This window comes from Lytechinus pictus, chromosome 10 (genome assembly GCF_037042905.1).
Source record: "Lytechinus pictus isolate F3 Inbred chromosome 10, Lp3.0, whole genome shotgun sequence".
Lineage (NCBI taxonomy): Eukaryota > Metazoa > Echinodermata > Echinoidea > Temnopleuroida > Toxopneustidae > Lytechinus > Lytechinus pictus.
This window is the reverse complement of record NC_087254.1, coordinates 28,446,635-28,576,602: the sequence shown is the minus strand read 5'-3', so window position 1 is coordinate 28,576,602 and position 129,968 is coordinate 28,446,635. Positions and strand designations below refer to the sequence as shown.

Genomic DNA, 129,968 nt, shown 5'->3' with positions numbered 1-129,968 from the left:
TGAAAATTTGACATTTTCAACACTTTTTGCAATCATTCAACATGATTCAAATTTGATATATATATTGTGTATGTATAAAACCCATTTTCATTTTTCATGAAGTGTCTTTTTCTATAAAAAAAATGAAAACGGGTTTTTATCGTACCTTCAGTATAATTACAGACAAATTATTTCACACCCGCTTCTGAAAGAAGAAAATATTTTGTCATTATGAGCCATTAAAAATGAAATTTATGCATTTTTATATATTACATAACATAAGGTATGAAGGTATATAAGGTATAATAAAAACAACTTTCCCTTTTGAGTAAAAGGTATTTCATTATTCTTTTACTATACACGATTATATGGGGAAACCTTTCGCATATGACCTCATGAATAAAGAAAATAAATTCTGTCAACTTTTCTATTACTAGTTGGATATTTCTCAAACCGCAGATTTTTCATATACAATTTTCTGCCTCGTTAGCAATATTATTTTCGTAAGGGAGAACTTCCCCTGTAATAATGTACGTGCTTTTCATTCGAGGTGTTTCAAAATGAAGCAATGAATTCTTTTTTTTCTCGAATCAGGATGCACCTATAGTTGTCATCTGTAGCAGCTCTAAAGAAGAGAGCGTCAATGGTATCAAGCAATATATCAAAGAAAACATGGCAAGTCACCTTAAATCAGCAAGGTTGGAGTTCAAACTTCTGCCATTCAACGAGAAAGACATGAAGGAATTTAAACTTCGCGGTATTGAGGCGTTGATTCTCTGTCACTCTATGGAAATCAGGGGACCTTTATCATCCATATATGACAAATTCTTGAAGAAGGCAAAAGATTGTTTAGGTAAAAGTTCAGTTTTGTAATTCATGCATAAGTTTAATAAGTATTTATGTTACGAGGGTACGAGGCCATATTAATTTTTGCTATTTTTATTTTTCCCAAGCCAAGTCGAATACATTGTCACCTTGGATGATTAATTCTCTTCCATGAAGTAAAAATACATTATTTGCTTTATTACTTAATAAATAAATTCAAAGGTATGTGAAGAAGAAAGATATTGATCTCTTTGTGCAAGCTCGATCAAGTAAATAAGTGAACAACCTGATGATTGTTAACAACCTATATACTTTCCAATCTGTCGTTTTGTTTTGTTCTTTCAAATAGGGAAGAAAAAAGTAGCTGCCATCGTGCACGACTATAAAATTCCATTGGAAGCACATGAAATTTATGACAAAAACAACAAGTCCAAGCTCAAAATGGCGTCGTTGGTTCTCTCCCTTAGTCGAAGGTCTGATGACGGCGAAATTCAGATGACTAAAGGACAGAAGGACAGGTTCACACTCTTCTTCAATTTGGCAGTTGAGGCACTTCCTTGTCACAAAAAGATTTCTCGGGCCTTTTACAGATTTTTCTACCGTGTGATCCGTCAGTAAAAGTCAAAAGTGACACATGGGGAGCGCTATACACGAAAGGATTTGTCGGACATTTTATCCGACAGTTACCATAGAAACAGTGCTTCTCGGTCAATCAAAATAATGTCAGATCGGACAGCTTGTCGGACAAAAATGTTGATGAATTAAACGCTAGCAGACGATTGTAAACCGTCACTTGCCAGAGAAATGAAGGATAAAGGTTTCCACATTGGTCACATAACTTAACTTTCTAATCATTCTACCTCCAGCATGCCCTAATCTTCCTTAGATATGGGCGGATACAGGATTTAGGCCTAATTATATAGGAGGAGGTTCTTTTTACACCCCATTGCTTTTTAAATATTCCGTGAAATCTGACGTTTGAATAATATTTCACTCGATCTGGATGGAATAGAGCTGGAAAAAAGAAACCCAACAGTGGGCAACAATGTCATAACTTTAAAGGACAAGTCTACCCCAACATAGAGTTGATTTGAATAAAATAACAATCAAACAAGCACAACACTGAAAATGTCATCAAAATCGGATATAAAATAACTGAAAGTTAATTATGACATTTTACTAATTTCGCTTAATTTCACAAAACAGTTATAATTTTATGCGCGTCCTGGTCAGTATGCAAATGAAAAGAGTGATGACAGCATACACTCACTATTTCTATTGTATTTCAATATGAAATATTAATTACAATGTTCTTCTTAGTTAATTTTCTATGAAGCAAAGTTTTATTCCTTCCTAAACATGTGGTATTACAATTTTTATAACATTTTATGAATCATTAAAGTTGGTCCTTAATGACAAATCTTTGAAAATGAAATATTGTATTATTAAAAAAAAAAAAAATGAATGAGTGATGGACATCATCGACTCTCTCATTTGCATGTCACTGAATTGTGCATATTAACTGTTTCGTGAAAAATAAGCGAAACTTATATGTCATAACTTTCTTGTTTTACATCCGATTTTGATGAAATTTTCAACGTTATGCTTGTTTGATTTTTCTGTATTGATTCACATCAACATTTTTCTGGGTTGGACTTGACCTTAAATGTTGTCAGTTTTTTTATACGCCAGTACGATGAGTGGCAACAATTACATTTACAAAAAATTGAGACCCTCTTGTGTGAATCCTGTGCCATCATTCTTGGTATATACATCATTAATTTTCATTGAAATATGTTAACTATCGAGTCCTTTGAAATCAGTGAGGATATTTTTGGTATTGTATATATATAGAGAGAGACATAGAGTGTGTCAAATTCCTCTTATAACTCCGGTAGAACGTTTGTTTACTTTGATCATATTCCCGCTCCCCTTTGTTTTATGAGTCTTTCCTTTAAAGTAAACGTTCAGTTTGGTTGAATATATAAAGGTTCCAAATAAAAATTTTCTATCCAAAATCTGAATATAGATTCTGTACATAATAACCTTTCACTCTGTTATATAAAGTTGTGAGGAGAATCTGATAAACAATTTAATATCTTTTATTTTACACTGCATGTAGCACCCTTGTTGAATAGGTTCCTACATTCAAAATGATTAGTTTGTTTCGGAGTGCAAGCTTATAATCCTTTTCGTATTGACCCCATGTCGTTATATTTCATGGGTATTTTTTGGTGTAGTTTTTAAAAGGCTCTTTTCATAATTTGTTTTAGTTGGATAATTGTCACATACTGTGTAACTATGATCATAAGGCCTATATAACCATCATGACAAATTTCACGCGCCCCCTATAAACCCCCTTGCAATTTTTAAGCAGTTACACTATACGGTAAACATTTTGTTTCTTCAGAATGTTGAGTAACAATGTTTTTTCTTTCTGCAACATTCTGATCAAATAATCTTGTTTTGTATGCCATTCGCTTAGGCCATTATTGAACAAACTAAAATCATTTTTAAAATGATATAATATGTGTAAATAGCATGTTTGTACTCGCGTGTTCTTATCAAGTTTGGAGTATATATAGTGGCATAGGTTTGCTAATGATTGCCTATAGGCCTATAGAGTTGCCAACTCGTCCACTCACCACATATATTCTATACCTTCATTCAGTATGCCATTCCGTCCATCAACATTTCGTCTAACAACCATTTGGTCCAATCATCATTTCGCCTAATTAACAGTTAGTCTTTGACCATTTCGTCTCATGTTAAGTTAATTTTGGTCTAATATTCGTTTTATTTTCATTCATTTCTGTCTAATTAGACCTATGGGCGGAAATCCCAGGGGGGACAGGGGGACGTGTCCCCCTACTCAAAATAGTAGGGTGGGACACAATATCAAATGTCCCCCCTACTATTTGTGGTCTTTTATGATGGTAAGATATACATCATTGAAAATCGAAATAAAACATGTATTTCATGACGAGATGACCGATGACCTTACTTTGGGATGACAACCCTTTTTTTTTGCTTGTCAAATTTAATTTCGTCGAAATTACCTTATATTTGGGGTGATAACCTTTTTTTTTTTCTTTTTTTTTTTGCTTGTCAAATTTTCCAGCCCCTTGTCCCCCCCTACCTTTTGGGAGAAATTTCCGCCCCTGATTAGACCAAATGGCTATTGGACCAACTGTTCATTAGACGAAATGGAAATTAGACCATGTGGATATTGGACGAAATGATGGTAGACCAAATCCTAAATGATAAGTAGACGAGTAGGCAATCGGACGAATCGGCATTGGACCAAATGAAAATACCAACGATATCGATAATTGCATGCGTCGGGTTTTGCAGTCCTATTCCGATCCTACACCACCACTAACTATTTTATAATTTCATAAAAAGGGACTTCATGTTTAAAAGCTTAGCTTATATGTTACAGCTGAGCCCCCCCCCCCCCCTCCCATATATGATCCCCAATGTTCATTTGCGTTTGTAAATTATGTTGTAAATGTTAGGTTCTATGATCCTAATTTATTAAATAACTGAAATAAAGAAAACAATAGATATCATTGTAAAAAAAAAAACAAGACCACAATCAATGTAAATAAATTATGATGTAAATAAAGCACGTGTGCATATTATATACTAGTAAGTTGTTATAGTAATTAAATAGGCCTATTTGAACTGCATTATACTGGTAATCACGTCGTTATTTTCGATATACCACTGTCTAAAATACTGTATAGCCAACATCGAAATGAAGTTCCTGGTGCTCATATTACAGTGCCTTTTAAAAAATATGTTTCCCTATTTACGTATGGTTAGAGTTCCTGATTTTGCTGCTGTTTAACTTCAACAGGAACTACACTTTGAAGATTTTGGGAAAACAAAATATATGAACTCGTTTGTTTACTTATATTTTCCCTTTGTTTCTCGGGGTATCCACTATATAAGCGTTGCTTTTGTGTGATTTTTATAATACGTTTTTAAAAAATTGTATATTGTGTCAAGCAGCTGTATATAAATAAATAAAAACATTTTGCTTGTAAATCTATAAATGATATTCCATGTCTATAGATCTGTTTTTATATAGTACCAACCCGTCGTATTATGCAAAGTCAAAATTGCATTGTTGCGCCCCTGCCGATGGTTAGCGATGAAATAAAACCCCGGGGGGGGGCCACTTCCATTGACGAGTGGATACCATGCGCGACCAAAAAAACGCGTAAAAAGGATGTCTTTTTCAAGATAGGGCACGTTACGTACGTAACGTGATAAGGGTGTCAAAAACACAAAAATAATTAAAAAAGGGTATCTAATTCGCTAGGAATGCTACGTGTTTAGGGTCAAATTTGCGGGGATGATAAAACAAAATTAAAATGTTTTATAAAGGATGTCCTTTTTGCCCCAAACATTACGTGTTTAGAGTCCGATTTAATTGCGCGAGGTGTGGGGCCGTACCAAACCAAATGATGTGTAAAGGTAAAACCGACGACCGACGGACCCGTGACATAACAATAAAATATCGCTGTACTTGTTTAGGGGTTCATTTCAGGGACTACTTGCCAAGAGTATCGTTTTGTTTACAATACTTGTTAAGGGTAGAGTTTTACACGCCAATACTTGTTAAGGGGTGCATTTTCAGAATATGGAAAATACGTGTTTAGGGTGCTTTTCGAGACCTCATGGTCGCGCATGGTATCCACTCGTCAATGGAAGTGCCCCCCCCCCCCCTTCTATGAATTCTATCTCCGAGGTGCTCGATGTTTCTGATATCGTTTTTCATATAAAATTTCTTTCTTTTTCTTTCTTGATCTCTATTTTTTAATAACTTAATGTAAATAATCGGTTTATTCAATTACAAACATATGAGTCAATTTTAGGTGGTGTTCCCCCCATCAAAACAAACTGACGCCGCCCCTGACTCGCTTCATTTGATAAAAAATAATGAACTCATTAGTAATTATAAATCTAAAGCCCAGCGCATGCACTATTTGTTTATTTTTTTTATTTATTTAATTATTAATTAATTAATTTATTCATTTATTATATATTTATTTAATTATTAATTTATTTATTTATTCATTCATTTATTTATTTATTTATTTATTTATTTATTTATTTATTTATTATTTATTTATTTGTTTATTTATTTATTCAATTATTTATTTATTATTATTATTATTTATTTATTCATCTATTAAGACAGGTTGATCTCTAAGTACAAAAACTGCTTTTCGAGAGAGCCCTGTACATATAAAAATACATATAACAATTATTGCTGCAGAGATGAACAGTGAAAGTAATAAAATAGAATTTATCGAAAGAAAATCTACATGCTATATGTAAAAGAAATAAAATTGGAAATCATATAAACAATTCATACCGTAATAGATAGAGTGATAGAAATGTAACAACACATCAACCATTAAAATAAAATCGATATATGATAATGGAATGAAAATAACGAAGTATGAAATAAACTATGCGATCCGATGCGACGCGATTTTCTTAATAAATCGCATTTTGCAGTATTATGAATGTTCAAAAGTAAAATTATTTCATGAGAAATTCGGCAAAGGAATTAGTAATAACAACATCATAATTTTGCTTTGCGGCAATTAAGCCCTGTGGACGGAGTAAAGACCAAATTCAAGTCGCAGCCGATGATGACGTCATTACGATTTGGAATTGCATTTTCTTTTATTTTTAAAGCGGGAGACTCAAGTTTTCAGTTCAAAATGGAAATCAATTTGGTCCCGAGAAAACTGAAATGAAAAAAAAATAAAAAATGGGAGTTTCACTACAAAATGAAGATCATTTTGGTTACATTTTTATATTTTTACACGCCTTCCAAAATACCTGGTGGTGCTATCTATGGCCCAATCCCGGGGGGGGGGTGGGGGCAGTCAAATATATTGCTGTACACATGCACGCGTGCATGACCAAGGAATTTCCAAACACCCCCTAAACGAGTTTTTCACTGTGTGAAATATGACCTCGGGGAAAAGGCTTGGGGAAAAAACATACCCTTAACACATTTGGCTAGTCTTTAAAAAAAGCTTTGGAGAAAAAACATACCCTAAATACGTTTGACCCCGCGATTGACCATTAACCAGTCTTTCAAAACCACCCTTTTGCGTGTGTACTATATTTGACTGGGCCCCCGTGGGCCCAATATACGCAGCACCCCCAAGAAAATTTTTTGGGCGCTTCAGCACCCCGCTTCCATGTCCGACAGTGTAGTATATTAATTTTCATGACAAAGATCATATGTAGACTCATTCTATTTTTATTTACGAATTTTTACTTCTATATACAAATCAATTAAACGCTCGCTCGTATGAAAGTAAGATATATAGGACGTAAGTTTTTAAAAGGAAATGAATTCAGGAAGTATGGTAACCAAATACTATGAGTGTTATGACAGTAATTCTGTAATTAAAAGTAGGAATACCATGCCCAATGGTTTATCATAACCAAAAAGTGCACATTTTCTTTTTCCGCATCGACAATTTTGAGGCAGGAAGCTAGTTTTCAGAAAGAAAATGAGGTAAAGCCGACTATTTTAACACAAAAGGCAAATAGCATAACAATTCCATAAAAAAAAAAGAGTAATAGGCATATTTTCCCCACTTGCTCCTCTCATTAATTTGTTCCTGCATGCCATGAGGGCCGTACGTTTCAGGGAAAAAATGTGATCGACGATGTGCCGAATTTTGATTGATAAATTTTACTTCCAATACGGTAAAAAGTTTTTTTTTTCATGGCTCGATCTGCTCTCGCGTACTATATGAAGTAGGTCATCAGAGAGCAATTTATTGATATATAATTTAATGAGTCAAGTTAGATAAACGGCATTACCATCCAGGATCGCTTATAATGATAAAGGATAGACCGGGATAACCAATTTTCACTGTTAATTTATCGATCTTTTATCATGCATTTCTGATTGAAAAAACCCTTATTCCCCGCGCGGCCCCTAATTCCGACTTAATATCATTGTTATTTTGTTTCTCCCCGTGCCTGTCCGGACCTGGTTCATATCCATAATGAAAAATATAGCATATCGTTTAAAATCATATAATCCTCTACACAACAGTGGGTCGGGGCAAAAAGAGTCCAAACTTTTCTTTAAAAATTGATTGATTGATTGAGTGAGTGAGTGAGTGAGTGACTGAGCTAGTGATTGATTGATTGATTGATTTTATTTGGCAAGTAACCATAAAATAGAGTAGCATTAAAAACAACAGGCTTGCACATGCAGGATGACCCACGAAATCTCGAAATGGGTCCCCATTTTTACACACTTTCATTTTGTTGGATAAGTATCTGACTTGTGTTTTGGTGAAAATAAGCAGACGTCAGGGCTGCAACAGTTGAAGTGAAAATAGGAGTACAGATGTCAAGTACGGTATAGATTGATTGAGCAAGGGGGTTGAGCATGCAAATATTCCGTCGATATGTCTGTATAAAATGAAAAATTTTATGGATGGATGGCTGAATTAATGAATGGATGGAAGGATGGATCCGGGATGGATGGATGGATCCGGGTGGGTGGGTGCATGGATCTGGGGTCCGTTGCAGAAAGAGTTGTGTTTAAACGCAAGTCAAAAAATTAATCGCAAGTCCCAAATGCGCTCTGTTGATTGGTTGAAAATCAAGTTGCACATGATTTTTAGAGTTACAATTGATTGCAACTCTTTCTGCAACAGGCCCCTGAATGGGTGGATGGATGAATGAATGAATGAATAAAATGGATTGATGGATGAATGAATAAATTAACAATATTGCATGAATAAAATGATGGAAACTTTGCTGCAGAGTCCAGGAATGAACGGATTGAATGCATGAATGAATGAATACATGAATGAATGAATGAATGAATGAATGAATGAATGAATGGATGAATGGATGAATGAGAATGGATGGATGAATGGATGGATGGATGGAATGCATGGATGGATGAATATGAATTAATAAATACATGAATGAATGATAGAAACTTGGCTGCATGCAGATGCCAGGAATTAATGGATTGATTGAATAAATGAATGAATTGAATGAATGAATTAATTAATGAATTAATGAATGAATAATGCATGACTGAAGAAATGAATGAATTGAATGAATGCACGAATGAATAAATGAATGAATGAATGAATGAACGATTGCGAAACAGCAATAGACGAAGTGCGCCATCAAGAGTTTAAAAGCATGAACATGAACATGGACGCTTACATGGAAGCTGAACCCACCGGTAAATAAAGTTTTGAAATGGATTTTAAGGGAGTTTGGAATGAATTGATAATGCCATTATCTCTTCAAATGGGTTTAGGGCCTACTGCAAATTGTGGCATACGTCCGTCCGTCCAGAATAGCACAGTTCTTGGTCCAGAAACGCCGGTGTGGCCGCGGGATGCTGGCGCAGCTCAGCGGCGCGGCGCTGTGGGTTGGGCCTGGGGGTTGACTGAGCTGCGCTGAGCTGCGGCCATCGCCAGTGCAGTGGCAGTGCGGGTAGACAGCTGGCATCCGTCTGTTTCGAGGAGTTTTTTAACATTTTTTTATTTTTTTAATATCTCCTCATACACAGACGGCTCGCTATCGTGCAGCCACCATTAGGGGACTTACAATGCAAAATCCCCCCGTCGGGGCTCTTCAATTTTTGTCTGTAAGTTTAATGAATCAATTTTTTTTAAATTAACGCGACCGAAATGCAAATTAATATTCCCTCTTGGCATTAATTGCCAAAAAACTGGGAAAATCAAGTTAAAAGGAACAAAAACAGTGACTTACCTCGGCTGTCGCGCAACTTCACTGCCCTGTTTTATCCGAACTTAATACAAACATATGGCCATTGAGTCCCCTGTACAGATCGCGCTAGAACTTGAGTTCGGTCTCTGTATTTGGTGAGTGAAGCCAACGGAGTTCAGCTGAACAACCAACATAATTAACAGAGACCGAAGCTTTTGGTCTACAGTGCGGGTAGCCTGGTCCTGGAAAGTATTGTACGTAGCCGTAGGCTTACTCTCCATGAAGCCTGGGACGAGATACCATTGCTTCTTATAATAATAATATACCATAGGTTTTCCCCACGGTGAAACTAGATCGTTTTGCAGTAGAGGCGCACGGCCAATATTGGACTCTTTTGGAGACTGTCTCCAATGATGTGGGAGATTATCTCTAATAAAAGTAATATTCAGAGACTTTTGTAAAGAATTTGGGTAGGCCCTATCCAATTTCAGAGACAGTCTCCAGTTTTGGAGACCAATTTCCTTTGTTTACATTTGCTGCAAAAGGATTACCTTGGCGGCAAATAAAAATGTGATGAGCAGATTCCTCATAAAAAATTACCCCTATTCACCATATACTTTAAAATTTCACTGTCTACTTTTGTTTTGATAAGGATTTTTGTTGTCAATCACACACAAAACAAATGGGCTTCTGACCTCAGTGAGACAAAATTTTGGGTGGAAAAAATCATGCTTTTGTTGGTGTTGTTTCTTTTGTCCTTTTGCAAAGCAAGTCTCCAATGTGGGAGATTGTCTCCCCTATTGGAGAGAGTCTCCCATATTGGCTGTGCGCCTCTACTGTTTTGAGCCCAAACTAACGTACATTGGCCAAAACAATACAATATTTACCCCCCGAATTTGATATGATAACGTTCCATACTCCATAGCATGCCATAGTCTTAGAGTAAATTTGAAAAATAATTAAGCACGAGCGTTTACTTACCCAGTCTGTTTACGTCGCCATCTTGCCGTCTTTGTTGTCGATACCTAGAATCTAGATGCCACACGCGTGTATAGCTGCCAACTTAGATTTTTAAAAAAATTGCATCGGCCGATAAATATCATGAATCATAAAATACTTGCATCGGTCGATAAATATCATAAAGGTTGCTTTAACTTAGCATGCACACAGGGGTCACTAACTGATGAATGACTGATAAAGATTCTATGCTATGGATGCCATTATCAGCATTATTGAATAAAGTCGTCAAAATTCTTTTTTTTTTACTTATCACCCTACAGATGAGGCTGTTTGCCTCTGGTACTCTGATATCGGACAACGGATTCCTGCACTACGCAAGATGCTTGGCCAGATGGGATACCCGAGTGCTACCCGGTCGCTATTGGGATGGCTTGACAGTTACTTTGAGCAGTGTGAGAATTTTCCCCCTGGCAAGTTTCCCAATCAGGAATACGTCAAGGTACTGATCCAGGAGTTTGTCTTCTACAGAGCTGTGGAGAAAAATCTACAGGTGAGTTGATCATGGATGCCTGAAGGGACTACTTCAAGGGCTTTTCAACTGCATAGACCATGTTCAGTCTCCATCTGTCACCAGTGTTATGCTGATACTACATGTATGTCTGCCTCCAATGGTCACCTCTATCTAGAAAAAAAACCTCAAAAAGGTTATAAAACTCCTCAAAGTTGTCAGTTTTTCAAATTCTGCCGCATTGTGTTTCATTTTTATGCATCCTTCCACTGTAGGAGATCACCAGAGCATTATGTTTTAGGGTCATCCGTCCTTCCCATTTTTTTTTCTCTCGCAATAGCTAAAGAACCAAATGATGGATCAATAACAGAGTTATTGCAAAATGCTGATACTTACATACTTTACTAAGAATTCAATTTATTTGTAAGATTTTCGAATACCTCAAGTAATCAGAAATAATCTCTATTTGCCAAGAATCATATATCCTGCACAAAGAAATGCATTTATGGCACTGCACACAGTTACTGTCATTTAATTGTCGTATGCCGTGTGGGATCTGATGATGAACTATCTTTTTCCTATCAAAAGCATTGAAACGTTCACACATTTTGCAACTAAAGGCAGGATATTATCTTTGTATTGTAAAGCATGGCCTGCTGGAAGAAAAGTTTTTGGAACAGAAGTGGCTACCTAGGGTAAAATATGACATCATCATCACCATCATCACCATCATCATCATCACCATCATCATCACTATCATCACCATCATCATCATCACTATCACCACCATCATCACCATCATCACCATCATCATCACCACCATCATCACCATCATCATCATCACTATCACCACCATCATCATCACCACCACCATCATCATCATCATTATTACCACATCTTAACTTAAAGTACCATATTTTCCCTGATTTTCTTGGCAGAAAATGACAACCAGTCAAGAGCTTCAGCTCCTGGAAGAACTCTGTCACTACTTGCAAGAGAATTCCAAACTGGCTACCATCCACAACATCTTCGATGGTCTCTTTGGTAACAGTGGACATCCCTTGAAGGATGTAGATGAGCAGAGACGCTTGGCCATGATGCGGCTGGTTTCCATGGCTATAAGCATCGGATGTAAGGTTGTCCTGGATTGTACCGCTGTATGGATGTATAACCAGGTAATTGTAATTATACCCCTTGTCAAACAGATTGAAAGGGGTTTATATGTTGTAGCAAGTTGGTTGGTTGATTGGTCAGTTCTGTGATATCTTGTATTAAATATTTACTAATTTTGAATACTAGATTAGTGGGGGAGGATTGCACATGAATCTGTTGACCTGAGAATCACTTGTCATTATTTCAGTAGTCAGTGAATGGACTAATGAATAGAGTAAGGTGCAAAGCATTGAGAAGATGTATCTTGGAAATTTAGCTACTAGTTGATGTACTAATAGCATTTTCATTCAAATAAATGTGCCTTACCCCGTTTTGATTTACATTAATTCTAGAATTGAGAGTACATTACACAATTGAATATTGGTGTATTGAAATGAAGATTGTTTGAAAAAAATGTGCAGAAAATGTTTACTTTTCCAAATTTTTATGGCAAGACAAAACAGGTATAAATGTTTACAGCCAGGAAGAGGATTCTTTGCATGTGGTTAACACTGTGATTGGCATTTTAGCAAAACTAGGGTAAAGAACCTTAAGTTGATCAATCTGTGTTTTATAATATCCTGCATAATTATGGTTGTTATCACAATTTATTTTTCACAGGACTGTTCATCGCACAGCATCAACCTAGCTGATGCTGTCATGACCGATTTTTGTGAGTTAGTCTCGGGTCTCAAGGATACCATACAAAGAGTAGCCCAGACATCGCCAACGTTCACCCATCATCTATTAACAGCTCTTATGTCACATTACAATACCTATCAAAGTAAGTTCACTGTTGGTTTAGTAATTTACCAAAGATTTTTGACAAATGCATAACTCATCACATTGGGCCTATAAAGTTTATGTGTGTAGTTGTCTACAAGCCCTTGCAGACCTTGTTTCCCTTGAGTCAGTTGAGTGACTGACCTTCACACATGGCTACCACTGTATAATACTCTCCTGTTTGTTGCTTCTCACATATCTCTACTAGGTACCTCACAGCCAATCAAACTCATCCCACCTGCCCAACTGGACATTGTCACAGACTGGATCATCGAACACCCGACTGTTTGTCTCCGTCATGCCCTCCCTGGCAAACCTCCTTCCCGTATTCCATCTTTCTACATCCATGCTTCCTACAAGGCGTCTTCCCACGACCCCTCCAGCTCGGGACCGGTCCCAGGCCTCCTATGGCAGAGTGTCCTCTCCCCGCTCATCCTGGATGCCAACCGCTCCCAGATACAGAAGACCCTTGACAAACGCTTCTCCGTCCACGACTACTCCCTCCTCTTTTCCAAACTCCATCTGGGCATACTGCAAGCGTTTGTGACGACGTCGGATGCAAAGGCAACAACTTCTAAGGGGAAGGCCAGGGCTGGTGCCCTGTCCCTTTCAGACATTGAGAGTGTGATCATGTTGACTGTCCATACCATACAGGATAACAAGATCAGTAGGGATGCTGTGCAGATAGCGGTTGAGAGGATAGCACAACTGCTTCAGGTTTCGATAGCAACAGGGATGCTTAATACGACCAAAGGTAAATTTCAGTAATGATCCTAACAAATTCTATGTATTCCGAATTTTCAGCTTCAAAGGTGTGCAAACTTTTTGAACAGTTGGATAGTGTATGTTTTATTGGTACTGATGTTCAGATTTATATATTATTAGCACTTCACATAGATGTATACATTGCAACCCTCAATATTTTATAAGTCAAATTAATGTACTAGTTCAATAGTAAGGATTTCAAAAGGATTGCTAAGAAATTATACTGGATTCCCAAAAGGATGCAAAGTTTTAGATTTGCTTTTCTGCTTTTGTTCAGTGGAAAGATGAGTTTTTAAAGGTAAATGCTAGTTTTGGTAACGATATCAAAATGAGTTCGTACAGAATCCAATGAAATGACCACCAAAGTATCTGTTTGTATAAATAAAACGCATGTGCCAAAGGATTCTGGAAGAAATTGTGTAATTGCTGAGAAATCAGCAAATAAGCACAGGATTCGGGTAGAGCGTCGGGCCCGACGCTCAAAGCAATACTTATACACTGTCCCACGTGCGCTTATCTGTGTTGGGGAAGTTCAGTCTGAACATTTTTCAGCGTAGATTTCAAGATTTCACAAAGTTCAGTTTATGTAACTGTACCAGATCTAGATCCTCGATGATATACTGACAATTAAGCCTGGTTTTACAGACTTTCTCATGAAATCAGTGTTTACTGCAACTACTTGAAGTATGGTGAAAAAAATCTTTTGGAAAAATAAGAAGGTCCACTGGAGTGGATGGAGATATAAAAAAGAAGAATATTACATGAAATATTTAATTCAGGGCCCATCCTTATTGCCAGACATGAGTGATGTATCAATACTTCTTAATCATTATTGTCACAGGATGTTAAGAAGTATTACACTTTCCCTTTCTGTTGCAGAGAAAGTTATTCCACTTTGCAAGGAGCTGCCTTCAAATGACCTTCTGACACTTATTCTCCATGAGAAGCTACCATCATGAAAGCCCCCTGACCTCAAAGTACTGTCTGAACTTTTCAAAATGTGTGACTGATGCAAGGAAGATAGCAGGTGATGGCTCTTATGCTTCAATACTTCTGCATTAAGACTTAAGTTGTCATTCTCCAAAACACACTCCATGTTTCTTGTGAAGTGTGGTAGGAGTAGAAGATTCTATGGATTGGTGAACCATGGCTGCAGTGAAATCAACTGAAATGAAATGACCAAGGGTCTTGAAAATGGCTAGTGCAAGAAAGGAATGTTAATGAAAAGGAATGATAACAAAATATGTAATGTGAGGATAGGCAGAGACAGTTTAGACTTGTGGATAGGCCAGATGAGTATAAGGATGGAGAAAGAAAAGAATGACCACAAGAGACTATGATACTGCATCAATAACAAGTGGCTGATCTAGGAGTTGCTACAGATAGAGATCTATGAAGAAAGACCACCCTGCTACCATGCTCTTGGGAGTTGAGTGTCAGTGTATGCATGCGTGTGGCATCTTACTTGCTTGTCAATATACTCTGAGAAATTACATATGCCTCTAAGTCCAAAATGAAGAATTTTTCTGTCAAAGACTTTCCAAAAGTGAGATTTCTATCACACATCCCATCAATTTCCAGTGTGGTGTGATGCCACTGCAATTCATTCCTGTGGGCAATAGTTTCTGAACAAAAGAGTTTTTGCAATCACAACGCTGTTGCTCTCTATAACGCACTAATTCCTTTGAAAATGCAAGTCAAATCACAATGGAGAGCTGAGAGGCTTTTGTAGAAAGTTAGTGGACCAGGACAGCAGATCGTCCGAAGATTTGAACCGGATGAACAATCGCAAATATGTCGTCCAGAGTCATGAGACGACGCTGCAGACTCGGTCCTCCAAATTTTGACAAAAGCCTCTCAGCTCTCCTTTGTACCTTGACTTTTGCAAAGGAATTGGTGCGTTGTAGAGAGTGGGCGCGTCGTGATTGCAAAAACTCTGTGTGCCTAGCATTAAACTCACTGATGAATGCCTGCTGCAAAGATTTTTTGTTTAGAACCATTGCTATGTTTATTTAACAGTAGACCTGCTTTGGCACTCGGTCATACCCTTCGTGGTACTTAGATGTTCACCTGGAAAGCTGAAGGCAAACAGTGCCTGGCTTTCATAAGATTCACACACAAAAATTCTTTAGAAGTGCTATAAACTGTTATGAAGATATTCAGTGTGGATGCGATAGTCACATAATTTCAACACTACTCCACTAGTGGTCATATTCATTTTTCAGATATCAAATTGTCTACATGAATAAATCTATTGCAGACATAATTAAAGTCACTCTGTTTATTGATTTATGTACTTCTCATAAACTAGTAAAAACATGAACCCTATTTGTGGTTTTTCAGAACCAAGTTCCCCTGTATTTTTAAGTGTTATTTATTTTCCACTCGGTAATCATCTGTTAAACATCTTTTTCTCTTTCATTCTTCCATCATTCCTCTCACTCCATTTCCCTTCTATTCCCCTCACTCGTTATCTCTCTCTCTCTCACTCAGTCACATACTGATTGTTTAAAGGAATGAGTTGATAATTTAGTGTTGGGGAATAGTGGTGCTTAAAGACCCAGACCCAAAGGTGAAATTAACCAATCAAAAGCTCATAAACAACTAAATTCAGCAATGCAAGCTTTATGCATTTTCACAGCTTACCAGTTAAGTACATGTAGTTTGCTATAGAATAGCTCCAAATATTGGGCTTTGATCCCGAGCTTTTCACTGGCCTAAAGACCGTGATGTTGTGTTGTGTTAGAAGCTTGTGATTCCATACATAGTCAGTTCTTGTATAGCGCATAACTCATTATGAATAACGTCTCTATGCGCTTCCAAAGGACTTGGATATTATTACCCCGGCTGTAGCTCAAGCAACCTTCAAGCGCTCGGTGCATTTCAAGGAATAAATTCCTGCCAGGTACCCATTCACCTCACCTGGGTCGAGTGCAGCACAATGTGGATAAATTTATTGCTGAAGGAAACTAAGCCATGGCTGGGATTTGAACCCACGACCCTCTGTTCCAAAGTCCGAAGACTACTCCTCTGGGCCACAACGCTCCACATGTATGTATGTTTGTACACAGAAAAAAAAAAGTGATTTTTCTGCTTTCTAGATTATGCATTTTATTTCTTCATTCACATGGGGATAAATATCTTATACTGCAAGATTGAATTGGTGAAATCTACAGCTTTAGACTAGATTTTGCTATTTTCCCACTTATTTGGCGCAGCTTTCCAATTCTATCTGCTTTCAGATAACGTTTAACAACTTTTTTAGGCCCCTAAAGAGCCAAACAAAGAAATGACAAAAAAACAGTGAAGAGTTGTATGTTTCTAAACATTTGAACACTGAATAATTGTCAGTGCCATTTTCTTCTCTTAAGTGGAAAAAAAAAATTAATCTGGAAATAAAATGATCCATCTTTTCTACGTAAAAACCTCTGGAATCACAACCCTCCTGACACAATTATACAAATTTACACTTAATACCTCTCAAAAGTATTTGTATCACAACTTGGAAATTTCTCAACAAACTATAACATGGAAGTTCTCCAAATTCAAACTTAACCCTAATTCTCTCCGGGGGGGGGGGGGGGGGGGGGGGCCATAATGGCCCCTCCCTCTACAATTTTCGCGATGTATCTGCTGCGCAAAATTTTTTGACCTCGCCGCTCACTGACTTTTTACTTTCAAGTCTCGCGCAAATTTTGAGACCAAATTTGTGACGCCCGGGTACGCGGTTACGACATTACGCAACATTATGTAAGTGCATGTCAGACCCAAAATTGCTCATAAACGTGATTTCATGTACAAATCCAATGCAAATTGTGTATTTAGCCAAAATTCATAAATGTATCATTATTTCTACTTTTACTGATTAAACTTAATTAATTTTGCCTTGTTTATGATCAGAATTAAGTCTGGAACAATTTTCATCGAAAAAAACAATAAAAAACAACAAGTAAAAAAACAAAGAAATACATAAGAAATTAAAAAAACAATAAAATACATAAGAAATCGGTCTTGGTACCAGAATTTTTTTCATTCACAATTGTTAGGAATGCTATAAAGAATATTTTCACCAAAAAATTGCATTCTAGGAGCTTTATTTAGTGAATCAGAGCAAAAAGTATGATTTCATGAATAAATTAGCATAATTAATTCATATAAAATAAAAATTTATGAATTCAGTGAAATTTACCAATACAACTGCGTAGATTACGTCATTCTCTACCATCATGCAAATTTTTGTTGTGATCGCGCAATCCGCGGCTGAGATCTTAAGGGGGGGGGGCATAATGCCCCCCCCCCCCCCCCCCCCCGGGAATGACAAGAATCAATATACCCCGGGAGATTTAGGGTTAAATTACCCAATAATGAGAAAAGGTGCTTGAACTGGTCAGGGAATTTCTGGAAATATGGGAAATTCATCCATTCATGAAAGTGAGAGGAAAAAAAATCCCTTTGTTCTTTGATCAAATTCCATCTTGATACCTAAGTAATAGCATAAGCTTCAAAAGAGATCATATTGAGTCCATCTAAATGTAATAAATCCACAATTATACAATAATATTTGAATTCTGTTGTAGTTTTGAATTAGTCCACACTACAGGAATATACTTAAACTTACTGCCTTAGAATTGAGCTTTGTAGCAAGACAAATATGCTACTGATATGGGTGACAGAACATATAATCCTGCGACATTTGCTATGGCCTTGATATGTCAGAGGGCACAGGGTTAGAGTTAGGATTGTAATAGAGGTTTTGGTTGAGAATAATGTAAAGATGAGGTTTATTTATATTTGGAGATTAGGTTTTACGTTTGGTGTAACGTGCAGATTTTCAATCGGAGCAAATGTCATGGAACCTTGATTTGAGGCGACTTGAAAGTAAATACTCAAACTTGGTTTTTGTCTCACCTGCATAGCAGAGTGAGACTATAGGCGCCGCTTTTCCGACGGCGGCGGCATCAACACCAAATCTTAACCGAAGGTTAAGTTTTTGAAATGACAGCATAACTTAGAAAGCATATGGACCTAGTTCATGAAACTTGGCCATAAGGTTAATCAAGTATTACTGAACATCCTGCCAGAGTTTCACGTCACATGACCAAGGTCAAAGGTTATTTAGGATCAATAAACTTAGACCATGTTGGGGGAATCAATATCAAAATCTTAACCTAAGGTTAAGTTTTTGAATTACCATCATAACTTTGAAAGTTTATGGATCTGATTCATGAAACTTGGACATAATAGTAATCAAGTATCACTGAACATCCTGTGCAAATTTCAGGTCACATGATTAAGGTCAAAGGTCATTTAGGGTCTATGAACTTTGGCCTAATTGGGGGTATTTGTTGAATTACCATCATAACTTTGAAAGTTTATTGGTCTAGTTCATAAAACTTGAACCTAATAGTAATCAAGTATCACTGAACATCCTGTGCAAATTTCAGGTCACATGATCAATGTCAAAGGTCAATGAACTTTGGCCATTTTAGAGGTAATTATTAGATTGCTGTCATAACTTCCAAAGTTTATAGATATAGTGTATAAAATGTGGATATAGGGGTAATAAAGTATCACTGACAATTTTTAGGTCACATGATCAAGGTCAAATGTCAATGAACGTAGTATTGTATCATATGAATGGTGTTTTTTGTGAATAATTATTTTATAGTAGTTTTCAAAGTCAGCACTGCTGCTATATTGAATCGTGTGATGCAGGTGAGACCGCCAGAGGCATTCCACTTGTTTCATTTAGAGTTCAGCTGGGGCAATAAATACACTAAGACGATTATTATATGCAGACTTGCTACTAGTATGGTTTGAATTTCCTTGCTGCTCTCATTTGGACTATCCTCTGTTTGTCTTCCTCAAACTTCTTCCTGAGTTCCGCAATGTCTGTAAAACAAAAATGATATGTGGAAAGAATTATTGGTATGATATAAAGTTTTTTTTTTTTTTTTTTTCCAAAGTAGAAGCTTGCAATTGTAATTGTAGGATCAAACACAATCCAAGAGGGTCAGGTCAATAGAGCAGATTACGATTATACAAGTCTTCTAAAATATACACAATAAAATGACCCAATGCATTTGGTTCTTGGGCACAATACATTGAAATAGGTATTGTTACCAGTGGATATGTCCTTGGACTGAAATCATGTCTTCCAGCTGGTGACAATAAATGTCCGTCCCAGACATGAATAATCACATGTGATAAGCGTTTAAAAAATCAATTACACACACAATCCTGGTTTCAAATCTCACCAATGAATGAGCTCCATACTAATCTATTTTACACATTGCCAATCTCCACACAGATGTTGAGAGGTACAGGTACTCCATTAATTTGTGAAAAGTGGGCACAATGGAAATTAAGCACTACTGGAATACTCCACAGAGTGGAAAATTTTATCCATACAATTTTGGGGCAAAGTCTGAACCTCAAAATCATAGGTTCTTTTATCGATTAGATCCATTTCAATAAGTGGTATATGAAATTCCTTAATAATTAGAGTAGACAGTTCAGCGCTCAATTAAGGGGATGTTGCAAAAACTCATTTGCACTGATTGCAAATTTATGAATGAAACCTTTGAGGATCAATTTATATTTGGGCAACTCCATAAAATGATCAACCTTTTTGAAAGTCCGACCCCCATTTTTCTTAAGTTTTACTTTACTTCATAAACTGACCATGTCATGGTCCTTTTAGAACATTACAGACCGTCAAAAGGGCAAGAAATCGGACAGAAATTTCATGAAGGTCCCACATATAGGGAGTCGGAGTACATATTTTATAAAATTGCCCATTTGCCATTGTAAGAAGCAGTCAGTTTACAATTTCAATTATATGCATAATTGATTTGGGTCCATAGAGTTGACCAACAATGAATTACAGTTCAAGATTTCTATCTCCTATCTACGAAGTGCATCAACTTACGTTCTCTCTTAGATTCTCTACTCTGGAACCTATAAAAGTTCATCAGTTCCTTTTCTTGTCTCTTCTTCTTCTCCTTTGCTTGAAGTCTCTTCTGCTTCCTCTCTGTCCTTGTCACGACTGGCTTAGTACTCTTTCTTGTGACAGTGACCCAACCATCATCATCAGGAACTCCTTCCTCCTCCTTGGCCAATTCCTTCTCCTGGTGACAACAAACAAGATCAAATTGGAAATGTAAACAATTTTTAATGCTATTTTTAAAAAGTACAGTTGAGACTGCAAGGGTTGACCTCAAATAACATCATATAATCACCCAAATTGAAGCAATATTCAGACCAGGGGGTGTTTCACAGAGTTACATACGACTCAAAGAGTCTCGCTTAAATGCCGATGCGTATATGATATATAATGCGTAATCTTATTGATTGATATGCAGTAGTGCGCGTCCTCTTGGCATGATCTGGCATGCCTTTTATATTGCACGCAACTAGGCATTTAAGTGTGACTCTAAGTCATACTTAAATCTTTGTGAAACACCCCCCAGATTAGGTAAACCATGGACCTACAAAAAGATGGACGATCAACGAGATCCCTTTCTTTGAAGTAATGATAGTCAGTCACCTGATTACGTGCATCTTAATGAGAACATTCAGCCTCTAAAATACCTCATTCTTATTAGGGTTAATAGGTGATCATGTGACAGAGGGTCACTGAAGTATGATTGACTGAACAAAGAGTGTTGTTGTAGTGATATCAAATCAAGTAAATAAAAATAAAACCAAGTTATACTTTACCTCCTGTTTCCTCTTGTCAAACTCTTTCATGAAGTCATCTGCTTTCTTCTGCAGTATCTTAGGATCTTCCCATCGGCTTTCATATTCTGAACACCATTCTGTGATTATTAAAAAAAAAATTAAGAAAGAAAAGAGCAAGAAAAGATCATTATCAGCTGAAGTTGAGATATACTCATTGTATATTAACAATTCTTCTTTAATATTGAAAAGGATTATACAAATTTCGGTCCCACTTTGGAAAATAATAGGAAATTTGAAGTGTGTCATTCAGCACAAGAACATGAATCCAGTTAAAGGGATGGTCCGGGCTGAAATTATGTATAGCTTAATAAAAAGAGTAGAATTCACTGAGCAAAATGCCAAAATTTTCATCAAAATCAGATAACAAATAACAAAGTTATTGAATTTTAAAGTTAGGTGGGCTGATGATGTCACATCTCCACTTGTTCTTTTGTATTTTATTATATGAAATTAGGTTTATTCAAATTTTTTCCTCCAAGAACTAGAAAAATTTGATTAAAAACTGATTTAGTGCATTAGATATTTATTGCTGCAACTTATTTCATTATAAGGGAGACATTATTCACACAAGTATGAAATAATGAAAAAAATTATGATTTTATGTAAGAACATAAGAAAACAGAAAGTGGAGATGTGACATCATCAGCCCACCTACTGAATATTCATGACGACTGTTTTCACAAAATATTGCTTAACTTTAAACTTCAATAACTTTATTATTTGTTATCTGATTTTGATGAAATTTTCGGCATTTTGCTCAGTGAATTCTACTCTATGTATTACGATATAAATATTTTTAGCCTGGACCACCCCTTTAATGTGTAGTTTCACAGATTTACCAAACCCCTGAACCCAACCCCCCATGGAAATGACATGATAATGATTATGGTGGCAGTGGTAATGATGACGATACTGATAAAGAAAATGGTGACCGTGATGTCAATGATGATGATCATGATTTATAATGACGATATAATGATAATTATGATGCTGATAATGATGAGATGGGTATGGTAAAGTATGACTGAAATTACTTACTTCTATACCCAGTAACCGGGCCATCAGCCTGCCCTTCATGTGATAATATAAATGATTCCTTGTAGATCTGCTTCATAGCCCTGGTAACTGATGAACTCTTGTCAAAGACAATGTATCCTATTTTGAAACTCTGTGAATGATGCATACAATGAAGTCCAAAAATCATTGAAAATTAAAGAGGATTGTGACAATGAGAAAATAATAATCTTTATCACAAGTTTCCCAGGAAATTTTGCCAAGCTTACAAATCTTGGACATATCTGTGATGCTGCAAGCTTCTTGCCGTGTTATATTCAAATCTAATAACAATGCAATTGCCGAATTTGAGAAAGATCTTGTAGATGATTTCCGTTACATATGAGAAATTCTACAAATACTAGAAATGTACCATTATGATTGGAGAGTACATACTAGTCTGCAGGCACAGACCCTGATTGGAACTTTGATCAATAAGTGTGCCTCCATGCAAAGACTAGCACATACAAAACTTGCTGTTCCAATACACAAAAGGCATGAGTAGGCTGCACATTCGGACCCTTAACTCGAGTGAAGGGTTTGCCCAGTAGACTAAGTACATACCATGCTGATTGCCATGACTAAATTAATTCATAACTATAACACATTGGATTTTCAACACAGGAGGGGGGAACTTGACAGGGTTGCAATAAAAACATCTAAAATAAAATTAAAACAGTGTTTGGGGCTAAAAACACACAAATTTTTTTATTGTGCATACCAGAAAGAGAGGTATAAGTAGAGCATAGCATGGGAAAATGGAGACTATGGAGTACTCACCCTTGTCTTCCTTACAGGGTAGATTTCTTCAAGCTTTGTATCAAGTTCTTTGCCAGCCTTAGTTTGTAATATGACAGACTCCACACTTCCGCAACCACCAAACAAACGTTCCAGACATTCCTATCGTATAAAAAGGTGTTTTTTTTTTTTTTAACAAAAATGAAATAAGCACAACCAAGTTTTTAGTATCCTCCACAATTCTTTAATACACTGTTGCACTATAAAACCAGATTATTTAACATTTTTAACCATAAGGGATTGAACAGAGTTATTAAAAAATTTGATGAACTTTGCAATGACAATATACAAAATGATAAACAACAATATAATGAAGGCAAATATCAAAGATATTCATGGGAAAAAAACTCCATTCATCAATAATTGAAAGATAAACAATTTTTTTAAATCAAAAATGTAATAAGGAGTTAGATCCTTAAGACCTGTTTAAGTTCCTGTAAATATTAGTATAAATATTGTTTGTCATGTTTGCACACTTCCAGACCTGTTTCCTTAATTCCTTTTTAGTTGTGACAAGAATGAAAACAAAACAACGGACAGAAAACCTAAAAAGTGAAAACACAATGCTTCTGGTAACCATCTATATTTTGGTGAAAGCATACCGGTATATGGTAAAAGGTAAAATTCACAATAGAAATGCTCCTTCGGGTCTAACACCGACTTCTAAAGTAAGGAACGGGACAATGGTTTCAGGATATTAAAGATCTTCATCTAGCATCCTAATAATACAACTATTCTAGTGCCTTCTGTGATGAGTTTTTTTTTGTAATCATCAAATTAACATATATAGCATAATGTGCTTATTGAAATGTGCAAAATGTAGATTTCTTTGTCACTGATTTATCTAGAAAATATTATGTATTAGGTTTTAAGTTTCCTGCCTGTCTGTCTCATTTTCAACCTTGAAAAGTTGAATTAACTAAAAGGAAAGCCCTGAGGAACTTTTAAAAGTTAATTAGTACTTTTCCCCTTCTGGAATTTTGACACAATGTCAATCTCTTCCTAAATTAAACCCTCACCTGATTACAATATGGAGGAACGTTGACAACAAAGAGGGTTCTATCTGTTGGTTTGGAGTCATCAATTTCTTTCACTGAATGTTCCTTGTAATAGAGCATATGGCCTGCTGAACTCTTCTCATTGAATTTCACAGGGACCACTGCAAAAGAATGATAAGAAATGTTAAAGGAAATGTCTTGTCTTTCCATTGATTGCCACAATCAAAGTGTAGATTTTTTATGGCAAAATTTTATACAACTAATGATGACTACAATCATAATAACAATAATTTTAATCACAATCATTAATACAGTGTAATAATAACAACCACCACCACGATAATAATAATTATATTATGCCTGATCCCGGGTCATTACGTTTAATTTGACAAAAAAATGTTTAAAATCATTCTTCCCATCCACCATCAAGTGGATTCAGTGGAACCACCCAGCAACCGAGTGACACTGTCATCAATTCAACTTCAACAAACTTATTCAAGGCCATTGAGGCATCAAAACAGAACCTTCTAATTATCCCTGCGCCCTCTCTCACCACGAGCATTCATGCCCAGGAGGGCTCTGCATCCTATCCAGAATTTAACGGAATAAAGCCACATTTTGGTATGTATCCAACTTTTCCTTGCTAAATCTCATAGATACATGTATTTGTCAAATATGACTTTATAAACCTTTTTCTTTATATTTTTTCCCCAAATTTAGTGCAAGAAAAATATAGAAGTCTAGACCGAAAAATCAGTCTTTATTATTTTTGTTTTGGTCAGGATACATGCTCTACTGAGACTTTGTGGCATCCCCTTTCTACATATGAGAACTTAGAATTTGAAAAAATAAATTTTTTTTTAACTCAGAAGGGGCATTATTTACAGTCTAAAAACTCTAATGCCTCTTGCCAGAATGGTCATTGATTCGTGATCTTGCATGTTCATCAAAAATGCGCTGGCTCTCAGGAAAGTGATTTTCCAGGGACCAGGCATTGCATATACTTGTGGGGATACTCCTCATCCAGGCTTCTCATTTGACTTATTTTGGCCGTTTCCTAATTTTACAAGATAAAAAGATCAATACAATGAGCGTCCCCTTCACGCCCACTCACACGTATTGCGAGGTTAGTATTAATATACTAACCTCGCACCATGAACCGCGTTTGGCAGTGGATTTCTAACTAGTGGGTCGCGCGTGCTGCGATCCCACTTCTGGTGTCCACAACACATACACACGACTTCTAATGGCTTGATCTTTCTGTGCGCGGCTGCATGTAATGAACCCTTGAGTGCTTCACGCCCTTGTCCACACCTGAGTCTTTGAGAGACATATTAGGGGATATTATCCCTGAGAAGCCCTCGTATTAATGGTTTGTCAGGTCAGGATAGTCATGATAGTGCATATCTGCAAAGTCCAAGTTGGTGGGTAATCAACATGATCAAACATGATTAGATACTGATCAAACGTTAGGTAGGCCTAGATCTAGATATATATCTCTTTCTAGTCCTAGACTAGATGTCTATAATATTTTTTAACAAGTGAGTAAAGTTTTATTTAAAAATAAAAAACACAACCCACAAAAAACAAGCACAACAAAGAATGTTTTTGATGATTTAATAACATGAATATTAAAGAAGAAGGCAATAATACAGTTACAGATCTATTTCATAATCATAATATTCATAATTTGACGGATTTGCCAGAAACATGACCGACAGACCAACCAATCACACTGTGTGTGCATGCTGGCATTGCTGAAATGAGATTCCCAATCATCAATAATGGGTAAAAACGGAGTTCACCGGGCCGTCGGCCTCCGCGTGGCGGCCGAAGTGAAGGCGACGCGACGGCTCAGCCTGATCCCGACGAGCCCAGCCTGCGCCTAGCGCGCCTGGCTGCGTGTTGTGGCCTGTGCATATCATATTTATGGGCAGTGCTGAGCTGAGCCTGTTCCTGGCCTGCGCCGAATTAAGTTTAAATCAGGTCTCGGATTCTATCACTCTTTTAATAAAGGTAAGCTGATAATTAGGGAGGAGTTCCTCTTGCGACAGTCACCCAAAGTGGTAAAAATCAAGAAATTCGTACAGTATTACCTCTGAAACCGCCGACCTCATGGGGAACACTGGAGGCTGACATCTTGGAATTGGAAAGGAAATACTTGCGATCAAATCCGATTGTGATATAGCGCCAGCCTGCGTCTAAACCTTCGATTTCCACCCGCCCAATTTTTTAAAACAATCTTCAGGGACAATCCCGGGGCATTCCCTCCACCGTTTACAGTCAGATTCTCTCTTGCTGAGGGGCGTTCAAAACTTCTAATAACCAGTGACATAATTAGCAGGCATTTTTTTTTTTTTGGGGGGGGGGGGGGGTCCATGGTCCTCAAGACTGTACCCTAGTGCTTTGAACAAATTGGGGGAAAAATAACATGTGTAGTTTTGTGTACGTGAGTTCCAATGAAGACTCTTATTGCTAGCCAATATAGGCTTTCGCATCCTACCGGGTACCCATTTAATACATGGGAAGAGAGTGGCAAATTGTAGATTGACGCCTTGCCAAAGGACGCTAGGCCATGGTGGGATTCGAACACACGACCCTCTGATTACGGCGAGAGTCAGAACCGGCTACATCACCACAAAAAACTTATTCACATTTTTTTGGAGAAATTTTCATGATAGGGGCATACATATTTTTTTTAAAGTAGATTCTCGGGCATACTTGAATGAATATCCATTTCTCCTAAAATTTGAAACAGTTTTGAGAATGCATGAAAATTCAAATTTCTCATGTAATAGCAGACACTGTAAAACGCTGTCACTCTAACAACTACTGTTTAAACTTTTTAAACAAATGTTTAGACTTTTTAAACAAGTTGTTTAAAAAGTTTAAACAATTACAAAACATTTTAAAAACAACCTGTTGTTAGAGTGACAGGCTTAACCAACGTGCTATTTTTTTTACTGTGTAAACTCACACTTAATACAGTGTTCATTATTATTTGATAAACTGTGTATTTTATTAAAGTTTGCGCACATTACAAACAGTTTTCAAAAGATGCAGAATTACGCAAAGATCTACACAGATGTAGAATCATATTTCAAAATCAAACAATTATAGAATTCAATACAAACTTTTAAAACCATTCAAAGTATATTGTATTAATATGTATTATTTTTGTGTATGAAAATATTCATCCCCGGTATTCTTTCCTATATACAAAGGAATCCAACCTTGGTAATGATGATGATGGTGGTGATGATGTTGATGATGATGATAATGATGATGATGATGATGATGATGATGGGTTCTTGTAAAGCACCGGTATACGCCTCAGCTGGGCGCTCATGGCGCTTGCTCAAAAATAGGAAATATCTCACAAATTTCAATGTCTTCAAACAGTGCTTAGGATCATCATTCAGTTCAAGTACTGTCCTAGTAATGCTACAATTGAGTTATTCTTGCGATAATGTTGGAGTGGGGAACAGAAAGGTCTTCACGTCTTTGTATATGAAAGTAAAAAAAATGAGAACAAATAGACTGACATAGAAGTTTTAAGAAATCAGAAAAGGACTCATGAAGTAGGCCTTAAAAGAATACAATGAGATCACCTAGGCTTCACAACTTGACAAGCCGATGTAAATCTCAAATCGGCATTTTGTCGCGTAGAATTGTGACACTGATGTCTTGGGTCCTATATAGGTATAGGGCCGGTTAATATTAAGCACAGATTTACCCCAAGAACAAAGTGATTCGAATGACAAGAGACTAAAAAAGGTCAGCATTGAACAAAAAATATCGGAAGATAAAGTACTTAAGAGCATAGATTTTTGTTTAGATGAAGGAGCCGATGATGTCACAAACATATTTTTTTGTATATCATATTAAATTGAAATTGTGAAGATTTATTCCTTTGCCTCCTATAAAATTGCTCCATATGATTATGTTAAATCGCTTTTTTGGTAGCTTAATTTATTCAACCAAGAATTTGTTAAAGACCAAATCTACAAACATGAAATAAAGGAGTAGTGAATACACGTCATCGATGATCTCATTTGCATATCACCCGTCTTATGAATATTTTGGCTGAAGACTTTTCAGGGTCATAAATTCCTATCTGAAATTGCCAGTGTTATGCATGTTTGATAGTTCTTATTTTGATTAAATCAGCTTAAATTTGTTGGCCTTTAACATTGCTTTGTCCAGCCAGCCCATGCAATGATAGCGGGGATAAGGCAACAACAAAACCAAATGCAGATGATGATGTCACCTTTTCTTTTCATTCCATTTTTAATCATAAGCCTAACATATGTGGAGTTCTTTAAAGGTCAAGTCCACTCCAACAAAATTTGAATCAATAGAGAAAAATTAGACTAGCACAATGCTGAAAATTTTTATCAAAATCGGATCCCAGGACCAAAATCCAGTTGAAACCAATTAGAGCAAAACCAATTGAAACCAGTTGGCCAACTGGTTTCAATAGGGAAATTGGAACAACTGGAACCAATTGAAACCAGTTGCCAACTGGTTCCAGTTAAAACCAATTGGGCAACTGGAACCAGTTGGCAATTGGTTTCAATTGGTTCCAGTTGAAACCAATTTAAGCAACCAGTTGGCAACTGGTTTCAATTGGTTCCAGTTGTTCCAATTTCCCTATTAAAACCAGTTGAATCCAATTGGAGGCAACTGGTTTCAATTGGTTCCAGTTGAAACCAATTGGAGGCAACTGGTTTCAACTGGATCCAGTTGAAACTAATTGGTTTCCAACTGGATCCAATTGGAAATTCCAGTTGGAATGACTTAATTAATGACAAATTAATTAGAATTTGCACTAACTATTGCTCATGCCAACAAAGAAGCAGTGCTATATGTTTATTAATACCAATGTAAAGGGCATTGATAAAATAGAATTTCTTCATGTATATATATTTATATGAAAGATCTTCAAATATATGTATTTGTATTTGATGTAATTTGGTAACAGTTAGTGGTGTACTAATTATCTTATAATCTGTTTTAATTATAATCTATAACATTTATGAACATGGTTTTCACTGCTAAGCATTCTAAACACTTATCTGAAACAAGTATGGTACTTGAATTAGAAAAGAATTAAATAGATACATTTTAAATGATGATGAATCACATAAAACATTAATCTGTGCACACTGGCAGATAATATGCAAATTAACTGGTTTCAATTGGAACCAGTTGGGTAACTGGAAAATTTCCAATTGGAAACCGATTGGAAGTCATTTCCAGTTACCCAACTGGATCCAGTTAGGATTTCCAGTTACCCAACAGGTTCCAATTAGAATTAATTTCCAGTTAATCACCTTTCCAGTTAGAAGTCATCTCCAGTTACCCAATTGGTTCCAGTTAGGATTTCCAGTTACCCAACTGGTTCCAATTAGAAATCATTTCCAGTTACCCAATTGGTTCCAGTTAGGATTTCCAGTTACCCAACTGGTTCCAGTTAGGATTTCCAGTTACCCAACTGGTTCCAGTTAGAAATCCTTTCCAGTTGGAAGTCATTTCCAGTTACCCAACTGGTTCCGGTTAGGATTTCCAGTTACCCAACTGGTTCCAGTTAGAAATCATTTCCAGTTGGAAGTCATTTCCAGTTACCCAATTGGTTCCAGTTAGGATTTCCAGTTACCCAACTGGTTCCAGTTAGAAATCATTTCCAGTTGGAAGTCATTTCCAGTTACCCAATTGGTTCCAGTTAGGATTTCCAGTTACCCAACTGGTTCCAGTTAGAAATCATTTCCAGTTGGAAGTCATTTCCAGTTACCCAATTGGTTTCAGTTAGGATTTCCAGTTACCCAACTGGTTCCAGTTAGAAATCCTGTCGAGTTGGAAGTCATTTCCAGTTACCCAACTGGTTCCAGTTAGGATTTCCAGTTACCCAACTGGTTCCAGTTAGAAATCCTTTCCAGTTGGAAGCCATTTCCAGTTACCCAACTGGTTCCAGTTAGGATTTTCAGTTACCCAACTGGTTCCAGTTAGAAATCATTTCCAGTTAGAAGTTATTTCCAGTTACCCAACTGGTTCCAGTTAGGATTTCCAGTTACCCAACTGGTTCCAGTTAGAAATCATTTCCAGTTGGAAGTCATTTCCAGCTACCCAACTGGTTCCAGTTAGGATTTCCAGTTACCCAACTGGTTCCAGTTAGAAATCATTTCCAGTTAGAAGTCATTTCCAGCTACCCAACTGGTTCCAGTTAGGATTTCCAGTTACCCAATTGGTTCCAGTTAGAAATCATTTCCAGTTGGAAGTCATTTCCAGTTACCCAACTAGTTCCAGTTAGGATTTCCAGTTGCCCAACTGGTTTCAATTGGTTTCAACTGGAAATTGTTATATTCCAGTTAAAACCAATTGAAACCAGTTGAAACCAATTGAAACCAATTGAAACCAGTTGGAAATCCAACTGGTTTCAATTGGATTTTGGTCCTGGGATGTAAAATTAGAAACTTTTTTTTAACAAAATAGTTATATGAACGAGCCAGTTACATCCAAATTAGAGAGTCGATGATGTCACTCACTATTTCTTTTGTTTTTTATTGTTTGAATTATACAATATTTCAATGTTTACGAATTTGACGATTAGGACCTCCTTGCCTGAACCACAAAATGTTAAAATAATGGAATTCCACGTATTCAGGGAAGAATGAAACTTCATTTCACATGACAATGACGAGAAAATCAAAATATTTCATAATTCATATAATCCAATGTGCATACCGACCGGGATGTGCATATAACTCTTTTGTGAAATGAAGCGAAAATTTAAAATGTCATAACTTTCTTATTTTACATCCGATTTTGATGACATTTTCAGTGTTATGCTTGTTGAATTTTTCTCTTTTTATTCGAATCAAGTTTTTGTTGGGGTGGACTTGTCCTTTAACGCTTGAAAAGAGTTCGATCTTCTGCGACAGCCAGGCTAACCCCAACTCTAACCATAACCCTATATATATATATATATATATATATAAATTGTAAAGAAATGGATGAAGAGAACAATGGTAGGCGTAGCTTAAATCAAGGTTCCCCAGAGCTATCTACCCTTTGGAAAAATTGGTGATGCCGAAAAAATGTCTCTGCCGGGAATCACCATTCGGCATCACCAATTTTTCCAAAGGGTAGATAGCTCTGGGGAACCTTGATTTAAGCATGGACCTATAGGTCCATGATTTAAGCTACGCCTACCATTGTTCTCTTCATCCATTTCTTTACAATATTTAAATAAAAGAGTTGCCAAAGCTGTTGTACATGTAAAACTTTACACATTTTATATATATATATATATATATACTTTGGGTGGCTGTCGCAATATAGGATATGGCTCCCATTTGCTCCCTGCAGCACTGTCCCTGTGTACAATGGTAAAGATTTTTCTTTTTAATTATCATTTAGTAACTTTATATTTTAGACCAATTAAGTGGAAACTTATACATAATGAAATGATTACGCCCCTATCAGTGAGTGTATGCTGCCACCTGCTACTCCGGCTAATTGAACTGCGCAAGCGCTCTTGTTTATTATGTCACGTGATAATTGGACAAAATACAAAATCGCACAGGCGCTATGCGCTATACGCTCGAATTGAAACCATAGACGCTATCTGCACGGTAACGAACGAAAATCTGGCGATCAAGAATTTGAAGTGTCGAGATGGCGGGGATTAAATTCCCATTTTCTTGTTCAGTCGAACATTTTTGGATAACATAATTGAGGATTATCATTGAGAATTTATTTGAGAATATTCTTGGAGTCTGGTAAGTGGTTGTGTGCCGTGTTGTTGTGAAGAAAAGTGAGTGATAATGTCAAATTATTGCGTTCGAATCTCAGACTCAGTCATGTCAGTCACTCCATGAGTCCATGGTCATGGTGTGTGCTATTCCGTGCCCGTATACACACGGCGCGATCTCTCACCGTGATTAGCCAGGCGGCTTCTAGAGAGTAAAAATCATATTTACTAACGTAAGGTTTACGTTAGTAAATGATTTTTACTCTCTAGAAGCCGCCTGGCTAACCGTGATCCCTCTAGGCTCTACTAAAAGTACTAGTCTACTGTTTTGGAGGATCTCAGAAACAAATAGAACAATTCCCAGTCCGGTAACTTAAGTTAGACTAGAGTCGAGATTTCAACATAAAGTTGGAGCGGTGGTCATGAATTTTATGTAGAAAAAAGAGAGATTTGAGGAGCAGACTATTATTCACTTCAGAAGGGAGACCAGGTTGATGGGTTATTAATAGGGTAGCACAGGAAAATTGGTGTGGATCATCAACTGTATACAACTTACAAGTCCATGTAATCTGGGTGGTCAGTAAGACACTCTTCGACTCTGCGTATGAAGTCTTGGCGGAGGTGACCAAGTGAGGAGCAAGATCCGACAAAGTGTTCTACTGTCTCATCATATGAGTCACAAAGGGGGCAAATACGGGTGGAGGACTTTCCTAATGTGTAGAGGCGACATAGAGTTGGATACGTGGACGAAAGCAATTCGGCTCTGACAATGAGCGCATATCGGATGACAGGGGAATGTGTGGTCTTCGGATAAAGGAGATTGGTGGAGGGTGGGATGTGATCGATCCAGAACTTGAGAGAAGACTTCGCACGAATGCCCTGTGCAACGAGATTATTGACAGCAATATAGATCTTGTAGTACTTAACCAGTTTCTTAAAGGTGGAGTAAGGAAGTGGTTTCGAGATATTGGTGTGAAGATCAGGAAGGTCATACTTTCTCAACGTGTCCTGGATGATTTGGATAGTTGGAGTCCATGCTCCGAGAGCTGCTAGAAATGTCCGGTATTCGAAGAGGCGGAAATCCCGAGTCCAGATCCAGTGGGTGGATGGAGCTGGAAGGGGAATTCAACCTTGGTCATAAAATTTTGTGTGAAAAAGAGAAAAATGAGTTAAACAGATTGGTGAAAGTTTGAAAGAAATCGGACAAGCATTTTTTATAAAGAAAATTGGTACACACAAGTCCACCCCACAAAAATGCCATGAATGTTGATTTGAATATAAAAAGTAGGCCTAGAGAAAAATCAAACTAGCAAAAATGCTGAAGATTTCATCAAAATCGGATGTAAAATAAGAAAGTTATGACATTTTAAAGTTTTGCTTATTTTTCACAAAACAGTGATATGCACAACTCAAATGAGAGAGTCGATGATGTCCCTCACTCACTATTTCTTTTGTTTTTTATTGTTTGAATTAGGCCCATACAACATTTCATTTTGTATAGATTTGAAGGACCAACTTGACTGAATCATAAACATGTAGTATTAAACAATGCTCATTCCACACGTTCAGGGAGGAATTAATCGTTGTTTTACTTGACAATGAGGAGAAAAATAGGATATTCCCTATTTCATATAATAAAATACAAAAGAAAAGTGAGTGAATGACGTCATCAGTCTCTTCATTTGCATACCCACCAGGAAGTGCATATAACTGTTTTGTGAAATTAAGAAAATCTTTAAAATGTCATAACTTTCTTATTTTACATCCGATTTTGATGAAATTTTCAGTGTTTTATGCTTGATGGATTTTTCTCTTTTTATTCAAATCAACTTTTTGTTTGGGTGGACTTGTCCTTTAATGTAAAATCGAGATCCCTAACTTATGACTTAGTCTAGACCAGTTATAAATTGATCGTAAAATAAAATATTTTTAGCCTAAAAGTGAAACTTCAAATTGGCGAATGGTAGATCTACTGGGTACTAAAATGAATTATTAAAATTGTTAAGGACAACTGCATATTCCGAACTGTGCAACTGTGACTGCAAAGTTTGTTTGTAGGCCTGGACTGCGGACACTTGCACTCTCGGCCCAGTCAGAGTGTAAGTCAGCGAGGTGGAGGAAACTCCTGGAAGGAAAATAAACTATTGTAGATCAATAAAAACATAAAGTTTGCAGTAGATTTGATTACCATATATTCTAGTTAGGTATTTTATAGATGATATATTTCATATATATACAAATCGATCAATGTTTCATAAGGATTTTATAAATAATTATCTCCATCACGAACATTCAGATAAATTGTGTTTTCTTTTCCTCTCCACAGATTAATTCAGGACCATGCCAATGGCCAAACTTTCTGAAGTTTTATTAGTGGCCTGGTTGCAAATTTTCATAATACTGCAAAGAAAATAATGAATTGAAAATTTAGACAAAAATTGATTACCCCCTTGAGGAAAGATAAAAGTATGAGAGAAAAATAAGTAAAAGAAAATAAAGTGAGGGAGATGATCCGAAAGTGTGGGAGAAAAAAGTGACTGAATGCGATGAAATTTAGTGAAGATGCAACTTTTGAAATAATCATTGTATATATGTTTTATAAATTATAAATAAAAGTGAAAATGAGATACACATGTCGGCCTACAATATGAATGACATATTTCTCAGTCACAACACTACATCAGCTGTTTGGAAAATTTTTTTTATGGTAAAATTAAATAGAGGTTAAAAGAAAGGCCACAATCAACTACATCTTAAAAAAATACTTTAATTTCATTAATTGAATCAATATACTGTGGTGATATATTCATTTTTTATATGGTTTCTCTCAATCCCCAGTCTTACCCGCCTCTCTCTCTTTAGATCCTGTAATGATCAGACTCAAAAGCCTGATTTGCAATTGAATAGCTTAATATTTCACTCAACTCCATTTCCCCCCAAATGAAAAAAATCTACAAGCTGGAGAGAAAATATATCATGGTCTCCAGATTCTCATCAAAATGCTTTACTGGAAAAATAAGTTTTTCTTCAACGAATTTTCAAGTGCTGCAGTAGATCGACATTGACGCGGAGATTCAATCATCATGCTCACTTTTCCGACAAAAATATACAAAAATAAATATACAAAATAATTTCAATACAAAGAAATGTGACTTTTAATAATAAATGCCTGGATTTTGAGTGACACTTATACTCAAAACATATGGCGTTGTATGGCTTCCCGAAAATTTTTGAGTTTGCCCTCTTTTCATTCCTGTGATCACTTGCACGACGGTATGCCCTCATGTGACAAACGCTATTTGGGATAATATCTATGTACCCGGTACTTAATTATAAAGGATTTGTGGTGTTCTCTCAAGTACCTACATGTATCTATCCCCCTGGGGCAGTCATCCATCAATGAAGCATAATGCTTAATATATCCTTATGAAAGAAAAAAGTTTGAAATAAAACTATAAAAGAAACGACAATATAACAATTTTATGTATGGAGTAAATGGGAGTATATCCTTCTCTTATATCGCTAATTCGCTATTATATCACCAACATGGCCAATTTGAAGTCCCCTTGGGTATACTATAGCAATTACCAATTTTTACAACTTTTAAAAATTCTTTCTCTACGTTTGTCCGATATTGTCAAAACTTCACCATATAGATCTACTTGTCTGCTTTTTTCAATATTTTAGTGTTTTTGACACCCTTATTATGTTATGTACGTGACGTGCCTAATCTTGAAAAAGAAATCCTTTTTACGCGTTTCTTTGGTTGCAAATGGTATCCACTCGTCAATGGAAGTGCCCCCCCCCCCAGGAAATACATGTACATGTAGATTGTTTCTGGAAATGTGGCAACTTGTGAAAGTTTGAAGTTCAAAGTCCTTTGTCAGGTCTTTTGATATGATATTAATCACTGGCATGATTTAGTCACGTTTGGGACATGTTGCCCTCTTCCAACTGAGCAATGTGCATGCATGTTAGCATGACAACGTGTATGATGTATGCATGTTTATTGTAATGTGACTCTCTGCAGGAGTTCAAAGGCTTGCTCCTAGCCTGACCTTCATCACCCTGTGACCTTTACAACTCTCTGATCTGCTCTGTTATTGTCAGACATCTTGAGATGGTGCATTCTCACCAGCCCGATTACAAAAATACCTGAAAATTACAAGACTTTGTCCTGGCCTCAAATCAAAGTACATGTACTTCATGATTTATTTTTTTTGCATTTGTTGTAGTCCTCTGTGTCATGTTCATAATCATCACCAACACATCCTCTGAACCAGACTCAGCAACAAAGCTAACCCATCTTTTACTATTAAAGTATCCACATTCCTGTTGCCTGAAAGTTCCCACTGCTTTGACATTGCAAAAATCCTTTAAAGCCTTGGAGATCCTTTTAATATTCTTGTATTTTTGAAAAGTACAAACTGCATGAAACTTCCACAGTGTAATTTGGTGTCACACTGGCAAAATACCAAAATACCAGGTATTTTTTTGTAATTTGGTGGATATGAAATCATCTTCAAATTTATTTTTTTGTGGGATGCAGAGAAATAAATCTAGAGAAACCACATAGATATGGTCACATCTGTCAAATTAAAGCATCTGTAATTATAGGCAGGTAGTTTTCCTGGAGTTGTTTCATGAAGTTGTTCATGAAATTATGCCTAACTTTCCAATTCCCCACCAATAAAACATGATGTGTTGAAGCGTCTGCATAAAGTTGTGAAATTACTGCTTCTTAGGGCAGAAATATAGGCCTACTTTGCAGTTTGCATTGAATGCATTCTTATCAGTATCTTCAACTTTGAAATTGAGACGCATTTTATTTCAATAGCTTAGTTATAGATGTGTAGTGCTCACCCTTCTGTTTTGCTGATGTGTTTGTAGTTTACATGAAAGTCTTTGCAGTGTGTACATGTACATACATGTAATACAGGAACTTAGGAATATGGGAAGTTTTGCTAAATATATATATTTTTTTACAAACAATATATTTACAAATAGGAATAAGGGAAGTTCTGCTAAATAAATATATTTCCCAAATAATATTTTTACAAAGGAAATACAGGCAATGTATTTCTGGTTTGTGATTGTTCATGTAGACAGTATCCCCATCCGCCAAACAAAGCTCCTCCTCGGTGTGCTTAGAAACTACCGTAGTCAATAGAAACACCTGTTGTAAGTGCCCTATAAATGTATTGTATCAAATAAAAAAACATTGTGCAGTGCCTAACTGCCTACAGTGTATTTTATTACGGTATATCAGAGAAAGGTCATAACATTTAGATCTGAAACTTGTTGCAGTGTTAAGATGCAAAGGAAAACTTTCAGGGAACATTTTATTTTTATATACTTTTATAGCAAAAAATGACAATCAATTTTATTTTTTTTGTTCATTGTGCAGATTTTCCCCAGGTATGGACACCTAGAGAGGAAACATGCCTGGACGATCAACATCCTCTCGTGCCAGCCGGTCAGTCCGGTCATCAAGACCCTCTACAGGGTCATCCAAACGGCCCCACAAGAGACCGCCCCTCCCGATGCCTGTCAACAACAAAAACTGGCCCAAATCATTTGGTTTTACCATCGGAGGTGATGCCCCTACTTATATTCTTTCCGTGGAACCGAACAGCCATGCTCATGCTGCCGGGCTCCAGCCTGGAGACCAACTGGTTGAACTGAACAACCATAGCATCCTTCACTTGGGTGCAGACTCTATCATGACCCTTGCAAGACGGTGTCCGGAAGTGCCTCCGAGCATCGTCGTGGTCTCCTGCGTCAAGACGTGCGAAATCTACCGCAATCGAAATGGCCATTTTGGATTGACACTCATAGGAGGTGGTCCCGTGTACGTGGAGGTCGTCGAACAAGGCGGCCCCGCGATGAATTGTGGGTTGAAAGCGGGAGACATGGTGTTAGAAATCAACGGACTTCCCATCAAGCACTCTGATGATGCTAAGTTGTTTGTGAGGGGAGCGGCTAAGTTGAAAATGGTGATCATTCCAGGTGCTGGACACCACTCAGTGAAGAAGATTGCCGAACGGTTTGAAGCACACGCTCAGGACAGGAAAAATAAAGCGGATGGATTTTTCAGAAAGGTGAGTGCATTTCAAACTGTTAATCTTGAAGAGTTCTGTGTTTCAACTTGTCAAGGCAAGCAGTTTACAAGATGTGATCTTGTATGTGTACACTGTAAGCCCCGGATAATCAATGTATAGTAGTGAAAAACTTGCAAGGGGCTCGGGGTGATTTTGCATATCTGACCAGGGCTGGAAACTGAAAAGAGGAACCCTGGAAAACTCCATTCATTGTAAATATTATTAAAAGCTTATTCAATGGTGCAGATTCAGGTAGTAATTTGTGATAAGAAGCCCTTGGAAATTAAAAATTGATTTTCTTCCTGATGTATTGGTTACAGATTGTACTGACAGTAATTCTGAAATCATAGTTGGTCTTAAATTGTAAGCATGCCTGTACAGATATTTTTTTTATAATGTTAAATATAGAACCTGTCTATAAAGGCCACTTTTCTCCAGACTTAGCTATTTTTCTGTTTCCCTAGAATAGCCTTTAAAGGAAACCAAAACCCAAGAAGAGAAGCAATCTTATTGGAAAGAGTAAAACAAGAGGAACAATTCAAAACAAGTTTCATCAAAATTGGTTATGGATGTTTAAAAAGTCTTGTTATACTTTCTATGGGGATCCTCAAATTGGCAAACATGTTCAAAATGGCTGATTTTGTGGACAACCCTCCATTAGTTTTGTACACAGATTTTCAGATTTTCCCCTTTACTTTACTTATTTTACATCATCTCCTCCTGACCTTGACATATGTGGTGTGAATTGTATTTTCCCATGACACATGCTATGCTCAGAATGAGGCAATATGCAATTTTAAAGATAATGGGGAAAATCTGAAATATTGTGAAAAAAAGGAGAGTTGTCCACAAAATCAGGCATTTTGAAGCATGTTTGCCAATTTGAGGATCCCATAGAAATCACAACAAGACTTTTTAAACGTCCATGCCTTGCTAATTTCACAACCGATTTTGATGAAACATGTTTTGAATTGTTCCTCTTATTTTACTCTTTCCAATAAGATTGCTTCTCTTCTTGGGTTTTGGTTTCCTTTATTAATAGAGGTTTGACTGTGAGAAAGGAATAAAAGACTATAAAAGTGCAATTAAATTTGTTTTCCTTTGCTCTAATTCCACATCCCCATGTATTGTACATGTACATGTAGGTCCTCTAATGCGAAATACATACTGTACTAAAAACAAAATGCACCTTCTCATTTCAAATCCATTTAATGTTAAGAAGATTACATTGTTAAAGGGGAAGTTCACCCTATAAAAATAGCAGAAAAGTGATAGAAAAAAATACTGGTGAAGGTTTGTTAGAAATCCGATAAAGAAAAAAAAAAAGCTCTTTAATATTAGAATTTTATGTGAACATCCCCTTTAAAACTCTCATAATTATCTTGCATAATACATGTGTAATCAAAGCAAAATTACAATTTTAGGTGTGCAGTTTCACTGATGGAAGTTACCGTATTGTGCATATTGACATTCGATGAATTTTATTCTATCATATTGCGAGTTCCCCCTTGAAATAGAGCTTTTTGGTAGCCTACGCTAAATTGTTTCCATCCATCCATGAATAATTGAATTACAATCATTCTGAAAGCCCTTTAAAATGTATTTCTTGACCAAGGTTCTTGGAAATGAAATTAATTAGTTCTCAGCAGTTTGTCCCAGATCGAATGACAGGAAAACAATAACACTCATTGACTATTTGACTGTACAGTGTACTATTACTTTTTTTCATGGTTTTTCCCTGCTTAGTTGAAAACCTATACAACTACTATACATCTTTTAAGTAATGGATATTGAGTAATTTTGAAATAAAAGTTTTTGAAAGCTGAAATCAATCTCTGAAGTGATGACCTGCCCAAAAACATGAGCTAAAATCATTAACTTTTTCAGAAAATGGGGATTGATGAAATTTGAATTTGTATGAGATATGCTTTTATACTACAGGTGCATAAGAGCTGTTGAAACTTTCAGTAGTGTCAAAAATGCCAGAGAGAAATCGTTGTACAGTACATTGTATCTCCCTTTTATGAATTTCACAACTTCATTTCAAAAGAAGCCTGAGGAAGGGTAACTGTTTCATAAAAGCCTATATGAATTTCGATTATCAAGGTACAGAAGATTGTTAAAAATTGGCTTATAGGCAGGCCTACATGTACGTACCAGATAATCTTGTCTGGCGATGACATTTAATTCTTTAAGTTTTGATATGGATTTGTTCTTTCATTATTAACATGGACACGTGCATGTTTTGTGTACATGTACATGTACTCATACACATAGATGACAGTTGACAAAATATATTTCCATTTAGGCCTACTATTTCACTCTACATGGGATGCAAAATACGTTAAAAAACAACCAACCCTCCTAATATTACATGAAAAATGATGTGATCACCTTTGGAAATTTCCAATGAATACGCTGTCATTACTTCATAAAAAAATGATGAGGTTAGAAATATTACTTACCGGTAAATTTTCCATTACATACATGTATTTTTTATCTTTTATTTGATTCCAAATTATGAGCTTAACATGATTGATTGTTATTTTTTGATCATCAGAAATTACGATTAAGGCACTGAAGCATGATGGATTGATTAGACCTTGGCTTATTGCAAATACATATACTGCTACATGTATGTCCTACTCAACATTACCAATGCTCTACCCCAATGCCTCAATAAAATTCTGCTCCCCATACAAAGGTGACGGTTTCATAGAGGGTTTTAAACTGAAACTACCATGTCAGTGTGTGTGCTCCCACACAGACAGACAGGCAGATACATGTGTGATGAATGGTACACTTATTGCCATAGTCACGGCTTCCCACTAGGCTGTCCCTATGGCAACCATTGTAAGCATCATCGGTGTAGTATTAAGAGGGACGCTCCGTGCAATTCTAATTACGTAAAGTGCATTTTTAGTCCATTCCTGCATTGTTGAACTAAGTAATTTACAAGCTTAAGGGGGTATTTATGGATTAATCAGCTGGTATCAATTACACACATTCGCTTTTTACTGTATCAATTGCATGCAAAGGTAATTTCATGTAATGGATTTTCTTTGACTGATGCATGACAAAATTGATGCATATATACATGTATCATCATGCATTGTGCTCTATTCAGTACTTCCCATATTTTTTTCACTTGTCCTGTTACTTGCCAATTTTCTTTTTTTTTTAATTGTTTTTTTTTATACTTCATCTCTCATCTCTTCATTCTCTTTACATGGAGTTGAATACCATCCTCTTTTCTTTTTTCCCCTTTAATTCTTTCTACATTTCTGTCTGCTTGTTGACCAAGGTCACTCCTTTCTTTATTGCCCCTTTTTATCTTCCGCTATCCTTCCCATTGTTTCTACTTTGAAAAAAAAATCCTTTCCCTGCATCCCTTTCCCCTTCATGTGTTTTCCATTTCTCTTTGTAATCTTCCTTGTTAATATTTTCCTTCTCCCCCTTTATTTTCTAATGTTCTTTTAATTTTTCCTTACCCTTAATTTTATTTTTATTTTTCTTTCCCCTATTCTACTTCTCTTTATTTTCTTACTTCATTTTCTCTTAATATTTTATCCCAGTGCAAATTGGTCATTTTAATTTTATTTATCTTTATTGTTTCTATTTTAATATTTATCTTTATTCCCTTTTATTTGTTTTTCTTGCTTCATTTTTTTTATCTGTCTTTTCATTCCTCTTTATTCCATGTTCCCTCTATTCTTTTTCTTTATTTCTCCTTCTTTTTCGTACATGGAGATTCTTCTTTGGTCTATTTCCCAGACATAAACAATTAAATACTGTATATGTAACATACAACTGTGCAACAAAATTCTATAAGATTTTACCTCTAGGGCTAGGCCTACACAGTATAAATTGTTCTCTTCATACATTGCATGCACAGTAATAGTGGCATACATGTATGATAATAGAGAGCCCATATAATTGGCAAAGAATGATCCATGTAGTTTCTAGGTGGAGACCCTTTTCCATTATTCATTAAGTCATTGTATCGGGGCATGATATCATACATGGAAGACAATCAACGCGGAGAATGATTCACTCCGCATCAAAACACACCTACATTTAAAGGCAACTCCCTAGAACCGGGATCGATAACTCTGAATTTTATTGTCGAAAGGATTGACCATCACTCGGTAAAGGTTTGATTGTTCTGGGGAACGCATCATAAGGGTAATTTCTATAGACGCACTTCAATGGAGCGTGCTTATTGCATGGAAATCGTTGGGGCTGTATTGATTGTGTCTCTGGAGCTTTACTTTATTCATCCAGCTTTTTGAATCAAACAATGCTTTCAGGCTTCAGAACAGAAGGGGATGGGGGAGGGTCTTGAAAAGTGAATGAATTTGGTTGTAATGACAGATAATTGCATGAAAAGTAATACCAGCTGCTTGATAAGAGTTGTAAACATGTCTGGAAAATACAACATAGAAGATTGAGATAATCCTATTTAGATTTTTTTACTACTTTTTTGAAAGAGTTTTTTTAGAATGTGTGTAATTGAGTGAGTTTAAAATGCACCTCACTACATGCACGTGATGTTTTGATACAGTTGCACAACATGTAAATCACATGTACATTTTCACCAAATTACTGCCAAAATTATTTTGTATCAGTTAACGATATTTACTATTTTACAATCTACAGTAGATCTATACACATTTTTGAAAGAGTCTATTCTCATCCTATTAATTTGATAGACACAGGTCATCGTCATTGAATGATAAAACTTGCATTATTTTAGGTAAGTCCTATTAACTACTGAAAGTACAGTATGATTTTACTTTATGTCAGAAACAACAGATTACAAATACAATTAATCAGTCTATTGAAGCATTAGTCCCTTGACTCTTCCTATTGTGCTTAGGCAAAGGTGATAATTGACAACTCCTTGAAGAACTAGATACCTACAGTATAGTGGTGTATCCTGTACATGTTGTAGATGGATTGAAAGCACATTGTATGTAGGATTTCACCTTTACAAGAAACAACAAAATGCAGGCAAAGGTGATAACTGACAACTCCTTGAAGAACTCTACAGTAATAGTATGGGTAGTGTAAGCACATCCTGTTCATTGTTATAGATGGATAAATTTCCCATTTTAAATTTAAGGGAGATCAAATGGAGAGAAGGAGGCCTACATGTCATGTGGGTATACTATAACTAGTATACTAAATTGAGAAAGAGAAATATGATCATAATTAAAAATTATGATAAAATTATTATAGATTTGTAGAGCACACCACTGTCCAAATACGCTGCTCAATAGTGCCAGCCCAGAAACAGTTCTCTTGTATGTAAACAAGTTTCAAATATCTTTTTTTCAAAACAAATCTACAAATTAAAAGTATATACTACAATGTGGATGCAAAAGTCACAAACATTTGCTAAAGTGTACACTCATCAGGATTCATGGAGCTTGACATCTCGATGGGGCCTTGTGACCTCCTGCTTGCTGCTCTGCTCACCAACAATAAACATGCTTTATGAATGTCAAAATTAGACTAAAAAATAACTTTATAAAAAAATATAAAGGTCAAGTCCAGCCAAACAAAAACTTAAAAGTTAATTGATTTGAATGAATACAGAAAAATCATACAAGCTGAAAATTTCATCAAAATCACATTTTAAATATGAAATAAATATTGCAGTTTTTAGAATTTTACATTCGATCAATAAATTCATGTTCATGTAAAACTGTTTGACAGTAACATGAGACAGTATTTCACTGCATAAAATACTTTCACATTTCTGATACTAGTATATGATTTTATGATGCATGAATGTTGAGGAAACCCAGATCAAATTCTTAATTTTTATATCTGCTGTATTGTACCCCAATCTAATATCTAGGTAGATATAAAGACTACAAGATGTTCCCGGGTAAAGATCCAGGAACTTTATGAATACGTGCATAATATGTAGTTGTAACTTTAAACCCCGAAATATTCGTATGTCCCTGTATTTACAGCTTGATGCAGTGTTTTACAATGACCCATTAAAGAAGGAGACTTTACTTGCATTACTCAAGCGATATGCAAAGGACAAGAAAGTGGATGCCTTTGGTAGAGCACTGGCTGGTCTCCTTGATGCACCTACAGAAAGGAAACTATTTGAAGATATCAGGTAAGATTATTTATTTCTTGTGGTGTTACAGAATTAAAAAAATAAAGATAATACTTTGCCATTTGACAGAAAAAAAAAATTGTATCTTGTACATGTACATGTATGTATTTCATTAGGTCAATGCCACCCTGTCATTATAAATAGAGATTAAATTATAAGCATAACACTGAAGAATTTTTAAAAATGGCACGCCTTCAAAAGGAAAACTCTTTAAAGATATCAGGTACAGTAGAACGACCTAAGCCCATCTCTTGATGAAATTGAGTTGAGCATGGACAATGCACTTTTTTAATTTTGTTAATCACTATAATTTTTGACACATTATAAATTTGGAGTTAGATTACTTGTTCAAGTCCAGTGTAAATTTTGTTTGTAGAAAAAATGGACAATGAAAACTTTAATTAATTTTGTTTGCTTCCACTAGGATTTTTGTTCCACCCAAACACCGAGATCGATTTGATTTTCTGGTTACAAAGGATGAACCTGCCAGGGGAAAGAGGTAAGGACTGTAAGAAGAACAATCGTCAAATTTGTTATTCTTTTCATTAAATTATTGAAATAAATATACTTTTTTCATGTTGATGTTTGGAAATTGTAAGATTATTCAACCACTGATCAGTAGCGTTATATACATCTATTTGTAATTTTTAAAGTACATTTGAAGCACAACCTACATGTATATGCAGTAGGCCTATAATGGATGTCAACTTCTGAAATGATGAAATTATGATTATGATCATTTTTTCCTTCACTTTATAGAGACTTGCATCACTTGATGTATTTTGAATAGAACATAATTAAAAAAAAAGTTGTTAGTTATTTTTAGTGAATAAACATAAGTTTGATTATGATCGATGTGATGATTCTGATTGTATTTTGATTGAAGGATTGTGACAGTCAATCGAGCTGGAGGATCATTTGGTTTTGTTCTTGCTGGTGATAACCCTGTAATCATAGAGACTATTGATAGAGGTAAGTCAGAATTTGAATTTTAGATGAACATGTACAGGTTGTTTGATAACAATTTTAATTTTTAATTTTCATTCATTTTAATAGAGATAATTGAATATTTACTTATGAAAATAACAGGTAACAGCTAGCAATGTTTTCATCAAATGTTCTGGGGTGGTATTCTGAGATCCATTTTATCTCAGATAAAATAAAATATTTTATCTCCGTTAAAATCAGTGAGATAAAATACCCTTAAAATCTCTCCGAATTGGTATTCTGAGAACAATTTTATCTTCATTTTATCTCTGTAAGACACACCTATTTTGTTATCAATATCCAATAAGAAACACGCTTTTATAGCTCTCTCATATCACTCAACCAATGGAAATCCATTCCGCTAGGAGGTGTGGCGAAGAGGTGAGATTGCGTCAATTTATTGACTTCAATACGCTTGCACAATACGCTTGCGCGTCTTTACAGAGATTTCTTTTTAACAAAAATGGCAATACTCTCATCTTTTTTTCGAAGTCTATATCGCATCTTTTCAAGCATCATTTCAAAGACAATATTAGTCAAGAAAAGTCTTATGAAATGCTTCCTGATTGTACATGAATAACTTTAAGGTGTTGTTCTCAATGAATATATAATTTTTCTTAATTTTCATGCCAACATTTGGAGTTAATTCACTTAAAAATATTGACGAAATCAACGTCGCGGAGATAAAATAGCCCCTACCCTCTTTTAAGTTTATTTTATTTTTTCTTCAAAGTAACTTGGGCGCAAGCACATCACCCGCGTTGCAATGGCCAGATACGCGATGGGTATGTCTACGCAGCCACTGCTCTGTTGCGTATCATCATAGATACGCAAGATAAAATTTATACGCAAGATAAAATTGTAAATTTAATCTGAGAGATAAAATGTCATCTCAGAATACCAATTTCATTTTAAGATATAAAATAAAATATTTTAAAGATAAAATGACCTCAGAATACCGCCCCTGATCATTATCGTTGTCATCTTCATTGTCATCAACATGACCATCATCATCTTCATCACCATTATCATCGCATCATCATCATCATCATCCTTCTCCTCATCATTGAAATCAACATCAACATTATCATGATCGTCATCATTATCATCACCACCACCACTACCACCACCACCTCCAACTTTATCGTCGTCGTCATCGTCATCATCTTCATCTTCTTCACCTCCACCATCGACGTCATCATTATCACCATCTGCATTGTAATGAATATTTTGATAATATGATATCGGCAGCAGTATTACCTTTTTGTTTATACTTGACACTTCTAATTATTTTTTCTCCCATTTGTAGGTGGTGCTGCTGAGAGAGCCGGTCTGCGTACAGGAGACCGTATCATGAGACTCAATGGTCTCAATGTTCGTAAGAAGACCCATGATGAGCTAGTAGAGCTCTTAAAGGGGAGCGGATCCACACCCACATTGGTGGTAGAGACCGGTCCTGCTGGTCCCTCCTCAGGTAGGCCAAATCATCCCTAACTTGTTACTCTTTTCAAGAATATCAGCTTCATCAGGAGCTCTTTCTTTGTCTGCTAAATTGATTCTGATTGGATATTAGTGAGAATTTATTATTTTCTTAAATTCTGCTCTCTGTAATACATAATTTTACTGGTAGTGGAGGATTCTATATTGAAAAATTAGTTTGTGATAGTTTCTGCAGTAGAAAGGAAAAGGAAAAGTTTGGATCTGCTATTTCCAACATTGATGCACAATGTTTAACTGTTCTTTAGACACATGTATGTTTTTTTTAATTAATCATTGCTTGATTGTCAATCAAATTGGAGAGAGAGTTGTTCATAAAACATCACATTGCTAATAATTTTACTTATTTTTGTGAAACTAAAACTACACTGCATGTATGAATACATTTATAGAATATAAGCAGAGATACCAGTTATTATTATTTTTACATCTGCATTTACTGTTTTTTTCCTCCAAAATTCTCCCCGAATTGTACAACTATACAATGAAACCTGTCTATGGGGACAACCCACAGGAGAAGTGAATTAGAATTGGCTTTCCGTGTTCAGTGTGATTACTAAGTTGAAGTGAGAGTGGTATACTCTAGGCATTGTTGACATTGGTATCACCAGCTGCTGTATTCATTTCATGGCTTTTTAAGTCCTATAAGCAACCGTTTTATTTGAGATGTTAGTAGATATAAATATTTGATTAATAACGCTTTTATTTTGATTCTGCAGCAGCTGTCTAGGATGCTAGCAATGTGTTGGAATAAAGATACGACGTGTACATGTAATGCTGATGTACAATTATTTTTACACATGTTCATGCCAGCTAGTTTGCAGAGAATGATATAGAATTTGTTCCCCAATCCAAATCCCTTTCTCAATTTTCTTTTGAAAAATACCTTTTAAAGCTTTTCATTTTATGTTATATTGATTTTTTTTTTCAATTTTAATTTTTCTTTTGAAATTTCTGTGGTATATTAGAAAAATTGCTACGGTAACCACCTTTCCACAATTTTTTTTTCTGTAGATAAATCCCCAATTTGGGGTGTGCCGTATATGCAATAATTTACTGTAGGTATGTTTTTCATGTTGACATCAGGTAGGTCAAATTTTGACACATCTTACACTACTCTGCATAAACACTAAGGAGTTACATGTAATTTTGTTATGCTACATGTATGTGAGGTAGAACCTATAGGTGTATATCAAATGTACATATACCAAAACATATCATGATTATTTGACTTTATGGAAGTCAGTTTTTGTAGAATTACATGTATTTGTGAAAAATCTTTGATTGATGAAATTGTTGGTTACACATTTCTCCACTCTTTTATGTACTCTAGCCCATTCTGTTGCCAGTGCTAGTATGGTATCAAGTAGTGTTCTGAGCACCACACAGACCAGTGACATCACCTCCATCGCAGGTTGGTTGTCGGAATCGGGAACCAGTCGAGCCTCAACAACCGTCTACGATGGTGACAGTATTATCGGCCTCAAGCCTCTCTCAAAGATGGACCTGCATTCACTGGGAAGAACTTTCAAGGAAATGGTAAGATGATTTTTGACTTGTTGGCCCAGCTTAAAGGGCGATTTTAACTATACTGGTATAGACCCCTCCATTTTTTTATTTTTAATTTAAGACACTTGTTTAAGTATGTCCAAGGAGATTTAAACCATGTCCTTGGTTAAATCCTTTGCATATTAATTAGGGTCCATAAAATATTTAATTTATATCAAAGAAACTCATTTGCACACTGGGCAATATGTAAGCTTCCAATGAAAAGTGGTTCACTGATATTGGAACATTTTTTAGCTGTGTTCCCTTTTTGAAATAGAAAGAGTCATGAATATATTACTGAAAGCTTTACTGACGAGTTTGAAAATTAGATTCCATTTTTGTTGACAATTACATAAATATAATGATCATGCCCTTTTTGCGAAATATCTGTAACTAAATATTCTGTGGCCTTTTGGTGAAAGAGTTGCAATCGAATGCATTTCCCAAAACCACTGCAATTTGATCTTCAAGCAGGCAAAAGTGATTATTTAGGATTTGCATTTTATTATTTTCAGATGCTTTTGAATGCAACTCTTCCTACAATGGTCCCCATGATATCAAAGTTGGATTGGACATGAAACCCAAAATTGCAAGGAAACAAACTTGCATACCCTTTCATCACCAAAGATAATATATTGTATGATTGCTATCTTGGTTCCTTTGTACTTTTCTTGATAGATGGAACACCATCTTACACCTGATGAGCGGAAAGTAATCAAGAAATGCCTTAGAGATTACCATCATACAAGGTAAGTTATAAATACAAAAATAAAAACATTTACATGTATGATTGTACATGTAAATGTGATTATTTTTTTCAATTTCGCCCTTCTTTGTTATGTCTAGTAATTGTTTTCAAATAAATATAACACACTGGCGCGTATTCTGAACTCTGGTTTAATTTGATTTTTGGTTTAAATTTTGGTTTATCCATGGATAGCCAATTGTGACATAAATCTCTTATGAATAGAGATTCAATATGTCAGCTCAATTTTTTGCTCAATTTATTCATAATTGCCAGGAATAAATACTAAAACATTTTTTTCACCATTATAAAACACTCGGAAAGGGCGCAATAAAGGAAAGAAACTTACAGTGTAAACAAAATTTTGACATTTTGAACTATGGTCTACCACTATGTTAATATAGGAAGTTGAAGGTACTAAGATATTAGGACAGAGGTAGACCATGACCTAATAGTGAAACCAGACATTAGAATTTGGGCCAAAGTGTACAGAATAGTTGACATCAGTTGATTCTTATATACTACAATATAGTCTTCTGGGTGCAAGAGAAACACACACAAAATGACATTAAAAAGCAGTGGTTATAGAGATAGCAAAATGTACATATTGTATATTTGTGTTTATATGATAAATGAATGAAAGCAAGATGACTGATAGATATTACTCTCTATTATTACATTCCTTGTAGGAACATTGATGGGTTGATTGTTGAGGTCTTTCCAATCCTTGACACCAACGCTAAGAGGACTATCTGGCCATACATCATCCACATCCTCCCTGATGATGTCCAGGAGAAATGCAAGAAGAAAGTCATATATCTCATCGATAGGCATGCTGGCGGTATGTGCAATTTCATATTTTGTTATGATAGTAACATTTCTCTTTTATCAAGCACTTAATACATTGGAACAACATCTATAGGTCCTTTACAGATGTATATCATCAGATACTAGCTTACCCATACACAACATACGTGCTGTCTTGCCCCATCGCCATTTCAACAAGAGTTTCTAATATCAGAGCATATTGACCAAGTTCAGATCGTATCGCATGAGTCAAAGATGAGTGCAATGTGTTGTGAACACGGTTAGTGTTTTCTATGTACAAGTGACATAAATATTCGATATTATTTTGATTAAAAAAGACATGCGCACTGATATGAAAACATGGAGAATGGCAGTGTATTATTGCTGGAAACTAGTGTGCATGAAACAACTTTTTTATTTTGCAGCCCAAATGCATATTTATATAGGTGATAAATTCATATCTCATCTTTATTTTGTAGATGCTGTTTACAAGCACAAGGGAAGCCCTCTGCACCCTGACGAAGAGGTGCCATTCAGAGCCAAGTCCAGGAACCACAACCGAGCAGCAAGCTATGACATCACTCCCTCGTACGGTGATGTTGTGTTTGGCGCCCCTGGAGAGTTTGAACCAGGTAAGAATACCCCCCTCATCAAATGTTTCCATTTGCCCCTTTGCTCAACTCATCAAAGAAGACATCCATTTAGTTTAGATCCCAGTATTCCCAGAATTAGATGAAAATCAGCAGCACTCTCCGGTCGAAAGGACCCCAAGGACACTCAATTTTTTTAGTGTCCTGCTTAAATTGAATTTGGTTTAGAGTAGGAGGGAAAGGGAAAGGGGGTGGGGGTAATGGGGCGTCCAACAACTCAGACTCATGGCAAACAGAGAGTAGGGTGCTAAAACACAAGACTTTGGTGCAAGACCCATATTTCAAGTTGCATGATTAGAGAAAATGTAATTATGTCTTTTTGACTGTATAAAGCAAGGTGAATTGCTTTGGAGATTGAATAGAAATTCTTCGGCGACAGTAAAAATGTGAGAGAAATAATCCAAACCCCAGTGAATCCCTGTGTGAAGTGGTCATCAACAATAGATAGAATTAGTTGGAGTCTGCTTTACATCCATCTCAACAATATGAACATTGATATTCTGTGCTCTTTTTCATTAAAAATGGGGGCACGCACATCTGAACGGTCTGTCACACCTATGCCGATGTACTGATGCCTTTTGTTAACAACACAAATGATTCTGTATATAACGAATATGAATTCGATACCTTTTGTGTTGTTAACCAAATGCATTTCTTGATATTAAGAATTGAAAGCTTATTATATAGAAATGGGATTAAACGAGAGAAAGGCTGGTCACACGTACGGTACGTTGGTGTACTCTAACTAAAATGTCCAAGTGTGTTAGCCCCTTTACAGCTATTCAAGATTAAGGAATCCCAAATAAGTTATCATAAGGATGCCAAGTTACCATGATCCTGATTATTTTTTTTACCCAGAGAGGGCCTGGGTTTGTGCAACTAAATACTCGCAAGACCAAGGCATTCATATTTAACTAGGCATTATTTCAAGAATCTGTGAACTGACATAATTCAGCTAATAATAATTATTAGTCACCTGTAAATATATATAAATTTTTTTGTCTCCGACGAAGATTCTGCTAGGATCGAAAGCTTAGGCCCCTTTTTTACTTTCTTATATATAAAAAAAACAGAAAATGATTCTAAAACTGATCCTTCAAGAAATAAGCTGTATCTGTGAATTGCCAAAAGAATTTGATTCATACATTTTTTTTTCCATGATTACGATTAGTCATTATTAAGAAAGAAGGAATATTATTTATGCGAATATTGAAAGTTTTGAAAGTATTTTCTTTTTTATGAATTACGAAAATTCAGTTGTTGCATACTAAACACTATTAGTAAATGTAGTTTAATTTGTGTAATCACAAACATTTACTACATATGTTTATATGCATTTTAGTTCACATATGATATTTAATCACCTTTAATAATAGTGAAGTATTGAATTAATGCATTTTAAATTATAATCTCTAGTTAATAAGTTTATGTGAAATGTTAATGTTATATGCTAGAGAAAGAAAAGTTAGCTAGTTGATATAGTACCTGCATGAGCATGCTGTGTGTGGGTGGGTACGCACATAGATCGTCTGCACATTCCTGTTGTCTGCTTGTAGTGCCTGTTCCATCTCGTTCTTACATACCCCTTTTTGTTTCCTGCTCTCCCTCTTGGCTTCCTTACTCTCCATTTTCTCCTTTGCATTGTGGTGTGAACCTCCCTCCCCCCTTCATTTTCGCTGCTCCTGGGCTCTTGTTTTACTCCTGTGTGCTCGCTGTGACCCCCTTCCAAAACTCCCACCCTTAGGAGAAGCAGCTTACATGTTCCAGCAGGAGCGGAGGAGAAGGATGCGTCGGCATCGATCCCTCGGCCATCTTGGATGTAAGTAGTTATTCTTTTTGATACGCTAGTTCTCCATCTTCTGGTTATAAAGAATGGTCATCACAATTTACCAATAAAATGGAAAAAATGAGCTGTTTAGAATGAGAATGAGATGATTTTTTAAGGACATACATGTACATTGCTTGATGGTACATGTATAAGAGTGACATTTAGCATGGGGAGTGTGTTCTGCTCAGGAAAATGGAGCACTGTCAAGAAGGGAAGCCTTTATTAATCATGAAGCATTTCAGGGATCCAATAAAAAAAATGCATTCTTTTTTGATAAGATGTTTTGTTGCCTTAGTGAAATATTCAGAATATTGATTTGTTGTATTCTGTATCTGTCTTTTGAAGATCACACTAAAAATGTTTTTTTACAATTTACTAGACATGCTAGTACAAACTTGTAAAGTTACAAGATTTTCTTTGACTTTAAGGAAACCGATTTATCACTGTTTAGTTGGAAAGAAATCTCTTCATATTTTCCCTCTCTTCCTCAAAAAAAAGAAGAAAGAATACAAGTTCCAAAGATATTGATTTTTAGCATACATAGATCTGTATCCATTTTGCAAGTTATTTTTTAACAGTCTTATACCATTTATCAATATATTGCCAAGCTTGCAAGATTCTTCAGACTTATTAAAGGAGGTGGACTCAATCAGAAAAAGATGATATGATAGTGAGTCTTGCTGGTATGTCAACTGCCATGACAACAGTGATAATTCTGCTTTCTGATTGGCTCTTCCAAGGAAAGGTGACACTCCAGCAAGATTTGATATCATAGCAACTTTTCATGAAATTGGGTCGTGATCCAATTTGAGCAAGATATTTTTCATTTATGAGTAAAAAATGTGAATTTGGCTAGATGAGGATGTCCTTTAGACAATAAAGTCTTTGCTTCTGGTTTATTTGATGGATATTTAATTTTGATCAATCATTGTTGTAACCTTTTAGATTCTGGTGAGCCACAGTTGATAAGCAAACGTTGGACAGATCCTTCTTACGATGGGAATTACCCTCCTGCTATGGTCAGCTCAGGTAAGAGTATGTGCATGCATCTGAAATATAATGATATGCAAATTTATGCAAAATTTCATACTGATATTCTAAACACAACATTCATTGGATTAATGATCAATAATTTACTAACTCTAACAGATATTGTAATTATTTTGTACTTTTTGCTTTTCTTATTATATTCACAAGAGATAAGTAACATCAACCACTAATAACTTTTATATTTCTTTATTTTCAAATGATATTAACAATTTACTTATTTGCTTTGATTATTTCCTAATACATTAACCCTCCCATTTAACCCAAGAACATTAAATGATAGACCTGTTTTTCAAATGTTAGCAGTTCATAGCTGTGTAATAGCCTGCATGTAAGTGTTTCCCCAAACCACTCCTTTCAAATATGTATTGTTTCTCTCCTAAATAGACGTTCAAGTTTAAGCAAAATCATTTGTTGACCAAAGAAAAGACTTCCATGTAGCAAAAGCAAACACATTTAGCAATGCGCAAATTTGTGTTGCACTTCTCAATAACCCACCCAGCGCTTTGAAACACTGTTGCTTGTATGCATTGCTATTGTTTAGATTATTGTTATATATCATGTTTTATATATATTGGTTATTTAATGTAGAGAACTTATCCAAATCTTATTGCAGTGCAGTGAAAAAATAAACAAGTGATTGAATCAATTTGACCAGAATATTATCCCTTTTCTTTAAAAGCCACAAGGAGACCACATATTGTATATGTTGCAGGTATATTAACATGTTTATGAATTATTAACTTCTTTTCTCTTTTTAAACTTTATTCATTTTGTATCTTCCTTTACTTTTGTTCTAACTTTATTTGTATCAGAAGTCACTGCACATGTTGCAATTCTAATGCAACACATTTTGGAAAGAATTTGGGAAAATTTTATATAGAGTCTAAATTAAGCTTTCACATATTGACGAAAAGCAGCAAATTTTCTTGAAATGTTAAGTGTTGAGTGAACTTTTGGTTTGGAATTTCATTGGGGTTCTTTATTGGAAATGTTTTTCTATTTAATTTATAATGGTTTTTCATTTACCTTTCCATATATGGTTCTATGGTATATCTTTTATATTTTGGTAGTAGGTTGCATGTGACTGTGACACACACTCACAAAGCTAATTGTTTTAATGTAATTCCAATACTTCTTGGTACAATAATTATTAAACTAAAAATTGTTGAAGTAATTATTCCTCGGTAGTTTTGATAATTCTTTATAATTTTGTCTATCCTCTTATTTTTATTTTTACTCTCAATGTGTACATTATAAATAAATATATTCACAACTCTATTGAATTATTTTTTAGTTTTGATTTAAATAGTGTACAGAATCGTTGATTCAGGAATGAATATATCTATTGTAATTCTAAATTTTTAAAACACCACATCTATGCAACTGAGGGAGGATGCAAATGGACTTGCATGTACATTTACATTTATTTTTTTAACGCCTCCCATTTCATAATTTGATGTTTGTGCAAATGTAGACAGCACTGTATGTTATAAAAAGCCTTCTACTGGGCTGATACCAATAGTTTATGTTTGCCATTGCCATATAGGCACTTTTCGATTTATTTCCGACAGGCTCCACTAAAACCTGGCATCTGTTGAAAAAAGTGACGTATGAACATCCAAAATTTGAATTTTCCTTTTTCATTTGATATTTTTTGTTCTGAAGATATTTTGGGGGGAATGGTTATTTTCTGTACATAATTGCAATTGTTCATTAAAAAGAGAAAATTATCTATTAAATGACTTTCCGACAATTGCCTAGTTTAGGGAAAATTTCCTTGGATATTATTATTCTCACAATAAAATATATTTTTTGCTTGAAGAGAATCTGTGTGCATATACCATTTTCGATAGTAAAACATTGGTGGATGTAGACCTGTACGTATACCCTCCTGTTTTATTATGATTAGTGGTTCACTGTAGGCCCACAAGTACATCCAAGACATTTGTATTGTAGGTGATATTTAAGAAATAAAAATGATATTTATTGTGCATCGATACATAATGAAATCTTTTATATTGGTAGTGATTTATTAATCAAAGCACAATCAAATTATTAGGCCCTACTGTACATGCATTTTTTACACTTTACATAACATACTTCATCAAAATGCATGGTGTGATAAGAATTCATATTACTAATACTAATACTCCCTTAAAAACCAAAATACCATCGAGAATTTTCACTCATACCAAGCATGCCTCCCAATGTTTTTGCTTTTGCTTCCTCCTCTAACAATGCCCAAACAGTTGACGATTATGAGATGCTCAGACATCGGAGTAGGGGGTCAGTGGATGGTTCCATGATGGGAGACGACTACAGCACGTTTCCACGCAGGATGCGACAGCGACATCGGAGCCAGCCGGACCTCCGCAGGTTCATCGACGATGATGACGACGATGAGTCAGATATATTCCCCATACCACGAAGAATGGATAGGAGATTTGGTAAAAGACAATTTGAATTTTTCGCCTTTTCCTCTCTTTTTGTGTAGTTGCAGCATGTACAGTATCAGAGAATGGTCAATGATCGCTGTATTGAAGAACAGTTTAAACATATATTTACATAGTGTTTATTTTGCAGGAGTATATAAAAGCATGGTGATTTTGAGTATGTAATATACCCGCATATGAATATTGTATATTCTGTATACATGTGCTTAGTAAATATCAGCATATCAGTATTATGTTCTTTCTCGTTTCATTGGATCAGATATGCTTTCTATCAGTCAAGAATTCTTATTTTACTTGATTAGATTACATTTTTTATATCAGACTCAATAAAATGTTTTTTTTGTGCATAATTACACTTGTTCTATACATGCGATATTTAAATGAAGGCAGCTAAAATGAAGACAAAATTGTATGGTACAATACGGTACAAATGGGGAAAAAATATTTTGGTGAGAATATTAGGCTATATGGAGGACCCAGGGGACCTAGCTCATTCATGTTATCATTCTCTTGTTTCAACAACTTGCATAATATATAGTATCAGAGCGAAATCTTCATGCCATTTATCTACCTGAGAGCGATACAGGTAAACTCATAAATAATCAATATCCCATTATGCAATTCACTCATATTTTTTCATATTACATTATCACATCAAGGGCGGAGGCTGGTTTAAGCATGGGGAGGTGCACATTCTTGAGAGGTGGAAATAAAGCAGTTATATTGGGGGTGCACATCTTGGGGAGGTGGAACTTAAGTTTAGAAAATGAGCCGTTGAAAGCAGAAGAAGGGGTACAAATTTTGTTTTTTGTTTTTGTGTTGGAACTCCTCTGCCTCAGCGAGAGGGTGCACACGCACCCAGTGCACCCCCAGCCTACGCCCTCGCACATATTAGCTATATCATGTATCCAATCATTACATCATAGTCATTTCACCTTTGATACCTGTATCTTCACCTACTTGTGGCTGTCTGCTTCAAATTTCTTTCAAAATTTTTGCTTGGCATATGTTTTTATCTTGATGCTACATGTATTGGATGTATCCAATCTTTCACTAAAGCATGCACTTCCATTGTGCATTTATCAGGGGGGGGGGGGGAGGGGGTTGAGCAAACTAAAATTGGCTTTCATTTTGCAGAACTTGATGTATTTCTGTGCAAGTTTGATCTGAAAGACTGCAAACAAACTTGTGGAGAGTTTCATGTCAGAAAAATGCAGCATTTATTCTTTATCTTGATTTTCATGACCATGTGTGTCAACTATTTCAGACACAACTTTTAGATGATTACATTGTGCTAATCATTCTTCAGTAATTCTGTCAAACGAAAATTGACATTAGGAATGAAATAGATTATGGAAATGATGGAAAATGAAATAACTGTGATACTTGGTTAGTTATATTTATTAGTTTATGGATAATGTGTTTGTTCCTATTGAGTCATGAAACTAGCCTTGTAGACCTGATATGGTTTAATATTTTATATTATTTGTGGCATGTTCCTTTTTTGAAGCATGAGCTCTTAAGTCATTTTCATCTTTGTTTCAGTCTATATAGATATCATCCTGCATGTTTGCTTTGGGAACCATATGCCTATTCTGATCGTCTTTCAAGTGGGTTAAAAAAATTCCCAGGGGTTGGTTGAGGGTGTTGTGAACACTCTTTATTTGTTTCATTTTGAATTTATGAATAAATATCCTTTAACAACCTTCAAGTATCCATCATGTTGGGGGAAAAATTAACTTCATTTTTGCAAATAATGTAATTTCAAGGTGATATTAAAGGATGATGAATTTCTTACATGAAATCAATAAAAATAGTTCATACATAGTTTATCTTATCACAAGAAACACCTATATTTTAATTCTTAAACTGTACATGCATTTTAGGTATACTATCTTTCTATGTCTCCAAGGAACCCCTTTCTAATGTAAGGGCTCCACCTTACAAAGGGTTCTAATTGCTTAAAATCATTTCAAACTATGAAAAGCCAGTGGTACATGTTTGTACATGTGAGCAATTGATATAGAGTCTTTTGCTTCAGTTTTATTAAGGTATGATACCACAATCCTTTGTAATGCATATATGTCCAGCAATTCTATTCAAAATAGACACACCGTTTCTTCTAAAAGTCACATTTTTACTGCAATTTTGATGAAATTTGTTGCACAGTTATTTTTCAAAATATAATGAATGATAGAAAAAAGGAGTTCATATGGAGTCAAAAGCCACAAAGTTTATGTACTAAAAATGTGGCTTACCTTCATTCTCAATGAACACTTATGATGACACTGGCTTTCCATAGTTTATTCAAATACATTACATTGTTAAGACAAGGCCCATCATTCCTTTACTGGTGTTCATGGTACTTCATGAAATCCAAACATATATTTAGGTTGTTACTTTGTGTGTATAATGTGAATGTGTTTCTTACAACTTTTAACTACCTTTGTGAATAAAAAGGATTTTCTATACATTTTCCTTCAGAAATTATTTACTAGCCTACTTATAAAACTTGTATCATTTGCTATTTAAACTTTTTTGTTCAAACAACACATATATATGTATGCCACTATGATGAAAAACAATGTTTTTGCACCTTTATAGAAGTGTTTTATAGATTTATTATGATGTTTGTATTGTATTATGTGTTGAATTTAATGTTTTTACTGTACAGGTATTTACGTAATGGTACAATTCATACAAAGTTAGGATACTGTAACACTTTGTATTGAATATGTATGCTGATATACAAATGGTACATGTGATCCTGTAATGTAAATGTTAACAATAGGCACTGGAAGTAAGTTTTATTTTTAAACTGTGGTAAGAGATAGACAATCACCTGCTTTGAATGAACTAACAACCCACGCTAACAAACTGCATGAAATCTAGCTCACTTACACCCTGCTTTTCCCTTCCTCACTCTCTAACCTCGCACACCAGATTTTGACGAGGAAGATGATCTGGTGCCGGACGAGCGCTTGTTTTATCCCCGCAACAGGTCATATTCTCGGCAGCACCGCCCTCCAGGAGAGCGGTTCAACACCTTTCATTCTCTCCCCTCCGGCCGTCGACGATCACAGCTCTCACAGGAGACTTTTTTATCTAATACGGGGGGCTTTGAGCACAGGGAAGTGGGTTCATTCGTGAGGAACCCATTATCAGGTTAGTGGTATAGATTTTTCCTTTGCGTAGAGTAATGGTATAAGGTTCATTTTGTATATATTCAGGGAAGCATTTAATTGATACATTTATAGGAAACATCTTATTGGGTATTTTGAGCAAGGGGAAGGGGTTCATTTATGAGGAGCCCATTATCAGGTTAGTGGTAAACTTACTTCTGAGTAGAGACTTTTGAACACTTGTTATGGATTGCTTTAAGAGCAAAAGGGGAATGGGTTGGTTACAGTGGAACTTATGCATGGAGTATCAACATAAGATTAGTACTTTTGTATCTACATTATACAGGGCATCATTAATTAATACATTTAGAAATAGATATAAATGAATAGATATATTTTTTTTGAACACGGGTAAAGGGGTTCATTCATGGGAAAGCATGATAAAATTAGTACTATTGACTTTTTCATGTATGAGTACTTATATAAGATTACCTGTAGTTCATTAGTTTGTGTCAGATGTGTAGGTATAGAGAGAATTTTAATGTTACCTTAATATGGAATCATTAAAGTAAATAGTATATGGTTATCTTGAATTTATCAATGATAGAGTAGGGCAGTATTCGATTTAGTTGCAATGATTTGTGACATTAATTGATTAATTCTTTTATTCTTTTCTTTCAAGTTACACATTATTTATTGCACTAATTGCATGCTGCTTTGCCCTTATCTCCATGTCCATATCAGATATACATGTTTTTTCCTCTTAAGATATCAATTGCACATTTCATTTTCTAAATATTGTGTATTTTTATATACTTACATCGGCATGTTGTTATAACATAAGGTATATCTACTTGCATTATAGTGAAGAGAACGAGAGTTTGCTTTCATCAACTGTAATGTCAAATTTGACACTTCCATTTTTGCACAGCCAGTAGTAGATTTGAAATTCACCCTTGTTTGTTTTCATCATAAGTAAAAGAGGAGTTTTGTTATGTTCATATACACTAATTGTGTATTAATCATAGCCTTTATTACGTAAATGTATAACATCTATTTAAAAGTCTATCTTTGGTATGTAACTATGCCAACTTTGCCAGCTGGTTTGATTTTATCTTCATCTTTTTTAATAGCTTTCATAAATTATTAACCCATGATGCCTATTCAGCATGTAAAGTTGTATAATATCAGTTTGCACTTGGTTTATTATGTATGTTGTATTTTACAAAACATGTATATTTTATGTTTATCTCCACTCTAACCAATCAAAGTTACTTCTTGTTGTCCCATAGTTGTTGCTGACCTCGTGTCAGATGAAGAGGGCGCCGTGGCGTCCCTTCGTGGCAGCAGCCAGTCCCGATCAAAATCAGTGCCAAGGTCCTCCAGGTCAACCCAAGAAAATGGTCGCGCTCCCAACGAGAGCGTCAACAACAACAATAACTCGCGAAACAACAGCAAGTTCTCCCCGCCCATGTCTCCATCGGGAGGCTTTTCCCATTCCACTCCAGTGACTGACCGGAGAGAGTTGGATGAGGTAGGGAGCTTAGATGCTTACCATGATGGAAGGCAGCGGTCACACTCTAGGAATCGACAGCGTCATCATCATCACGATGATAACTGGTCATTTCCAGATATGCAGGTGAGTTTGGGAATCATGTTCTTTAGTTATTTATTAATTGCTTTGTTTACTTTTCATTTGTGTGATTTAATAATAATAATAATATAGAGTATTTATAAATCGCCAAATCCACATTGATTATGTGCTCAAGGCGCTGAAATATACTTGGTATATTATTATTACCCCGTCTGTAGCTGAGCGGCCATATAGGCGCTAAAGCATTCAAGGAATAAATCCTACCGGGTACACATTCACCTCACCTGGGTCAAGTGCAGCACAATGTGGATAAATTTCTTGCCGAAGGAAATTACGCCATGGCTGGGATTCGAACCCACATTTACTTATTTATCATAATTATTTATGATAGTTTATTTGATTATTGAATAATTTGTTCATTTACAAACAGAAAAATGTTTAAATGGTTTGGAGTATTGATTCTATAATATGTGCATGTAAACTAAAAACAAGTTGATGATTCAAGTTTTGTTTTTAAAATGTAACTTATCTTAATGATCATTTCACCAAACCTTAACAACCATCTTTGTATGTGCATATTGTATTTCAGACACCTTCAAACACCAGTGAACGCAACCACTCCAACCGCAGCTCCGTAAGCCACGCCTCCAGCCCGCCCCTCTCTGATAAGAGCATCCAAGAGCGTATGGATGATCTGATTCGAAGTGCACAACAGAGCCAACATAGTCCGCCCCGCCCTGACCCATCCCCTGTTATACCCCTCCCACAGGATGAGCACAATGGATCACTGGAATCTACCATGATCAATGGAGATGATGAAGAAGGTTTGTGGATAGAGGGATAGATTGAAGGATAGATGGATTGATTGATAGAAGGGTTGATGGATATTCAAAGAATTAAGTGGATGGAGGGATAGATTGATGGATAGATGGGTTGACTGATAAAGGAGTTGATGGATAGTCAAAGAATTAGTGTGGAAATCATTGTTTATGGTGAAGAAGGTTAGTGGATGAAGGGATAGCTTGATGATGAGAGTCGTTGATAGACCAAACCATTGATGGATAGTTAATTAATAGTATGAGGAAAAAATAAAAGTTATATGCAGATTAAATGTAGAAATTGTATCAGAGTAATTCTAGAAGATGAGGACTTTGGAATAGGGAGACTGGTGAATATAGAGAGACAGATAGAAGGTTTGGCAGATCTGTATTAAGAAGATTGTTAAGATGAAATTCACAAGCACATTAGGGAATTTTCACGGTAACTGACGTTGCATGGCACAATTTTACACACTTTTCATTGTGTGTATGATTATCTCTAAAACAACAAATGATGGGAGTTTGCTTAATGCCGTGTAACGTCAGTTACCGTGAAAATGCCCATTAGAGTCTTCCAAGTCCACAATAGAAATTTGTGTTTTTGATGAAACGGGTTTCCGGGTAGAGGAAAAGATTGATAGAAGAATAGATTGATGCATTGTGGATGATTATTGTGAGGAAATATGAAGGTTACATTTAGATTCCAGAAGTCATTCATATTCTCCATGATAAATGTTTAAAAAATGGTTAGTTGTTTAATGTATAGATCATTTGTTACATAGAAACCAAATTCAATAAAAACCCAAAACAATGTGACCACAATGAACGATACCTATTTATAAATTTCAATTAAATGCGGAACTAGTAATAAATAGACGGCAGAAAAGACAATGAAATTACTTGATAGCAAATAATATATCAAGGACAATTTTATTGCAGTTAGCATACATGTACATTCTTATTTGTTTATTACCCATTCCATTGTTTACTGTCTTATTCGTATTTGTTATATATCAAGCCTTCATTTGACTAACAGTTGATTAAAATTACACTTTATGTATCCCAAAATAAACCTGCATTTTGTACATGTTTTACTAACAGGTTTGCTAGAATCATTTTGCAGCTATAAAACTCACCTGCATGGCCAGTGTATAAAAATGGAAATAATCTTGTTTGTATGATGGATGATTGATAACAATACATGTTTATCAATGCACTCTGCCAATATCATAGTGCTGACATCAATGGTCATGTAAATGTGTGTATGAGTAAGTGCTTTACAGTTATACAATGGCCACTGCCATTTGATTTAATCAGTTTTGCCTGCTATAATGTATGCACATTCTCCACTCCCTTTAGGGAGTAATGAATATATATTATGATCCTGTATATTTACATATTGTGATCATGTAAGACTTGACAAAAGTTAGGGGTAATTGTAATTGTAAGGTTCAATTTTTTTTAATGTTATCAGTATACTATAATGAAGAATTTCCACTGCAAAGGGTTGCTTTTCATCCGCTCGTGCATGAAAAATGTGACCCGACCCTCCCCCTTCAAAAAGAAAAGAGCTGAAAGTTTTGGCCTAATCTTTGCATATATTGAGTCGTCTCCATGCATTCATTTTTGTGTGAGTAAATTTTATCATCATTTTGAAGATTTTGAAATCATGCAAGACACGCTAATTCTTAGTTGAATTTATTATAAATATTGCTCTGGCCCTTCGAAAGTACCTTCTCCGATGCAATCACATGACTAGAATTTAGACGTGTCTTTATCTTTGATCTTGCATGGTTGTATTTCTCCTTTGTCCTTGTTTCAGATGGTTCATCGTCACAGCAGAGCATGGAGGCACGATCCCCTACCTCCATGGTGCCCCCGCCCCCTCCCATGCCCCCACCCCCTCCCCCTATCCCTCCACCACCCCCTCCCATCCCAGGGGATATGAATAATAACTGGACGAGGGAAGGAAAGATGTCCGTCAAGCGACTCAATTGGGAGAAGCTGCAGGACACAGAAAACACAGTCTGGAGTGGGGTGAGTAAAGTTCTTCTTTCCTTAATCCTTAATAAGAAAGAAAATCTTATGTGTTATTTCAAATTAATATTTATGATACTGATATTCTGATAATATAGTTTGTTTGAGTACTTTTGATGGAAGGCTGCTATGTATATGTATTGCAGATAATATGGTTATGGCAGAAGTGGTAGTTCAACAGGGGAAGTGGAAGTGGTAGTTCTGCTGATGGTAGAATTTGTGCTGACAATACAAGTGGTAGTCGTAGTAATTTGTTACTAAATTAACACTAGTATAGAAGCTTGTAGCTTACCATTAGTTATCTGTTTTTGAAACAGGACCTAGTATTCAAAATTAATTTTTTGATGCATTTCCATTCTTCTGTCACAGCTTGGAGATGAGGTTGGCTACTTTGATGATGTCATCAAGCATCTAGAGCTTGAGGAGAAGTTCAGTACGGTCAGCAAGGGTAAAGGTGGGTGTTCATCCATCTTGTTATTATTCATTTATCCATTCAATACACATTTTTTTTAAACAATAGTAAATTCTAAACCAAGAGCTTTTATGTCGGTTAAGAAACCTAAGAAGTGATGGAAAGAATAATTATATAAATAGGCAAAATTTATTTAGCACTAAAGCACTGCATATTACTAACTCAGCTTTGATAAGGCTACTGTGATGAGTTGCACAAACAATCAAGCATTTCTTCATAATGGGTGGGGAGTCGCAAATTTAGATTTCTGTCTTGCATATACTTGTATGTCATAGCCTGTAGCAGGATCACATTTCGGGAATCACCTGTGCTAAAATAAGACATTTGAATGAATCCAGAAATACATTTCCAAGGGACTCGAGCTGACAAGTAAAAGGCACCCTGGGTTTTTTTTATCAATAGCATTCAACTAGGAAATTGTAATAAACGACAATCAAATGGTCTAGTTATTCAGATAATTTCAGTGCAAGTCATGATTATGAAGATTGAAAAACAGTAACATGAATAAATACTACCTCCCTCCATTATTTTTCCATTACTTTTTATCAAGCATATCATAAATTATCAATGATTGTGCTTATGTTCCAGCATGTCCAGTATATAAAGAGAAGTTAATTTTGTGAAGTATACATTATACCTGTAAGTCATGTCTTGCCAAGTAATCAAAATGTATAATGTATTTCTCATCATGACTCGGTTCTTTAACAGATGGAAAACCACTGAAAGGCGGAAAGCTAGGTCAGATAATAATAAAATAATTTGTAATTATGTTGCATTTCATTGATGTTGCCATGTTTCATTTTTGTTTGAGCAGATCACATCAGTGTCATTGTTTCTTATTTTGCTATTTACATGTATTGGTATGTGTTTTAAAATGGCCACTACACGAATACCATTATGTTGATGTCAATTTGCTGCATTTCACCTCACATTGTGCTTGTTTTCTGTACAGTGTACCTGTTGGCTGAAAATCTAGTTGCAGTAATTTATTTTGTCACCCATTTTTAAAAGGAGTTGCATATTTTCACGAGCTCACTTTTTGTTTATACTACATAAGACCTAAAAATGATAGGACATAGAATTTTGCAGTCACAGATGATTTAAAGAAAATAAGAGATATGATTTAATTCTTAAATGTTACTTTGATATAATTATGGGAAAGGTCACTGCTGTATAAGTTTCATTAGAGCAGGCCCTGTGATAAATGAAAATAAATGGATTTATTGCGGGGTTTGTGTTCTTCATAGTATTGGTTTACAATGTAAGAGTCCCACTTTTGAATAAAATTTTGGTATTTCAAGTGCAAAATCAACATGCTGAACATGTTTTGATAAACCCATTAAATGCACAGAACATAATATAGAAATAATAGAAATAAGGCTCTTTAGTAATTTTCATCTGAAGTACCATTGGAGTTGTAAAGGAAAGTGAATAATTGTTCAACAAGAATATTTATGTTTTTTTTTATTACTGTTCCTGATTTTTCATTTCCTTTTTTTTCAATATTAGTCAGGGGATTTCATTTGTTATAAACAGTTCAAATCATCTTTCATTTCATTTGTAATTGGGACAGGGATGTCACTTGTATTAATTAGAGATCCATATTGGTTATCAGAGAATTAACTGTACAGGAGATTGTAAGGAAACACTAGTTTCACAACTGATAACCATAATTTGCTTAGATTATTTAATTGTTATCTTTAACTCAAAAAGGGGAACTATATCAGTGTATGTGTTCATATTGTCCAAATTTAAGTTTTATGTATTTCTTTTTAATGTGATTGATATTGTTTACAACTTTTGCCCCCACCAAAAAAAAAAAATTGCATGTATGGTATGGTACATTCTCTGATAAATTTACTTTTAATGATAAAAAGACCTTTGTCTGTGCTCATGAGAACAATTTAAAATGGATGACATAAAGTTTGATTTGAGTGATCTGCACAATTGTTTTCTACAATATGTTAGATAATCTACAACTGGCTTTGCTTTGCACTTTCCAGTTTTTACATTAAAAAAAATTGATGTTCCTGTTTGTTCTTCAGTGTAGTTTATTTACCAATTGCATGGCATTGAAACGCCATTAGATAGAATGATAAATGTATGAATTGAGAGTGATGATGTATTCCTGATTTCTTTGTCTTTTTGATCACCAACAGAAGAAATCTGAAAAAGAAGTTCTGCAAGAGTAAAGCAATATGTATTTAGCCACGTTGGTGTCAGTCAGTCTGTGTAGTACCAGCTGGTCTGATTGTCTTATCTAATAATGTACCACTCCATTTGCGTACAAAGTCCATTTGGTCCTTTTCATGTATCGATTCAGTCTATTTTGCCATTTTGTCCTATCATCAAACTTTTGCCTGACTTTGATTTCAATTGATTTCTTGCAGCCATAACCAGTCCAAGAGATAGAAAGAATCAGATATTTGTGATCAACCACAAGAAAGCACATAACACAGGTAGGGTATAGATAGATTTCAACTTTTGTTTCATTGGAGGTTACCTCTCAAAAATGTTCCCAGTAGTTGCCCTCACAAAAAAAAAAAATTGTTTCTGAATATTCCTTAGAAGATGTTTTGTTGAGGTAGAGTGGTTAGCTTTGAGATTAGCTGTTTTTTTTTCAATGTGAAGAATAGGATAAGGGTAAGTGTTAGTGATAGTTTGAGGTTAGGTTTTTATGCTTCCTGAGAGATTGATAGTTTGTTTTCTATAAACCTTAGATATACATTATATAGTCATCATCATTGTTAATATGACTTATTACTGTATACTGCGCTGTCCCCATGAGGCCTAAAGCATTTATAACGATTTAATTAAGTGGAATTACAAGATATTAAAAACTCCAAACTCCAAAAGAGATGCCCTTTTAATGCCTTTCTGAAAATTGCTGGTGGACATTGTGGAATTTGTACTATTAAAGGTACATTGTAAATGAATAATCAAATACACATTTCAAGTAAAACAACATTGCGGTTTACACAAGCATTTTCTCTATATGGGATGTCTACATATACATTGGTTTCTGCAACTCGGCCAAAAGCTTTCATGCAATAAAAAGTTTTTACAATGCAGAAGTAATTGGTGTATTTATTGTAATGCCTAATCCTCATGTAATCCAGGCAAAAGTGGAAGAAACTCTTGTCCTGCTACTCCTGTGGATATGTATTGAGAATATTATAATCCCCCTAATCCTCCTCAATTCCCATTATAGGACCCCAAGCAATTACTTGAATAGGAATGTAAACTCACATGAATAGAATTATCTCTCTGTCCTTCTTTTTTTATCTCTGTATGTTTGATGAAGTGATTATTTATGATGTTAGCAATGTGTAAAGTCTGCTGCTCTGCATGTATTACGGGCAAATCCATAAGTATATAATCCGACCTGAGGTGATTTTCTGTGTTTTCTAGTGCTCTCAGATTATAATGGCTTGATCATACATGTAGTTCATGTAGTATAGTAAGAATGGAACAAGTGGGGGTTGATTATTTTATGGAATTGCCCATTTACAAGTAGATGCAGGTAAATGTAGGAATTTCTTCAAAAATATATTAAATCAATGAAAAGATCATGAAGAAACTGAAAAACAAACAAACAAGAATTGACATCAGAATACAAGTTGTTTCAACTGATAAGAAAGTAATATAAAAACATACATGCAGTCTTTTTAGCTTCATTTCTAGTCTACCAAGATGTGGAAATACACCTGTACCTTTGTGTTAACTCATGAATAGAGATTTTATCATATAAAATTCATGACTTTTATTTATAAAAAATTCACGGAAATCTGCATGTGGGAAACGAGTATTGACCATGATCTTTTAATGAATTCTTAATCTTTTCTTCCTTTATTTTACCTCACTTCCTTCAGTATTAATATATGATTTATCAAATCCTAATATGTAATGTTTATGTATTGTGCAGCTATCTTGCTTGGTCATCTGAGAGCCCCAGTGGAAGAGCTAAAGAAAGACATTCTTACCATGGAATGCAGACGACTCTCTGTTGCCCACATCCAGCAGCTTGCACAATATGCACCTGATAGAGATGAGGTAAGAGGGCATTGGGGGATTTCAAGTTTGGCGTTGACCTCAATCTATTAGTGTCAGTCTTAGCAGAAATGCCTTATCTGAAAGAGTAATTATTCTCCTTCATAAATACTGTTACAATTTCAAGTTTTAATGTTGAATAGAGAACAAAATGCGAGAGTTTGTTTGACACTGTTTTTCCGAACTACGTGGAAGTTTCATTGAGATTGCATATTTTTTTGTTTAGCAATTTTGACATGTTATATATCATTTAAAAGCTTAGGATCTACTTTTTCAAGCCCAATTGAAATTTTGAAATTCATTTTAGGCAAATTATAGTTGGGTTTTCAGGTGGCAGGTCACATATTATACAGCACAAATGGGTTTTTAACCTGCTTTGGTTTCTTTTCAAGTAAGTCTAGTACACTGCCCGGCATCCTTGTTCTATATGTAATTTTACCTTGCTTCATCATCAAACTAATGAAACTGGTCTAGCACTGAGATGAATATCAAAATGTGTTGATAGTAAAACACTTTCAAGTTACAACAAAATACTGCTCTTAAAATACTCTGAAATTGTAGCAGACCTTTTGCTACAGATTTGTGTGGTCCCATTTGATTTTTTCCTGGTGTTGGTAAATTTTAAGAGTGTTGATCGCATGATGATCAAATAGAATTCTGTGTGATGTAGAAATAAACAGAACAGGGTGTAAATTAAGAAATTGTAGTAACTGACATCTATGTGGAAATTCTATTGCATTATTCAGATTTCAGTGGATTTAAAAGAAAATATAAAAAATTGCTCTTTGATTTCAGGTTGATAGCTTAGCTCGTCATGCAGGCCAGGCAGCGCAGCTCAGTGAACCAGATAAATTTGCATATGAGGTAAGGATAATTGTAATGTAAATTTACATTTAAAATGCTTGTATCTTGCGTTCGGCTCAGTTTCATATTTGTATTTTTGTATATACATGCATGTAGAGGAAGAGCTATTATATCAGATAAATTAATTGCTTGATTTTGTAATAAATAATATTTTGCCTGATTATGACTTTGTTCATGTGACAAAACCTTAACTTCATTGTTTCCTTTGTGATTATATCTTGACTCTTCACCTTTCATGGGTTAATGGTTGGTTGGTCACATATATCTCTTCATGAAACAATGTATCTTCTATTTATTTTCCATTCTTTTATTGACTTTTATAGTTAAGTAGAGTTCCTGGCTTCAAGCTTCGCCTCTCAGCGCTGATGTTTAAAGCTGGTTTTCATGAGAAGGTTGATGAGTTGGTAGGCTACCTGAATATCATCGCACAAGCCTCTGCGGAACTCAGACAAAGCCAGAAACTAGCCAAAGTTCTTGAAGTAAGTAGAATTAAAATGATTATCACCTATACGAATCATTGAATGCTAGCATTCTTACAGAGAATATGATACAGCAAACTTATCCATACAGAAGGGCTTAACTTTTCATTAAAGGACAAGTCCACCCCAACAAAAAGCTGGTTTGAATAAAATGAGAAAAATCCAACAAGCATAACACTGAAAATTTCATCAAAATCGGATGAAAAATAAGAAAGTTATTACATTTTAAATTTCGCTTAATTTCACAAAACAGTTATATGCACATCCTGGTCGGTATGCAAATGAGGAAACTGATGACGTCATCCACTCACTATTTCTTTTGTATTTTATTATATAAAATATTCTCATTTTCTCCTTATTGTCAAGTGAAACAACGATTAATTCCTCCCTGAACATGTGGAATTAGCACTGTTTAATACTATATGGTTCAGTCAACTTAGTCCTTATTGTCAAATCTGTAAAAAATGAAATGTATAATTCAAACAATAAAAAACAAAAGAAATAGTGAGTGATGGACATCATCGACTGACTCATTTGCATGACACTGAGTTGTGCACATCACTGTTTTGTGAAAAATAAGCAAAACTTTAAAATGTCATAACTTTCTTATTTTAGTTTCTAGTTTGATTTTTCTCTATTCAAATCAACACTTTTCGGGGGTAGACTTGACCTTTAAATTATTTTCTCAAAGTGGTATTTTCCTACATGTATTATTTTTTTTCAGTGTAAATAGTTGTTTGCTGTATGAATGTATTGTTTAGTTATGGAAATGAAATTTGAATATGAAAAATTATTCATCTTGTAATTTATGTGATCATTCTTCTTTTTCAGCTCGTTCTTGCCATGGGTAATTATATGAACCAGGGCAACCAGAGGGTTGCCGGGGCAACAGGATTCAAGATCAGCTTCCTAACTGAGGTAATGATTATCATCAAGATGGTTCATTTTCATTTAGTTCATAATAATGATAATAGTAATAATAAACAGTTCTTGTGTATCATATATAACATTATGATTATAACATCTCTATGCGTTTCCATAGGACTTGGATATTATTACCATGACTTCAGCATGGCGTCCGTAATATAGTTATATGATGTATTCCCAATGTTATATTACCTAAAATTTTATTTAAACGAAACCATTTCTTATGTGGTTAATTTGCCATCTTGGTAACCTCCCATGATGGTTTAACAGGGGCTCAGCAGCCAATCAAAATCAGGAATTCCATGTTAGTTCCATTCACAGTGACATACATGTAGCTACCATGTAAGTTACAAGTTGTTAAGTTTTTGTGCAACTGCACTTTTTTGTATCTCAACATTTTGCATTTCTATCTTAGAAGTTGTTTAGGAATTTTTTTTGTACTGCTTCATGTCCTGTTGACTTTTACTGCCTTCTTAACTCATGAGTGCTCGTTACATCATATCTGATCCAACCTAGGCTTAGAGGAAGTGAGCTAGGGTGAATGTCATTGATTGGTTCATTATAATGATGTGAGTTCTGATATTCTCTCATATTTTAGTAACAGGTTAATGAAAATTTATTTATCTTCTTGTTCTTGCAGTTGGATACAACAAAGACATCGGACAACAAAGCCACCTTCCTCCATGTTGTAGCCAAGGCTGTCCATTCCAACGTTCCTGAAGTGATCAACTTCCGTGATGAGATTCCATCGGTGCCCAAGGCCGTTAAGATGTCTCTCAAGGCGGTGAAGGATGAGCTTACTCAGCTGACGGATCAACTCAATGTAAGAGGATTTAAGATGGTTGAGGTGATGGTGGTGGTTATGGTAGTGAATAGTTAGTATTGATAATGATGGTATATTGATGATCACGATGGTGCTGGGTAGTGATGATAATGATGATGATAGGGATGATGATGATGATGATAATGAAGGTGATAATGATGATGATGGTGATGATGATAATGATGATGATGGTGGTGAAAATGATGAGGATGATGGTGATGGTGAAGATGATAGTGAAATAGATGGTGATGATAGTGATCGAAATGGTAATGATGGTGATAATTATAGTTGATTGTAAAGGGCTATGAATTCTCTTACATGAAAATAAAAAAATCCTTTGATTTTCATTGCAATCGTCCCTTTCTTTTATTACAACAGTTGCTTAGTACATCTGTATCTCATACTAGTGAGCATTTTTTCATATTAGAATACCTCTTTGTTTATTCAGGACATGGATCGTGAGGTAGAGCGTTTTAACCAGGAGGAGATCATCGTTGATGAGGACGACCGTTTCTCAGAAGTCATGGCCACCTTTCTGAAGGAAGCCACGGAGCACCTCTCCACACTCCATGAACAGTACGCCCTATGTTGTGATGACTTCTACAAGACTGCGCAGTTCTTTGGTGAAGATCCGGGGAGTACTGAGAGCGCAACCTTTTTCAGTATCTTCTCACTCTTTATCACCAAGTTTGCTGTAAGTTCATTAAGTGTGTTTTTGGTCAGCCCTTTAAGGAATATGAAACCCATGGAACAAGTTATCTTGTGTGAAAGCAGAAAAATTAAAAACTAAGATCATTAAAAGTTGAACAAAGTGTCAGAAATTTATGAGTGTTTATATGAGGGAACATTTGTGCTATGGAAAGCCTCCTATTGGTGATGCAAGCAAAATTGGCAAATGTCATGCATGCACAACTCTCCCTTTTGGACTCAGAAAATATACCCTAAAACATCTCTTTTTTGCTCATTCTAATGATAGGTCGAATAATTCATCCATGATACAATTTTTTGAAACCTGTATTACATTTCCTCTCATATAAAAAGGAACACCTGATCTTGTGATAGGTAATATACATGTAAAAGACAAAAATAAAAAGAAACATTTACTAAAGTAAAGTTGTACATGTATATGTGTGACATCGCAGATCTTGGTCACATTGCCAAAGGGAGGATTGGTAAATATAACAATATTTACCATAGTGTTGGTGATCTCAATAATTCAATGCTCGTAACTTTTTTATTGTCCATCCAGTCTTCCTAAAAATTTAATTGATCTGATTCTTTGAATTTTCTCTTTCATATGAACTCATCTGGTTTCAAGGGTTCCATTGTCCTTTAAAAATCTTTTAAAACATTTTTTTTAAATAAATGCAATGTAAAAATTCAGAAATAATTATTGGTTGTGTACATGGAAATAAATTTTTTTAACATATATTTTTTTGATTCGCAGAAAGCTCATGCAGACAACATGCAAAGGCCTTCATGACAACGAAACAAACATCAATCTTTTGTCAGCAACTTCCCAACATCAATGACGTATATGAAAATAGAGCATGCAAAGTAATTAAGCAACTAATCCAGTATTCTTGATGGCGTATGTTTTCCTTTGAAAGGGGAGGAGGTATTCTTCCTAAAATTGCCAAGTGTGTAAATTATTTACAATTTTCAACTTATGTCAGAAGCAGCAAGTTTTGCTGGTAAATTGCCAACTCGTCCACTCATCACAAGGTCTGCCTTCATTTAGTCTTATGCCATTCTATCAATCAACATTTCGTCTAACAACCATTTGGTCCGATAATCACTTTTTAAATCACCAGTTCGTATATGACCATTTTTTTTCTCATAACACAATTGGTCTGATACCCATTTTCTTTTCATTCATTTTGCCCAATTAACATTTAATCCAATTAGACCAAATGGTATATGGACTAAATGGCTATTGGACCAGCTGGTTATTAGTCGAAATGGCAATTAGTCCCTGTGGGTAGTGGACGGACCGATGGTAGACCAAATTATAGTAGACGAGTTGGTACTTGGACGAATTTGCATAAGACCAATTGAAAATAAACAGATTTATCCTACTACCATTAGAAACCTATTAATGATATCACATAAGTAGACCAATGTGTGCAGATACATTTATTACTTGTGCCATGTCAGAGAAAATTCTTGCAAACTTGAAAAAGAAAATTTTTGTTTCCTTAATGGCATGACTTATCTAGTGCGTTCTTGTAATCCAGTTAAGTATACTTGTACCAATGGATACTCATTTCGCTACTACGAAGAATGATGACATATTGTCTTTACTAGCTACTGTGTTTCATGTAATGTATAATGGAAATAATTTTTAGGTTCTAAATGAAAGGCATGTACAATACATCGTTTTGCCCCCAGAGTCCATATAAGAATTTGGTGAATTTGAGGTTTGTGTTTTATATCTTTTCTACATGGAGCATTATATTAAATTGTGGCTGTGTGTCTTTTTTTCATGAGCAATATTGTACATTAAAACCTGAAGTGGGAGCATATACATGTACATGTATGATAAGCAAAATATGATTGTGTATTTAACACGTACATTCAAATGCATTGTATGCTACATGTACATGGACAATAATGATTGATTGTACAGAAACAAATTTATACTTGGCTTGCATTGTTTACATGACAAAGTATAGAATCTATTATGTTTCTTAATTTGTTATGGAAGGATTGTTCTCATTTTTGGTGTCACTTAACTTTGAGCTGGAATGTATACACTGTTAAGATTTGCATCACCTATTTGCTAATTTTAATTTTGTGCTTGTAACAGTTAGGGCTTAACTTACTAAATGCTGCTATCTCACGTCTGAATTGAATTTCTCATGCTTTGTGTATGTATTTCTTTCACAAAACCTAAACAGTAAATAAAACTCAATACAACCAAATTGGATGTTCCAAGCTAGATCAATTTTTATAGATTTTATCCGATTTAGATGATGATACTGTAGTTTCAATTATGATCATGTGTGGCATTAGACTTGAAGAAGTGGAATTGGTATTTCTTTCTTTTTTTCTTCCAGGAAATTTGGGCCTAGATCTACTTTTATAATGTGATGTATTTCAAAATATTTATTAGAACTCTTGAAAAAAAAATCATTTAATTTGAATGTTTGAAAATGTGAATTCAGATGTTTTTAAAAATTTCATATTTGTGTATTTGTGGTGTTAGAGAATCAGTTGTTTATTCTCATTACACGCTACAACTTTACCTTAAAAAACTATATTTTCTACAATGACACCAACAAAAGGCTAGTTTTATGTGTGTGTGTGTGGGAAGGTGATACATGTAATTGTGTCTCAACCAATTTGTTTGATTTCATTCAGAGAAAATAACATTAACATGAAATAAGTGGGTTTCATTTTTAATGCTTGCTACATGTACAAGTAGGGGACGGTGTATCGTCATTCCTATTTGTGTTCAATTTAAATGGTCAGAATCAGAAACTGTCTATTTTGGGGTCCTCAGAAAAAAGGTCTTTAATGTCAGTAGCAATACAAGTAACTAGGTAGAATCTTCCATTGATTCGGCGATTATTCGACTATGGAAGGCTGAATCTTGCATAGGCTTTATACTGAACTACATGTATACCGGTACTCTCACACAAATCAGTTATGATTTTGGACGAACTCAATGCCATGTACTACAAATGAAATGAAAGCTTTATTAGCGATGTATATGTATTTGTGCTATCATTCTGTTGGTATTAATAGACTTTTATCTGTGTGCACTGTAGCATTGATTGATTGTAGAACAAGATGTGTAAATATGTGTGCTGTCTGATTTCTGTTTCACTACAACATGACCTGTACAGTTGATATCAAATTGATTTGAAACTCTTAGCAGTGTGTCAGTGGCACCAGAACATTCTGGAGAGCAAGCCATTGTTTACCCACAATAGCTTAGGCCTCCTATCTATTTGTTAGCTTGGAGTGTTCCAGCATCTCTAAACATGGAACCCAGCTACAGTGACACACAAACACTCCAAACATTCAAAGGATGGGAGGGGCAAGCCATTGTCGACGCAGCGTGACTTGCCCCTCCGATCTTTTGTTGTTCAGTATTCCAGTGCTTGAACAGGGTTACTGGCCCCTCCCATCTTTTGTTGCTCAGAGTGTTCCGTTGCCTCTGCAGTGTATTACAAAATTCAAGTTCTCGCACTGTTTTCCTCCCATCAACTCGGAATGTTTAAAGGAAGTCACTTTTGATTTAAGTTTGTGAGATGAGACATTTGTGACTATTGGTAAACTTTGTTCATGTTACCATAGAACATTATCAGAATAAACATAATTTAAGTTTCAGATTGGTTTGAAAAAAAAAAGTATGATGTAAAGGAAAACTGGATCTATTGCCAACATGGATCTGTAATATGATTACAATGTGATGTTAAATTTCTCAAGACCATGTCAATCAAAGATATATTTGTAATCAACTGATCGAATGAAACATTGAGACCCGAATTCACAAAGGTGGTTTTGAAAACCCACGGTTGAGTCCATGGTTTATGCAGGTTTCCTATATAAATTACACTTAATTTAGCGCGCATCGGGTGCATGTATAAAAAATGTCCAATGCTGATGTGCGCTTTTGTCACAGTGCGCCAAATTGACGCCTGTTGCCGTGGTTATCCACATGATTTTATTCATGAGTCCATTGTTTTTATTTATGAGTCCACTCTTCAAACAGTGGACTCGTGAATAAAATAGCGTATATAACCATGGTAACAGGCATCACGCGCTAAACTAAATTAAGCGTAATTCATACAAGAAATCTGCATAAACCATGGATTCAACCTTGGGTTTTCAAAACCACCTTTGTGAATTCGGGCCTTAGTGCTTATGAGTATCTTTTATATAATCTTCCAATGCATGAAGTATTTAAAATATATGTTGAGGTTGAGAAGGCATTGGAGTCTAAAAATATCTGTAAAGTTATCCCTCCACGAGAGTCCACAGCCTATTCCCACACCATTTATCACCTTGATTTTTTGTTCAAAGAAAACCTTGATCTACAAGTTGTCTACATGTCACCTTGAAAGAAAACCTTGGTTCTCTACATAGATCTTTCTCTATGTCTGTTCTAAGTGTCCTATTTTATTGAGAATGTTTAACTTTTTATCAGTTATTATGCCATATGTCGGTAATATGTGTATTTTTATCATGAGTGAAAGATGTTTTTAGCTGAATGTGTATTTTTCTGTATATATTTCCTAAAGCTTATCCATGTACACCTTGACTTTTGAATAATGTACAGCAAATTCCTATTTACTGAAGTATGCGATATTAAAAAGTGTGCAAAACTCATGTAAACTGAAAAAGGATTGTTTTGTTTTATTATTTGAGTATTACCAGATGCTAGTCTTCAGGCTTTTGCCTGATATCAGCCTAATGAGTAAAACTGACTGTATCCCTGCAATAGGCAAGCCCCCCCCCCAAGTCCCTCTGATATACAAATGTACAGCTTGAGTAATTCCAAATTAAATCACATTGGTTTTCATTATATAATCTTTTTATGTTAAGTGTTGTGCACTGTTTTGTAAAAATTTGTGTAAATATATTTTTATCGAACATGATTTATGACATGTAATCATTGTGATAAAATTATTGTCATGAATTTTCTTGGCAATTCAAACTTTTTCTTATACACTTTAGTTTTGGCTCATAATGTGCATTTATTAGCAATTATACTATTACAGTAAATTTGCCTTTCAATTAAAGCTTCTTGGTTTGATTAGCCCTTGAGCACTATTACCATGCAGTAGGGCCCAATTCTGTGATAAATGCTTCTGAGCTTCATTACCTAAATGTCATATCTGAACAAGGCATTACATGTATATCTCCATATCCGAAATATCCAAGTTATGCAATACATGTATGCCTTCAATGTTCTAATGCATAATTTTCTTTTGATTTAACTATCTTCTGATTTAACCAGCAAAATATATTACTGGCTCCCACTTTATAGAACTTTTTATCATGGACAAATGCAGGATTGCTATACAGTGCATTTCAGAAAAAAGGTAATCCAAATCTAGAGGGCCGATATTTGGATCATATTAAATTTTGTGAAAATATTCTGCATGGATATAAAAGAGAAACTCATCAGCTTTCCATTGATACCCTATTTGTACCATTTGCGCCATGACCGAATTAATTGAAATTGAAGACAACAGGTGCAGGTACCACTTTTTCCAAGTTTTGGTTAAGCGTGTAAAACGTGTGCTTGATAGAATAAAATGTAAAAAAGTAATTTTTGGAAAGAAGAGTCAAGGCATTCCTGTGAAATGATGATTGTAAGGTTAATGTCTTATTCACCCACACCTTCAACATGTCCGCTTCTCCTTTGCACACAAAACCGGTAGCGTGGAGTAATTAAGGATAACTTGGACAGATCGTCTTACCATTGCCAGATCATTGCACAAAAAGCATCCACCTCATGTTGAATCTGGCCCTGCAAATCATCAAGATTTTGAGAAGGAATTACAAATACCTTATTTTGAGTGTCTCCAAAAGAAAAAATCACAGGGTGCGAGGTCAAGAGATCTTGGTGGCCATTCTACGTCATGGTTGAGGGCAACAACATGATGTCCAAAGAGTTCTTTGAGTCTATCTCGAAAGATATTGGATCTAAGGACAGGAGTGCTAGTCTGAATCCACCAAAGATGCAGGTACATGTACACTCTTCGAACCTGCCTCTCAAAATGGGCTCAAAATGTTGGTCCAACGACTGATATGAGCTCCTCGTTAATCATGTGCAAGTACACTCACCCACCTACACTCACTTGGAATAAAAAGGTTCAATCAAGATTTTTTGCCAGCACAGGCATCAATGAAAGTATTCACATCGTCATCTGCCCTTTCATCAAGTTTTCGAAAACTTGGAAAAAGTGGTATCTGCACCTGTTGTCTTCAACATCACTTAATTCGGTCATGCGTAGCACAAATGGTACAAATAGGGTATCAATGGAAAGCCGAAGAGTTTCTCTTTCACATCCATGCAGAACAATTTCGCAAAATTAAATATAATTCGAATACCAACCCTCTAGATTTTGATTACCTTTTTTCTGAAACGCACTGTACAGCTAATAAAATGCCCACACCTCATATAACAACAGTTATCATAAGTACGTAATTCTATAAAATGGCTTTCTGAAATATGGTATCCACATTTTTCATTTTCTTTATATTGCAATAATCAGAGGATAACATATTGGATATGCTAATCACATTTAGCCTTGTATCAACAGATATACCAAGTCTCATGCTTTAGGTGAGGGACTCCCGCCTTTGGGAGTCTTGTTCATCCCTCCAATCTCCTCATGCCTGTATCACACCCTATCCCCACATACATGATACACATTGCCTGTGATCTCACCCTGAGTCTCTGGTATAAAATTGATATAGGCCTACTTGAATGGGTATGCCATATTTCTTCTTTAACATATTATCACTTATATACATTTCTTAATACATTTACTTGAAATAATAATAAAAACAAATATTGGCAAACTAATCACACGATATAATTTTATTCAGTAATAAACTGTATTCATATTTCACACAAGTCTTTCTACAATTTACATTATATACAAATAAACATAGTACTTTATACATTGTTTTTTATTTCTATTTTTAAAACAATTTCTCTTTACATCACATGGGCCAGTCTTTGAAAGAGAATAGAAAAAAGTTATTAAACTGAAAAATAATGTTGGCTGTATTAAGATAATTAAAGGAAATTCATTACCGGTACCTTCAAATGCCACATTCAACAACAAAAAAGGTTTATGCCCTCCAAAACTAATGCTCTGGAATCAATTTTTTTTTCTTAGAAGTTAGATCCAGTGTGTCTTGCATTTCTTCCAATATATGAATGAAAAAAAAGTTTTGATTTCATATGCTAATCAGTTAATAAAATGGTCATCAGGCCTGATGGTCATATGTATGATTCTAGGACTACATGTACGGCGATAGTGGATAAATTGCTAATTTGTGTATTGCCAACTTGTCCACTCATCACATGGTATAACTTCATTAAGAGTATAAATGCCATTCCAATCATAACTTCGTCTAATAAACCAGTTTGTCTCAGAACCTGCTTGCCTCTACTAATACTGGAGGGAGATTTTTGCCACATCAGATCGCATGGATCCATTTCATACAAATGCATCGGGTCCTTGAAGCGCAATATCAGTACAAACCAATTCTGTGGGAGATTTTTGCCACTTCAGGTTGCATAGATCCATTTCATACAAATGCATCAGGTTTTTGACCACACTTGTGTCAAACATATGTAGTTTATATTTTTATAAGACATAATATGACCAAATGCAGCTTCAGATGTACGAGATAGGACTCGGGGGAAAAACCCATCTAAACTCCTGCCAGACACTGTCCCCCACACCTACAGTCCAGAATGTTCAGCTGTCTCTCTAACTTTCCAATTCTCGTTCTATCGTAACTAAGCTCATTTTTGTTCCAAGAAGAGTCCATGAACTCTTCAGTAGGTAGACAAGGCGTAAGCCAAAGTTGAGTTCATAAGACAAATCTAACTTGGGTTCATGGTAAATAAATATCAGATTTTTTTCCCATAAAAGCCAATGTCATCTGGACTCTAATCCACTATTAGTAATGACTTGTTATTTCTATTTTTTTTTAAAGAAGCATAATGTAACACATCCAGGAAATATTTCATGAAAAGACTTGTCAGACGTCACGTCTGCTTTTAATCCCTAACTCATCCAACAACTTTCCATTTGTTGTGTAATGCGTTTTGTATGGATAAGTCTTTTTCATGTATTATGTCTTTTTTGTCTATGTCACGGTGCACTCGTCACAACATCTTCTTACAGAGTTGCTACCTCCATTGTATTGTAACTTCTAAACATGAATAAATGCTTTTACCTTTGGAAATAAATGTTGAATTGATTTTAATGAAAAATTTTCACACAAAAAAACCTGACAAGTGCTCTAATTTCATCCAACAAGTGGAGATTGCCCTTGACAACCAAGATGGAAGTGTTGCTGCCATTTCACTGCAGGAGGAGGGAGTAGGTCTTCCATGGCCACTCATATCTGTTCAACATATAAGATGACAATGTCAAAGAGATGCTAAAAAATAGGTTCAACGAAAGACAGCTAAAATATGGCAGCAGTGATGAATATGTTATTAATAATAATAGTAATAATAAACATACGCTTGATACACATTGTTTATATTAAAGCGCTGGAAAGTAGTAAGAGTTGGATAGAATCAACAAAATACAAAACTAAGACTACCAAAAATCAAAGGAAAAATGCATGGAAGATAATTTAACAAATTTTTGTTTGTGCGTGCTGCCCTCTGGTGTGATTTTCAGAGACAGGACCAATCCCCTTGACATCTACGATGTTGTAGACATGTTCAAGAAGTACAGGTTCGACAGAATAGGTATAATGCACCTCATCTCAGAATTTGCAAATGATTTAGAGCATGCTACAAAGAGAAGAGCATTGCCCGCATCCCTGCAACTCTTTGTAGCATTGCGATTCTTTGCCATGGAATCCGTGTTGGAATAGTGCTGCAACAATTCATGGTTGCAGCATTACCTAGTTGTCATCACCCTATGTTTTTATGCAGCTGTTTTGTACTTTGTAGATGTGGTAAACCCTTCCCTGTCCTTTTTCAAAGTAATGGTGGATGTGGTATGAGCAACACGGAAGAAGAATTCAAGAATCAGATGACGACGTGAGTGGTACCAAGAAAAAACTTGAAGAATACGTACCCGAGGACTACTCTATTGCTTTCCATGGGGACCAAAAAACAGTCGAAACGATCAACAAGGTGAAGCTTGCAGCTGCAATGGTTCCAAAACCCAGGTACTACTGCTGGGATGCATGTCATCCTAAACAATCTTGCACAGTATGTACCAGAGGACTACTCCATAATTGCTTTCCATGGGGACCAAAAAACAGTGGAAACAAATAATAAAGTGAAGCTGGCAGCTGCAATGATACCAAAATCCAGGTACTACTGTAGGAATGCATGCTATCCTCAACAATCTTGCACAGTATGTACCAGAGGACTACTCCATTGCTTTCCATGAGAACCAAAAAACAGTGGAAACTATCAATAAGGTGAGAACTGGCAGCCATGATGGTTCCGACAAAAAATACATATTGCGAGAATTCCATCCAATTCCCCAAGATTTCCATTTCTGGGCTCTCGTAATGAAGGTAAGCATTATATTTCACTGAATTTTTTATTTGTATTCATGCCTGTTAGAAACTTATAAAAAAATCATGTATGAAATAATAAGAGTAAGGCATAAGAGTTCATTAAAAATTATTCACAGCATGGGAAGAGCATAATTGATTTAATAATAGATGACATCACATACTCAAGAAACAATTTGTGTTGTAAATGACACCTACGTTATTATTTCAAAATAGCATTATCATTACATCTCCACTCAAATTGACTATGATCAAATCATGTTTCTTTATACGAACAATGGGAGATATAAGAAGGAAAGGTATTTAATCATTATAATGCTCTCGATTTTAGATCACTATAGTCCTACAGACATGATAAGATTTAGGGTCTCTGAAGAACTCTCAAGTCCATTTAAACTCAAGTGGCAGTGGCTGAAGTTAGAATATCAAACGCACAATAAAGGTAATAACAACAAGACACCCTAACGATGTTGATTTTTTTCTTCCACTCCGTGAAGGATATCTCGGAGCTTTACATCAATTCATCTCACACAGAGAAAGGCACCCTGATAAACATCAAAGAGGCATTTGGGCACCGTTTCGTAAATGAACAGATGAGCAGTTTTAATCACACAGATGATTTTCTCTTGGTCTGTGTTCAATCGGTTGCTCGAACAAGTATATGAAATAAAGTCATGTACAGGCCCGTACAAGATTACTTCTTTGTTTTATGTCTTTTGAAGAGGACTTCAGATCCCCCAAAGAAGCATAGATATTTTGCTCCCACAGAGAACATTTATAATGAGCCAAAATTCATGTCGGCGAAAAATCAACAAAACCAAACAGAAAAAAGTTGGAGCCCACAGCACCCCCAGTTGGTAAGGCCCTTTTAAAACATTATCATAGGATGCTGAGTAAAGAAAAATAATAACTTTAATTTCAAATTTTTAAAGTCTTTCAGATCAATAATATGTCAGAATGTGTTTCGCGTGTACTTTGTCATTAACCCTGAAAAATATTTGTGTGTAAAAAAGACAAACAATTGCATCCAAATTACACTGCTCCAAAGAAAAAAACCTGAAGTCTGGTAGGACATGGATTCACTCCGTGATTACAAATATATAGGGAATCCAAAGATTTTAAAATCACATTTATATTACTATTTTTTATATCTTTAAGTGGCACTTCCCTCATGTCTTAATGATGAAGGGAGCAATTTTAGTAAATATTCCCTAGTAAGCTGTGAATGATTGAGTGTCAAATGAGCTGACAAGAATTTGTACTGTTCGAGATATCTGTTAGAGTTTAAATCTAACATGAGTTCAATATGGGTCAAAGAATATTTTACGCTCTATATACGTTTGAATTTTGTATATTGTCATGATAATGTTGAAGGAGAAATATACACAGCATTATATTCATTTCTAAATGAAATGTTTTAAAGACCAAACTGCCCTTTGAGAAAGTCTCCATAAAAGTAAATTAAGACAAATTTCATTTTGCAATTACAAATACCCTATATTGTATAAGTATCTTATACTTATCGAAAACACTGTGAGGAACTTGACACAGGACCGTACTTCACGAGGATAACAAAAAGTTGACAGTATGAACAAGGAGATATCTCCTTGGTATGAATGAACCTCTGATCGGCATGACCAGTAAAAATATTCTATTCATTCCTTTTGATTCAGTTCATACCTAACTCATTTGTGGTTGGATTTGCAAATCAAATCCTTTAGGAGCAGACTGAAGATGGCAACAGGAAGCCAGACTTAACCTCCGTGGCTGACGAAATTCTTAGACGCACTTGGTTTCAACTTCCAATGAATCAGGTTGCAGACGTCATAAACGCCACCACTGGGGGATATAACGATGGTCTATGCTTCTGCAAGGAAGGTGACAACTATTGTAAAAAGAACCAATTCGGAATCATGGAAGGGAGGGGGCGGGATACAAATTACCAATTTGGATATAATATGTTGGGGATGCAAAATCCTTAAATTGAGCAATATCATATCACTTTGAATTTCATACATACACTGTTCTCAGTAAAACACTAATCTTTAGCCGTGTTATAATTCTACATGTCATCATACGGGTTTACACAATGACAATTTGTATTTATATATGTAATCAATGTCCTGATACTAAGTTTGATGAACAAAATGAAAAAGATGCGGATCTCACTTGATGTTAATGATAATAATACTTAATATCTGAGTTGTACTGCATCAATCCAATCTGTGAATAATAACATGACAGCCTATGTTAAATTTTTTTCTCTTCATCTCGGAACTGTACAACAATTCTTCACATACAGAGATAAGAATCCTGAAAAACCTCAGGGAAGCCTTTGGCCATCGTTTGGCCAACAAACAAATGGACAGTTCTAACCACACTGATTTGCTTTTGGTACATGTAAGTGTTCCATCATTATTAAAACTCGAAACAAGTACACTGTATATAAAATAACATTATGTAGAGGGCAGTACAAGGATCTTTTAAAGGGGGCTTCGGATTTCCCTTACATTAAAAGTTAATAGACGTTTCGCTCCAGCAATGAAGGTCATCATATCCACAATGTGATATTAATATATAAGAAGAAAAGGTATATCTTACGAATGGGTCGTTATAATGCTGATTTTAAGTCACTATAGTCCTATAAACGTGATGAGATTTAGGATTTCTGAAGTACATGTACTCTCAAGTCCATTTAAACTCAAGTGGTTGAAATTAGAATATCAAACGTGCAATAAAGGTACAACATGACGACCTAACAATGATTTTTTTCCTTCCTCTATATGAAGGATATGATCTCGGAGCTTTACACCAATTCATCTCACACAGAGAAAGGCTCATTCAAGAACATCAGAGGCATTCGGCCATCGTTCAGTTAATGAACTAATGAGCAGTTTTAATCACACAGATGATTTTCTCTTGGTACATGTAAGTGGTCCATCATTTTTTTAATACTTGAAACAAGTACACTGTATACATCATGTAGAGGGCAGTACAAGGATCTTTTAAAGGGGGCTTCGGATTTCCCTTACATTAAAAGTTAATAGACGTTTCGCTCCAGCAATGAAGGTCATCATATCCACAATGTGATATTAATATATAAGAAGAAAAGGTATATATTACGAATGGGTTGTTATAATGCTGATTTTAAGTCACTATAGTCCTATAAACGTGATGAGATTTAGGATTTCTGAAGTACATGTACTCTCAAGTCCATTTAAACTCAAGTGGTTGAAATTAGAATATCAAACGTGCAATAAAGGTACAACATGACGACCTAACAATGATTTTTTTTTCCTTCCTCTATATGAAGGATATCATCTCTGAGCTTTACACCAATTCATCTCACACAGAGAAAGGCTCGTTGAACATCAGAGAGGCATTCGGCCATCGTTCGGTTAATGAACAAATGAGCAGTTTTAATCACACAGATGATTTTCTCTTGGTACATGTAAGTGGTCCATCATTTTTTTTATACTCGAAACAAGTACACTGTACATAAAATATCATGTAGAGGCCACTACAAGGATCTTTCAAAGGGGGCTTTGGATTTCCCCTACACAAACTCATATGTGAAAATGAAATTACACTATCCTCTAAAGTTAAGAATCTTTGCATATGTATTGACTTGTGCTTTACACTCTCATCTCATGTCTGTAATACTGTACGTACCTGTAATATCCATCTTAAAAATCTGTGGCGCATTAGAAGATTTATCAATTAAAAAACTTGCCATCATGCAGTTAGGGCACTTGTACTTTCCAGACTTGACTATTGTAATAGTTCTCTTTTCAGTTCTTTGTGTTAAAGATCAGAAAAAACTTCAAAGTGTTCAGAATTGTGCCGCACGTTGAGTATTTTCAGTTAGTCGCAATGTAAATACGTCTCCTTTGATTAGGAAACTCCATTGGCTCCCTTTTTCTCAACGTGTCCGTCATGTTCAAACTTTGTCTGTACATTTATAAATTGGTTAACAGTACTGGTCCTTCATATCTTGTAAACACAATTGCTCATTACACACCTGCTCGTAATCTACGTTCCCTGAATGATACCACCAAACTTGTTATTCCGAGAACAAACCTCTCCATAGCAGAAAAACGTTTTAGTATAGCTGGATCTAAACTTTGGAATACACTCCCCTCTACCATCCGAACAACACCGACCATATCATCTTTCAAACAACAACTCAAGTCATATCTTTTTCCAAATATCTAGTTTTCTATTTTCATTTATTTAATATGTATTTGTTTTGATGAATTTTGCTATCACTGTTTGGTTTGACTTGGCTAATCCATCTGGGGCCTGGTGGTGCTATACTAGAGCTTCTGTGAATGATGTGCTGACCGGGCTTGTCCCTTAAATTGTTGGTGAACGAAGCAACAAGCAAGAGGCCACCAGGCCTCATCTGGCGCAGTTGAGAACACCAATAGTTGATGCAATTTAATGCATACATTTCTATACTTTGTTACTTAAGATTTATATTTATATTTTATTTCTGACAATTGTAAGCGCTGTGATACTTTTTGTGTATAGCGCATATAAATAACCATTATTATTATTATTATATTACACAAAATCAATAGACGTTTTGCTCCAGCAATGGAGGTCGTCACATCCATAATGTGATATTCTTATATAAGAAGAAAAGGTATATCTTACAAATGGGTCGTTATAATGCTCTCAGTTTAAGATCGCTATAGTCCTATAGACACGATGAGATTAAATAGGGTCTCTGAAGAACTCAGAAGTCAATTTAAACTCAAGTGGCTGAAATTAGAATATCAAATGTACAATAAAGGTACTGGTAATAACTACATGACAGCCTAACTTTGTTGACATTTTTTTTTCTCTTTGTGAAGGATATCATCTCGGAGCTATACATTAATTCATTTCATACAGAGAGTGGGAACCTGAAAAACATTCAAGAAGCATTTGGCCATCTTTTCGTAAAAAAACAAACAGTTTCAACCACACAGATGATTTTCTCTTGGTACATGAAAGTGGTCCATAACTTTCTAAACTCGAAACAAGTATATGAAATAACATCATGTAGAGGGCAGTACAAGGATCTATTAAAGGGGGCTTTGGATTTCCCCAAAACAAAGTCAATAGACATTTTGCTCTAGCAATGAAGGTCGTCACACCCATAATGTGATATTCTTATATAAGAAGAAAAGGTATATCTTACAAATGGGTCGTTATAATGCTCTCAGTTTTAGATCGCTATAGTCCTATAGACACGATGAGATTAAATAGGGTCTCTGAAGAACTGTCAAGTCAATTTAAACTCAAGTGGCTGAAATTAGAATATCAAATGTACAATAAAGGTACCGGTAATAACTACATGACAGCCTTACTTTGTTGAAATTTTTTTTTCTCTCTGTGAAGGATATCATCTCGGAGCTATACACCAAATCATCTCATACAGAGAATGGGAACCTGAAAAACATTCGAGAAGCATTAAGCAACCTTTTCGTAAAAAAACAAACAGTTTCAACCACACAGATGATTTTCTCTTGGTACATGTAAGTGGCCCATAACTTTCTACACTCGAAACAAGTATATGAAATAACATCATGTAGGGGGCAGTACAAGGATCTTTTAAAGGGGGCTTTGGATTTCCCCCAAACAAAGTCAATAGACATTTTGCTCTAGCAATGAAGGTCGTCACATCCATAATGTGATATTCGTATATAAGAAGAAAAGGTATATCCTACGAATGGGTCGTTATAATGCTCTCAGTTTTAGATCGCTATAGTCCTATAGACGTGATGAGATTGAGGGTCTCTGAAGAACTGTCAAGTCAATTTAAACTCAAGTGGCTGAAATTAGAATATCAAATGTACAAAAAAGGTACCGGTAATAACTACATGACAGCCTTACTTTGTTGAAATTTTTTTTTTCTCTCTGTGAAGGATATCATCTCGGAGCTATACACCAAATCATCTCATACAGAGAATGGGAACCTGAAAAACATTCGAGAAGCATTAAGCAACCTTTTCGTAAAAAAACAAACAGTTTCAACCACACAGATGATTTTCTCTTGGTACATGTAAGTGGTCCATAACTTTCTACACTCGAAACAAGTATATGAAATAACATCATGTAGGGGGCAGTACAAGGATCTTTTAAAGGGGGCTTTGGATTTCCCCCAAACAAAGTCAATAGACATTTTGCTCCAGCAATGAAGGTCGTCACATCCATAATGTGATATTTGTATATACATGTAAGAAGAAAAGGTATATTTTACAAATGGGTCGTTATAATGCTCTCAATTTTAGATCGCTATAGTCCTATATATGTATATAATCCTTAGGGGGAATGGGAGAAATCTGCAATAGCCAAGCATGCACACCAACTACAACGCAAAATTATATGGGAGGATGCCAAGCTACTAACGTCAATCAAGCACTGGCATACGGACAGGTACAAGAGGCCATAGAAATCACCAACATGACTACAAGACAGTAGCCTACTCATCAACAATATTTGGAACCCACTGTTAAACAAGACCGCCAATCAATAGAAGCCTAATCTCATCCAACCCCACACAATAGAGGTCTTATGTAACCACTGCAACGCAATAGAGGCTTAATCCGGGATTAGCACCAATTAGTTACCAATTACCTACTGACCAATCACCATCCTCCTGCTCTCCTATTGGTTCATCCTCAATTACTTCTTTATAACCAACCTGGTTATATACCAGAGTTTTCAAAACTTCCATTAGAAAGCAGAATGCGTGACCCTTTTTAATTTATACCAGGCAGTTGCCCCAGAGAATTAACAGAAAAAATAGAAGATGCATGACTAAAGAAAAATATTCTTTTCTCTTTTTCAGAAAAGGATGATGTACCGGATGAATGGCTTGACGTGCAATGCTAAAAACAAATGTTTCTACACAAGGCCAGGGAGCACACATGATAGTAGAATTTGTTGAGTAAGAAATATGAAAAAATCATCATGTTACAAGAAGATAAATCCTAAAGCTCATTAATACCTCGGTCACATTTGCTCTACGGCGGCCGTACGGCGAGTCGAAAGCAGCCGTTATATTCATTTTTATTCAAACCACCTATATCTTGCTGGTAAAAAAAAAATGTTAAAACGATTGTTTTCGACTCGCCGTACAGCTGCCGTAGAACAAATGTGACCAAGGTATTAGAGTCTAAGGTTTTGTTACATATAGATGGCTCTTAATGTAACTCCCCATAGAATTCTAATGCCTGCATAAAGAAGATGGCCATCTTGTTTAAGATAACATTAAAACAAACTTGAAGGAAATGTTTGGGGGTCATTACCTTAGCTCAGTGGTAAAGAATCATGAGAAAAATGAAGAAGCTACATATGCACACAAAATCAAGAGCTTCTAGATGTGCTTCAAAAGAATGTGAAGTCATTCAAAAGCAATAGACAGGGAGTTTCACAGCATCCCTACACCTAATGCCAAGCCTTTCTGTCAAAAAACTAAAACAATCTCCTATTCATTAGAGGATATAGTCAACATGGGGGCATTTAATCCACATTTCCTATCTGACATCTTGTCAGATCTGACAGAAAAGTAGTTTTACAAAGCCAACTGACATCTTGTCAGATGGCTTTTATCATTACATCATAGTGAACAAGCCTACTGACTAACTATTGACACACTCGCGGCAAAAAATAATCATAAAAAAAACGAACTTGAAAATGAAGGCTTGAGCTCTACGTGGAAGAAACACCACTTCAACAAGCTCGTCTTTGGAAAAAATTTCACACATCTGCTCATGTAGAACACTGACAGGCTTGGTGGCAACAAACTGATTGTGCTTGAAGTAAAAACAGTGCAAGACAAGCCCAAGATATAATGGACAAGATTTAAGCAGGCTTGCAAGTTGTTTTTTGTAGATGACATTTTAGTTGCTATCAAGAGCATTGCAGACAACCTGACTGAATCATGGTTATCCAATCATAACATCAGACTTAATCACGAAAATGTATAATAGCATCATTAAACAGACTATCTGATATCTGAGGTTCACTGCCGATGGTATTGGATTAACTGTGATCTAATACCTAACAAAATGGGTGGCAATTGATGAACTTTGAACATAAAATGAGAACATAATTTGGTACAGATGCAAGGACAGAAAAGTTAAGATAATGGCCCTTCATCAGTCAGAAAAAACAATTTTGAAGCAGATTATATATCTTGGAAATTTCAAACAATATATATATAGAATTGATTCTGTATATTACTATTTTTTAAGGTGATAGTGAATAGATGCAAGTCATTTGTCCATATCCCATACCTTCCGTTAATGCAGATGGGAAGAAATCAAACTCTACCAACATTTTCAGTACTAGAACATGGCCCATGATTATAAACAAGTTCAACATACTAAATAGGTTCATTATTGCGGACTGAAATAATCGCTAGAGGGTATTCATATGTCTCGCAATCTACTATGGTCAACAAGGAAATTCGAGATCACTCTCGCAAAAAGTGTTCACTAGCTTTCTAGGAAATTCGTGATCACTCTAGCAAAAAGTGTTCACTAGCTTACAAGTTCACGAGCTCACTTGATAAAGAGTTGCAGCGGCACTCGAAAGCTCGTGAACTTGTAAGCTAGTGAACACTTTTTGCGAGAGTGATCACGAATTTCCTAGAAAGCTAGTGAACACTTTTTGCGAGAGTGATCACGAATTTCCTTGTTGACCATTGTAGATTGCGAGACAAATGAATACCCTCTAGCATAGTTCAACATAGTTAGAAAAACTCTTCAAAATAATGATGAAACTCAAATCAAATTAAAAAAATGAACCTTACAAACACAATAGGAATACATTCATTCATGTATAACATTACCGAATAACACCATTATACGTAGATGATCATTGACATCCAAACATTGGATATTGCACTGTTTAATGTGGAATATGACCTGTTTCTTCCTGCTATTGATGCGCTGCTCATATTGCACTTGCCTCTTGAGGGGGTAGTGCTATCTGTTCTAATACTAGGTGAAGAATGTGATTCTGTTCTGCTGATAGATGGCACCTGTGAGAGAGAAGTAGAAGAAAAGGAGAGAGAAAGATAAATAGAGAGAGTATATAGAAGAGAGGGGAAGGGAAAAAGAGGAGGTTAAGATAATAGAAAACAGTAGGAAATGAGAGAAAGAGACAAGGGGGGGGGGGTGGAGAAGGAGATGGGATAAAGAAAGATAGACCGACAAGATAGTAAAATGAGTGAGACAGACAGACAGACAGAAGGAAGAAATGGATCAGTTGAAGATAAATACAGAACTTCAAGTCATGAAATACAAATAAAAAGTTTAAAGTCTAATAATTCTAAAATTGTTCATTTGCAACTTTATATTGGAATTTCAGTTCTATAAAGCGCAATATTGCAACCATTCCAAGACATTAAAGGAATTGAAATACAGCAGGGATAAAAGCACAATTGACAATTGTAGATATATCAAACATGAGTAAACTTTGATTCACAGGAAAAAATAATTTACAATTTTAGCTAAAGGGACTCAACTTCAATGAGTCTGCACCAATTGTATTTTTTTTCTATTACAGAGCAGTTCATCTACTACTTAGAAATCAAACATCATTGTTTCATTTGGGCTCCTGTGTGGATATTTTCAATAGTAAAATCACTCTGAGCCATGTGCATAAACAGAAAGCTTTTAGGTCATGTGTTATTCAAATAGTAGATTTCAGAATGTACATACAAGGTATTCAAAGCATTATAATGTACAAGCACTGCAATGTAATCAACAACCCTGGCCAGCTGCCAGACATTCTAATCCATTCATTAATTGTCAATGTACATTTCAGACAGGATCTGAAATTTACACAAACAGGTGTTGAATTCCTTCTTGTTTACTATTAATACTTTATCTCCCTGTAAAGTAGGTCATAGCTGTCAATACACTTTACAGACTCATACTGCATATTTTGATAACAGAAAGTCAGTGAAAAGTAACAAAATTTGAGTTTGTGATATTCTTATAATATACATTACTGATTTCTTCATGTCCAGGAATAAAATCATAGATAAGCACTCCACTGCTATGAGATATTAATATTATATTGGATGGCTCAGAATAGAATACCAGAAATATTCTAAGAGTTTGGGCTAATATTCTACAAATCGCAGATGAGTGGAATATTGGCCCTAACCATTAGGCTATATTGGAATCTGTGTAGAAACATTTATTTTTTGTAAAAGAAAGTGACATTTGTGTGTTTGCCTCCTCGTCAAAGTCAGCACAAATTTCACATAAAAGGGGCATCTGACATTATACATAAACAGGCCTTGAAGCTAATAGGGCCCTCACACCAGCATATCCAGATGTATGTATGGCAAGCTGTTCGATCATTTCATACATTTTTTGATAATTCAGGATACAGAATTAAATGATCCTTCAGGAATGACAGTCTCTTAAAGATGAAATACTGATAGGAAAGATGATGTTGTAAATTCATCTATTGAGTAGGATGTCACTATTGTTGGCACCCATGCTTACCATAAATCAGCTTGTAGTTTCTTTAATGATTCACTGTCTTTAGACTGACAAGCCATCTGTGAGAGGAAAAAGAGAAAGATATATAATAATAATCTAGTATGGTATTAAAAAAAATTAAAATTACAAGATTCACAATCCATGATTTCCCTATTCACTCATTCAATTCAATAAAAAAAATCTTATGTACAATATGGACAGTCACTCTACAGATCCTTCAAAAACTTTACTGTTAAGAAATACAGTGGAAAAAACAAACATTGATATTTGTGTTCAAAGCAGATATGCTTCCTCATACAATATGTCACTTCAATTTGAATATACCGGTAGGTCACAGAAAAAGGTTAAAGTTAAGAAGAATTTTATGTGCCCCCAAAATAACTTTATAAATATTTCAATATTTAGTAATAAACAGTTCATTAAAAAAATCAAAATAGATTGAACAGTGAAGACAGAAATGTTGTAATTCTTACCACCACTGATTGCAGTAAGAGAAACACTTCTTCTGTTATACATTCAGTTGCTGTAATGGAACAGATAGAAAAGATATGAAATTACAAATTTAAAGGTATGCATTATAGAACAAACAAAAATCTGTTCCCTGTAATCTTGACTCAAACACAACCTTCTGAAAAAGTCAAATTTTCTTCACTTTTCTTCCTTTCTTTTCCTCTCCCACCCCCTCTCTCCTTCTTCTCTTCCTCCTACCATTGTAATAATCATCAATAAGAAGCTATGATTACCTGGGTTAGATTCATCACTTTCCCATGTGTATTTCTCTAATGTCTGTGCATGCTCAGGTCGTATACGCTGAGGAGTAGGCTGAAAATGAAAAAAAAAATAGAGAAGATATTAAAAGCATTGGCTAGATTTTTCATACACATCCTTCGATTACAAAATTGACTCGCATATAAAGAGCTGAGAAATCATGCACTTCACTATTTTCTTTTCTCTTCTTTTGTATACATAAATTTATGTTTTGTTCTATAATCGTGTCTGTAATTGTCATTTTTCATTGTAGGAAATATTGGATACAATATGAAGAGAGAAATATATCTCAAATACCCTGAAGAAATCTGCATTCATAGCACTTTTCAGAAACAAAATTAGAAAAGGCTCTGGAAGCAAATGCTTCCAAACAACACAAGCACACTGCATCTACAATATCAAAATGTTCAATATTACCACATGCACTTAGAACATTTTATTACCTGTAACAGCATTAGAAGAAGTACTCTACTGATCTCACATGTAGCAAGGATGTCTGAGAATGCTCCTATTGGCTGGTTGTTGGATCCTAGGATACCTCGATCTCTTACCAAGTATTCCATTTCAGTCAAAACCGCCAAAGCACCATCAAAATCACCTGAGAAAGATTATTGGAGGGTCAACAAACATGATTATTATAGAACAGAAATGCCATTTGAAGTGGCAATCTAAAAATGAGTCCACACAGAATCCAATGAAATGACTATCTAGAATGTAACTGTCAATTGAATATGCGCAATCTCTTGTCACACACACATGACGTTTGCGCTGTAAGAGTTAATTGAAGCCATTAGCCAGTATACTGAACTCAGGTTCAATTCAATTGTGATACAATGTAGGTATCTCTAACGGTACAAGTTAATTGTCAGCTCATTTGACAAACTAATCATTCATAATTGACTGGATCTTTTCATCATTAAACATGAGGAAAGAGCTAAATACAGATAGGAAACATAAAATGCCAAAGTAACTTTTGTAATTTTTGGCCTATAAAAAGTATAAAACAGACTCCATGAGAATATGGGCCATTGGGAAGAAAATATGATGGCACTGAGCTTTACTTAAAAAGAGGAATGCTTGAGACCATTATGTAAACATCTCATTATGGGCAAATTCTTTGGCAGAAAATTATAGTGGGCACATATCTTTATACTACATGATCAAGAAGTTGCATCCTGGCTGATCTAGGGACTATATGAGGGGTGTTGGTCCTGAGCTATTGCTGTTCAAAGCGAATGTGGCATATATGTAATAGATAATGAAGTATACTATTGATATATATTTCATGTCCATATTACCTACCTATTTCAATTTTGCATGAAGCAACTTTTCTTAATGAATGCAGACAATCCAATGGACACTGAGAGAGAGAGAAAAAACAGGAATGTACTCATGTCAATGCGAACTACATTGCGTGTAGTTGTAATACCTGAAAAGACTTGAGAGAAAACCATAATCTCTACCTGTAAGCAGACTTAATGATAGGCTAGGCAATGGCACTAGATTTGTGCTGTAGACACATGTCAAACAAGTCGATAGGTGAGTTGGCCTCAAATTTTCTGGCAGCCAAGTTGATTATCTATTGATGTGACATGTTTCCACGCAGTGGCGAACCGTGACCCGGAGGAGACAAAGCATTGGAGGGGCACATCATTGTTCACAAAGAATACAGTGCCCCTCCAATCATTTGTCTTCTTCGGGTCACTGTCTGCCACCGTTTCCATGGCTCCTCTCAGAGGCTTCAACAGTCCTAGGTCAGCATAAAGACTTTAAAATGCCAATTTTTAGTCACTAGCCCACACAGTTATAGCATATATAGGGATGAATCAATATGCATACATGATATTAAGCCTTATTTTTCACTATTTAGGAAATTTTGAGGTAAGTTTTGAGCAATGTCTGTGATATTAGTGCTAATAAAGAATACATCAAGGTAATGCTTTTTAGTAGAAATGCTGTTTCGTTTTTGTTGTTGTTGTTGTCCTACCTACTAATGAGTGTTGCAAGAAACTCGCAATTGATTGCAAGTCAGCTTTAAGTCACAAAATCAATCATAAGTTCTGCAATTGATCACTGCTCTACTTCTTGCTTTAGATAAAATTGTTATTCGTTTGTAAATTTGCAACTGAAATCTGTGATTGACTGCAAATATTTTCTTGCAACACCCCCTAAGAGTTATGACATTCATATGGTAATTCAACAAAACCAGGAAGGCTGCAAGCTTTTTTATCACTGATTTTCACATTTCTTCATTCATGAAACACTGGGAAATACAGAAAAGTGGGATTCCTGTTAAACAAGTGGAATGCCTCTGGCGGTCTCACCTGCATCACGTGATTCAATATAGCAGCAGTGCTGACTTTGAAACCTACTATAACTCGCACAAAATGTTCAGTGATACTTGGTTTTATGAACTAGACCAATACACTTACAGAGATATGATGGTAATTCAACAAATACCCCCAATTTGGCCAAAGTTCATTGACCTTATATGACCTTTGACCTTGATCATGTGACCTGAAACTCGCACAGGATGTGCAGTGATACTTGATTACTCTTATGTCCAAGTTTTATGAATCAGATCCATAAACTTTCAAAGTTATGACGGTAATTCAACAGATACCCCCATTCGGCCAAAGTTCATTGACCTTTGACCTTGGTCATGTGACCTGAAATGCGCACAGGATGTGCAGTGATACTTGGTTACTCTTATGTCCAAGTTTTATGAATCAGATCCATAAACTTTCAAAGTTATGATGGTAATTCAACAGATACCCCCATTCGGCCAAAGTTCATTAACCCTAAATGACCTTTGACCTTGGTCATGTGATTTGAAACTCATGCAGGATGTTCAGTGATACTTGATTAACCTTATGTCTAAGTTTCATGAACTAGGTCCATACATTTTCTAAGTTATGATGACATTTCAAAAACTTAACCTTAGGTTAAGATTTTGATGTTGATTCCCCCAACATGGTCTAAGTTCATTGACCCTAAATGACCTTTGACCTTGGTCATGTGACATGAATCTCAGGCAGGATGTTTAGTAATACTTGATTAACCTTATGGCTAAGTTTCATGAACTAGGTCCATATACTTTCTAAGTTATGCTGTCATTTCAAAAACTTAACCTTAGGTTAAGATTTTGATGTTGATTCCCCCAACATGGTCTAAGTTCATTGACCCTAAATGACCTTTGACCTTGGTCATGTGACATGAATCTCAGGCAGGATGTTCAGTAATACTTAATTAACCTTATGGCCAAGTTTCATGAACTAGGTCTATATACTTTCTAAGTTATGCTGTCATTTCAAAAACTTAACCTTAGGTTAAGATTTGATGTTGACGCCGCCGCCACCAGAAAAGCGGCGCCTATAGTCTCACACTGCTATGCAGGTGAGACAAAAATGAAGTAGATACTTTTCATAAGGGAGGTTAATAAAATTTGCATCCAATGTTCAATGTCATGTAAAAGCTTTGGTGCACACAGGATTTCATATAGGATTAAGAATAAAAAATACCTGATATTGTAGTTCTGCTGCCTTCTGATAATGTCCCATTGCTTCTGCGGGTTTCTTTAATCTCTGGAAAACAGATGCAATTCATAAACCACTACAGACCAGTTTGTACTTACTTCATGGGCAATTTTGGTCAAAATGACCTTTCATTTCTTTAATTATAGGCAGATTTCAAAGAAGATATCATGTAAGCATGCCTAACATGGCAGGATGAAGAAACTGAATAGACCAGGTGACTAGAATAGCACACCAATGAACACTCTATGAAGATATTTGTTGCATTTCTACTTTCAATGCACTAGCAATGTTGTTATAACAATGTGCTTGCCAACTGTGAAATACCAGTCGCTAGTGGACGCATTGTTATTTTTGTATGGATATAATGAAAAACACAATTCAAAAGAATGGATGAATAATCAAGACACCAACGTTGGTGCTTATCTCATTAAATTTAAAACCATCATGTAAATAGTACCAATGACCTTCTTCTGAGAGAAGTGCAGTTTTCTCTTAATTGAACAGTGAAAGTTTAATTGGGTTAAATATCATTCAAGCCCATGTTGGTTGCTACAGCTATCAATTTTGATATTTTGATGCACTTAATGATGCTTGAATATCACCATTATTACTGTTACTGTTTTTACAATAATTGTGCAATGCATATCTTTTCACATAATCACAATATTTTTTGCATGCAAAGCTTTCCAAGTGTCACTATAATGAGCCTATAGAGATGTTAACATATTCCAGCTTGAGCTGTTATTCATTTATGATTAATATCACATTTGTACATATTTTCAAAATATAATTTAGTAAAATAAAATACATTAGAAATCATGTTTATTTACCCTAAGACTGTTTCCAAGTTGAAGGCAAAGAGTTGCTGCAAGAGCTGGTTGTTTATGCTCAATACTAACCTACAAATCAAAGTAATACATACAAATAAATCTTAATTCCTCATCTACATTACTGCTAAATATACAATGATAATAATACAAAACATAAAGTACATAACATACAGTCGTGCTCAAAAGTTAGTGAACCCCACCACAAAATGCATTCCTTTGTGCCGAGTGTTGAAGGTAGACAGCAACATGATGTTCAGCGAGCCAAGATAAATAAACTGTATTATGAATGCAATATTTTATCACCTGACTTCATGAATAAATATCTAAAACTCGGTTGAACCTGAGCACTTTATATTTGTTCACTTTCTGGTGGGGTTCACTAACTTTGGTGCACCACTGTATCTGTTATTATGCTCAGAGACATTGTCCTGATGTAATAAGTGGGTACTATAGAAGTCCAATATCATCGCAATTTACCAATACCAGTAAGACTCACCCCCAGCTCACCTTGCATCATTATGCCTGATTATCTACTTTGACAAATTATTAAAGGAGAATGAAACCTTTGGAACAAATAGGCTTGCCTCAAAACAGAAAAATCAAAGAATAAAAATAAAGAAAGTTTGAGAAAAATCGGACAAATAATGAGAAAGTTATGAGCATTTGAATATTTCAATCACTAATGCCATGGAGATACTCCCATTAGCAATGCGACAAGGGGGTGTTATGTCACTTGTGAACAACTTTCCCTTTGATGGACTATAAAATACCTAAAAAATGTATCTTTTTGCTTTTTCTTATGGTGATACAAACTCTTTGTCCATGATGTATTCTTTGAAAGTCTGCGCTACAAGCCCTCCAATATAAAGAACACATGATCTACTGATAGATGTGATAAAAGAGGCAGTTTAAGAGAAATATGTACTAAAGTAATGGGGAGAGTTGTTCACAAGTGACATCACACATCTTTGTTGCATTGCCAATGTGAGGATCTCCATAGCATTAGTGATCGCAATATTCAAATGCTCATAACTTTCTCATTATTTGTCCTATTTTCTCAAACTTTCGTTGATCTGTTTCTTTGGTTTTTCTGTTTTCACACAAGCTATCTTGTTCCGAAGGTTTCATTCTCCTTTAAGCTGGTCCAATAATTCTTGGTGTAACCCACTATTAACCCACTAAGGCAAAATTTTGAATTTGTCAAAATTATGTTTTAAATAAGTTAATTTTCTAATCTCCCTTCATTTGATCTAAGACTGTTTGGCCAATCACTTGTTTGTCTCATCAAATATTATAGGCTAGGTTGTGTTAAACCAACAAAATATGCTAACCCAACAGTCTTTAGAAACACAAATGGATTAAATCAGAATTACACCGTAGATCAAGAGGTTAAGAGATAAACAGATTGCAGATAAAATGGGAAAATATAGGACGAGACTACACAGGCGAGACAATAGGGGGATGAGACTGAGAGGGGGGTGTTTCACAAAGATTTTAAGTGTCACTTAAAATCATGCTTAGTTAGTGCTGATGCGCACAGGATTATGCAACACGCAATCTTATCGACTAATGTGCAGTACCGCAGGTCGTCTTAGCATGATTTAACCATTGTGTCGGATGCCTTTAATTCGGCACGCAACTGGACATTTAAGTGCAACTCTAAATCATACTTAAAGGAAAATGAAATTTTTGGAACAAGATAGCTTGTGCGAAAACAGAAAAATCAAAGAAACAGATGAACAAAAGTTTGAGAAAAATTGAATAAATAAGTTATGAGCATTTGAAATTTAGATTATAGTAATGTAGATCCTCCCATTGGCAATGCGACAAAGATGTGTGATGTCACATGGGAACAACTTTCCAATTACTTTTGTATTTATGTAGCGGGACAGCTTTGCGAGACGGCCGGTGGCCGCCCACCGTTTTGCGCTGCCCACGTACAAAGCAAGACGGAGTCGCAAAATGACAAGTTGGAACGAAGAGATGAAGTAAAGTTGTGCATTGAGTTTATTATGAATCAGCGTCAACCAATATGTTGGTACAATTAATACGTTGAATCTCTGGGCTGGACGACCGACAATTAAGTAAAATTAAGCTGACATGGCCTACGGCAGCAAAACAAATCGTAAATGAAAAGAACTACCCCGCCGGACTTAACACTTGCCCTTTTATCCTTCTTGGCTCAACCACCACATGGCGAGAAAACCCTTCCCCCAAATCGGGCCTATCACTTTTGGCATAATGCGCCAAATTAATCCGCCCGTAATATTAGTGTATAAAACGGAACTAATTAATGTGCGTATTCTGATTCCAAATCCAAGTTCTTTGGCTTTCCATTATTCTTCCCTCTTACGCAACTCTCTATTTACCACCATCCCAACCGCTCTCTAGATCAACTTTTCCTCTCTGCGACTCTCACCCTTTAAACACTCCCATTACAGCTCTCTCATCCACTCTCTCACTCAATTCTCTCATTCTACGAACCTCTTTATCTTACAACTCAGTTATCTCTCTCACCTGTTCATTCACTCTCTCCTTTCTAACCGCTGAAGAATGCAAGCGAGCCAAAGAACTGGAAATCAAAAGCAGAATGGAAAAATATTTAAGTTCAGCTGGACTAATTCGGTATTCAATTCCCCCGAAAAATACTAATTCTAAATCAATGACAGCCTATAGCAACCCCTAGCAACCCAGCCAGTTTGCATTCTTTCATTTCCACATTCCAAGCGCTAGCCTTGCCCAGGAAAACTAGCAAATGAAATCAACACATGAAGGAATGTAAACAATGGAAGGCAAACAAACTTTTTACCAAAACTAACAAATCTCTATTTTCCACCCCGCTATATATATATTTCACTTAATTTACATCTTTCATCATATCTATCACAGATCATGTATCCTTTCTATAGGAGGGCATGTAATACTGATTTTTTTCAAAGAATACATTATAGATAAAGAGCTTGTATTACCATACGAAAGAGCAAATAGATACATTTTGGGGGTGTTTTATAGTCCATCAAAGGAAAAATTATTCAGATGTGACATCACACATCTTTGTTGCATTGCCAATGAGAAGATCTCCATAGCATTAGTGATCGCAATATTCAAATGCTCATAACTTTCTCAGACTTTCTTTTATCTATTTTTTTATTTTTCTGTTTGCACACAAGCTTACTTGTTCCAAAGGTTTCATTCACTTTGAACTCTTTGTGAAACACCCCCCTGGTGGTAATTGAAACATACCCTGACAGCATGGTTGTAGCAGTTGATGGCAGCACAGAGATTCTCTTCAAAGTTTGGACAATGCATAGACCGGTCGCTCCACTCAGCATCCAGGAACTCATGGGCTGCTTCCACAAGAGCATGCACTTCAGCAGGGTGGTTTGCTAATGTGTGTTCACATCTGTTTATACACCGTATATGTGACATTAGAGAAAAAAGAAATATCAATAATGAATAGTATTAGCAACAATTGGCTCATATGCTCAAAGGTAAACCTTATATTCTGGAATTCCTCTCTGTTTTAACTACAAGTAGATCATGTAGGATGCATTGATGCAAGAATATACTGTGGTTCTTTCTTCTGTCACATATAGTGGTGTTAGGACCATTTCTGTTATGATAAGCTAATACAAAAATGAAGAGATTTAAATACTTCGATAGCACATTGAAAAGGGGTATCATCTCAGACAGGAACACTGCCAAATTTCAATTAGTTTTGGTGTGTTTTGTATTTATGCCTCCAAATTGAATCATCCACTTTCTTGAGAAGACAATGTTTCCACATCAATGATAACTGAAAAAATTTACCTGGCCTTGGCAAGGCTAAACAGAGCTGCATAGGAAGGACATTCTTGATTATGTAACACCTTAGCCAGGTTACCTACAAAATGAAAAGGTGACATGATCCATTCAATAATAAAAAACAACAAACAAGAGAAAAAATGTGAAAATACTACCTAAATTGTTTCCAAAGCCAGGGTTGGGCTCAATTACATTCCAAATACATTCCTAATTACATTCCAGAGATGATTCAGCTACTTACCAGCTTACAATGACCTGCTTAAGCTAGCTAATGACAAGATTATAATCAACTTGACAATAAATTTTCATTGGGCTGGCTTAAGCAGGTTATGTTAATAAGCCAGTTCGTAGTTCCACTCTGCGCATGATCTGATCAGAGGAAGGTCATTTGTACTAAAGTGACATGGTGGTTTAAAATTTAATGAGATAAGCACCAAATTCGATGTCTTGATTATTCACATATTCTTTTGAATTGTGTTTTTCATTCACATCCACAAAAAAATGCGTCCACGAATGACTGGTATATTTCACAGTTTGCCAAGTACATTGTACAACATCCTCTAGTATGCATTCAAAGTAGAAATGCAACAAATAACTTCATAGAGTGTTCATTGATGTGCTATTCTAGTCACCTGGTCTATTCAATTTCTTCATCCCGCTATGTAAGGCATGCATACGTAATATCTTGCTTTGAAATCTACCTATCTTAATGAAAGAAATGAAAGGTCGTTTGACCAAAATTGTCCCAGAAGTAACTACGAACTGGTCTATTAGAAGCTGGTAAGTAGCTGTATCATCTCTGGAATGTAATTAGGAATGTATTTAGAATGTAATTGAGCCCAACCCTGTCCAAAGCAGTCCAAATAAGTATAATTTGAAAGAACCAAGAAGATTCTATGACTGGAGCTCCAACAGGCAACAAATTTATTCAAGCAGCTGTTTATTTCTAAAGAAGCACAAAAGAAAGAACGGCAATAAGGACCTTTTGATGTCCGCCTTCAAGCCGCCAGTTTCAGTGAAGAAAGCAGAGGGGTGAAATTTTACAAATATCCATTTGTATCAATTTTCCATCTTTCATATTAATAAACAAACTGAAATTTGCATGCATGACAAAACATCAATAACCAAGCACTATTACAACAAGATATTTGCCCAGATTATATCAATTAACCTGCAATTAGTGAAAAAAGAAAGAATTTGACCTTTACTGAAACCAGATTTTAACACTTTTCCGATCGTTTGCGGCGAATGAAAATTTCAAATGTGGTCTGTAGAATAATGTTGTTCATTACTGTATATGCCAGATGAGTGCCCGCACATGGCCAGTCGAGCAAATTTGAGTCATATTTCAGGACATATTGCATAATTTATTTTCGCATGCCTCCGAATTATGTACTACACATATAACCAGACCAAGATGTGGCTAAAAAGTAATTATCATCACAAAAGCATATTTCCCTTTATGTATGACCTATCATGCCTATAGCTGCGGAGTCAAGCGGGAATCATTTGTCTACACAATTGCAAGAGATGTTGAGCAAAATGCATGCCTGACATACTTTCTGCTGGCGGCTTTTAACCTTGTTCAGAGAGATTTTATTTGCTGTTACTCCATCTCATTTGAAACCTCCTTGAAAGAACTAAATGATTTATTTTTTCAAAACTCGTTTTATCACCTCTACAAGTACAACCATTAGATTTCTTCTTAATTTTTCTAGGGCATTGTTTTACAGTATTCTAAATATTGTAGAAAGTTTTCATAGGAGACTTGACTCACTGCTGATTAGAATTAATCCCTAGCAACCCCCCCTCTCCCTAATATATGTAACTTGAGTTCTACCAAATATTTTATTTAATATAGGAGTTGAAATTACTTGAATGCCAAGAAAAAGTTGTAATCATGAATAAGAATTGGCATTAAATATTCTTCAATTTTTTTGGGCAAATGGCATACAGATTAATAAAATTGTTTTATTTTTACTTACCAAATTCATCAGCGGCTTCAGCAACATTTGGCTTGCGCAAGAAACGCCTGGTAAAATAAATCAAAGCATAGGAAATGTAATATCTGATTGTGCCCATAATCAGGGTTGGCATATTTCCCGCTTCGGAGGCTTATTTCCCGGACGCGCTTTTTTCCGGTATTTACCACTTTTCACCGGGAAATACCGGGAAATATAATTTTCCACTCACTTTTCTATAGGGATTGTCAAATTTTTAACATAAAAACAAAGGTGGTGAGTTCGGTTGCTCTGGTGTGTACCATTTGTGCGAGAGTGTGTGTGTTTGTTTGTTTGTGTGTGTGTTTATGTTTGTGTTTGGGTGTTATCTATGTCTGTTATCAAGAAATGCTGGAAAAAATACAATAAAATACTAAAAAGATCCCAAATATACATCTAATTTAGATATGATGTTCTTCATTAAGTCAGTCAATAATTACCATATTCATAAATACCTACATGTAGCCTACATGTATTAATGAGCATAAACTTGTAAATTGGCATATGAACAAAATGCCATGTGCTTCAAAATACATAAATATTATCATAAACATTTGGGACCCCATTTTCATTGTCAAATTCTTCAATTTCTCTGTCATCCTCATTGATGTCACTTTCTCTGCTATATCCTTCTTCATCATACATGTATATCGAGGATGTCCTTGTCTCAATGTGCACCAGACGTTCTTTTGAAATTTTGTTGATCTCACTATGACTGATTAAAAAGAGAAGCTATTGTTAAGGGAAACAATGGAGCGTGCTCCAAGATTGATTTGTTTACAATAGCTTTCAATCAATATGAATATGACAAACTGTACAAGTTATTTATTTTACATTTCCCATTAAACATTCAGTAGCTAAAGTATGTCAATTATGTTGTTATTGTATTCATTTTATATTTCTTAAAGGAAACAACTTTTGACACCTCTTTCCACTTTTGTGTACATTTGTATAAGTTATGCTTTTTAATTTTTTTGTTTGCTTTGTTTGTTAAACTTCTTTTAAAAGTTATATTAAAAGAATTGCAACATTAAAAATGGCATAATCCGAGTTGTGTAATTTTTTAGGCTATGAAAAGATCTTTTTCTGTAAGCAATATCAAAATTCAAAACCAGCAACCACTAGTACACACTGATACATGTACACACTAAAACTCCTTACATACAGTAGAATACTGAGCTTTATTCACACTTAAAAACAAAAATCATATTGTAATGAGATACAATGGCATGTAAATATTTAAACCCCGGGAGAAATATTTGTTTATGTTTTAATATGATTATTCAATTTCCAGGAACATAATTTGAGTTTGTGTACGTATGTGTGGACTTAGATCCTATGTGTGTTTGGGTATGTACGTGTATGCAGTATTGATTTTATCTGTTTGTGTGTTTCTACTATGAGTTTTGTGATTCTAATTATTTCAGAACACTATTTTCATTTGTTGAGGTTAAAAACAACTAAAATTATTGGAAAAAAAAGAATTATAAATCATATTTCCCGTTTTTTACATATTTACCGGACGCCCATCTTATTTACCGGACGGTATTTACCACCGGTAATTACCGCTACCGGTATTTACCGCCCAACCCTGCCCATAATCTAACATTTATTCACTAGATCAAGAGGAAAAAAACACCAAAAAATCATCAATGCTCTTTCCATAAAAATTCAAATATAAATTAAACCGAAGCCAATGGCAATGGCAACAAGCCAACAATGCAAATTGCAAAATAATGACAGGCTGCGATTTATTTTAAGGAACTTGCCTATTTTTTGTCATCATTTTGCTCTGATTTCGACACACATACTCTTGAGGATATAAGACATAACATCAACCTACACTTTCGCGGATTGTAAACATGCTAAAAGAAATTCGTGTTTAATCATAAGCTTAAAAATTTAAGGAAAATATCTTTAACTACCGTACCAAGAAAAGTACCAAGTCCAAGATCCGACAACATTACACAAAAAGAAACACGTGGGAACAGCCAATTTGTACACGCCCATTAGCATTACTAAATACTAAGCTTAGCTTAGCTACCACACAAAATTATAGAATTAAATAAACATCAAATTAAGTTCATATTCAAAAGAAGTCTGTTTTCAATATTTCAAGAATGTATGGAATCTACTCACTTCTTCAGTTTGCCAGAAATAGCACGATATTTTCCAAGGTAGTCGCTGTCTCTGTCCATTTTGATAGCTGTGCTGCGTTTGTGATTAATGGTTTAACGCCCTCTAGTGGTCCCGAGGTATGTCATGGCAATTAATGTTTTTAAGCAGGCATATATAGAAAAGGTTTTTCTCGGAAAGAGGAATGCCTCCTTCATCAAATCACAGTAGGTAAGTGCAAATTAAACTATTATATGTTTCAAATTAAACAGCACTCTTCCGGCCTCTGTGAGGTGTGCAAAGAATTTGAGACTATTGAACATTATGTTTTATTTTGTTCAAAATATGTAAAGGAGAGACGCGCATTATGTTTAATAAACTTAAGATGAATGACCCGAATCTTAAACAATTGTTAATTAATCCCGATTATACACGGGAACTACTATGTTTTATATATGCCACTAACCGTTTTTACAGTTAGGTGTGTGTCTTTTTTTTTTCTTTCTTTCTTTCAAACACAAGACATAAAAGAAGGATTTAAAAATTGTATTAATAAGAAACTAAGAAAAGACAAGACAAAAGAATAAGAAGGACGTGTAATTGTATGTGATATCACATTTGAATTGTTATTTGACGAATATTTTAATAAATTCTATAAATATAGTAGCCGATTGGTTAGCTGGTGTGCCCTTTTTCACGAACAATCATTTAGCACGGGCGATATTTAATTTCTCTATTTGTATTGAAGTATTATTCCTCGAAGATGTTTAATCTTGTAGGACCTACTAATATAATAGGTGGATGGATGACTAATCTATATTAAAGGGGAATCCAACCCAAATAAAATCTTGTATTTATAAGGAAAAGAAAAATCAAACAAGTTGATAGGTGAAAGTTTGAACAAAATTGGACAAACAACAATAAAGTTATGAATTTTTAAAATTTGTAAATATTGGTAATCACTATACCCATGGAGACTTCAAATTGGCCGCATATGGGATGTCATAGTGATGTAAGGCAAGGACTACTCTTCCATGTACTCCAATACATATTATGGCTAAAATGTCATTTTTCCAAGAAGTTTTATTTCAAATTATATTTTTCTTTCATGAGGACATAAAACAATATACTACCTGGGTTATATTTAGATTACTGCCCCAGGGGAATGGGTACTTAGGAGAAAACCACAAATCCCTGATAATAAAGTACATGGCCTATGGGAAAGTTGTCATTGCCCCTTGTCATAATTTACTTACCCAATTGCCAATTTGAAATCTACATAGTATTAGTGATCTCAATTTTAAAGCAGCTACAACTTTCTTATTGCTTGTCCGATTTCTTTCAAACTTTCACTATTCTCTTTAATTTATTTTTCTCCTTCCCAACACAACATTGTATGGCCAAGGCTGGATTCCCCTTTAATATGTCATATAATCGTCACCAATGGTTTAACGTCGTATGGATCGCCTTTGCCGACGACGTCCTACTTACGAAAGTGACTGGCGCGTATAATCTGGAGAGATTGAAGAGCGCCATCATATTCAACAACAACAACAATTATATTCCGTGATCACTTCTTCTTTGGGGTTGTAATTATCTGCCTCCTTCAATATTGAAGATTAGATCACTGATCTACCTTTGATGAGTGACAAACACAGAGTTCTATACGCACTCTATGGTGAAAAAAGAAAATAACAAATACAACTAAAACAGCAACTACAACAACGGCAACGACGACGATAATAATGATGATGATGATAACAATAATGATAATAATAATTATATTAAAAATGATAATAATAATAAAAATGATGATCATGATAATGATAATAATAATGATAGCAATAATAATATTACTAATTTAATAATGATAATAAAATGATGATACTCATAATAATAATAATGATAATAATGATAATAATAATAATAACAACAAAAACAACAACAACAATAATAATAATGATAATAATAATAATAATAATAACGGCAGGGTAGCAACTTCATTTCCGAAAACTGTTCTCCCAGTGGGCCCTGCTATAAATAAATAGATGAATAGATAAATAAATATATGAATAAACTAATGAATAAATAAATAATTATATAAATAATTATTATAATAAATTAAAAATCTGACAGACCTCTATTGTTAAAAACTGACTTTATGACGCTGAAACGATGCTCTTCATTCATCCATTTCCTTTTTAATTTTCTTTGTCCTTCCTTGACTTGAATAATCATAGGGCGGGGTCGCCCCCTATTATTTTGCTGAGTGCCTGTAGCACACATATTCATTCATCCATGTTAAAAGCATAATTTCATTTTTCAAAATATATCTCTACCTTCTACAGATAAGATATCGCTATTATATTTTGTAAACACAGGCTTATTGGTCTTTAGACCAAAAGCTTCGGTCTCTGTTTTATTGGTTGGTTTAGTTGTTCCGCTGAACTCCGTTGGCTCCGCTCACCAATTACAGAGACCGAAGTTCTAACTCGATCTGATACAGGGAAGTGGGAGTTGAGCGACTGCCGAAGTAAGTCACTGTTTTTCCCCCTTTTAAGTTTATTTTCCCCGTTTTGGTGCATTTCAGACCAAAACGGAATAATAATCTTTATTTTGGCCCAGTTCTTTATGTATATTTTTATGAAATAGAGACAAAAATCGATGAGCCCATTGGGGGGATTTTGCATTGTTAACCCCCTAATGGCGGCTGCGCGATCGCGAGCCGTCTGTGTACGAGGAAAAAAAATAGACTCCTCGAAACAGACGGCTGCCAGCTGTCTTATTGGTCTTTAGCTTCATGCATGCCGTCAGAATTTTTTTTCTTACACAGAAAGCGCGTGGTGTAGGCAATATATAAATAGTTGTTCACCATACTTTAGTTCTGTTGATAAAATTTAATCTTTTTTTTCAATCAATGTATTTTTTAGTAGAGATGAAAATATGTTTTTAACATTTCGCCTCAAAAGTTTTAAACAATTCAGGCACCTTGCTGCTCGATCGAGGGTGGTCATTTCGTGAAATCATTGTTTGTCGCTTAAAATATATAAACATTTTGCCTGAAAATTTGCAAGTAGGCATACAATATTAGCAAAGGTAAATCAAAGAGAAATAAAGTTTTTATAGCGGGAAGGAATCGAACGGTCCCGAGTTGAAGGAGGAGTGCATAAAACAGAAAGAAAGACTAGGAAAAAAGAAAGAAAGAAAGAAAGAAAGAAAGAAAGAAAGAAAAAAAGGGAAAAAGAAAGAAAGAAAAAAGAAAGAAAATAAAGAAAGAAAGAAAGAAAGAAAAGAAAGAAAGAAAGAAAAAAAAAGAAAGAAAGACAGGAAGGAAGGAAATAAATAAAGAAAGAAAAAAAGAAAGAAAGAAAGTAAAGAAAGAAAGAAAGGAAAGAAAGAAAGAAAGAAAAAAGGAAGAAAGAAAGAATGATTGAAAAAAAGAAAGGAAGAAAGACAGAAAGGGAGGAAGGGAGAAAGAAATGATATAGACTAGAAAAGAAAGCAAAAGCTAGAGGGAATACAATCAGAAATTGATAGGAAATAAATCCCTTTTCTTTTTCTTTCTTTCTTTCTTTCTTTCTTTCTTTCTTTCTTTCTTTCTTTCTTTCTTTCTTTCTTTCTTTCTTTCTTTCCTTCTTTCTTTCTTTCTTTCTTTCTTTCTTTCTTTCTCTCTCTTTATTTTTTATTTTTTCCCTCTCCTTTTTCGTTTTCTTTAATTCCTACCCCAACCATTTCCCTCTTTTTTTCCGGACAGAAATTTCGATTGGGGTACTTGTCCCAATTTCCTCACATAAAACCCCATCAGTGAATCAATCCCGACCTTTCGTTGGAAGAACGCGAACGCTTACGACGTTAGTTGATTTTGGAAGAGACTTTTGGGCCCGTCGTCATGGTCGTAAAACTCTGTCCTGCAATGCAAATAGTGTGACATGAGATTTTTTTTTCGTTTCGCATCTGGAACGGAAACATTCAATTTGCGTTTCGTGTACAAAATTCGGGTTGCTACTATGGTAACAGCGATATATCCGATTTAGGACGACTTTCCAAATCCACATTTGGTTCCTCCCAGAGCTCGAGAGGCCGCCCGGGGGCCCACTTTTATTGAAGAGTGGATACCAGGCGCAACAACGCGTAAAAAGGGAAAGAGTGGGTAAGTACGTTACGTATAGGCCTATGTAACGTTATAAAGGTGTCAAAACGATGATTAAAATACTGAAAAAAGGGATATATTTCCAATGACTTGTAGGGTTTCACAAGCCAAATAATTGTTAAAAGATGCATTTTCATAATCTGGAAAATACTTGCTTCCCTTGTTTAGGGTACTTTTCGAAACCCCATGATCGTGCCTGGTATCCACTCATCAATGGAAGTGGTCCCCGGAATTTGAATCTAACCCCCTATTTCTGGGGAAAGTAAAACATAATTAATTAATTTGTATGTATTTATTTTGATTGAGTTTTTAATGGAAAATAAATGAATTGAATTGAATTGAATAATACCCTTTACATCGTGTGCTAGAGGCGTATCGTTTGTGTAGAAGGAGTGAACAAAAGAAACCCGCATTTTCAAACGTATTGCATACGCTGTGTACATATGCGAAATGGGTTCGGCTGGAGAGGTGATCTGACCCATGGAATCAATTGCCAGTCATCCACCAATAATCCACATTAAATGCAATATCGATTCGATGGACTGTAATGATCTATATCTAAGCCTTAATTTAGTAAGTTTTTCCTCACTCAATATGTATCTCGATTTGTTTGAAAAACCACTTTCTTATCCATGTCATATTCTAGTTTAGGTCATGCATTTCGAATATCTCCAGCCATCAGTCGTAATACATGCATGTATGGCGCGCGGGTGTCGCGGGAAAGAATTTTGCACACGAAAAGCAGATCTGTAGGGCCTGTAACCCCCCTGTAACACAAATCTTAGCATTGATTGTAGAGCAGTTTTCTACGTTTGATTGTATTGACTATAATGTACAATCAATTATCTTAAAAATCAAGTGTATGATTGAGCGTCAACTTTTCTGTTAGGGGACCCTAATGTTAGCGTCCTTGAGGATTGCGAAAGGTGGCAAATGAATCAAAGTGAACGCATCCACGCTGTAAGTGGCGCCATCATGCAAGTGCTCACTATTCGCGCGGACTGCGAAGTTCGTCGTCCGTACGTCTTATCATACTTCTACGCGCCATATTCCATAACAGGTGTATTATTTTGGTCGATTGAGCTTGTTGAAGCTGCCACTCGAAACTCGGATTCAGAAGAACTCGGAGATAGATCGAATATAGGTGCATGGATTGACCGAAATTGGAATATCTCACTCGGAAGGAGGTTCAACTTGGAGATATAAAAGACAGGCATTATCGAATTAAAAAGTACTATTCCGTAAGTTTTAATAGCTAGTCTCTATATAATTTATATTGGATGATGTTATTTTAACAATTTTCGGTAATGTAATTAAAAAAGAAAACCTTTTGAGGGTTGTAGGCCGATAAAATATAGCGAGTTTCTAGATCATAAAACGTACATTTTTATAATTATTTCCATGAATTTGATTTCCTCAATGAAAATTCGCAACTTGTAGATCAAGTTAGCACCAAAATAGGCATATTTCGTTTGCTGGAATGCATATCTACATGATCACATAGTATTCTTTAGCCTAGTCATGCAACCGACAAAAATCTATATATCTGTTTATCTGTATATTAACAATTTTCTGTTAATATACAGATAAACAAATAGACAAGATGCTGTTACAACCTTAACCTTAAAAGAAGAATCATGAAACACGAAATCAGTGCAACATATAAGCTTCTATTTTCGTCCTATACGAAAGAAGCACGGTTGATCATTATTTGCGTACAAAGGTTGGTTTTCAAGAGCTCACGGCAGTATGATTCCGTCAGACAAGTCAAACAAATTGAATAGGTATTTTCTTTCTTTCATTGTTGGGTTTTTTTCGGTAGAGTAATTTTCATGGCTATCCACAGACTTGGAATAAATATACAGCAATTTTGTGAGTGTTCGTGTTTTTCATTTCCTGCAAGGGCACTGCACAAAGCATTTTATCATTTTATAATGAAATATCAAAACTGAGATGTTTAGAGTCTACATCGCCTAATCGCCAATGTAACAATGGTCGAATGGGGAAATTCCCATTTCAAATGTATTGTTCCGTAATAAAAGCCCGTTGACATGGCGGAGTCGTTTCGAATCGTCACACCTTTAATAATTTTCTTGCTACAACTTCCGCTTTTGATTCCGTTATTATCGTGATAATGAATTACATTTTAAAGTGTACTGTCAGAGTTTTAGTCTTGAATCATCCTTCTGATATTGGTAATTATATATACTGTATAGCTCCTGTGATCCGCATGGGTCAGAGCATGGAGTATAGAATACATTATTTTCATTCTCAAAATTGCAACGAAATCAAATCTACAGCAAAACAAAATGGTTACACATCTTTTTATCTCTCTTATATGTATTTGTATGGTATGATTACAGAAAAATTTTGCGGATATAGAATGGAGTAGGGAGATTCAACTAAGTCAATAAGGGATAATAAACTCTTGCATGGTATTTCTCCTCGAAAAGATTTCCTTTTATGTTCATCATTCTGTGTCACTTTTCTAAGCCGATTTTCATTCACTTATCTCCGCTCTTTCTTCCTTAGACTAATTTTTTTCTTTCAAGAACTTTTGTTCAGCGATCATTCTACAGCCAATGATATCGACCCAATTACAAAGTCAAATATACATTTATAAAATACAGATAAAATGTTATCACAATTGTGCATTCCCTTTGGGGCACGGCCCCAAAATGTAGCCCCCAATAAAAAGAATATAGCCCCAATGCTGAAAAATAGTCCTTTAAACTGAATAATTACTTCCTACCCTGTAGTATAAAAGTCGATTTATTTTGATCAAATCGTGAACGTTATATATCCTTTCGTTACGTTTTTTCTCTTCTATTATTCAGGTCCCTTTAACTGACGATTGAGCTCAGAGGATTGCTTTTACTTTGGAACTCTTTAAAGCTTCACAACTGCTCGAGTGGACTGCGGGGATTTTATAAAATTCGCTCTTGTACAGGAATATACTTTACAGTTTGGATACTCGTGCAGTCAACTGATAGACTTCACTTTCTAACACCTCTTAGTGACGCAGGCAACACCTGATTTTTGTGCCTTTTTCGAGTCATGTCCCCGCACAGTTGTTGAAACTTCACATTTTGTTGTTTCGCCCGTTGAGATACAGCCAGTCATGAATACGGGCAAAGAACAAGAACTGGAGACCTATCGGCAAGGCTATCTTCAACGGAAAAAAGGGGTTGCTAAGGTGAGGCGAATTTTTCCTCTTATTTTATCCCTTTTTGGCGCATACGTCAGAGGGAATTTTCAGAGTGCGTAGATGAAAGAGTTTAGGATATCCCTGTAATGAGGGAGATTGTAGATATACCATTGGCTTCTTGTCTTGCTGGTAAATTGACGTCATTACAAGGGTTTTGATCTCGTCTTGTCTTAAATTATTTAAAGTTAGTTGATTCCCTAACAAGATAAAAAGAATAACGTGGATCGTTATTATCCCTTCTTCCAATAATGACTTGATTCTCCTTCAATTTACGTTCTATACTTTATTATTTTGTAATAACTAATAAAGAAAAGGTTTTCCCCAGTTACCCATAAATCCAAAGTGTTATTTCTTTTAGAATCGAAGCGTATATTTTAATCTTTTCGTCGTTCTTTTCTGTCACGTTAAACCATTCTCTTTCTGTTCCCTTTCTCAATATAGACCATAATGGAACATATTCACCAGGTGATACGTTTGTCATGCTTATCTTAAAAAAGTAATTCATTCAAGAAAAGAACATCAATGTGCATATCAGCCATAAATATAAAGACAATACAACCATAATATGAACATGACGTAAAACATTGAATGATTGTAATGTTTATAGAATGTGAATTCGTTCTATCAGCAAATAAAACATTTATGTACTTTAGCATGCATGTAAAAAAAGTGCGTCACGCTTGAAATGAAATTATGCAACAGCGAAATTCGTCCTCGAAAAAACAAACAATGGTTCTCGATTATTGTTTCCAGCATAGGCAAATTGTTTTTCATATTTCCTTTTTTATTAGTATAATTTACGAGTTTAGTTCTACTTTACATACAAGATAGTCATGAGCAAGAATATTTTGAAATTTCGATGTCAAAATCAAGTTGGGTGGAAAAATTGCCTAATTTATTCAGGATTCGATGATTTTTTGGTATAATCATTTCCGTCAGGCCTTAGTTTTTTAAGCTTATAATCTACCATGAATGACAGATCCATCTTAAAGATTTTGCTTTCACATTGAAGAAGAGCTGTCACTCATTCTATTATTGTACAATTTGAAACCAATATAAATATTTGATGATCAGGATATAATACTGAAAATTGGTTTACTCTTTTGGCTGGGACATACTGTTATATCAAACATACTCAAACTGTATTTTTCATTATACATATCAATAAAATGCAGTATATTGTGTAAAAAGCATTGAATCTATTGATTTGCGATTTACGACTGCTAATCTTGTCAAGTTTGGTTAACGTCTGATATATTTTGATTTTAAGTACTTTCAAAAGCATAATTCTATCATGCCTATGGTCAGAACTTTACAATTTTGTTTTTTTGCAACATTATTATACATGTTAAAGTGCGAAGGTTTTTTTTTGCATGTATACCAGATATGAAACAACCAAAGAAAAGCATATATTATTTTCACAAACCTCAGTTCTGTATGGTTTTTGCTTTAAGGGCCACCCAATTCATTTACATTTTACTTAAAATCGTTAATCATGTATGATTTGTTGATTTTAAAAATGATTGAGTAAAACGAATTGAATTGAATATTCTCATGATATAACACCTCACTATACCCAGAAATTTTCTCCTTCATTTTTTTGTATTTTCTCGCAAGTTGCTCTTAAATCCATCGTTCATTTCAATTCAATTCAATTCGTCTTTCACTTATCCTACTTTGATTTCTTCATCATTTTCTCCTAACAGTCCCCTTTCCCTTTCTCTCTCTCTCCCACCCTTATTCCCTATTTTTCTATCTTCATCTTCTCTTTCTCTCTCTCTCATCAATTGTTCGCACTCTCGCCTCCTTTTTAAACACAACATGTCACATAACCCCCCTCTCTCTCCTTTGCTTTCCATAATTATATCATGTATTTCTACAATATGCCGAAAAATGACTTTTCGAAAGACTGAGTCAGTCCCTTATCTATTTTGATAAATCAGATGCTGCCGAAGATCGTCAAAATCCACTTCCCTAAAATCACTCCATATAGAAGGGGTGGGGATATGGGGAGGGTACTTGGGACGTATAGTCATGCTATCAACGCAGGCCCACTGGAAACCAGATTTTGCATTTCCTGAAATGTTATTGGAATAGATTCTCTTCACGTCATCCCCTTCTCCAGTTCCAAGTCCAACTTTTTAGCAAATATAACAAAGACGGATATGAGATTGTAGCTTAAACCTGACGGGGCAGAGACACAATCATCGTGATAAGAAAGGGGAGAAAACTACTTGTTTTATTTGAGTTTTTTTTAATTTATCGTACATTACCTGGAATTATAATATTCCTCACTACTCTCAGGGATGGTGCCGCAGAGAGAGAGAGGCTAGCGGGGCGCCGGACTACCCAATATAATTTTTTTTCTTTTCACGCATGAATGCAACTGAAATAAGAGAAGAAAAAAGAGAGGGCAAGAACACCCCCCCCCCCAAAAAAAAAAAAAAACTTAAAAATTATTGTAAAGAGAGGATTGGGCGAGGATCTACAATACCTATACTTCTGAATTGAAAAGTAACAAAAAATGTAGGTCCTCTTGTGCCCCTCTTTTATAAAAATACCCGGACACCGCCCCTGCTTGCTGTGGAAAACGTGGGGGGGGGGGAAGATTATATCCCGCTATATGCAAACGGTACGACACAACTTGATTTGGTAATAGGCCTATATCAATGGCGTGCCTCCGATTTTTTCCCGTTAGAAACTAAATGCCACTTCTATCGTATGTCTTTAGGACAGGAAATATCAACGGTTCTTGAATAACGGAACATCCGACACGCAATTAGATCCAATTATCTTGATTACGAGTGGAAATTCGTTTGAATGATAATTGTCCTATGCGGTGACGTAATCATGCTGCGTGCTTTTCGGGAATTGCCCTTCTTGCATCCCATGCACGCGGATCTCAGTACAAACTTTGCTCACCCTTAAGTGGTTCATAAATCAATTTAGAAATAGTTTTCGAGATTGAAAAGATATACCAATAATATATCGTAATAAGCCCAAAATTTTGTTGGGGTAGCGTGGACATGGCTTAGGACTCTGTGGGACAAAAAAAATATTTGAAATGAAAGTAAAATTGTGAAGGATTTTTACGAAGGATACACAAAATATTATTTGCTTTGATTTTCTTTGATTTTTTCTTTTTATTGGAACTAGGGGGGGGGGGAGGGTGCCCAAAGTTCATACGCCAGGGCCCCGTCTTACAAAAAGTTGCGTTTGATTCGATCAACCACAACTAAGGATGGCCAGCAACGCCAACATTTAAAATGCAAATTTGTCCAAAATATTTTCTAGATATGATGTATATCCTTACAATCTAAAAACACTGAGTAAAATTTTACCCAATATTGGGTAGAAAGGAAAATGCATGTTTGCTTGGTATTTTTTTTTACCCCATATGCAACATTGCGTAAAATTTACAAAATATTAGGTATCCTTTTACCCAACCAACATGCATGTTTCCATTTTATCCAAATTGGGTAAACCTTTTTTTTTCGAGTGTACATTCATCGTTCTCTTGAAGATTCAATGTGATTCAAGTTGTTTACTAAGGAGATGGTGCAAATTGCTTTTAGAATAAATCATGACATGGATGGACTTCCATACAGTTGGGATTGATGAATTGAGATGGATCAATCGTAACTCTTTGTAATACGGGGCCCAGTATTGATATCAATGAATGTAGATTTTATGGTGTAAAATATCATTAATGAGGAGATTCGACAACACGAGCAGGTAGAGTGAGGCAGAAAAGTGTGGAACACGTAAGTCGTATAATTTCGACAGCATTTTAGTAGTAGTTTTTTCATGCATGTTGGTATCGAATTTAAAAATAAACCACGGTTTATTGGGAATTATTCCTTTGACGGTAAACCCTCGATCGTGAAATATGTTTTACCTGTAATTAAAGGATATGCTCTAATCTGCATTTTAAATGTATAAGCGTCGAAAATAATTTTCATAGGAATAAACCCCCTCGGGTCGTTATTCATCGAAGTTTTTGTATCTCGAGCAAGCTCATTTTCGAGTTGAAACGCGTTGTATCAGCACCCTTTTTTATTGACCTATCTTGTACTAGTATTTCATTTAATTGGCAAATGAATGCGATTGCTAATATAACTTGCTAAGACATAACCTCAAACCAAGAGATTGCAATAATCAAATTACTAGTATCATGGCAACAGATTAATCAGAAAAGGAAATTTCTTTGGCGATCTATAGACCTAAAATAGTAGATGTGGTTGAGATAGCATATTATATTTATCACTGTTTGATCTAACCATCGTTTGGTTAAGTAAAATTATATAATGGTTTATTACCACGGCCACCGCACATCTTACCACCAGTCCACGATCCGATTTGAAACAAATCACATTTTATTCATTTTCTGAAAATTATAATGAAATGTATCTCTTTATTTGAGGCTTAAATAAGCTGAAAGAATACTAATATAACAATTTTGGATGATTGCAAGCTTTTTTATTTTGGAGTAATACCTCGTTCCCAATGCCGTGTGATCCCTTACGAAAGCCACGATTGGCCTTTCGTAACTGATCGCAGTAGTTTTTGATCCATTCAAAATTCTTCTACGATCAATACGATTGCCACGACTTATCTGAAATGACCTGACACGATCTGATAAGATCACTTCGATTGCTCCACGAGTAAGATTGCTGTTTGAATTGTGGCGCAAATCGTGGCAGTGGGAACTACGTAGTAAGGCCAAATTATTTTCAAATCGTAGCCAATCGTATGATTGCTACGACGTCATTACGACTAGATATTAAATACACTTTTATTATAATAAGTGTGATAGTATAGTTACATATTTGAAGATATATTGTATTCGTAAGACGATTTAGAACATTTACACAGTAAGATATTCCATGTCTCATGCAGTATTAGCATCAAATCCTAAAATGTTTTGTAAAAAATCGGGTCGATGGCCTTTAGTCTTCTAACCCCAATATATTTATTGACAATTTATATTTTCAGTTCATCAAAATATGCCTACATTGGTGTTATTATATAGTGTTTTAGTTCGAAAGTGGCATTGCATATAAAAACGACAGCAGAGGTATATCAATCTAGACTACAAGGGTGAGGTTCAAGTCCCCTTCAAGAGAAGGAGTCCTCACCCAGGTGCTTAAATTGGCAACCAGGTATAGCGTGTGAACCGAAATGTGAGCATGGTATTTTGCTCCGCAGGGAGTGTTTTGTGTGCATATATAGAGCATCGGGGCATGGAATCCTGGACTCGAATGTCGTTCTTGATGGTCACGATTGATTGCCATCATTATTTCAAGTGTTGAATAATTAAAATTTAGGTCAAGTGCAGCATAAAGTTAGAACTGGGTCTAATGATTGTTCTTCCTCAGGGAAATGGTTCTTCCAGAAAATCTAGCCTCACGTCGCATCAGCTCACTCCGCTCGAATTGTCTGTCATTCCAAATTCTGTCAAACAGTTCTCAAAAGCTTTGAACAGCTTACAGTATAGACTTCTGATAAAGACGTGCAATTCACGAGGACGCATAGACGAGTCACATCGCCGGTAGCTCGCTGAGTAGCTTCCGGCTCCTTCCCCGAGGGAGAGAGTGATGTCTGAGTCAGCCCATCCTGTAAAGTCACTCAGATTTCTGTTCAGCCAAGACATTATATCACTCAATATCTTTGGTAAAGCAACGATGGGGAAGTTTCTTCCGTTTTTCAGGAAGGGGGGGGGGGGGTTGAGGGGGCATACAGGGACGCTAATGTCGCAAAGTTGTCATGATTTTCATACAGCTAGCTACCATATTCCAATTGGAGATACAACCTAAAACTTGCTCCTGGGCGGGGGAGGGGAGACCTGGGAGGGGAGATCATGACCTTGGGAGGCATGTGTGCTGTTTATGTTATACAATTCGCATCACCCCTTGGAAATTTAGAGATTTGACCCAAATCTCATGCGATCCCCTTCATTTTTGGAGCAGAAACCTTTCTGTTCCCATGCAGGCACCCCGGGGAAGGGGGCGCGTCACATAACCATGGACAAAATTTCTTTGAGCAAATGGTTTGGGGTCATTTCTTACTGTTTAAAAATTTTCCATAGTGCAGTTAGCCCCCAATGAAATTACGTCACTAAAACTTGCCCAGAGTAAAATCACGTAAAAAGGTCTATCCTCACCTGCAAATGTTTTGTAAATTTACAATATTATTACAATTTTAGGATATCCTTCCATAATACGATTCCAATTCCGTGACCATGCGCTGCATTTTTGTTTAAATTCATAATAGAAAAAATAACGAATCTAGACCATAGTTTCCAACTAAGTTTTGTGTGTAAACAATGCTTCTTTTAAAGCATTTTGATATCTATAAGTCTTTTCTATACTTTTGATATTCCAGGAAACTCACGAAACAATTCAGTTCTGAAATTGATGTTTGAAAAAAATGTCCCTGCACTTTAGAAGCTTTTTGCAATAGTATGAGTTTTATTTCTTAAAAATCACTTTCATCGGAAGATCATTTCCCGTATCCTTTCTTTTTATGAATAACTAATCTTCATTTTGTTTGGGGGCTGTTCATGAAAGGTGTTTGTTAAGTAACGAATGAATATATCCACATCATGATTCCCAAATTAATCAATCACAAAAACCGAGTAGTTGCAATGGTGAATTGCCATTTCGTCTACTGCCAACTCGTCCACTCACAATGGTTGAACAATGAATGATAGAAAGTGATGTTTAATCACACGGTCTAATTTCATTTAGTCTAATGTCATTCCGTCCATCAACATTTTGTCTAATAACCATTTCGTCCAATAACCATTTGGTCAAATCATCACTTCGTCTAATCCATTTCGTCTATGACCATTTCGTCTCATAACCAGTTGGTCTAATATCCATTTCGTTTTCATTCATTTTGCACAATTAACACTTAGTCCAATAAGACCAAATGATATATGGTCTAAATGACAATTGGACCAACTGGCTATTAGACGAAATGGTGAGTGGACAAATTGGCAATTAGACCATGTGGATAGTGGACGAACTGATGATAGACCAAACGATAGTAGATGAGTTGGCAATTGGACGAATTGGCGTTAGGCGAATTTGAAGTAAACCGTTGAAATAAGCAGAAGCCAATAATGTCAATCTCACTTTAAAACAAAACACGTTTTAGTGCAAGCGCTGTGACGTATTCGGCACAACATGAGTCAATCAGCTAAACTGTACTGAGACTTTGTACAAAAAATAATTGTTCTAATGCCGTCACGAGAATAATGATAAAGCCAAAATTATTATTGTTCACTTATTTTATATTTTAAATCACATTTTTACGTGTGTGTTCGATCCTTATTTCATAATTTTATGCATTCTGTGTGCTTGGAGGTGAGTGTTATCAGGAAAATAATAATTTTCATACAAAGCGTTTTTATGATTGTCTAATATAAATTCTATTTTTAACGTATATAGAAGTGTGTAAAGTAATCATCGATTAATTTCTTCAACAGATCCATTATCATAAACAATCAATTTCCTCGTGACTCTAATATAGCTTTCGTGAAGTGATTCTTCAAACATGGTGTCAAAGAATAATTGATCGTATTGCAGATTATATATATATAGGCTTATAAAATATAATAATGTAAACATTTTTTATACTTCAGTTTTTAAAAAGAAATTCCCGAAAGAAAATTCGACACAAGCCTATAAAATGGAAAAAAGCATGAAATTATGATTCACGCCGCAAAGTTTGCCATTTTTACATTACTTGCTCTTTTACCCCGTTCCCTCTGCATGCATGCGATCCTTTACGAAAGCCACGATTGGCCTTTGGTAACTGATCGCAAGAATTTTTGAACTATTTAATTTTTTCAACGATCATTACGATTGCCACGACTGATCTGATATCTTTTGATACGATCGGATAAGATCAATATTACCCTTTTTACACAGGATTTTCTTAACCCCGGACTATCGCTAACCCCGTACTATCCTTAACCCCGTACTATTTTTTTTTTCTTTTTACACATGCCAAATTGTTATTGCTAACCCCGGATAAGGAATGCTTGCTTTTCACACACGAAACTCGCTAACCCCGGACTAGTGGTTTTGTCGATCATTCGTAGTACAAGTACTTCACTCGTACCATTTTAACACACGCTACAATTTCCTTAACCCCGTACTATAGGTGGGGCCAAATTGCCATTTAGCCCCACCTATAGTACGGGGTTAAGCTTAGCCCACTTTCGTTTTACACTAGCAATCTTAACCCCGTACTATCGCTCTTAGCACCGCAATTGCTGGGATAACCCTGCTTTTTTGCAGGGCCAAATAATCCCGTACTAAAGGTGGGGTTAGCCCACTTTGCAAAAATGCTGTGTAAAAAGAAAGTGGGCTAAGCTTAACCCCGTACTATAGGTGGGGCTAAATGGCAATTTAGCCCCACCTATAGTACGGGGTTAAGGAAATTTTACCGTGTGTAAAAAGGGTAAAAGATTACTCCACGATTAAGTACGACGTTTGAATCGTGGCTCAAATCATGACAGTACGGGAGCTGGGTATTAGGGAATTCGCCAAGTGTATTATGACAGGCAAACTATAATTCTCATTACATATAGTTGTTGGCATGGCGGGCAAAGATATTCGCTTTGTCACGACTGCAACTACACCCGGGCGGTGAATCATGTTTGAAAATTGTTTTAGATCGAGAGTGACAAGACTTTAACAGGGGTGTAATCTTGGGGCCAAGAAATGAGAAAGGTGTAAACAATTTCTATAGAGAAGATACTTTGATGATTACTTGTAGTCTTGTACCCCCAAGACATGAACTATATAGACATTCCATATTGCGCTGCGATAAATAATTAGCTGGTAAAACAAACAAGTCTGGATTTAGTTTCTTTTCATTTTGCAAATGTTGATAGGTTAGATTCAATATTTTCTTATCGTATTTCATTGAATGGTAAGCAATGACGTGCTGTTATTTCAACAGCACACGTTTTATGTACAAAATGTGAACCAAATCCTGTTTTGGGATTTTTTTTCCATCAAGAGAATTTCGTGAAAGCTCGTTATTCCGAAAATTTGATATTCCAAAGGTTTGATTTAACCCGGCCTCTGGTTATTTTGTCTTATCATTTTTTTAGATTAAAGATTAAATCACTTCATGGTGTAAAGGAATGTCATTTTTTATTTCCTGCTATAATATAAATATCACGGCATACAGTAAAACGAGTGGATGCAGCCTATATCGTCATGCTGTTTTATAGTTTTTTCTATCAAAGCTAAGAATACGGCTATGACATTTTATGTCTATACACTCATGTTATCTTTGAAGAAAACGAAAACAAGTTTATAAGAACGACATGAACGTCCTCGAGTTAATTTGTCTAATAAATTTTTAGATTATAGATAAAACCACTTCATGGTGTAAAGAAATGTAATTTTTTTATTTCCTGCTAAAATATAAATATCACGGCATACAATAGAACGAATAGATGCAGTCTATACCATCATGCTGTTTTTATAGTATAACTATCAAAGCTATATTTGTAATGATAGTACGACTATGGTATTTTATGTCTATATACACTCATGTTATCTTTGAAGAAAACGAAAACAGGTTTATAAGAACGACATGGGTAGTACCAGTGGATTATGATGGGGGGGGGGGGGGGGCCAAAAAGGTGATGTCATTCCCCCTCTAATGTAATAAGGGTATTTATAGAGTTACACTGCCCAAACTTTTCCTTTTTATACACTCTTCTTCTTTCTTCCCGTTTCTTCCTATAGCTATTTCTCTCTTCTGTCCCAATGCATACTTCAAAAACTTGAGCATGTAAATTAAGGGCGATCATCCCTGCCCCCTTTGGTGCCGCTCCAGCCACTTAACTTACTGATTAATCATATTAAAGGTTGCAGGCGCTTTTGAGAATAATAATAGAAACTACATGTATAGTGAATCGTTTATCCCAATACTAGCAAACCGTTATTAAAGCATATTATTTTAAGAAGTATAAGTTTCTATGCGATCATATAACCATTTCTGTGAGCTGTGAACTCATCGAAACGGTTTGTTTGATTTGTAAAAATTCAATAATAATTGATAAATTAACCTTGATCGAAATAACATAGGTCAAACAATGTGTTCACAGCAGTGTTCTAACATTGACTTGAGTAGTGTTACCATGACTACGGCCCAGTTACGTCAAAGACCGCCTTTTCACTGTCATCATGTGTCTAGTGTGAACGCACCTTCATCAAACACCACAATCTTGAACGTCTTCATGTTCAAAGTTATGACTGAGTTACTAATCATCGGAACCATTGACCTTCACCTTAAGATGAATAATGAGACAAGGAATGATTTGCACGTGCTCATATAAAAGCAAGCAGTATTTACACAATCACAAATGCTCGTGCGAAAATATAAACAAACAACAACAACCGAAAGAAAACACATATAAAGAAACAGACATTCGTGGCATTCATGTTTTCAGAATTCCCTAAAATTACTTGTCGATTTGTTGCTTATCTGTATTAATTAATTCATTCTTCAATTAACTTACATGTATAATTCCATGCACCCATTATCATGAATATCAGTGTGTAAAATAAAACAATATCCAGACAATGGATTCAACAAAATAATTGGTCAACATAATAAAAAATTAATAAAAAAAAACAAACAAACTGTAATTTGACTTACATGAATAATGGCACAATTATCGATTGCTCTTTAAAATAAAAATCAATTGTTATGAAACTGCAAACCCTTATTAATTCTATGCATACATATATGATTCTAAAGTGGGAGAAAATTTATATGATGAAATAAATGGTCTCATTCAGACTTGATCGGAGATGTGTATTTGACTTAATTAACTTGATATGTTCAATGAGTTTCCGAAAGTGAATCCAGTCCAGGTGAAATGTTGTTAAGGGGGGGGGGGGGGGGTGGCAACAACAGAGAAACTGGTCATCTCGGTAAAAATTTGAACAACTCCGGACAGTCATTGAAAGAAATGTGAAATATTTCAAAAGTTGTAAATTTTAATATCACAACGGGGATTAAATTTGCTGCAATGATGTCACTATGATGTAAAGTATTACAGGACAAGTGCTCCTCTTTCGCTCCAATAAACACAAGTCGTCTTTGTCCAGAGTTTTACTCAGAATTATATTTTTCTTTGATGACAATTAACAATAAAAAATATGCTTTCAAAGTAACACTAATTACTGCCCCCAGGGGAAAGATTTTTTTAAACAATCACAAATTCCTAATACTAGTAATCGGGAGTTGTCCTTATGTACCACAGGTGACCACTCGCCGCAATAATCAAAATTTTTGAAATATCAATAATTTTCTTTTTCTTGGTCCGCAAACTTTTACCATTCAAATTTTCCCCATTAACATAAATCAGTTCATTATCAATGTTGGATCCCCCCTTTCAATGAAAGAAAATATATAATTGGGAATGCCATGCTTTACAATAATCGCAAACGATTAAGTTCACAAACCACATTTTGAAATTCTGCGAAGGAATTCAATTAAGGCTCCATGAAAAACATAAATTTTCAGCATCATATGACATTATCTGCAATGTCCGTCAGTAATTCCCGATTGTAATGTCATAATCATTATCTATGACCGAGATTCCGAGAAGCGTTTATATTTTAGGCAATGATTTTTGTTTTCCTTTCATGTAATTTGTTGACTTTGTATCATTAATCTTCTTTTTTTCATTTTGATATTATATTCTTTTAATTCATAGAGTGTAAAGAAGAGATGGTTTTGTCTCAATCAAGATGCATTTATCACATTCAAGACAGAAGATGACGCAAAGAAAAGTGATGTAAGTATTTTACTTCAACCTTACTTCAATAGTCAATCATCGATAATCACTGTGTAATGAAAATTCGAAATATGATTCTTTTAAAATCAATATAATATAGTCTCACCATCGCACCATAAACAAGTTAAAAAGCTTTAAAGGGATACTCCAGGCTGAAGATATTCATTTCTAAATAAGTATAGTAAAATTCACAGAGCACAATGATGGAATTTTCATCAAAATCGGATAACAAATAACGGAGTTATTGAATTTTTAAGATTTGCATTATTCTGGTGAAACAGTTCTAGGCATGTCTTCAAGAATGTTCATTAGGTGGGCTGATGATATCACACCCCCACTTTCCTTTTTTCTTATGTCATTACATGAAATTACAATTTTTTTTTCATAAATGTGTAAATGATGCATCTCCATGCATTATGATGAAATAAGTTGCAGCAAGAAATAACTAATGCACTAAATCAGTTGTCAATCCAATTGTTCAAGTTCTTCATAGAAAATATTTGAATAAACCTAATTTCATATAATAAAACACAAAAGAACAAGTGGGGATATAACATCATCAGTCCACCTAATGAATACTGACGAATACATGCATAGAACTGTTTCACCCGAAGAATGCAAATCTTTAAAATTCAATAACTTCGTTATCCGATTTTGATGAAATTTGCAGCATTTTGCTCTGTGAATTTTACTATATTTATTGAGATGTAAATATCTTCAGTCCGGAGCATCCCTTTAAATGGAACTATATAAATGAATGAGCCAGTATTTTATTTCCGAAAAGTGTCATTGGTGGCTAAAAGTGCAGAACTTGTGGCCTCTTACGTATATTTGTAATTGTTTTCCCAAAACAATTGCTTTGTTCATGTTGTTATAGACACGTTCTGATATTTCTTTGATATACAAAAATTAACATTATACAATACATTACATGTAATTATATCCTTATATTACACGTGTAATCATATACACAGGTGGTATTTCCTTATATGGGGCATTGCAAGTAAGTTGCAATCAATTGCAAGTCAAATTTAGGTCACAAAATCAGTCACAAGTCTGGTAATTGATTGCAAATTCACATTAAGCAAAAGTCTTGATTGTTATTCTGATTCTTGCAAATTTGTAATAGTTACAAGTTGATATATCAGTTGTACTTTAGGAACAGAAATTTGCAATTGACTGCAAATATTTTCCCGCAACACCCCTTACTCAGTTACTTAAATATTGAAATTCGGCATTCTCTGTTATCAAGGAAAGGAAATCCAATCAAGTTATGGTTGATATTTCATCCTACATTGTCCGATTCATATATCACCATTCTTTTTTTATCGTATCATGCTATTAATTACGCCTACGAAAAGGATAGATCATCAAGGTCAGTTTGATCTATCGAAATTATTCCTCTCTGCAGCCTACTATGTATATATTTGATTGATTTCGGCGTAAAAGTGTGATTCAAAAGTGATATCTTAGTAGGATATATTCTGGATTATCATGGTTTTTTCATGCAATAACAATTTTGAAGTAAACTGATAATACCAAAAAAAGAAACGGAACCACACTGAACGGAACCCTCACATTTCGTGCATTTTAGGGGCTACATCCTACAACTATCCTTATCTATACTTGGTTTGAAGTATGATAATAAAATCGAGATAAAAATTATATCGGCTCTTTTTTTTAAAGCAATTTTTGTGACCGGAAATTTGTGAAGTGTTTTGGGAGAGCTCGCGATGCTATAGAGAAAGTAACACTTCATAGCATGTTTACACTATTAAAAAGGTGGGCAAAAGCAAAATTTTTAACCATCACTGTGCAACATACTGTCCACTCAATTATTGGTTACAATCTGTCCATATTGGGTATTGCTCAATTTGATAACTGCCCAGAATATATTTATATCTATATATATATTTGTTTACCAACATACATTACCCAACACATTGGACAGTATGTTGCCAAACATTTTAAGTGTGTACGCTGAAGAGAACACAAGAGAAAATGCAAACAGAATGTGATATGATGAAAATTGAGGAAGAAAATTGCGTTTCCAATACGATTGGCAGTTAAATCGAATATCAATCGCGTCCTACTAAGAAGTGATCGTGATTTCCGTTTAATTTATGAATGACCTTGTCTATCATTAATAGTTACCATAGAAACTGTTCCGCCAACGTCAATTAATCATTACTAAAATGATCAAAATCGGCCAAAACTTGTCCGAAAATATTAGCAGGGTTTTACCGAATTATTCTCAATTAATCTCTATTTATGATGCATCCGCCCTTCAAAGTGCATGTATCTGCACGAATCCCACATAAATGAAAATATGGACGACGATCAGGCAGGGAGAGGGAGGGGGGGGGGGGGATATTATGCAGTTTTAAGGGAAGTCGTTACATACTGGATGGGTGACATTCGTACGGTAATGAATTGACAATCTTGTGTCTTGTTTGACGTCGCAAATTGGAAGAGAAAATAACTGTTTACCGTACCTAACAAACAAAACACATCATAAAATTTACTGCAATTTTACCGGTCACTTTCTGCTTGCAGGCATTCAATGAGAGATTCCTGAACCAAAGATGTAAATAGCGATAACCCCCCTTTTTAATCCCATCCCAAATGGATCAGGATGTGGGCCAAAACTCCCTGTTTTCAATTTCCCAATCTCCCCAAGTTGTCTTCATTGTTCATTTTCACCTCGTATTAGTCATGACAAAAAACCGGTACATGGGGATAACAACATGCAGATCCTTGCTCATTCATTTTCAAATATTTTGTTGTTACCATGGCAGCAGGAATGTCTGGATGTTCTCCCTCTCGTTGATGTTCAGACGGTGAAGAAACAGCAGAACAACAATTACAAGTATTACCCCTTCGAGATCGTCACCTTACAAAAGACACATGTATACGTGAGTATTTAAAGAGTGTGTTTGCAAAATGCGCCAAAAATCAAGTGTATTTCCAGAAGGCACCCAAATCAAGATTAATATCCAAAAGGCGCTAAAATCAAGTTTTTATAAAAAAACTGGCTTCTTGACATCGACACCTTAAAAAAAACCCAATGTATTCATAAGTATTTTAAGAGTAGGCCTATTTTCGGGGGGGGGGGGTGGGGTGGGCTCGAAGACCTCTGCAATGATGTCTGCAGTGGCACCTCATTGGAACGCAATTTGGGGTCCACTATAATAAACAATAAACTTGAATGAATACAATACATAACCATTATATTACATAATCATTATGTAATGTATCTAGTAAGATTAATGGATACCTGGTTATCTTCAGAAGAAAGTATTAGAATTCAAATACCATTTTTGGTACAGAAAAATCAGGCTCTTATATGCCACACTTTTTCAAATAAAAAACTCTATATTGCAACAGGATGTGATGTGAGGAGCTAGAGCTTGAAATTATCGGAATTCAATGCGAATTATATGGAATTCAAGTTATGAACTGTCACAAAAACTTTTTCATCCCATTTGACATCGGATTGGAAATAGAATTAGGGGGGGTGCACAGTAAAACAAAAACAATGACATTTGCATCTTGGAGATCTTACTCCAAGTAAGCAGTGGCACCTCATTGGAATGCAATTTGGGGTCCACTATAATAAACAATAAACTTGAATGAATACAATACATAACCATTATATTACATAATCATTATGTAATGTATCTAGTAAGATTAATGGATACCTGGTTATCTTCAGAAGAAAGTATTAGAATTCAAATACCATTTTTGGTACAGAAAAATCAGGCTCTTATATGCCACACTTTTTCAAATAAAAAACTCTATATTGCAACAGGATGTGATGTGAGGAGCTAGAGCTTGAAATTATCGGAATTCAATGCGAATTATATGGAATTCAAGTTATGAACTGTCACAAAAACTTTTTCATCCCATTTGACATCGGATTGGAAATAGAATTAGGGGGGGTGCACAGTAAAACAAAAACAATGACATTTTCATCTTGGAGATCTTACTCTTTGAATTCAATCTTCTTTTATTGTTGTAATGTGACGTTTGAAATGAGCATCGTTATCATATTTTAATGTCATATGTTGTCATATATCATTCATGAAACAAAATTGTTGATATTTTTCAGTTAACAGACAGTGCATACGAGCAGGATCAGTGGGTTAAAGCATTCCACAACGCCATGAAACTCAGAAGTTTTAGCCAACCAACGGCTGACGTCACATCAAAATATTCCAATGGCAAAGACAGGAGGTAAATGTGCATGGTTAGCTATCTAATATTCATGGAAATATTGTCACTGGCGTTTGTATTGCTGGGTTTTTCGAAAATGTGTTTCCGAACAGGGGGGGGGGGGGGGGCTGCTAGCATCATGAAGGTTTGCTACGTTATTATTTATTATTGTGAATCATTTTCAAACAGTCTTTGGTTGATAATATCAATTTGGCATGCATGTTGGAGATTCCCTTAAAAAATTCCTCTTTTCAGCAAGTGGATCCACCCTGTATAATATTAATGATAATAATTATGATGATGATGACGATAATAAATAACAATAATAATAATACAAATAATAATAATAATAATGATAATAATTATTGATAATAATATTAAAAATAATGATAATAATAATAATAAGAATAATACTATTACTACTACTAATAATAATAATAATAAAAAGAATACTACTACTACTACTACTACTACTACTAATAATGATGATAATAACGGCAGGGTATAATAGCCACTTCAGTTCCGAAAACTGTTCTCCCAGTCGGCCCTGCTATTAATATTACCCCGGCCCCCCTGGAATTTCTCTTATTTGTATCGCTTATAATAATGATTGTGTCACTGGCTACCACCCCCTTAAAAATCAAACCCCTCGCATTATAGTTATTGAGCTATATATGGGATATGGTCTATATCTCACACAATGATAATTTATTATCGAATTATCTTTGTTCCCTTCCAAAATTTGAAGTATAAATAAAAGGGGGAATACTAAGTGTATGTGTTGAGAATCTGTCTCTTTACATCACCGCGAAAGACCAACATAAACCATAAACATCAAACCTAGACCGCTTTTGGTGCATTTCGTGATTATCATCCACCTACCGAACTTTATTGAATATGATGGCATGCTAGTTTGAATCACTGCGGATCAGCTGTCGTTCAATTTTGCACGGCTTATGGATCAATTTTTCACTTCCAGGGGGTTGGATTAATATCCAGATGGGGTGTATCATGAGTGTATTAAGAGTAGAATGTAGGATAGTGTCAAGGTATGAACGCCTGTCAAGAGGCCTTGCACGTGGAGCAAATGTTACACCTTGACAGAGGTGTTTTTGGGGTATGTCTATTCTACATATTCCACACAAGCAAATACTGACCAGTGTTTCTGCTGCATTCGATCTGTTAAATTTTTAAATAAATTGTGGTGTTAACCAAGTTGTTTACAAACAGTTTTAACAATTTCAAAAATTTGTAAAAATCCTGGTTTAAACAACTTGTTGTTAGAGTGACGGGCTTAAACAACGTGCTTGAAATTTTACTCCAGCGTTTTACATTGCATGATCATGCGAGCAATATTAAGATTCATTTTGCTGAAAGTGAGAATATATTTGACAAGGAATCATCTGGTAGTTATCGAAAATGAGAGTTCTTTAATTATTTAAAACCTATTTTCAAAGTAGGGCTTTGGATTGAGGATGCGTTCTGGAAAACATATTTTTGTGCATGTCAACCCAGCACTCTCTGTAGTACTTTAATGTAATTAACCATCCCCGCCTAAGGTAAATTGCCAATTCGTCTACTGTCATTTCGTCCACTCACCAAATGGTCTACTTTCATTTAGTCTAATGCCATTCCGTCCATCAACATTTCGTCTAACAACTATCATTTCG

General features: G+C 35.3%; 6 protein-coding genes across 11 annotated transcripts in view; 4 read left to right on the top strand and 2 right to left on the bottom strand.

Annotated features, from left to right (window-relative positions):
- Positions 1-4,868, top strand: part of LOC129270062 (uncharacterized) — a 5,662-nt gene extending 794 nt beyond the window's left edge. The window contains exons 2-3 of the mRNA XM_054907476.2: positions 574-832; positions 1,154-4,868. Coding sequence (XP_054763451.2) covers positions 574-832; positions 1,154-1,422 — 528 coding nt within the window. The 3' untranslated portion in view covers positions 1,423-4,868. The remainder of the gene's footprint in view (positions 1-573; positions 833-1,153) is intronic.
- A 4,047-nt stretch (positions 4,869-8,915) lies between these two features.
- Positions 8,916-16,078, top strand: LOC129269413 (integrator complex subunit 15-like). 2 transcript variants are annotated; one of them, XM_054906910.2, is made up of 6 exons: positions 8,916-9,067; positions 10,842-11,071; positions 11,968-12,204; positions 12,803-12,965; positions 13,173-13,718; positions 14,609-16,078. In XM_054906910.2, the coding sequence occupies exons 1-6, from the start codon at positions 8,971-8,973 to the stop codon at positions 14,686-14,688; spliced, it is 1,353 nt and encodes a 450-aa protein (XP_054762885.2). In that variant the 5' UTR covers positions 8,916-8,970; the 3' UTR covers positions 14,689-16,078. The 2 variants fall into 2 exon arrangements, 1 of the variants encoding a protein (XP_054762885.2); XR_010294896.1 differs by lacking the exon at positions 14,609-16,078 and adding an exon at positions 14,415-14,555 and having other exon boundaries at positions 8,953-9,067; positions 13,173-14,027.
- Positions 16,079-17,183: 1,105 nt separating this feature from the next.
- LOC129269412 (ribosomal RNA-processing protein 7 homolog A-like) lies at positions 17,184-26,501 on the bottom strand. 2 transcript variants are annotated; one of them, XM_064105733.1, is made up of 9 exons: positions 26,418-26,501; positions 24,343-24,482; positions 23,306-23,425; positions 22,511-22,640; positions 21,452-21,549; positions 20,661-20,859; positions 19,469-19,621; positions 18,088-18,632; positions 17,184-17,294 (listed from the first exon to the last, which is right to left on the bottom strand). In XM_064105733.1, the coding sequence occupies exons 1-7, from the start codon at positions 26,458-26,460 to the stop codon at positions 19,536-19,538; spliced, it is 816 nt and encodes a 271-aa protein (XP_063961803.1). In that variant the 5' UTR covers positions 26,461-26,501; the 3' UTR covers positions 17,184-17,294; positions 18,088-18,632; positions 19,469-19,535. The 2 variants fall into 2 exon arrangements, with proteins under 2 accessions (XP_063961803.1, XP_063961804.1); XM_064105734.1 differs by lacking the exons at positions 17,184-17,294; positions 18,088-18,632 and having other exon boundaries at positions 19,443-19,621; positions 26,410-26,451.
- A 5,353-nt stretch (positions 26,502-31,854) lies between these two features.
- Positions 31,855-72,853, top strand: LOC129269410 (delphilin-like). 4 transcript variants are annotated; one of them, XM_054906908.2, is made up of 28 exons: positions 31,865-32,102; positions 37,482-38,175; positions 44,160-44,314; positions 44,739-44,813; positions 45,201-45,286; positions 46,611-46,775; positions 48,132-48,337; positions 49,025-49,095; positions 49,781-49,932; positions 50,378-50,530; positions 52,293-52,367; positions 53,322-53,405; positions 55,676-55,873; positions 56,418-56,465; positions 58,823-59,044; positions 60,294-60,640; positions 61,185-61,419; positions 63,236-63,450; positions 63,820-63,904; positions 64,631-64,660; positions 66,313-66,381; positions 67,848-67,975; positions 68,768-68,836; positions 69,160-69,315; positions 70,147-70,233; positions 70,883-71,065; positions 71,514-71,759; positions 72,513-72,853. In XM_054906908.2, the coding sequence occupies exons 2-28, from the start codon at positions 37,516-37,518 to the stop codon at positions 72,546-72,548; spliced, it is 4,236 nt and encodes a 1,411-aa protein (XP_054762883.2). In that variant the 5' UTR covers positions 31,865-32,102; positions 37,482-37,515; the 3' UTR covers positions 72,549-72,853. The 4 variants fall into 4 exon arrangements, with proteins under 4 accessions (XP_063961800.1, XP_054762883.2, XP_063961801.1 ...); XM_064105730.1 differs by lacking the exon at positions 56,418-56,465 and having other exon boundaries at positions 31,855-32,102; XM_064105729.1 differs by lacking the exon at positions 64,631-64,660 and having other exon boundaries at positions 31,918-32,102.
- Positions 72,854-78,614: 5,761 nt separating this feature from the next.
- LOC129269409 (40-kDa huntingtin-associated protein-like) lies at positions 78,615-104,991 on the bottom strand. Its single transcript, XM_064105727.1, has 12 exons — positions 104,911-104,991; positions 102,757-102,803; positions 100,778-100,850; positions 100,211-100,370; positions 96,968-97,036; positions 96,123-96,185; positions 93,904-93,961; positions 93,045-93,199; positions 92,577-92,655; positions 92,307-92,356; positions 91,837-91,892; positions 78,615-90,356 (listed from the first exon to the last, which is right to left on the bottom strand). Exons 1-12 carry the CDS (start codon positions 104,967-104,969, stop codon positions 90,269-90,271), a joined length of 957 nt encoding a protein of 318 aa, XP_063961797.1. The 5' UTR covers positions 104,970-104,991; the 3' UTR covers positions 78,615-90,268.
- Positions 104,992-124,006: 19,015 nt separating this feature from the next.
- LOC129270439 (protein phosphatase 1G-like) overlaps positions 124,007-129,968 on the top strand; it is a 10,441-nt gene continuing 4,479 nt past the window's right edge. Inside the window, exons 1-3 of the mRNA XM_054907823.2 lie at positions 124,007-124,083; positions 126,882-126,998; positions 128,195-128,319. Of these exons, the coding sequence (XP_054763798.2) occupies positions 128,249-128,319 (71 nt within the window). The 5' untranslated portion in view covers positions 124,007-124,083; positions 126,882-126,998; positions 128,195-128,248. The remainder of the gene's footprint in view (positions 124,084-126,881; positions 126,999-128,194; positions 128,320-129,968) is intronic.

Bases quoted from the DNA above. Each gene is read 5' to 3' on its own strand.
- LOC129269413 (XM_054906910.2), top strand. From the start codon at position 8,971: ATGAACGATTGCGAAACAGCAATAGACGAAGTGCGCCATCAAGAGTTT. The intron at 9,068-10,841 runs GTAAATAAAGTT...ATCACCCTACAG, and splicing joins CATGGAAGCTGAACCCACCG to ATGAGGCTGTTTGCCTCTGG. The intron at 12,205-12,802 runs GTAATTGTAATT...TATTTTTCACAG, and splicing joins CTGTATGGATGTATAACCAG to GACTGTTCATCGCACAGCAT.
- LOC129269412 (XM_064105733.1), bottom strand. From the start codon at position 26,460: ATGTCAGCCTCCAGTGTTCCCCATGAGGTCGGCGGTTTCAGAG. The intron at 21,550-22,510 runs GTAAGTAATTTC...TAATAATCACAG, and splicing joins CCCGGTTACTGGGTATAGAA to AATGGTGTTCAGAATATGAA. The intron at 20,860-21,451 runs GTAAAGTATAAC...TGTTGTCACCAG, and splicing joins TTGACAAGAGGAAACAGGAG to GAGAAGGAATTGGCCAAGGA.
- LOC129269410 (XM_054906908.2), top strand. From the start codon at position 37,516: ATGCCTGGACGATCAACATCCTCTCGTGCCAGCCGGTCAGTCCGGTCA. The intron at 49,933-50,377 runs GTATGTGCAATT...TTTATTTTGTAG, and splicing joins CATCGATAGGCATGCTGGCG to ATGCTGTTTACAAGCACAAG. The intron at 52,368-53,321 runs GTAAGTAGTTAT...GTAACCTTTTAG, and splicing joins ATCCCTCGGCCATCTTGGAT to ATTCTGGTGAGCCACAGTTG.
- LOC129269409 (XM_064105727.1), bottom strand. From the start codon at position 104,969: ATGGACAGAGACAGCGACTACCTTGGAAAATATCGTGCTATTTCTGGC. The intron at 96,186-96,967 runs GTAAATAAACAT...TCTGTTTTCCAG, and splicing joins AACTTGGAAACAGTCTTAGG to AGATTAAAGAAACCCGCAGA. The intron at 90,357-91,836 runs GTAAGCATGGGT...TCTCTCTCACAG, and splicing joins AAACTACAAGCTGATTTATG to GTGCCATCTATCAGCAGAAC.